Below are 125,887 nucleotides of genomic sequence, written 5' to 3'. Positions count from 1 at the left end.
TAATTTGACTTTACAACGTGGCTGCCCTAACCTATACGTACCTTTTGTCTACGTGTCCAGCAAAACAATATTGTCAACTTTTTATTTTTTATTTTTGCTTTCCGAAAGGAAAAAAAAAGTTTTAAATATTTTGTTTAGAAAAATTATATTTCTGCCGACTCGGTCATGTGCCGACAAGAGACAAAAGGCTTTTGTCTATCATATTTGGTGGCCCCGAAACTCCTATCTATTGCATACGTGATACAACCGACGAGGAAGCGTTATTTTTCTTTATAATGACATTAATATTATGTTAGATTATATGAAGTTGATATTTTAAAATTAAAATTATAAAAAATTAAACTAATTAAAAATTTGATGGCATGAAATTTATGTTTTAACAGTTGTTTTTATAATTGTAATAGCTAGTTATATTCAGAATTTCATATATAATAAATAATATAAGTCATACGACTCAGATATATGGATTGAATAGGTTTGAGAGCTTAACACGAGTTATTAGTACTGTATTTGTCTATTCATTCTGATTCAATTTATTAGTACCAATTGATTTGGATTGAATATATGGAGACAGCTTTTTTGTGTTAAATATAACGTATACACATATATATAAATTCATTTTCAACAATGCGACAGGCATACAACAACAAAAGCCATATATTCTAAAACATTCATTATGAAATATGCAATTACAATAAACAAAACAATGATTTGGGCATGATACAAATGCAAAACTAAGCAATCATCGTTGCAAGTTCAATAAATTAATAAATTTAACATCTCAATTATATACACATAAATAATATATACAAATGAATTAGCTTACTCGAAATATTAACCTTAGCACAATCCCATAATTAAGTTGAAATTGAGAAAATGTCGACTATAATCTTGTCTTTAATTCACACAAAATCGAAGTTAGACTTGGCCTCAATTAGGTTAAACCGTACAAAATATAACCCTTCGTATTTGCATGATTGATATGTATGACTCTTGTGAATAATCTATTGTATTTTTTTTATTAATATCATCATCACTGTCAGTGTAATCTCTGTCACGAGTGTCTTCATTCAAATTTTTTAAACCGCGACTTAGTTTTATATGGTCATTTATTTAGGCACACAAAGGCAAAATATACGACAAACCTACGTGGTTTGGAGTTATATAGAACATTTGGATTTAATAATTTAAAGAAGAGAAATTATGTTAAATATATTAAGAATAACCAATGAGAATGGAACTAATGGAATGGATTAGGTAGTCCCGATATCGCGTGGGCAAGACTGAAGTTAACAATTAAATAGGTGAGATATGGACCGTATGGTATTTGTAATTTCCTTAATAATTTAGGGGCATTTCGTCTAACATGCAAAGTGAAAAAGAGAGCGGTGCGAATTTAGTAGCTTAGTTGATAGAGTGTCCAGTTTTCGAGTTGGTGTGAGTGCGTTGAGATTCTTAGTTGATAAGATGTCCAGCTCCCAGAGCTGGTATGCTTACGTGAAAAAGAGAAAGAGAGCGGTGCGAATTTAGATGCAAAGTGAAAAAGAGAGCGGTGCTAATTTAGTAGCTTAGTTGATGGAGTGTCCAGTTTTCGAGTTGGTGTGAGTGCGTTAGGATTCTTAGTTGATAAGATGTCCAGTTCCCAGAGCTGGTATGCTTACGTTGAAGTTCCCCCCTCTAATTTGTTAAGAAAAAAAATTAATAATAATAAATAACAAAATTGAATCTAAATTTCTTTCAATTTGAAATTATTTTACATTTTATTTTATTTTATTACATTTATATTTAATAAATCTTCAGAGTTTATCATTATATTGGTGTGGAACTTTCTTCCTTTTTTTTAAAAAAAAAAATAAATAAATAAAGAGAGAGAAAGAAGAATATATATATATATATATATATATATATATATATATATATATATATATATATATATATATCTCAAGGATGTGTTGAGGAAACAATCGAAACAAATCGACTATAATTTAAACTCGCCCAATAAATGAATTTTTAGAAATTATCAAACTCTATTTTGTTTAGGTATTCAACGAGACACATTACGACTCACTGAGTAATTTGATTTATTTATGACTCGTAATTCTAATTTGAACAAGACAAGTCAAGTTTTCTCTTGATCGATTTTATTCATATGAGATTAAGACAAATATGATAGTGAGTTATAAATTTTCACCATGAAATAGAAATAATAGGTCTCTTGATGAATCGTAAATCTTGATATAATGAACTCAGAGTTAAATATATACATGATTTGTGAGTGGTTGCACATATTTAAATTTTATAAATCATTCGGAAGTCTAAAATGACTAGTGAAGTGAGTCAATTTATCATTTAAAAAAAAAATAAAAGGCAAAAATGTTATATTTAAAGCTTGAACAAGAGCTTGATTTGGTTTAAAGATAGAGATAGGTCCTATGCATTTGTGTGGCTCCCTTCAGAAACTATGTAGGGGTCCAAACTTCATTTTCTAGGTCCACTGCTTAACTATTCCAACCTAAACTATAAATTATTTATACCAACATCACATAAACATGTAACATGTATAAGAAAGTGGTTGCTTTTATAGGTTGTTGTGTTTGCACTGGTGTGATAGAGATAGAGCAAAAAATATGGATGTGGACCAAACACTAAAAAATGAAGAATTGGCAGAGAGGAAAATACTCACATGGGGTATTCAAGGAATTCAACCTTCTGATCCAAGACAAGAAACCATTTCTTCAAGAAATCTCCTTTACCTAATATTTTGATGGCCCCTGTGGCCAATACATATATTTTTCGTGGGCCATCATTTTACTTTTTTAACCCTTCTTTCTTGATCATAAAATGAAGGGTTGTAATTTGATATAATTATTCCCAACTACCCATATGATATGAGAGAGTGTCCAAAACACAATTACTATCAACCATAAACCACAATGAAAACCCTTTAAATGAGAGTGAAGGGGTCCAAAACACAATTATTATCGATCATAAACCACAATGAAAACCCTTTTAATAAGACAAAATTCATGTTGCATATAACAGAAAAATCACATGAGAGAGAATCCAATATGATTACTATAGACCATAACCACAATATCATAAATCAATAAATCATTAAACAATTACCTATAAAAAAATAAAATAGGTCATTAATCTAATGGTATAATCACTCTTCGAGTTCGGATCCAATAAAATTATACTATTGTCTTCTTGAAATTAGTAAAAAATTTCACATTACCCTCCTCGCTTATGTTTCTGGGTCCGTCCTGGTCCTCTCTCACACAAAAAAGTTAGGACCCCAAATCCCTTAGATGGATAATTTGTGAAATAAATTTGTAAGTATTTACCTAATAAAAAATATGAAAACCCTTTTAGTAAGACAAAAAAGACGTGCATGCCAAAAAAAATCACTCCATAAAAATATGAAAGAACAAAAAAATTTAATAAATACAAGTATGGTTAGGCCCCGTTTAGGTAGTTTTGAGCAAGCAGAGTGCACCTGCCCAAAATTGCCCCGTTGTCATCCCTAGTCAATGCTCCTTTCTCACATAAAAAGTTAGGAGTTTGAAATTGTGGATAATTTGTAAAATAAATTCCATAATAGATAATTTGTGAAATAAATTTGTGAATACTTACCTAATAAAATAAAAATAAAAACCCTTTTTGTCGGTGTATACCACTAAAAATCACTCACTATGAAAATATGAAAAAACCAGAAATTTTTACCTTCTAATGGAGAAAATGTAGGTCTTACACCTACTACTAAATTAAGTTAGCAAACAATTTTTTAATGACAAGTTGGGGAACACCCTAACTATATAAAAGTCCAAAAACACATTTTAAAAATAGTTATCGGAGAGAAATGGTCACTTTTGTCAGATATAAATCCAATTTATGTGGGCAAATTCCACTTCCCAAACTCCTTTATCTTCACACAATTAATATAAAAGAGATTTTTTATTCTTGCATGCTTCCTAAACGCCAAATGTGCTTTACTCCAAAAGTAATTCGATTCCCAACATGAGAGAATTCAAGTAAATAAACCTTAAAAAGATATGCACGTATCATTATGAAAATGATATTTCCACTAATTGAAGCTGATTGGATTAGTCACTGTTAACAAAATTTTGTCTAAATAACAGTTCTTGTACGTACTCAAAATCTTGTGCCACTGGCAGACAACTATGATATAAAATATTCTTAACATAAAAATTATAAAAAATTTGAAAAATAATTTTAAAATTGATTTTTGAAACCGAAGTGAATGGATGAAGGGATTTTTCTCCCTATGATGCAAGAATGGTATAGATGATAACGGGTCTTTCTTCAATTAAGCAAAAATCACTTATTTTCCATTACCTTCGTGATTTTAGAGTCATGTGAAACATTTTGTAGAATTCTATCGCTACTAAAGTTGGGCTATTTTCAAATTTGTAGTAAATTAAACTTTCTATAACTAATCTTATATATATAGAAAGCAATGATCAATAAAGAATGAATTTTTACTCTTTCAATACAATTCTATTTTGTTTAGATAGGACCCCAATTCATCGGTTTATTTGTTACATTAAACTTTAAATTCTAATATTTCAAATAAGAACCTGACTGCTTTATTTTGAAAAACTACATTTAGATATTAGGAATTTTTAAAATTATCTTATAAGTAGACGTTGAATATTTTATATAACTCTTTTTCATTAGTCAATTAAGTCATTTTTATTTTTTATAAAGATAATTAGAATATCTCCAACCATTGTGTATATTTTTTTTGTGTAAATCGTGTCATAATAGATTTATACAAAAAATTTGGAGGCGGTTATTTTATACCTTTTGTGTAAAAATATATCCTCCAATAACAATCAACCAGTCTCATGCACATAATTTTTATAAACCTACTTAATATATGATTCATTAGTACCAACCTACTTAATATATGATTAATTAGTACCAACCAGTGTCATGCACATCATTTTTACAAATCTACTTAATATATAATTAATTAGTTAATAGAATGAGAAAGAGGGAGGAGAAAAGAAATATATTGATGTGGCGGTGTAAAAAGGTTGTGTAAAATACAACAATTTTGCACATTAGTGACAATATCTTAATAGACTGTTGGAGATAAAAAAATATTTACATATCATACGTGATATTTTACACAAACGAGTATTTTAATATACTGCTGTAAATACTCTTACACTCATTCTTTAATAAAGTTACTATTATCAAATATGATAATACCCTATTAAAGGATATTATTATAAAATTAGCAATAGAAATATTTATTATAATTTGCCGTCAAACAGTTTTTTTTGACAATTCTATTGATAAAATTATTATTATTTTTTTAATTCCAACAACAATCCAAACGAGTTCTAAGAATATATTATTTCAATAAATAAATCCTATTATTACGTGTGATACCGAGTCATTACTACTTTAGGAGCATTAAATTTTGTTGCTCTAAACATTTTAGGATGTTGGTTTAATAATATATATTGGAGTTAGTCTTGGAAGCAAATGAAAGTTGCTGGATTTTATAGTCAAAACCAACAGAAAGTTGAAAGTGAAGTGGCAATTTACTGGGTGGCAAACAACGGCATCAAGACAAAGAATTTCACCTAGCACCGAAAGCAACACCCCTTTTAAACTCTCTATGATTTATCCGTTTCTGTGGCCTACCTAACTCCGTGATGGACTATGGAAAGGGCAATCACACTCTACATTTACTTGCAATTTGCCAAACTTCTTAGACTCGTGAAGTGGAAGAAAACCAATCCCTCCTTGAAAACCCTAGTGCCTTTGCCTTTAACCAACATAACATCTAATCAAAATTCATTGACTTTTGTCCTTGTTTTTTAGCAGACTGTTACATAAATTGATTTTGTCCTCAGTCATTCACACATTTGTATATTTACATATAAAGAAAGAAAGATAAAAAAAGAATATACATATATAAAAGTTGCAAGTTCTATAGAGAGTATTGAGTAAGAACCCGAATCCCTTTTGTTTAGGGATCTTGTGCACCCTTGTAACACAGTTATATCACACAGCTAATAATTTTACATTGTCAATACAATAATTTTAAATTGATAATGCAAAAAATTATATAAATACGTTAAATTAACGGTATAATAACGTTGCAACATGATTTAATACATTGCATGAATTAACTCTATTGTTGATTTATGTTCGGTTCCTTAGGAAACAAAAAAAATTGAATGGAAGAGAAAATAAAGGGATTGATAAGACATCATTAGGGAAGCGATCATGTATTATTATTATTTTTGGTAGTTGGATAGAAGAAAAAGGAATAATTATTACGTTATGAAAGAAAAACTTTTAATTGTTTTTAACATTATATCCAATAATATTTATAATATTGTAATTTATAGAAAATAGTACTGTAATTTAAAATATTTATAATTTAAGATAGTATTTAATTTAAAATTTCTATAATAATTTATTTGTCCTTTCTTCTGTTCATTTTTGAATGGATGAAAATTTGCTAATGATTATCCTTTCTATTCTCCTTTTCATCCTCATATCATCTCTATATAGAATTAAAAAAAAAAAAATTCATTATTCCCTTTCTATTTTCTCTCCACCCTTTTTTCTTTTTTTATACTAATTAAAGACATATTTAATTAGGGCAAAAAATACTAATTATGTTTTTTTGTTCTCCATCATTTATAATGACAGTGTTAATATGTCAACGATCATTTAAGATGTGATGATGATATTTTTAAAAGGGAAGTTTATTATTAGAAGGAATTGTGGTTCTTGTTTGTAAGGTTTTATTATGATAATGAGATTTTGATGAAATAATGCATGTATCAACATCATTATTTATTACCTTACGTTATTTGAACATAATTATAAAAAACAAAAAAAATGAAAGAAATTATATCCTAGGATACTTAGGCGGATTTTTATGACAATTATGTCCACTTATTATTATTATTATTGTAAAAAGTCATAATGCCAATATCATTTTCTAAAATTAGATTTTGTAGCTGATTTTACAGTGTAGTAGATCTAAATTATGTAAAGATTGACTCTGTACTCGTTCAATCAGTGAACCGAATCTCGTTGCGGAATCCTCGTGACACTCTCTCTCTTCCTTTCTCTCTCTAAAATGTTGGACTCGACGGGAGACGGCGTTAAAAGTAACAACAAATCAGTAATATTGTCATTCCCTCATGGTGAAAGCTACTTCTTCAACATTTTGTTTTTTCTGTTCTATTTTGGGGTAAGGTCTTCTGCAGCATTTTGTTTTATTTATTTATACAAATTATATACAATTAACAAGAAACCGTGTTTCTGTACAATATACATACGTATATATACTCGTATATATAAATATACATAAAGAAAGCTTTTCTGTGGCTTTGGATTCTTCTAGCAGATCGTGCCTGCCAGCTTTACTTATCATGGGTACAAGTATAAACTCTTTCTCTAGAAAAACAGAGTAATAAATATATACATACATATATATATATATATATATATATACTATTTTCAAGTAAAAAGGGGTCGATTGAGCTTTTTGTTCAGGGGGAGAGAGAGAGATGTGGGAGATGAGGGAGGTGGTGGTGGTACTGGTCATCGGCATTTTGGTGTTAGGAGCGAGCTCAATCAATGGCGCCACAAATTCAACAGATGGTCAGCACTTTTCTGCTTAATCTGTCCAGCTACTCTGATTCCAGTAACTTTATATATATGCATGTGTGTGTATATTTATATGTGTAACTATATTTATCGCTTGTTCTTTGCTTCTGATAAAATTTCCGTTTCACATTTATAATGCACTTTGGGATTATTATGGGAAGAACCTCTCAAATGAGTATAGAGGATGTTTGTTTTCTTGTTTCAAAACATTGATTCGACTACTGGATGAGGTTCTGACTGTTTTGGATGTGACGATGTTTGCTCTTCTTTGAATGCCTTAGTGACTAAAAGTTGAATTTCACCAGAGATTTTTTGTATTGAAGTTGGAAAAGGGGAGATTTGTGTTCATGAATTGTGATATCAAGAAATTGAGAACCCTTTTTCTTAAGATTGCTTATATTTGACTTTGTTATTTTCCGAATTCAATCATTTTGAAGAATTAGTACTTTGAAACAACTCAATTTGGGGGTGTGTTTGGCGAGACCTAGACCAGTTTAATAATGTATTAAGAGGTTATTTATAACACCAAAGGGTTACCCAGTCAATCCCTCCAAAAACTCTTGATTATCAAGGAACTTTACTGGTTAATGGCTCTTAGGTTATTTGTGTAGTTTTTTCTTGCCCTCCTTATTGGGGTATTGGGTTTTTGGGTTGGAGGAAGGTGTTACAGAGAGCATGATAGTCCCCAATTTATAACATTCATCTTGAATGGAGATGTTTAAGAAGAAAATGGCAAGCAGTTTTCCATCCACTTTTAAAGGTGTATGATATTTTTTTACGGGACTATAGTATACTTAAAATTGTTCATTTCTAAAGAATGTGTAGAAAGCTAAATCTATATTCAAGTTGTAAGAGGTTCAATTATTGAGATTATTTTTCAGTTTCTCTTCTAGACAGCGTGCCTGTTCTGCACATCATTTTTGCTTTATACTTGTACTTTTTCATGACAATCTCTAATTCCATCTATGCAATATGGCCCTTGTATTAACAATCAAGTACGGGTTAAGATTTGAAATAAAATCTTATTAGGAGAAAAGATTCAGCTGTTGTGTTCGTAAAGCTTATCTTCTAGTATTTGTGTTACCTTTATTGTGCACAGTGTGTGCTTGTGATATTTTAGTTACTTTCTGTATGTTTTAGTTCTGTGACACTAGAAACAATAGCATTACCAGACCCCTTAGTGTAGGATTAACTTCTTATAAATAAACGAAACAAAAGTTGAATCAGGTCTTGAACACCAAACTTTAGTCTTCATCCTCCAAGTAAGAGGAATGCTTCCAATTTTCAATCTTTAGTCTTCAGTGAAGGACCCAAGGAGACTTCTTGGCTTCAAATGGACGGTTTGAGTACTTTTTTTCAAGGAGAAATGGGATGGTTTTAACTTTGGAAGACCTAAGTTAAAGGAAATGGATTTGTAAAATATAAGATTTCTAATCCTAGCAGGAAAAGGATACCCAAATTAAAGTGAGTAAATAAAGTTCTGTACTTGATCTACAAATTGTTTTTGCTCTGTCAATTGTCACAGTACAAATGGGCTTTCTTCATTAATGCCAAACCAGATTGTTGGAGGCCTAATACTGAAGTGACAAGAAGGAGAAGATGTTGCGTCCTCCATATAACGATTACTGTTATTATATGTTCTTCCAGTGAATTTTCACATTTTTTTCTCTGTTGGCAAATAGTTGTGGTGTTAAATACTGGGACTATTGTCTAAACTTGTTTTGAATTTCTCTTTGGAAAAATGAATCAAATGATATAAAATGTTACTTGTGGCATGTTTTGTGTACAGCGTCTGCTCTTATGGCCATGTATAGCGGTTTAAATTCACCATCGCAGCTAACCAAATGGAGCTCAACTGGTGGTGATCCATGTGGGGAGTCTTGGAAAGGCATTACCTGCTCAGGCTCAAGAGTCACAGAAATGTATATTATGTTTCCCCTTTCATATCTTGTGCATGCCATTCTTAAAAATCATTGTTGATGTTTATATCTAATACGTATTTTGCTGCTAATTTTCCACCAGCAAAATATCAGGTCTTGGACTTTCTGGGTCAATGGGATACCAGCTCGCTAGTATGACATCAGTAACCATCTTGTAAGATCAATGGCCTTCTGGATGTGTTGATGCTTAATGCATTTTTTCTTTATATTTAATTACCTTAATGTGGTTGTTTTACTATATTGTGCAGTGACATAAGCAATAATAATCTTGGAAACCAGATTATTTATCAGCTTCCTCCAAACGTGACGCAATTGTATGTTTGTGCATGGTTTTCCTGCTCCTATTTTCCTTTTAGTTTTGTCATGATTCTTATTACTGCTTCTCTTAATAATGCAGAAATCTGGCTGGAAATGGCTTCAATGGAGTCATCCCTTATTCAATATCTGAGATGACTTCCCTTAAATACTTGTTCGTCAAATCCTGAATTTTGGTTTTCTTGTCTTTTCCTATGCAGCTTGATTTAGTTGTTTTACAATTAACAACTATTTATTGTTTCTCCGTCTGTAGAAATCTTGGTCACAATCAACTTACAGGTCAACTGAATGACATGTTTGGAAGGCTTTCGTCCCTTTCCACATTGTGAGATCCCCTTCCATCGCCTTTCCAATTTTGGGAATTGCCTAAATTGTGCATATTTTACATAACTTGGGAGTTTATTTGCATGATTTGTCTTTTTTATTTTGTGCTATTATAAAATGGTCAAAATGCGAATGTTGAGATGGAAGTGTGGTAAGAGAAAAAATGATAGCATTATAAATTGAAATCGGTTAAGATGACTATGTGCAACAAATAGCAATAACTACACAATGATGAAGAGTGAAGTGTTCCATATTGCGGGTAATGCTAGGGGTAAAAGAAATCTGAAACTACCATGGGTTGCAGTGGTAAAAAAAGAATATGATGCATGTGGTTTGACTAGGAGTCTGTGATTATGGTCTGACATACGTCGGAACCACAAAAAAGGATTCACGTGGCTGACCCAAGTAGTTGAACATTTACTCTTTTGTGTTGAATTAGGGGCATTCAGTGTATCTAAAGTTTGCTCCACAGATGTATTAGAAATGATACCTTAAAATATTTTTGTACTTTTCAATTTTGTAAGCATTTTGGTAATACCTTCCCTAATACACTTGAGATGTTCCATTATCATCTACGCTGTTTTTTTAGTAAAAATATAAAAATAAAATAAAACTGCTTATTCAGATTTTCATGTAGCAAGCAGTTTAGAGTTTTTTTTAGATAAGCCAGCTACCTCCTCAAATGGTGGGCTGGGGTTGTTCTGCTCAAAACTTGTACATTATTCGTGGTTTGTTTTGCTGGAAAACCAAATTAAATTTCCATTCTTCAGGGATCTCTCTTTTAATTCTCTGACGGGTAATCTTCCAGAGAGTTTCAGCTCCCTTACAAGTATGAACTCTATGTAAGTGCATTATATGTATTGGAAATGCTTAATAGTTTGTTATGTTTATGTTCCTTCTTAGTTATTGGTTCTATCATTTTTCAGGTATTTGCAAAACAACCAGTTTACAGGCACTATTGATGTCCTCGCCAACCTTCCCCTTAATGACCTGTGGGTGATCTATATATCAACTCTCACTCACTTAGAGAACAATATTTTTGGATTCCCTAAAAGAAACAACTTATTTGGCTCTTTATGCTTATTCATCTTATTTTATTTCAGGAATGTTGCAAATAACAATTTTAATGGTTGGATTCCTGCACAGTTGAAAAACATAAATCTGCAGTGAGCATTTTACTCTGCATTTTATTGTTTTTATTTTTAAATTTCTATGAAGGGAACTCTTTTCAATTTGAATATGAGATTCTTAATGCTCATAACAGGAAGGATGGTAATTCATGGAGCTCAGGGCCTGCACCCCCACCTCCACCCGGCACGCCTCCAGCAAGCAATAACAATAGAAATCACAATTCTGGTAGCAATAACAGTCCAACTGGTGGTGATGGTAATGGCGGTGGGGGCAAAAAATCAGGTATAGGAGGTGGTGGTGTAGCAGGAATAGTGATATCCATTTTAATTGTTGGTGCAATAGTGGCATTCTTTTTAATGAGGAGAAGGTCCCGAAAGCCATCCGCGGATGTTGAAAAGCTTGATAGTCAGCCTTTCACTTCTCTTGCTTCACATGAAGTGCAAGGTACTGACACTCCTTGTATCCATATTTGTATTCAATCTATAACTTTTTTGAAATTCTGTCCCAGGAAAAAAATAGAAAGGCCTATTTTTTAATACACTGCAGACGACTGTAACGTTTGCATGTACTTATAAATAAATTCTTAACCATTACTTGTGCTTTGAGAGAATTCAACTTTTGTGAGGTTACTTCTTCAACAGATCTCCATTGAGATTTCATGCTATGTTTGTCAGGCTTTCAGCTCTGGGTACAAAATTAACCAAGCTGTGTTTGTTGGTAAAAGATTATGGTGTGACTCTACGTACTGAGTTGTTTATTTCAGTTATTATGTTTGCTTCACATATTATTTTGTTAATTAGGAGGACTAGACAAAAAGATATAAGTAGCTGTGTTGATAGAAGTTAGTTGTATTGAGAAAATTCAGTTTCATTGGTATTGATATTCATCTGATCAGAATCAATGGTGCAAATGGGTAATGAGTTGAGCTCAGATGATATAATAACATTGAATCTTTCAATATCTTCCCATTAAGTTCATGATGAATTACTCTGAATTGTCTAATTAGAGAAGAAATAAGGAATTGTAAACAGAAGCTGTACGTCCGCAACTGTTCCCTTGAAGTAGAAATAATGCTTTATTGAGTTGAGTTCTATTATTTGCCTATGTTCTTAGTTGTGACCTTTTGAAGTTAATTTTATTGGTGGTAATATTTCTCCAAATGAAATAGTGTATTTAGATACTGAAATCAATTTTAGTTGCGGCATAGAGTCAAGGATGTGAAATTTAAAAATGCCAATAAATTTCTCTCAAGTGCAATGATTCATTAAACAAATGAATGCAGGTCGAATGGTTTCCTTCCCCTTTACTTCATATATCTCAACTTGGAATAATCAAATCCTATTATTGAACTGAGTTACCATCAAGTTATCTTAAAAAAGGAATGCCTGTTTATGATACTAGGCTTCATATAGTAGTACTACTTTTTCTTATAGAGGCCTATTTAAACTAGTTGAGTTTAAATCTCCTTGATACCTTGTATCATACTTGAACTCCCACTAATTTTTAGAAGGCTGTTTTTTTTTAGTTTATTAAAAGTCAATGTTATTAGTGTTTGTTTTCATTCGTATTAAACTACTTGTGCTTTACTTTTAATTATACGTCTGTGACATCTATTTTGCAGAAATGAAGTCCATTCAACCTTCCTCCACAACCAACACAAAGACATTTGAAACTTCAGCCTCCTTTAATCTCAGACCTCCGCCTATTAAATCATTTGATGAAGATGATTTCTCAAGGAAACCCATAGTCCCCAAGAAAGTTAATACAGCTCCAATAAATGCTATATCATATTCAGTAGCAGATCTACAAATGGCAACAGGTAGCTTTAGTATTGAAAATCTTGTTGGCGAGGGTTCCATTGGACGTGTTTATAGAGCTGAATTTGATGATGGCAAGGTATACTCTTTTTTCTAATGAATGTGTTACCAGATTCATTTGATAATATAAATGTATATTCTTATCCTTGTGCAATTCAGACCTTTCAGTAAATTTTTTTATTCAAGCTGAAACTTTTATAACTATTTGATAATATTTAATGACTGAGGTAAGCACATATATGAAATTTGAAAGATAGCTTGCTGCATTTCTTTTAGCTTTACTCTTTCAGTGCTCCCATTGTTTATGTAATATCTTCGGTGATCTCACTTTTACATATTTTTTTTTTTCATACTGTAGGTTCTTGCAGTAAAGAAAATAAATTCTTCTGCCCTTCCTGGTCACTTGTCTGAAGATTTTATGGATATAGTTTCAGAAATATCTAGATTACATCACCCAAATGTTACTGAGCTGGTGGGATACTGCTCAGAGCACGGACAGAACCTGCTAGTTTATGAGTTTCATAAGAACGGTTCTCTGCATGACTTCCTGCATCTCTCTGATGAAGATAGCAAGCCAATACCATGGAACAGCCGTGTCAAGATTGCTCTGGGGACTGCACGGGCATTAGAGTAAGTTGATTGTGAGAAAATGGGCATAAATCTGTTAAAGCAACCAAAATATTAGCTTCCCATATATTTCTAACCAAATATAATGGCTTTTAAGGTTTAACAGTTTTGAAACATAATAAGAGGAAAAAAAAAAATTGTCTATCTGCTTGAACTGGAAGCAGGCCACTTCTTTATTTCTACAGCTTTATCAGATAATTCATAATACTAGGCACCATAGAGAACTTACAAAATTGAAGCTCATTTATTATAATGGCATACTCAAATTTAGATGACTAGGGCGTTAGCAATCATTGCTAAGCTGTGGAAATGAAATTGCTAAGCCTGTGGACTTATCAAAAAAAAAAAAAATTGCTAAGCTGTGGAAATGAAATTCTCATTGTATTACACACAGGCTAGTATATTTTCAATCATCTGATTATTTTAAGGCCAAATATGAAATTGGAAGCTGAAGCTGTTAAGATTAAGCTTGGTAGTTTTCACCAAACTGAAGGCGATAAATTAACAGCTGTGTGTGTGTCACATCCATATGTGTGTGTATCTGTATATAAATTTTTCTATTTTTCTATTTTGGGATACTTTGTCTGGTTAAACTTTCTTAGATGTCTTTTGCTGTACATGATATTCATATCTTCTATGGTGCTAATAAAAAAATTCTCTTCAGGTATCTGCATGAAGTTTGCTCGCCATCAGTTGTTCATAAAAATTTCAAATCAGCCAACATATTACTAGACATGGAGCTCAATCCTCACCTTTCAGACTCTGGCTTAGCAAGCTTTGTTCGAGATGCAGATCAGGTATCCTTTCAAGGGTCTTGAGGTTTTACTGGCAGTAGCTACTAGGAATTAAGTGAAAGATATGTTGTGAATAAAAGAAAAAGCACCTGCCCTATATAATTGTGAAGTTGCATTTTAAATTTTTACTAATTTTCAATGCACCGTATAGACATGGCTTCTTTTTAGTATTTTCATTTGTCTAGTTGATGATATTCCCCCTCCCCTTACCCGAAGAGTTGGATACTGTTGTGACTTGTTGTCACTTCTCTATGTTTGGTGGTGGTGATGATTTTTGTGAAACCTGAGTTGGGATAAAATATGCCATTTCAGTCGTACTTCGCTGTCCATGTTTCTTAATCCTAACCATACCAAAATTCCAAATTTGAACCAGCTGTATAAACCATCTGAGTTGAAATTTTATTGGTGTTGATTACTCACCACAAAATATGAATTCAGTACAGAAGGTTTGCAGCACAAGTACCTACCATGTTCATTAGATTTGCCCTTCTCAGCACTTCTATGAATGTCTTACGGAAAAAAGAAAATAAAAACTGTGTTAGCAACGGTAACACAGTTTTTTGATGATTTATAGTCCCTTCCTGATCACTCGCTTTGTGTTTTTGTTATTTAATTTGACCTCTGCAGGAACTGAACCATAATGCTGGGTCCGGATACAGCGCACCTGAGGTTGCCATGTCTGGTCAATATACCATAAAGAGTGACGTCTACAGTTTTGGAGTCGTTATGTTGGAACTCCTTACAGGACGAAACCCATTTGATAGGTAAAAGTATTTGGAGTTTTAGTCAGGAGTCTGTCTTTTTAAGGAGATGGAAAGAGATTCATGTATTATTGTCATTGCACTGATTGTTTTTGAGTAATTTCTGGCACAGCTCAAGGACAAGAAGTGAGCAATCTTTGGTTCGATGGGCAACACCTCAGCTCCATGACATTGATGCTCTGTCTAAGATGGTCGATCCAGCACTCAAAGGGCTCTACCCTGTTAAATCTCTTTCCCGGTTTGCTGATGTGATTGCATTGTGTGTCCAGGTAATGTCGTCTAGGATAATTTGGTTGCAAATTTGTACCATCTGCTTTTTTTAGAAAGTCGATCTCTGTCTACCATGTATTATTCTGAAATTCTGTACCATAATTTTTGGCAGCCGGAGCCCGAGTTCCGACCACCTATGTCAGAAGTGGTCCAAGCGTTGGTTCGGCTAGTGCAGCGTGCAAACATGAGCAAGAGAACAATTGGAAATGAACAAGTTTCATCTCCGCGGACAAATAATGCAGATGCGCATGAGTAGATATCATAGATGGCCACCGAGTTCTGTTTCCTTTTTGGCTATGAAAGCACCCACAATAACGGAAAAAAAAAAAAAAAAAAATCTATGGTTGTCCTCTTCATCATTCCTCTTTCTGGGTGGTTCTGCTGGTGACGATATGTAAAATCTCCTTGGTTTGCTTTGTATGATACCTGAAGTAGAAAATAGTTGAGGTTTGTTTATACTAAATAATTCTTTTTAAGCTGGCGCTTTCTTTAGTATTTTTCTTTCCTCTTGAAAGTCTTCTATTTATAAAGTTAGTGTACAAGTTTGTTCTTTTTAAGGAAAAAATGTGAAGTAAGATGTTTGATACATAGAATTAACACTTAATAGGAGAAAGGCTAGTACTTATTCTTCAAAAGAAATTTTTAGAAATAAAAATTAGCACACTAATTGGACATAAATTTCTCAACAATTACAACCTACACTTTGAGACCAGGCTGTCTATCCCTGGTGGGGAGAAGGGAATGGCAGCTTCTGATTCATTTATTTACCAGCAACAGTGTCTTTATATTATCTGTTCAGATGTGCCAACTCGGCCTGAATAATGGGTGGGTAGGGCTTGGGCTTAGTGGGATAACCCAGCTTGGTCTACCAGTCTCGAAATCTTAACCTAGAGTTTGAAAGTTCGAAAGTTAAGAAGCAAGGCAACGTGACAAATGTATTTGTGTTTTTTATTTTTTATTTTTTCAGGTACTCATTTTTATATACTATAGAACTTATATTATATATACAGTTTATATTATACAGCATACAGTTATATAGTTTATACTGTATTATATAGTATACTGGTAATATAGTTTTAACAGATTTATGTTATATGGTAGACATTAGGCGGCAATCTAGATAGGCCTGCTCATTTAAATTTGTCAACATAAGAAATTTTTAATTCACCACCAGTTTTTTTTCTTTTTCTTTCAAGCTAGATCAATAAAGCCCAAATAAAGTATATATTTTAGAAGGGTCCATTTAAAGCCCTCAAAGAGGCCCGTAAGTCATTATTTCCAAGGCTTCGGTTCCTTAAATACTCTCTGCGTTATTAAAAAGCAATTCAATCCAAATCCAAATCCAAATCCAATATCCAAATTTTGTTTATTTCCAATAATACCCTACTTGGTTAGTTTATAAATCCAATCCCTAATACTTTCCTAAATTCAAAACTCCAATTAGCCTCAAGCTGCTCTCTCTCTCTCTCTCTCTCTCTCTCAACAACAACTTCTCTCAAGATCGAACAAACTAGTTTGTTATGTTATATTACGAGCATGCATGGTACGTCTTAATTGCTTAATCAATTTTTATGTTTCTTGATCATCAAGTTTCTTTGAGAGCTCGGAAGTTCTCTCTAATTCTCAAAGCCATCCAGAGTAAGTTGGCATGGGTTGTCTCTTATTACCTTTTCCTTTCAATCTTTGATTTGTGTGCCATATTTAATTTCTTTTCTTGTTTCTTCGATGCATATATGTATGTTGTTTTTATAATCACATCTTTCTTTTTTAATTTCTATATTATCAATTGAAATTATTTTTTTTTCCCTTTGTTTTCCATAGATGTTATTGTTCCATTTCTTGTTTATATATTTGTCATTTGTTTAATCAAATCTTCATGTTTTATATACCATATTTATACGTATGCATCTACGTATTAATCGAATTCAAACACCCTGCTTGAAAAAAATACCAAGATTACACAAGATTAATTAGTTTGTAATTATTTTTGTTAATTATTCTGTTTTTGTTTTATAATATTGATGGACGAAGGTCTGAAAATTTTGTAGAGTAACAATATTTGAATTCCAAGTTATACATGTTTCATGTTTTCAAGAATGTTGAATTGTAGATTCTTAGTCATATTAGTTCTATAGGTGAATAATTTATGTTTTCATTAAGGTGCAATGTAGTATAGATTTAATTTCTTTCACATGATTAAGGTTTCAACCGCTCTTTAAATATTATTAATTTGTTTTTTAATTTTGGATCTAAGTTGGATTTACTCTATTTTCTTTATTTCTTTTGAGTACCCCTTAACTTGGAAGGTATGAATATAAGTATTTACTTTTCAGACTTGCAATATAGAAAAGATTTCGGCATACTCTCCTTAATTATTATTTGTTTTTAAATTTTTTTATGAATCTAAACTCAATTTACCATACTAGGAGCTCTTTCTCTCTTTGAATGCCGCCCTTCACTATCTTATGAAGATATTGTTGGCGACATTCAAAGGGAGAGAAGAAGCTTCCATTAGGTTAAAGCGAGTTTAGAATCTTTTCTTTTTCGAATTCTGTGTTCTATGTTTTCTTCCAATTTTTCAGGTGACAAGATAAGCTCCATGTGAGTACCTCCGTTTGCTGCAACCTAAACATATTCTCTTTCAGCTTATTTTCTACATAGTTGCTATTTTTTTTTTTTTTTGTCCTATTTTTTTTATGGATCTAAACTCAATTTACCAGCGCATGAGACTATTTCAGTTTTCAAATGCCACCACTCATTATCTTATGAAGATTTTGTTGACAACATTCTAGAACAGAAATAACCTCCATTGGCTTAAAGAGTGAGTTTGGATCGTTTTCTAACCTTTCAGTTGCCAAGATAGGGTTCATGAGGTGGGCGGGCCGTAGGAGTACCTCCATTATCGGCAAGCTAAGCATCCGGCATCCCTCTTTGTCAACAGTGTTATTTAGCAAGACCAGACCTCGGTGGACTTCAATACATCACCTTTGTAACAATGCAATTGGCATTTTTTGGAAAATGATTAGCTGCATTTCATCTTTTACTTTTTGGAAACTAGAGCTCTTGCTGTTCTATCACCTTTTTTTTTTTTTCCAGAAAAGTTCAGATTCTATTAAATGATATTCATAATCCTTGATGCGTTGTTTTATAAATAGAAACAATAAGAAAAAAATAAATTTCTTTGGATTCCTAAACTCAGTGTTTTGTACATAAAGTTATTGATGGGAACAAGGAAATCTCCCAAGGAAATGTAACATTTAAATATTATTGAAATAAATCAAACCTTACCCGTTTGTAATAAACTCTTCTTATGAATATTTTTGACAAAAATCTCCCTTCAACTATCACGAATAACCTCGTTTAACTAGTTTGTGATCCAATTTTTGCTGACGAAATTACAAGTATTTACAAGTAGTTACAAGTAGTTACGAAAATACCATGAAGTACAGAGCTAGACCAAACCCAGCTATAAAGAACAATTGTAGGACAAAATTTATCTTTTATGAAACAAATTCGAAGTGACAAGTAAAATCCAAATAACAATAGACAGGTAAGATTACGAAATACATAAACAAACAATATCATTGATTGTTCTATCCCCTTTCCTCACAAACACAATAAACAAATAAATTGATCAATTAACAATTAATGAAAAAAAAATTGAAAGGTCAAAAAATTCACAAATTAGTTAACTAAATAAGTTAAAATCACCCTCATGATAGTTGAAGGGATTTTTTTTTTACCAAAAATATTCATAAGAAGGTTTTCTTGCAAATGGGTAATAGTCGAGAGATTTTTTTTTGCAATTCCCCCTTAAATTAAAAGTATCACTAAGAAATAACATCAAATCTGTGCGCAATGCAAAAAGTTTCTGAGGTTAATTTAATCAATAATTCAAAATACAAAAGTGCTGGTCAATCTTAAAATCAAACACACAGCATTATCTGGAATGCAACCGAAGAACACCAGCAATTTATAACCAAATACAGTCTCTATTACTTTGACATTGGAGACCGCTGAAGGCATTCAAGTCTTCCTTGGCACAGTGAATGAATAGCTATAATCCGAGCAGTTTCAGGTTCCGGTGATGGAGTTCAAGAATAGCCATGAAGAGAGATGCTGTCTAATTTGGAGCTGCATTGTCCGCGAGAAGCAAGTATCTCAGGGAGCGACAAAAGCATTCAATCAATTGTAGACCATATACTTGGGTGTGGCACTGAACTTCTGGTATCCCTTGATGACTTTGTTCACTGCATCAAGAAAGTCTTTCTCGGTCACCGTCTTTCTCCGTGCTCGAATGGCATACATTCCAGCCTCCGTGCACACACTCCTTATGTCAGCTCCTGTATTGAAATCCATGTTAAACCAACTGTAGATGCCCTCAATGGCAAGTAGAACAAAATAACATAAAATATCACAAACAGGAGAAGGTGGGTGGGGGGAAAGACTTTGTGCGGATAAATGTTGGCAGGGGCCAGTTCATTTACGGAATATGACATTGAAGCAACATGATATGTGAAGACAATAAGTGTATATGTGACAGCCTCTATTTATCCAATCATCAGAAGGTTCCCAGCTCCGTAAATTTAAGGAAATGATACAACAGGAACCTTCACATTTTAAAAAATGTGAAGGTTGATAACGAAGAAGCTTGAAATTACCATTCAGGCTTTTTTAATTTTATTTATTTTTTATTTTTTTCCTACCCTTTTTTAATAGGTAAATCATGAAATGAGATTGAGTAGTTGTTCATCTCACATTATCTCAATACTTGTATAGTAATAGTAATAATGATGACAATGACTATAGTAGACAACACTAAACTAAATAATGCATTAAAAATTTCTTTCCTCGTTTTTTTTGGCCGCAATGGTGGTAGTATAAAAATTCTTATATAATAAATGTGCAACATAAAAGGTAAAAGGGTAGCATTCTTACCAGTAGAATTTGGACAGAGGCGAGCTAGAAGTTCAAATCGAATATCCCTTTCACAGTTCATTGTTCGTGTATGGATCTTAAATATCTGTGTCCTACTCTCCAAATCTGGCAAGCCAAATTCAACTTTGCGATCTAACCTTCCAGGACGTAATAGTGCGGGGTCCAGCGTGTCAGGTCTGAAAAGTGGTATAAACAAAGGCCACAGTATAAGCAGGTATTGCAGATGGTAAGCAAATTGGTCAGCTACTAAAATTCATACAGAAAAACGTCATTGGATTACAAATTATCCTTTGTCTAATAAAATGGGGTGCTAGTTCACAATCTTAGACAAATAATAATAAATCAATATAAACTACCAACAAAGTACAGAAACGCAATCCAAATTCAAGCCAAGTCTCCTTCCCCTATCCACAACCCAAATAGAAGAATAAAAAATACAAACAAATGCAGGGAAAAAAATAATAGAAGAATTTATAAGAATATAAAACCAGAGCCGATGACTATTACTACTTTCCAAATGTTCAGTTATAAATTCTTCATATTGCCTGAAGTTAACATTGAAGCCAGAGTGGATGTTGTCGATGAGATGCAAACCCCATGGAGGGAACAAAAAAAAAAAAGAACCAGAGATGGAAGAAAACAAGCAGAAAATACACGTGTTTATTGTCATCAAATATGATAAAACACCATAGGTATCAAATAATATGATATCGTCTATCCCAAATGAACACCGCGAATGAAGATGCAATTCATAAATGCAATACATGAATGATATTTGAGAAAAAAAAAAAAAAAAACGAAAAAAAAGAAGAAGAAGAAGAAGAAAGAAACAGCTCTTGATACTGTCAACTAAACCTGTTTGTTGCCATTAGAACTTTGATGTTTCCACGAGCATCAAATCCATCAAGCTGATTCACAATCTCGAGCATGGTGCGCTGAACCTCATTGTCTCCACCCACACCATCATCAAAACGCGCACCTCCAATAGCATCTATTTCATCAAAAAACACGATGCAAGCTTTTTTGGAACGTGCCATCTGCCAAAATGAAAGTGTTATTCAGATGCTAAGATAGCTCCAAGGGTTAGCTTTTCTAACACAAGACAACTTGTACCTGAAACAGTTCACGGACCATCCTAGCCCCCTCACCAACATATTTCTGAACAAGCTCACTTCCAATAACACGAATGAAACATGCATCAGTTCTATTAGCCACAGCTCTGGCTAAAAGTGTTTTACCAGTTCCAGGAGGACCATAGCAGAGAACACCTTTAGGAGGATCAATTCCAAGCTTCACGAATTTCTCAGGGTGTAGCATGGGTAGCTCAACAACCTACACCAGAAGTCAGAAAATCAGTACCATAGAAGCCTTATATCATAAGTACTAAAATGCTGTAAGAGGATTTAACAATTAAAGTTACACCCTCTCTATAAGCTTAAGCTTTTCGAGTAGATGGAGGTTAACATAATATCAGAGCAGAAAAGGTCTTGAGTTCAAGCCTCACCGTAACCCAAATAATTAAAAATTGAAACACGGGATGGACCAAAAGAAGGCCACATGTGACAACTTAAGCTTTTAGAATAGATGGTGGTTAACAAGAGCAACCAAATATAAATATGGTAACAAACCAGAATTTTAAAATGATGTAACCTATTATAATTAGATAGGTTAACAAAAGGGCATTACTCAACATATGTCTCCCACCTAGAAGGGGTGGCTAGGGTGGGAAAACTAGAGACAAACTTCACATTGGTACTATTTTGCACCAAGTGACTGCCCTTAGACTTAACATTGCACTGAGCAAACCCTTCACATCTTTAAGAAAAGAAAGGAAAAACAATTTCAGAAATGTTAAACAGGAAAATATATCACACACCTCTCGCATCTTTTCTATCTGCTCTTTACATCCACCAACATCATTATATGTTACATCTGGCTTTTCCTCCACCGTCATCATGGTTACGCTTGGATCAATTTTTGGTGGTAAGGGAATTTGAATTTGATATTTATTCCGATCAACACTGCAGTGGCACCATGATTGTCAAATTAATAAGAAGCTAAGTAAAATTATGTACTAACAAGTTACACCAAATTGTAAGCAACAGTTTTATAAAAAATTGTAGAATCAACTACAACATATAGTTGTGAATAAAAATAGATACTCCAAATAGTAGTTTATTTACAAATTTATGCAACTACATATTAATTCTAAAATACCAATATATGTTACATGGTTAGATGGTTGAGATCTAAGGAGACCAAACAAATCCACAGCAAATCATATAAAACATGAATTGCATGTAAGTTGTGACTCATCAAGTTGTGCACTTAAGCCACACAACTGGGTCAAATTGGCATTAATTTACGATGCCACTCTTGGTCATCTTGTGACAATGTTGTACTATCACATAGTAAGAAAATTCCCATGGCCAAAAAACTACTTTTGGCTTCAAAAATTCTGATTCTCTCCAATGTAGACACCAACTCATGCCATATACTAATAAATAAATAAAAGTATAATATGAGAAATTGTGAAATATATAATAGAGAACCTAAAATATGAGAACTTCGTGTAAGGTACTGCAAAACACAAGGCTAAAATGCTCTGTAATATTCTATAGGTGGATTGAAGGGAACCTACCCGACACGCATTCCTTCTTCAATATCAGTAGGGGAAACTTTGTCACCCAGCCCAACAACAAACTGCAGTTGAGAAGAAAGACTGAAGTCAGATGAGATGATTGTATTCATGGCTAAAAAGTAAATCTAAATATCAAAAAATTCAGTTTTCAAGTTAAAAGATAAACTTTTAAAATCTTTGGTAGAATGAGCAAGTTATTTCTCAAATCTATGCCTTTTTTTTTAAGAGCAAGTTTATTATAAGCTATGTTACATGGACTCTTCAATAGTAGGTGAAGTACTCGTGCCGGACACAATACTCGGACATGGATTTGGGATATGTGTCCAACACTTTTGGTTGGACATGCACTTAAAAAACAATCCAATAATTCAAATTTATTATATTATTGTTTCAAAACAAGTTAAATGCTTATGTTAAACACTATGTTACATAGACAGATTATTTTACTCTAAAAAATAAAACAAAAAATTATATAATATGCTTAGCAATGTCCCATGCGTCCTTTTGGGATTTGACGTATCTGATGCTTGGACACACACTCAGACCCAACACACATACCCAATTTTATTAAGATAGACTATAGGTCATTTAATGAAAAATAAGGATTTTGGTCACATCTCCAGCTGGATGAACATTATGCTTAAAAATCCGAGTCTGCATAAAATTGTTGTTCCTTTGTCACGGTAAAATTGGCATACTCTAGGAGTTTACCCACTATGGTAATGTAGCTAAAGTTGCAGGCTTGCAGCCTTCATAAATTTGCTCAAATCTTCTTATTAAGGAAGAAACTTAATTAAAAATATAGCTACACACACACACATATACAGATTTAATTGAGAAGCCTCAACCAGTCAATCATTAACTTCATATTTCAAATTAACAAGGAAAATTATCAGCAAAAAAATTAAAAGCAAAGAAAGAAAATTACATAGGTTGATATGATGGATCCATTAGAAAAATACCTTTGCGATTTGCTTAACATTTATTACATATTTTGCATCTTCAGAATTTGGGCTGATGATCTTTGTGCATCTTGCCACCTAAAAGCAAGAACCAATTAGTTTCAGGAAAACACACACACACACACCAGCAATAAATTTCATTCCAACAACCGCCAGAAAACCACACCTGCAGGGGCTGCTCCTCCTGCATCATTTGCTTATCGGAAACAATATCCCATTGGCTGGGTGCAGCTAAGCCTGTATCAGACTCCTTGATACCTATAGTAAGATGAAGACCAACAACATAGCTCAGGATGATTGGGTACAATGCCTAACTAGCTGTATCCAGACACATAAAAGTTATAAACAGAACTGCTGATCAGGCAATTACCTTTACAAAAGAAAAAAAAATACAGAAGGCAACAACCGTATAAAACAAGAAGAAATAAATATACAACACTCTACAGAACAACACTACTAGTGCATCATATTAATGACCCTCCCACTCTTCCTCTTCTTAAAAAGGAAATGAAATCAAACATGCCTCAAGCCTGGTATCATCTCTCATCTCTATCCCTCCACGCCCATCTTTGATAAGAAAATTTCAGCAAATCTCTCTCTCTCTCTCTCTCTGTGCGCGCACGTGTGGGGAAAATAACAATTAAATGACACCATATCTGAATGTTTGTTCTGACATTTTAAGTTCAAGTTCAGCTTGTAAAATTTGATACCAGTATTGTGGGGGCCAATAAGCAAGGGCTGCAAACGAGCCTTGGCTTTTTTGTTCTCTTGATTATGAAGAATTTAAAACACCAACAAACTAAGATGGGTCTTCTTGGACAAAGTCAATTACCTTCCAACCCACTCAAACTCAAGAAAGAAGTCTTTCTCTACCCCAAAATATTACGCTTGATACTTGGATTTCTTCAACTACAATATATTAGTATGTTTCACTTGTTTTCAAATTATTCAAATGAAATTTAGCATATATTTATAAATCTATAGTGGATATAGATGTTCCATTCTAGACATACGAGTATCCATGCACCTTTTATATATATATTTTTATAGGAAAAACAAAATAATCAAATTTCATTAGACCTGTATGGGCATAAGATATCTTTAACTATGAAAATTTGGGAACCAAACAAACTTTTTGGATTTTTATCCAACTATTATGTAATATGCTAGTAGCCCAGTTTGTTAACGTTTGTACTTTGTATTGATCAACCACACTATAATTACTCTCTTCACTCTCTCTCTATGAAAGCTGAGAACTATTCTCAGAAGAGAACAGAGAAAGTGTATTGGATTAGGTGGGCTAGTTTGTTTCTGAAGGTAAATGTGTTATTTCCTTTTGCTAGGGGGAAAACGAAAAGAAAAGAATGAATGAAGTGCTGGTTCAGGAGCAATGACATGGCACTGCTCTATTCCATACCTCTTATGAACAAGGAGTACTTGGAAGAAGGTTTTAGACTCCTATGAAAAGGGAGAACAGTAACAAGAAGCACTAGTTTGAATCTGTTGTTAAAACATACATACATTATGAGGAATAACGGATTAAACATGAGAAAACTCTCACTAAATCTAAGCAATAAACTAATGCTTTTGAACAGCAAAGATAATCAGGACTCCATAATAAATAATACAGTTCTAATGAGAAACATACCGCGTAAATCATTGACCTTCTTAGCCATATCCTTAATTTCCTTCTCATTCCTTTTTATGCTGGCAGAATAAGGTCCCAAACCCTGCAATACACATAAATCATAAATCATTCCAGCGGATATGATCAGTCTGCATTATAGCACTGATTTAACCGCTAGAGTCTAATCTTCCAACAAGTCAAAGGCAAAGAAGACACTAAAACCAGTAACCCTAAAAGACTTTAAGAGGAGGCAAAGAAGACACTAAAACCGGTAAACCATAAAGACTTTAAGATCGAAATTATTTCACACATCAGTTTTGCAATTTCCCTCTCTATAGAAATATCAATCGATTGTTACTTACAAAGGATAATATTAATTCCCAGAACATCATAATAAATCTATTCCGTGAGAAAGGAAAATACAGCATTAGTGATGAAAAAAATATATATCAAAACAGAAATTAAAAACATGATTTTGAAAAGAAAAGAAAAAAAAAAAAATTGCACTTTGTAAACTAGGTTTTCTTTCTATTTAATTTGTAGATCAAGGAGAATCAAAATACACAACAAAAGCTCCAGATTTAGTATTGCTATAAAGGAAAAATAACAATACATAAGTTTTGAGGAGAGCGATATCGTCCTCGTCGAGAGGAGGAGGATTCTTCTCGTCCACGACATCATCGATGTGTTCAATCGCCATTGATTTCTCTTCGACACTGCAAACTTTTACCCGGCAAAAGCTTTTCTTGGGAAACAAACAAAGTGAATTGTAATGTTGCTAGCTGGAAACTATACTTCTTATATGGGGACTGGTGTAGCTGGAAACTAGACTTCTTAAGTCACCCAGTTTGGGCAGTTCTATAAACGTTAGATGTGTAGGATTGTGATTTACAAGTGGTAAATTATCCAAGGCTTTGATTTATTTACTATGTATTTATTTCCTAAAAATAAAGTTTTAAAACTATATTTTCTTACATATATTTTTACACAACACCTAAGGTCCTCTAAACAATTCATTCTCTAATTTATGAATTCAATTATATTATTTTTAACATAATTCAATTTTATCAAATGTCAAATTTAGTTTGCAATATTGCAAATGCTCGAAATCATAACCATTTATTATGAATTGAATGACAATCACATGTAATATTTACTAGAAATAATAATAAACCAAAATGTTACTAATACCAAATAAAATACAACATTAAATATTAGGAAGAAAAAAAAAATTTACTACGAAATTTGACGATTTTGTTTCCATTATTTACAATTATAAGAAAAATATTAAAACAAGTTCCTAAGAAAATAGAGTAGTTAAAAGTATTAAGTGTGTGTGTAAATATATATTTGCAAACAAATTATAGACACTTGTTAGTTTTACTTTACTTAGTTAAAATAATTGATTGTTTTAAAATCCTTTGATCTTTCATTTATAAAATTTTAAACAATATTTCTTTAAGAATGTATAGATTTCTTAGCTTGCAATATATATATATTTTAAAAGGATAACCTCTTTTTATTTAAATTAATACTCAAAGTAACTCAATACATTTACTCAAGTCTATAAGATTATTTTTAAAATATTTTACTAAGTAATTGCATTTTTAGTTTTATCAGGAAAAAAATAAATAAAATTGTAGGTGCGTTGCTTGCATTTTGAATACATAAAAATATTTACAGAAAACTATGAAAACTTCCTAAAAGTATCTCAATCATCCAAGCTGCCAGGACCAATAGGCAGTCACGAATCACCACTTTTGCGTAATATCATCACTCACCTAAAATCAGAATTCTATATAGAAACACTCATTTAAACCAAAATCCAACCATGGTGTTGCTAACCCTTTCTGCAAATGCATAACAGCCAAAAGAATAAAATGGCAATTCAATTAAACCTGGTAATGTCATGTCCAAGATGCCAACAAATAAATTAGTTTTAACCTTCAATTACATTGAATCCTTGTATTTTATAACATCCGCAGTGTTCAAATGATATGTCTTGCAGATATCTGACATGATAGACTTGCTGAGACCATCATCGGCATCTCCGTGATGAAGAAGCTTCTCAAGTTCCTTTGACGGTTGCAACACCTAACCACAAAGAACAAATTAGCATCTTAGGGCATGACGAGCATTTTTTGTGAATAACCATCAATTTTCAATTATCTCCAAATAATTTTTAAAAAAGCATGAAATTGCATACCCATGGAGGACCAAGTGAACTGTGGATTCCATTTTCAGAGCTATCATGAGCAGTTTTACTTGTGCTCGCTTTCACATCGGACGAGTTTTGTTTCTCCGGGCAATCTGACACCAGCTGAAGCAATCTTTCGCTTCCCTGAAAAATAAACGTCAACAGAAAAAAGAAGAGTATATTAGATATCTGAGCCGTTCCATGCATCTGAACATCATCATCTATACAGTTCATCAACCATATGAAAGATAGTTCACATGATATTTAGATTGAGAGGAAATTAAGAACAGTAAAGATGGTTAGTCCTGCTACAAAGTTGTTAGGAAATTAATTAAAATAATGACAATTGGAATGAAAAAGCATATAAAACAAAAACAAAAACAACAACAAAAACAATAATGGGGGAGTGTGATGAAGAGCATTTCAGTTGATATTTTCCATATCATCTTTCAATCATCCATAAGGAGGCTGAGCGGATGTAGACCACATAAATAGGATAAATACAGTGGAGTGCTATATGATAAGAGATATCAAGAGCTTGAGGGTATCAGATTCTTGACATCCATAACAGAAAGTAGATGAAATGGGTGTCCTGAACAAATAAGGATACTAGAACGGCACATACAAATACTGGTGTGATTAGACATGAACTGAGAATTACATGAGATTAAAATTCATCCTGAGACCCTTTGCTCAAGTGCAATGAATACTAATGATTCCATATGTAGTTCAATTTAACTGCAGGTTAGGGCACAAATAGTGGGTAGGGCAGAAAGATAACCCACGTTAAAACAACATAGTAAAAATAATTTGCGGCAGGGATTCATTTGATAGTGGAAACATTCATCCTGCATTAACATGAGATCCTATGAAACTCCTGTCCTCATTGACAACTATCCAGAGTAACTTGTATCATGAGAGAGACATCACCACACATTTGAGAGATGCTCAGCTAGTTATGTGCCATTACTCACCTGGAGAGCTCTCCAGTGAGAGTAAGTGCGGAATAGGATCCAAAAAAATGGGATGTTAGGCAAAGGTAGAACCTGCAAAACAATTTAAAGAAACATAAAGAAAGTGAGCATGCAATATATTTTCAAGATAATATGTACATTTTTTTTTTCTCTCTCATATTTAAGAGAGAGTGAGAAGTAACTTTGAGAATTAACAAAAAGAAAATCAAAGAAGATAAATAGGAAGCTAACATTCTAATGTTAAACATATACATACCATGAAGGCACTTGATAGTGGAAGCAAAGTAACTGATCCATAGAAGTATTTCTTGTGAATAACAGTTCCCCTAATAATCAGACAGCAAATGTTCATTAATATAAATATCAATAAATTAAAAGGCCATAAGGTGTTTGATGTAACTGGCATAAATTTTGAAGTGACATTAAATACAAATTCAGAGGCTCTTTAAGCAAAAAATGAATCAAGAAATTCAAGAAATTTCATTAGAGGAGTTATAAGGTCCATTATTAGGGAAGCTTCATCATTTTGATGTAGTAGTTCGGAAACATTGGCGTAGATTTTTTAAATGAGATTTAAACACACGTTCAGAGGCTATTCAAGCTCATAAAAAATGCATTGATATATTCAAGAGCTTTCATTAGAGGAGTTATAAGGGCCTATTAAGGAACTTCACCACATGGACACATAAGTTCTACAACATTCCCCTCCCTCCGGCCCTCTGTCAGTCTGTGTCTGCCTAAAGTTGACAATAATGTAGGGTGATACTTTTAGAATGACCTGATAGTACTTTACAGTACATAACAGAAGGAAAAGGAACAGGGAAGAATATATTCTTAGAGAGACCATCCCAACAAAGAATTATCCTTATATTAGAATTCAGAAGTAAACATCTGCTGGTTATAGTGATAATCCACAACAAGATCATACAGCAACTGTAGTGAAACAAAAATGATAACAGCTCCAAACATTAAGATGTTAAATTCACAAGAGGAAAGGAAAACTAATAGTTACCTTAAGGCAATATGCCTTAACCTTCGGCGAACAAGTCGTGCATTTAAACTGCAATATGGAAGAGAAAACTTATCAGAAGTCACTAAAACAAGACACTTAAAATTGCATGCACTCACAATTAGCATCAAATTGATAGTACTGCATGACATGATAGTCGACCCCAAATAGTGGCCAAAAGCCTTTTTTGAGTTCAGTTGAGTGATAAAGTGATCCTGCATAGTTCCACAGTTACATCCCTCCCCATAAGATGACAGTAGTGTCAGCGCAACATATACAGCACCTCACTACATTAACATCTTTTAAGAACTTTAGGATTTTAATTCAATATGTGAGTGAGACTCCTCTTCAGGTAGTCAAGTACTAAAAGTTCTTATCAACATGACATAAAGGATTTATATATAGAGGTAAGATGTCTAAAAAATATAGAATATGCAGCTCATCAAATTATTTGAACACATATTTCACAAAATAAGAAAATTGGTAAAGATGGTTTGGACATGTGCAAGTGCGCCAGTTAGGAAAAGTGACATGGTCCACATTGAGGGTAATACTAGGGGAAGAGGAAGACCAAAGTTAATGTGGGTAGAGTTAGTAAAGAAAGATATGATAGCATGTGGATTGACTGAGGCTATAGCCTTAAATAGAGTGGAATGGACACATAGGATTCATGTAACCGACCCCAAGTAATTGGGAAAAGGCTTGGTGTTTGTATATTTCACAAAATAAAAGAGGGTAAACAGTTTGAACAATAAAAAATATAAAACAACTGGAAAGATGAAAGAGCTTTGGCCGCTAAGTCAACTAATCAACTTTCAAGCATTTCAGAATTTAGTTGCTCAAATCCATTATAAAAAGGTGGTACATGTCTGACTAGCATATTAACTCACAAAAATGCGTGTCAGTAAATACGGATAGGAAAGCCACATCCCAATTCATACTACAATGAAAAATAAATAAAAATATTGAACTTGAAAACTATATATATGTATATATCAACAAAAAGCCACATCACAATTACTTGGAGCTACACACACACACACACATATATCTATTAGAGTTGGGTAGCTAAGAAACAACGTTTGCGTAAAGTGAGTTTGGCAAAAATGCAATTGTGAAGATGGATGTGTGGCAAGACAAGAAAGGATAGAATTAGAAATGAACACATCTGTAAGATAATTGCAGTAGCACAAATTGGAGATAAAATGAGAGAATCGATTAAAAGATGGATTGGACATGTGCAAATAGGACTCTGCACGTAATGCTAAGGGAAGGAGAAGGCCAAAATTTATTTGATCAAAAAAAGAAAAAGAAAAAGGAGCAGGCCAAAATTTACATGGAAAGAGTTAATAAAGAAAGATATGATAACATGTGGCTTGATTAAGGCTATGGCCTTATAGATAAAATGGAATAGAACATTAAGATTCATGTCGCTGACCTCAAGTAGTTGAGGAAAGGATTTGTTGAGTTGAGTTACATAAATATATAAATATATCTAACCAACCATATTTAGGGCCATACATTAAAGCATTTGACAAGACCATTGCCACGAGAATGAATTTTTTTAACAACATTTCGTGCGGAAGGTTTAATTAATAAAATTAATGCTTAAAAGAACTTTCTTGTAAAATAGCTTATGATATGCTATATTTTCTCTGGTTCTATTTAAAATTTATGTTCTTTTGGTATGAACCAATTACTACTTCTAAATTAAATTAGATTCAGAATCCAACTCAATTTCATATTTGGTCATGCACAGTTTTACAACTACTTCTGTGATTAAAGAGCATCGGTGGTTCTCTCAAAACCTCGAATCAGATCCTCTCTGGACTTCCATTCTTTTAATTCCTTCTGAACCTTTTCACTCCTTATATGTGGAATCTTTGTTATTATGTGAAAATAACAGATCTCGACTGACTTTCCCCATCTTGTTCAGGTTGATGCTACTGTTACATTCTAATGAATGAAATCAGCTGCAACTCCTTTTCTGACTTGCCTATACACACTCATTCATCCAACTATTGTCCTCTACCATCACAAGATTCTAATACAAATTAATTTTCCATCGAAGAAACCATCCGAAGATCCAATTAAAAATTCAGATACACGCATATTAATGTAGGATGATTGCAAAATTACTCTCCCAGAAGCTCTGCTGAGAAAACTAACATATGGAAGCACTATATAATCTAAGGTATGATTGAACATTTGATAGATTCATGTTAAGTAAAACTTGAAGGTTTAGTATTTTAAAGAGGAAAATAATGGTCTAAGCTTTGTACGGGTGGAAAGGTTGGAATTTACCACCTTTAAGAGGTGACAGATTGCAGGATTTCCAAATTTTTGGCTTCTTGAAACACTGGAGAAATTAATTATTATATTTGAGTGAATTGGAGGACAGAAAAAATAACAAAAGACTTGGGGTTAATAACTCTGGGAAGGGTTGAGTTTTGCACATGATATAAGAGTTGCTCTGGTGCAGGGTTTTATTTTATTAATTGAAAGAGGGAAGGGATAGACTAGTGAAACAAGGTTTAATTATGAGTTTTAATGACTAATGGAAGTGCAGAGATCTATATATATAGAGAGAGGGGTATTACACCTCAATTCTCATAGCATTGCTTCTAGTGATAGAATTGGAAAGTGCAATCCCAAAAATCTTTGAGAACTACTGAAAATTTGCTAAACTTGTACTATATTGAATTAAAAGCACTAGATTTCATATTTAGAGTTAGAGACTGACCAATAGAACTCATGCCTACTAAAACAATATATAAAAATTCAATGTCTCAATATATGACACATAGACCACTGCAACATCCCACTCCAACGAATTTGAAAAATACCAAAATATCCTTTAACTCCTATATATAAGAAAGCATATACACTAGCATCCAACTATCCTAAAAATGAACATAAAACAAGATTCTACTAAAACTAAAACTAGAATATGCAAGGCCCTAGAAAGGCCTGCTTTGAAATGAACCAATTTTATTTTTCTCTCTTCTTTGAAGTTACTCTTTTTTGAGCTTCTTGTGGCCTAACATATTTTGAATATGTTGTTTCCTCTGTGCTCAACATTAACATTCTTTTCTGCAGAATGCAGCTAGTCTTATAATATTTCTCCTTAATTTGATAGGTTTGCGTTGATCACAAAACACTCAAGGAGTGTTCTTGCATCCATTTTGCCCTAGTTTTATAAATAATACAAGTTTATGACAGGTCAGCCACAGTGGTACACATTATTAGGACATAATTTGCCAATTCTAAGCCATAGCACTCCAGCCACTACTACTCATCCTCCTCCCTCATAGAATTCAGTATTTAGTATAGATGATATTGACATCTATGCCTCTGCTACACTGCCACCCCTTCCCCATTTGTGTGTGTGTGTGTATATTATATATATATTTGTTTGTTTTGTAGGGGCAATTCAATTTATGCCTCATGCATTGGCCAAAGCGCTCTCAATTTTTCATCTTCCTAACAAAACCTCCATGATTTCTTCCTCTACCATTGGTAAACCATCCTCAAAAGCAAAAAAATAGAAATTTTCCCAGATCCCAAAATCAAGGCCAATCAGAAACTCAATCTTCCCAGTCCGTCTCAGCTTTTGCACCGAACAAGTCAACAATGATGAAGATGTGGCAATCTCTTTCTCAAACTCCCTCTCAGCCTTCTCCTTAACCACTTTGTCCGTGAGCAGGATTTGGGCTGTAGCAATCCAGATAAGCCTCCTCAAACTTCTTCAATATCCAAGCCATCTCGAAACACATGTCAAAAATGTGATCCTATTTTTATGCCTCTTCACTATATTCCCAAGCAATGAATCTGTCTTTGCACTCAAAAAGTCAAAGACACGAGCGATTTTTGTAAATCAACCTCGAAAAATAGCTCTTCACCTTTCTGTTCCAACCTTCAACAATATTTGGTTCCTCAATATAGTGAACATGGCCAAAGTTTAATTTTCTTCACTTAGCAAGTTTATATACATAAAACCTGCTTTATGTTTTCAATTTTTCTCACCCAAAGTCATTTTCTATGGTTCTTAACAAGACCATATCTAGCTATAAAGCTACTGACAAATTATTATTTTACAATGTATTGTTCCAAGGTCATAAATAGTAAGCTAGCTGCATAGCATCCTTGATATGCAAGTACCAATTGTAATGGGTAGGGCCAAAAAGGAATATTCTGTCACTTAAATATTTGCGAGCGTATAAAGGGAACCTGAATTCCATAAATTTCACTAAGCACAATTGTCCTCTAATTTTGTTTGTAGCACAAAATAAATTCAAGAAATGCAGAAACAAAAAGATGGTGGCCATGCTCAGTATAAAATTGTGGCATTTGACGATAAATGATTTGCTTATCAAGTAATGCTAAACACAGAACACACAAATATATGTAACATAGATAAGACCCAAGTTAAGGAAACTTAAGTGAAGAGAACAGACCTTGCGGGGTAGGTAACTTCAACTTTTGTAACCTCCTTAGAGATAGATTTCAAGAAAATCTCAGAAGGCTTAACACGAGCCAAAAGCCGCACTCCGAAACTAGAAAAGATTGAATTTCATAAACAAAACAAAATTCAAAAGAAAGGGACTTTTTTCCAAATGCAACACTTAGAGAAAGAAGCGAATTATACCCATGAAGCTTGTTTTTGAAACTTCCAGCAGGCGCTTTTTCGAAACCAGACCAAGCTCGATTCATCTATACATGAAAACAACAACACTTCATATCAAGGTCCAATATATAAAAGGAAGGCAATAAACAAAACTAGTAACACATATAAATGGTTCATTTAATAATAAAACCTTATCGGAGAAGAAATCAACAACGAGTTCGGCATTGGAGTTGAGCGACTTGGCATTGGAGGAGGAGGATGAGATCGTCTTCCAAAGGTCTTTGAATGTTGAAGGAGTTTGAGAAGACGCTGTCTCGGATACTGATTGGTCAATGGATCTGCTGAAGCACCAATTCCTTCCTCTGATCGGGAAAACCACCAATTTGGCTCTCATGATGGAGTTTGTGCTCTCGCGCGTGCGTATGTGTGTGTGTGTGTGTGTGTGTATATATTTATATATATTTGATCGAACTACAAAGAACAAAAATTGAAAAAATTGATCTCAAAGTGTGTAGTGAAACCCTAACTGTAATGGAGATATTGTGAAAAGTTGTATATGGTGATTCGGTTTCGCTGAAATCCGATTCAAAAGGGGTGTGTGGGGTTCGAAGGCTATTACGGCTGTGTTGTGTGTACTGTGTGGTGTTTGTATGTATGGGAGATTTTGAATTGATAACAGAAAATAGCACTCACTGTGTAGATGGAAACTAGTTCTAGCATTACTTTGTCACGGTAATAGATACGATATACTCCATCGCCAAAAGAGAATACTACTACATTTTGCTGCTACGGGGCGAAGCGATGCGCATTTTAAGGCTAGACCGCTCGAGAAAGAGAGAGATCCTAGTGCAGTGCACGTGGTCGATGTGGGTTTATTGTAGTCATTGTACACGTGACGTTCTAAGTTTCATAGAGGCACTTGGAAGCAAAATCACATAAAATTGATTCCCCTAGAATCATCATAGATCAAGAAAGAAGTAATGTTACTATTGATTTTTAAAAAAACCCTTAACATATTGTGTCCAATAAGAATTTTTGTATGGCAATCAATGAAATAAAAATTAATCGATTATTAAAATCGAAACTTTTTTTATTTTTTTATTAAAGAACTTTAACTATACGTTTTCGAGCACCTTATCAGTATTTCATTTCTAAGTGTGAAGATTATAAATTTCAAACATTATCAGTATTTCATTTCAAAGTGAAAAGATTCAAGTTTCAAACAGAGACAAAGGCGATAAGAAGGTTGGCATTGGGTGGCATTATACATGAGATACGCTATGATGAGTCATTTACCAGCCTACCCTTTCGTTGGGTGGCATCTTATTCTGCATGCAATTTGTAGATCTCGCTTTGGCCAAATTGGTTGCTGTAATCCTATCAATGTCTCCCTCGGTCCATTCTATCACTTGTATTTTCCATCACAATTTAATTTTCTATTCACAATACAATCTTCCCAAGAAAATAAGGATCCAAACTATTAAACTAGTTGACAACTCGTCTTACATCCCAAGAAACGATTCCACTTAGAATATATGTGTGTGTCTGTGTGCGCTTGCAAAGCGAGGACAGAGAGGCTAAATTCACAAAGACCAGGTCTGTCTAACAAATAAACACTCGACCATGCGCTGAAAAAATGAAGTATACAAAACAAATTCTAAGCAGGACAGAAAGGCTACTATAATACACTAGGGTACATGTCATCAGAAATTAGACCAAACCAACCATCTTTACTGGACTATTCGGGGATGAAAGGTGAACAAAGGACAAGGAAGCGAAAATTTCCTAGCGGCCAGCAGATCAACTAATGGTCTCCGTGTTCCTTCTTCATTCCTCTTCTGCGATAAAATTTGGCAGTTCACCCTGGCAGGTGTATTCATCACAAAGTGATGCTGAACCCCAGTCCTTCCGTAACCGCAGAATGTCATCAGTGAAAGTGGATCCAGAGGTTCCAATGAACACGGAAGACATGGCACATATTGTCTTATCCAGCATAGCTTCCACCTTCAAGATGAAAAGTGAAATCACTGTAAGAATAACTGATGATAACGATAGATGATAACAATCTCCAATAGGAAAAAAATGAAGATTAATAACCAATAATTCCCAGAATGCATAATTTTATGAAGTAAATGGATGAAGAGGGAGAAGTGAGGCATGTGCACTTCTGAAAAATGCCATTTTATGCGTATGAATGTTATATTATTATTCATTTTCCCTATGCACTAGAGGGGCTTCTGTTAGCAGCCTATAAGGGTACAATTCTGAAGATGGCGGGGGCAGAGGAACACACACACACACACACTATTAGGAGATCTTTCAACAATACATCATTTCAGTATCCGAAAACAATTATTTACTTGTCAGTCTTTTTTTCCTCATTGTCAGGTTAAACCATTCATCTATCTTGCTTTCTTGATTCAACAACTATTATATCAGACCATAAACTCGGGTTGTGCCATTCTCAATGTGCATTTGAGATGGCACAATTTAAAAGTTTGTGTTTTGAGATGTTGACCCACAAGATGCACCCCCAAAACATAATCTGAATAAGCATCGAGTCACTATAAAGATCAGCCTATCATTTGGAACTACAAGCACAATGTATACCATTACCGCCAAGACTCACACCCACACACTCTCGAATGTGCACACACTGCATCTTCAATATGTAGTGGGTTTTATAAAAGCTATAATGTCAGAAAGACACACAAATTCGACAGTAAGCACATAGAACCAAAGTATAAAGGTAATGTTTCAGTATAATCAGGAAAACCACCCCATATAGCTTTATGATAATATAACCACATGATAAAGATTCCATGATACCTGAATTCAGTTGCAAGTACCGATGGCTAGTGTGACTGGAAATGAACTTTAAATATACAAGTGCAGTACTTTTCTATATATATATATATATATATATATAAACAAGTGCAATGTCAGAAATACTAACACCATAATATAAACATATCATAATACTACTAATAGTATGCTTTATATTTTTATTTTTAAATCCTTACTTATTCATTGGGCTACATTTATCCTATGACTAAACCAACCATCACCTATGGCTAAACTAATGAACTCACCCCACCTTTCCAGCTACTTAACAAAAACCGAGACACGAGCGATCGCGGAATCTATTTTGTCCTCCCATGAATCACCAGAGCAAAGGACACAGTGTTTCATCGACAATCGTGCCTACAATTCACAGATTGGACATCCTTCAAACAACTCTATTGATTGCTGTCCAAGTCTCCAGCATCACGCTTTCTGATATGCAGATACCAAACAAAAACTTTAACTGGCAGATTAGAGATTGCTCAGCCAGCTCTTACATCCTACACTGTTCCGCTAATTTCCACTAACACGTTAAAGAGGTCAATGGCAACGCAAGTAGTGATTTCTCAACCAGCACTTACATCTTACACCGTTCCACTGATTTCCACTAACACATTAAAGAAAACTTCTACTGATTGTATTATCCAAGCACGGTGGATTAAAAGGACCACAATGGATAATTGCCTCTTACAAAATTATAATGATGTATAAAGCTCCTAACCAATGTAACGATATGACTATCAAAGATTAGCATGTATTCATCAAGCAACAATCATAGGAAAGCCTCTAAGTTTGCTTGGTTTACACATTTGGTATCATGTTCAAAGCAATGAAAAAAATAAGGTAGTTTGGAGTATTTCAGTTTCTCCTGAAGGACTAGGTATGATTACCATGTCTAATCTTACAAAAATTAAATACTATGTGCTATTACACACATGTAAAGGCATTTTCTACTTTTACATAGCTTCAAACTACAAAGGAACAAATAAATACTTCTTCGGACTTGACCAAAGGCAAGCTCCATCATAAAGGAATTTCTTTACCAAAGAAGAAAATTTATTGAGTTAGAAATCCAAATGGTTGGCTAAAACTTCATCTTTTAGAAACAGATGCAAGAATTGGAGGCTCCTGCACTTGTGTGGAAGTTAGACAAAGTTGCAAAGACAGCATCCTGTTCTTTACACTCACATTGATGGACCACATCCATACAATAGAATTGAAGTATCTAGGATGTATCAAAACCAATTTTTTACAATAATCAGCAACCCAAGATTTTACTTTGGAATTTTATTTGCAGCCAAAAGAAGAAACATGTACTCTGGGAGTGGGAGGAGGAGGAGGGGGGGGGGGGGGGGGGGGGGGGGGGGTGTTACTAAACAAATGAAATCATTATATTCAAACTTTCTCATACCACTATAATAGGTTCTGCATCAATTTAAAGGTCCATTTAAAATGAGCCTAATATTTTGCATACAAAGGGGTAAAATGCTAGCATAAAATATTTTGCTAATGAGCTTTTAGCTTGAGTTGTATCTCCTACTCCTAAAGGGAGGATAAAGAAGGGAGGGAAGTGGTTTTGAGTCACAGTTGATCATGGGTGTTCCATGTGGTACTTATAAAAGAATGTTATATAAAATAGATGGCATGAGGTGCATTCTAGATTTCTTCTAACCATAACCAAACCAGACAAATAACAAGGAAACAGCATTCATGAAAAATTCCAGGAGAAAAATCAACTGATTGTATGTTCATCATATATCTTGTACTTATGAGACTCATCAACGATAAAGCTAAATATAAAACTGTCATAGGTAACAGCTCCACCTCTCACCAGGACCTAAAAATTAACTAATAAAAGTCAAAAAAAGAAAAAGAAAAATAAAAAAGAAAGTACACTGACCTGTGAATCTCCCTCGATGCCATGTCTGTATAGCAAAGCATCCCATTTTTCAGCTGAATTACGAGCTGGTCGCTTAACAAGTGGTACAATCTTCCCATTTAACATAATTAGCGACTGAAGTAAATTGGTTTCACTTTCTGCAGCATCCGTTGAAAGATAAACAACTGGTGTATTGGCCCTTTCCACCACCCGAGTAATGCACTCCGCAATTTGAGGAATGGGGAAAAAGCAACTTGGTTTTTTAGCATTACTGGAAAATTAAAAAAAGAATTGTCAGAGAGGCATTGTGAAAACAAAGTTTTATGAGCATGGATAGGCAGAGAGTTTTATCTGTGAAGAAGCACACATACTAGGCACTAATAAAGGTGCCTAATAAGCTGATACGAAGTAGGTGAAATATGCCTTATTTTAAGTACAACGATGGATTTATTTGACAAGCCGATTTGAATTATTTGGTCCATGAAACAGCTATTGCATTACACCACAGATAAAGTTACCATGAGATATACCATCACATAAAAGCAGAGAAAGAGGACTATCAATGGTGAAGATACACATAACACATTGCAAGTTACTAGCAGGTGAATGGGTTCACAGTTTCCATTGGCTTCAAATATGCTAATCGGCCCTTGTTGCAATACACTTAGTTCAACAATTTAGAAAAGCTTTATACCCAACAAAGGAAGTATTACAAATACAAGGATTACAAGCCAAATATTATGAAACTACTATTTTACTCCATAACTAGTTCTTGCATGCTTCCAAAATGTTAATCATGAGACATTACAACTTAAGTTTTTTTGAATATTGAGGTAGGAAATAACAGGAAAGAAAGACATACCAAAACTTCAAGAATCCATGTCGCCGGAAATGAAGAGCAATGAACTTTTCTCCCAAGAAAGTTTGAATGAAACGCTGTGCAGTAATCATAATAATATGGCTTGGCTCAATCAGGGTCTTGCATTTGTGGGCTATAGGTCCACCTGGCTGCATCACCCATTCTTGCTCCACAGCAGCAAAGAAGACATCTCCAATCGCAATAACATCATCATCAGAAGAAAACTTTGCCAAGACATCTTGAACTGTCCTTTTCTTTGGCTTGTGGGTATCCTCAACCCAAGCACTCTCAAGCTTATTCATTGAGATCCCCAATGACTTCAGCTTCTTAAGATGATCACCGTCCGTATAACAAGGATCAGGTGATGAAAAATAACATATAAACCGGTCTATGTGTATATGGTTCTTTCTAGAATCCGCAAACTCTTCAAATGTCACAACAACTTTTCTTCCCAAGCATTTATTTATGTGATCAATATCCAACACACGGTGATACTGGTAATCAATTTTGGGGCTCGGAATCACTAAAATGCGGTTGAGTAAAGCCGCAAAGAACATGTGCTTCTCTAAACAAATCAAATGGTTCGACATTTGGCCTGACAGACAAATTGCAAACAAGTATTTATTCGATCTCGGCTTCCACTCAATTGTTCTCCTCTCGGACGAATGATCAACCTTTCGACACCTATCCAGACCACCATGACCTTCTAAACTAGGATCCGTAGCATTATTCCCTAAATCCATTGAATCCCCTGATTGGTGGGACGACAACAGAACTTGTTGAATTTGTTTATTCAGTGAAATCTGATTAAGCAACGCAGACTTGTAATCTTCAGACAATGCAGATGAGGAAGGTGTTGAAACAAGATCATGCAATGGAGGATTCAAATTCGAATTATTGGTGGTAGAATTCGTAGGGTTTACTAATGTGGAATTCAATTCAGGCACAAATGTCCGATTCCAGAGCTTGAAAAGCTCCAATTGCTGCTGTCTCAATAAATACAGAGCGCGCAATTCGGACTCTCGCATTCGATTGATGGAATAATCAAATTTGACATTGGAAACACTCGTTTGAAACATGCTTTTGATATCGGTAGTGAAATAAACGATGACAATGAAGAGTGGAAGAAAAATGGCGAAGAGGTACCTCTTATTGAAGTTGAAACGAGGGATGCTAAAACTTCGACCATTGGCAATTCTGTCCTTGAATTCATCAATGTGAAAGGTTGGATTTCGTGGGGATTTGGGTAATCTTTCGTTCTGATCGATTAGGTTATGTCGATCTTCTTCGTCGTCTGAAGATTCTCTATCCATTGATGAGAGAAGTAGAGAGAGAGGGATAGAGAATCAAGCGATGCACATTAGTAGTTAGGACTCGGGGCGGAGGATTCTGTGAATGTTTCTCTCTCTATGTATATCTCTCTTTCTCTCTCTAAAACACAGAGACTGGCAGTGGAAGAAGTGTGATAAGATCTGGGAAAGTTGAGAGGTGGTTCAGTTGAGCCTCAGGGAAGGAATTATTTTGGAAGCAATAGTCGGTGGAAGACAATGACCCACCACCCCACAACCCGCCCCGACCAAAATGTGATATGTCGGGTACTATTTCCAATTTTTTTTTTTGGTTGGTACCAAGTGGTTTTAACTTACGGGGGGACCATGGAGAGGTTTTTGATTCATAACTTACATCAATTGGACGTGGACTCATATTTTTCTTATTTGTTTTCTGCCCCACTAATAAATAATGATAAATTACATCGACGTGTCTAAATGTTTGAGTAAATTACATTGTGAAAATTTTTAACTTTATTTATTACTCCTAAAATTACACGCTAATTAATTAAAGAGAAATGATAGGTCTTTCGATATCAATTATCGAGGAGTCGACAATTGAAGTCGGAAGACCTATCATTACTCTTAATTAAATATTTTTTATCGTTATGAGAAATTTAAAATATAAATTTATAAGACAAAAGAACCCTTTTATGTGTGTATATATTAATAATATTTTCATAATGGATTATGATTATGATTATTTTTTATTTTTTATTTTTAATTTGTTAATATATATATATATATATCATCTTCTTTTTTTTCACTATATAGATATCATCTAATCTTTGATAATCTATCTCTCTATTATGAATCCATATAAAATATATATACAAAAAAAAAAAAAAAAAAAAAAAAAAGTAGTTATTTCTATATATAGATACTCAATCTACACACGCATTGCTGTATTAGTGTGACGGGGGAGGAAAAAAAAAAAGAATTTAGGTGTTTAAAAAAAAGAAAAGAGGAGAATTTAAGTGTTTATATATATATATATATACACACACACTAGGAAAAGGCGCGTGCAATGCACGTGATGAACGTTTTGTAACTTATTTTATTATATAGTAAATTATTTTATTAAACTATTACATATTTTACCAATTCTTTAGTTGTTTAATAATGATTTAAAATCTTTTATTTTAATTCATTTTAACTACAGAAACTTTTTTATTTTAATTCATTTTATATCAATTAATAAATATTTTTTATATTAATAAATAAATACTGAAATATTAAAAGAAAATAAAATAGCTAATTTGTGGTAGAGTTTTATAGATTATTTTTTATATTAATAATTCTTGTCTAATTAGATTTTCTTTTATTAAAAATGTCATAATAAAAGGTAATTTGGGGTAGAGTTTTAGAAAAATTATACAATTATTTATATCAATTAATAAATATTTTTTATATTAATAATTCTTATCTAATTAGATTTTATTTTAATAAAAATTCATAATAAATAGATTAATAGATAATTTGTGTTAGAGTTTTATAGGAACTCTTTTAAAAACTATTTTTATATCAATAAATAAATATTTTTTTATATTAATAATTCTTGTCCAATTAGATTTTTTTTTTCTTAAAAAACTCATATTAAATAGATAAATAGGTTATTTGTGTTGGAGTTTTATAAAAACTCTTTAAACATATTATTGTCTAATATGATAGAGTTTTGTTGAAAATAAAATAGGTAATTTGTGTTAGAGTTTTATAGAAATTATTTTATTTTCTTTAAATATATCATTGTCTAATTAGATTTTCTTTTATTCAAAAACTCATAATAAAAGATAATTATTTTTTACATAAATAGTTATTGGCTAATTAGAATTTCTTTTATTAAAAAACTCATAATAAATAAATAAATAGGTAATTTTTATTAGGGTTTTATAGAAACTCTTTTTAAAAATTATTATTATTTTTTAAAATATAACATTGTCTAATTATATTTTATTTTATTAAAAAACTCATAATAAATAATACATGTTATACGTGATAAAGTTTTAAAGAAAATAAAATAGGTAATTTGTGGTAGAGTTTTATAGAAAATATTTTATTTTCATTAAATATATATATATACATATATATATATATATATATATATATATATATATATATAAGGTTATAGGTAATAAAGTTTTAGAAAAATTATTTTATTTTTTTATTAATAAATAAATATTTTATATATTAATAATTCTTGTCTAATAAGATTTTCTTTGATTAAAAAACTTATAATAAATTGAAAAATATGTAATTTATGTTAGAGTTTTATAGAAACTTTTTTAAAATCTCTTTTACTATCAATTAATAAATATTTTTATATTAATAATTCTCGTCTAATTATATTTCCTATCATAAAAAAACTCATAATAAATCGATAAATAGGTAATTTGTGTTAGAATTAATTGAAACTCTTTAAATATATCATTGTCTAATGTGATAAAGTTTTATTGAAAATAAAACAACTAATTTGAGGAAGAGTTTTATAAAAATTATTTTATTTTATTTAAATATATCCTTGTCTAATTAGATTTTTTATTATTATTAAAAAGCACATAATAAAAGGTAATTTGTGATAGAGTTTTATATATATTGTTTAATTTTTTATATCAATTCATAAATATTTTTTATATTTATAATTCTTGTCCAATTAGATTTTTTTTTATTAAAAAATTCATAATAAATGAATAAATAGAGAATTTGTGTTAGAGTTTTATAAAAACTTTGTTAAAAAAAAATACTTTATTTTCTTTAAATATATCCTTTTTAATTAGATTCCTTTTATTAAAAAAACTCATAATAAATAGATCAATATATGTTACATGTGATAGAGTTTTAAAGAAAATAAAATAGGTAATTTAAGGTGAACTTTTATGGAAATTATTTTATTTTATTTAAATACATTCATAATAAATATATAAATACAGGTTATATGTGATAAAGTTTTATAGAAAATAAAATAGCTAATTTGTTGTAGAGTTTTATAGAAATTATTTTATGTTTTTTAAATATATTATTGTCTAATTAGATTTTCTTTTATTAAAAAAACTCAAAATAAATAGATAAATAAGTAAAATGTGTTAGAGTTTTATAAAAACTCTTTTTATATCAATTAATAAATATTTATTTTTATATTAATAATTATTCTCTAATTAAATTTTCTTTTATTAAAAAACTCAAAGTAAAAGATAATTTGTGGTAGAGTTTTAGAAAATTTATTTTATTTTTTATATCAATTAATAAATATTTTTGATATTAATAATTCTTGTTTAATTAGACTTTCTTTTACTAAAAAACACATAATAAATTGATAAATAAGTAATTTGTGTTAGAGTTTTATAGAAAATCTTTTAAAATCTCTTTTTATATCAATTAATAAATATTTTTATATTAATATTTTTTTGTCTAATTAGATTTTATTTCACTAAAAATTCATAATAAATAGATAAATAGATAATTTGTGTTAGGATTTATAGAAACTCTTTAAATATATCATTCTATAAAAAATAAAATAACTAATTTATGGTAGAGTTTTAGACAAATTATTTTTTTTTCTTTAAATATTTCATAGTCTAATTAGATTTACTTTTATTAAAAAACTCATAATAAAAGGTAATTTGTGGTAGAGTATTAGAGAAATTATATTATTTTTTATATGAATTAATAAAAAAAAATTTATATTTGTAATTTTTTTCTCATTAGATTTCCTTTTATTTAAATACTCATAATAAATAGATAAATAGGTAATTTGTGTTAAAGTTTTATTGAAACTGTTTTAAAAATTCCTTTTATATAAGTTAATTAATATTTTTATTTATATTTTGAAATAAATATTTAGATAATTTGAATTTTACTAGGTAATTTTTAATTTGAATTTTATTATGTAATTTGAAATAAATCTTTAGGTAATTTGAATTTTTTTTAGGTACTTTGTAATTTATGAAAACTCTTTTATAAAAGTATTACGTAATTTGTAATTTGAATTTTATTAGGTAATTTGAAATAATTTTTCAGGTAATATGAATTTTATTAGGTAATATTTTTTTAAACTTAATAAATATTTTATATATATTAATAAATAAATACTGAAACACAATATGAATTTTATTAGGTAATAATTTGTAGTAGAGTTTTAGGTAAATTATTTTATTTTTAAAATCAATTAATAAATATTTTTTATATTAATTCTTGTCTAATTAGATTTTCTTTTATTTAAAAACTCATAATAAATAGATAAATAGGTAATTTGTGTTAGAATTTTATATAAACTCTTTTAAAAAATTATTTTACTTTCTTTAAATATATTATTGTCTATTTAGATTTCTTTTAATGACCCGGTCATTTTCCTTCTTTTTATTTTTCGATAATTTTCTTTTTTCGTCTTTTTACCTTTTTTGTCATTTTCTTGTTTATCATTTTTCCTTGCTTTACCTCACATCTTGTGCTCGGATTTGATTCCGGCCTTACATGCAATCATGATATTTAATTTCCAACATAATTGTATTTTTACTTTAGTAGAAAAACATGCTAGATGTTTACTTTTCTTATAATTGGTATAGATGCATAATTTCTTGGAAATATTCTTGGCTTTTCGGATTTTAGTGTAATTATGTAAAGTGATTATTTTTCATCTTAGGGACCATTTTGTAATTTAATTTAGAAAATATTTTGGAAAAAGGACTTTTTTGTAATTTTTGAAAAAGTATGACAAGTGTCACACTCTCGTGGAGCCACTTGTCGGCATTGGGGTGGAGTCACTTGGAAGCATTATCTTGTGACATGTGGATGGTGGAGATTCACTCACTTTTTAGCCTAGGATTGGTGCAATTGTTGGCTTGGATGGTTGACAAGTGTAGACTTAGGATTAACCCTAGGAAGAAGCCATGGATTGGTGACAAATGTAGGCACCAAATTAAGTCTTGCATTGTGTATGAGTGAGAGGTAGTGTAAGAACACCTTGGAGGAATATTAGATCCTCCACCCACTACTTTCATTTGATCTCATTTTCATTCCCTTTACTCTTATCCGAACATAGCCTCCATTGAAGGAAAAGCTTAGCTTAGAGCTTTTGACTTCATTTTGGCCTCCTTCCACTCACCTTAGACCTTTAAGCTAGTAATACTTTTACTTCCTCTCACTATCCTCTACAAAACCCTTATTTGGTTTTCCATTTTTAAGCTTGGTTGCCTTGGGTTATAGAGATACAATTCTCTATTGAGGTAGGGGGTGTTCTAGTTTATTATCTAAGTGAATTAATTGTATTTATAGTGATGTATAAGTTGTATGCATGTCTTATACCAATTTGAAAAATTAATGATTAATTGTAACTTGCATATAACCCATTTTAGACTTGATGCATGACATGGCCATGACTTACTCCATGTTATATATTAAATTGGAATCATTTGGACAATTCTTGAAATCTAGAGAAATTGATTAGTTAGTCTACTTAATTTCTATTTTATTGATCTAATGATTTAGTCATGCAATTCATGAAGCTTTTATTGTATTTTTATCACATATCATGACTTGTTGCTCAACTTGTTGATTTTGGAAACTTAGGATATTATCAAGAACTTAACTTGGCTAGGACTTGGTTCTAGTACGGGAGATAGAGAGCTCCTTACACTATAGTGCGCACTAGGGGAAGGTACCCATGGGTTAATAGCCCTAAAGTGATCCCAAGAGTACGCTTTTAGTCCGGGCGATATCCAAGTATTCACTTTGGTTTGATTTCGTACTTTAAATTCTTAGTTGATAACCTTGTGAAATTTCATCTCATTCTGCCTTGTTGAAAGTTTTGATGTCATTTAAATAGCATGGATTAAATTATATTGAATTGCAAACTTTGTATAAAGATAGACCTATGTATGCTCATTCCCTACGAGTAAACTTGTTTACTCACCCCAAAGTTACTAAGTTATTTTTTAGGTAAAGAAGTATTATTGTGGGATGCACAACACTCTTAGGCTTGCTTGACTACTTGGAGAAATTTTGTTATATAGAACATGCACTTGTTTAGTTACTTTTGGATGATATATTTTGCATACCATGGATGTATGGTATTTTAGAAGCTAAGATGGCTTCCTTGATGTGTAATGTATATCTAAGAACACCTGAAGATGCCTATTTTGTATGTATGACATGAGGCCAAGGGCCATAAGTTTTAAAGTTCACACAAGTATGTTTTTAAACTTGTTTTGGATCATTTGGAAGGCATGCATAGCTTTAAGGTTGCCTTAAACGTGCTTACTGTTTTGTCGTTCGGCTGATTTCTTGTTTCTGTTTTGTTGTTCGGCAAATGGTTGCCTTCTTTTCCGTCATTCGGAAGTCAGAACGTTAGAACTTTTTGGAAGAACGCTTGAACCTTTTGGAAGAATGCCTGACCACGTAGGTTAGAACCTTCTGGAAGAACGCCTGACCATGTAGGTCAAAAACTTTTTGGAAGAATGCTAGAACCTTTTGGAAGAACGCTTGAACCTTTTGGAAGAACGCCTGACCATGTAGGTCAGAACCTTTTGGAAGAATGCTTGAACTTTCTGGAAGAACGCCTGACCATGTAGGTCATAACCTTTTAGAAGAATGCTTGAACCTTCTGGAAGAACGTCTGACCATGTAAGTCAGAACCTTTTGGAAGAACGCTTGAACCTTCTGGAAGAACGCCTGACCATGTGGGTCAGAACCTTTTTGAAAGAACGCTTGAACCTTTTAGAAGAACGCTAGAACCTTTTGGAAGAACGTCTGACCATGTAGGTCAGAACCGTTTGGAAGAACGCTAGAACCTTTTGGAAGAACGCTTGAACCTTTTGGAAGAACGCCTGACCATGTAGGTCAGAACCCTTTTGGAAGAATGCTAGAACCTTTTGGAAGAATGCTAAAACCTTTTGGAAGAATGCCTGACCATGTAGGTCAGAACCTTTTGGAAGAACGTTTGAACCTTCTGGAAGAACGCCTGACCATGTAGGTCAGAACCTTTTTGGAAGAATGCTTGAACCTTTTGGAATGACGTTTGAACTTTTGTCAGAACGCCTGACCATGTAGGTCAGAACGTCTGACCTTGGATGAGTGTCGAACGAGCGCTCGGTGCTTTGGCTTTGGATAAGCGCTCGTCCATACCTCAGGATCTTTCTTTTCTTTTGTTTTGATCATCTTTCGCTTCCGCATTTTGGATATATTTTGGGTAATCATTTGGTCATCATTGTTGCACCGGGTTTATAAAACTTGGGTCGTCACATTTCTTTTTATTAAAAAACTCATAATAAATAGATAAATACAAGTTATATGTGATAGAGTTTTAAAGAAAATAAAATAGGTAATTTGTGGTAGAGTTTTATATAAATTATTTTATTTTCTTTTAATAATTTTTTTTTTTCCTGAATAAACTCATAATAAATAGATAATGTAATAGAGTTTTATAGAAAATAAAATAGCTAATTTGTGGTAAATTTTATTGAAATTGTTTTATTTTCTTTAAATATATTATTTTCTAATTTGATTTCCCTTTATTAAAAAATCTCATAATAAATAGATAAATAGTTAATATGTGTTAGAGTTTTGTAGAAACACTTTTAAAAAGTCTTTTTATATCAATTAATAAATATTTTTTTATATTAATAATTTTTGTCTAATTAGATTTCGTTTTAGTAAAAACTCATAAATTGATAATTTGTGTTAGATTTTTATATAAACTCTTTTAAAATCTCTTTTTATATCAATTAATAAATATAATTTTTTTATTTATAATTTCTGTTTAAATAGATTTCCTTTCATTAAAAAACTAATAATAAATAGATAAATAGGTAATTTGTGTTAGAGTTGTATAGAAACTCTTTAAATCTATCATTGTCTAATGTTAACGATGTGATAGAGTTTTATTGAAAATAAAATAGATAATTTGTGGTAGTGTTTTATATAAATTATTTTATTTTCATTATAGAAATTTGTATTCTTAACTACTGATCAAGTATAGAAATAATAACATGACCTTGACCTTTGGAAATATGAAAGTGGATATTAAGAAAAGGGAAAGAATCTACCAACTTATTTGATTTGAAAATTTGAATTCTCGAATTTAGTTTTTGTTAGTAAAAAAAATAAAAAATAAATATTGAAAAAAAAACATATAAAAAATTTTCAGCAACAAATTCATTTAATAATCAAGTCACCGAAAACCCAAAAACATTGAAACCTGTATTAAGAATGAACAAAAAATAAAAAATAAAAACTGAGAAAAAAATTACAATCCAAAGTAAACTTATAAAGAGTAAAATAAAAATAAAAACTAAAGAAAAAAGAATAATGATACTTCTAAAAAATAAAAAGTAAAGAAAAAAATAACAATAATGACTCAAAATAATAATAAATTATGAATGAACCAAAAATAAAAAATAAAAGAAAAAAATTCACAATCCAAAGTAAACTTACCGAATCAACCACTTCTAAAAATCAATTAGAAAGAGAAAAATAAAATAAAACAAATCAACTACTTCTAAACATCAATTAGAAAGAGAAAAATAAAAATAAAACAAAAGAAAAAAAAATAATAATGCTTCTAAAAAGAAAAAGTAAAGAAAAAATTAACAATCCAACATTCTCAATACAACAAATTAAGAATAACAAATTTTGAACCATCCAAAGTATAATTACAAAGAGTAAAATAAAAATAAAAACTAAAGAAAAAAAAAGAATGATACTTCTGAAAAAGAAAAAAAAAATAATGACTCAAAATAATAATAAATTAAGAATGAACCAAAAATAATAAAATAAAAAAATGGAGAAAAAAAAAAATCAACCATTTCTAAACATCAATTAGATAGAGAAAATAAAAATAAAACAAATCAACTACTTCTAAACATAAAAATCAATTAGAAAGAGAAAAAAAAATAATAATAAAAAAACAATAATGACTCAAAATAATAATAAATTAAGAATGAACCAAAAATAATAAAATAAAAAAATGAAGAAAAAAAATCAACCAATTCTAAACATCAATTAGAAAGAGAAAATAAAATAAAATAAATCAAATACTTCTAAACATAAACATCATTTAGAAAGAGAAAAAAAAATAATAACATAATAATAATGCTTATAAAAAGAAAAAGTAAAGAAAAAATTTACGAGACCAATTATAAAGAGAAGAAAAAATATGCACACCACAAGTCGAACCTAATATATATATAGGTTATATGTGACAGAGTTTTATAAAAAATAAAATAGATAATTGAAATATTATTAGGTAATTTGTGTTAAAGTTTTATAGAAACTCTTTTTATAAAAACTTTTTTTTTATATCAATTAATAAATATTTTTTATATTAATAAATAAATATTGAACTACTGAAATAATTAATAAATATTTTTTTATATTAATAAAAAAATACTAAAATACTGAAATATTGAAACACTTTGCACATTTAATAATAATATAAATATAAATATATATAATATAGATATAGATATAGATATATATATATACACACACACACATACCATTCAAGTGATGGGAGAGAAAAAAAAGTGTTAAAAAGGTTACTTTAGTTCTATAAATAAATTTATATTTTAAATATTTCGTAATGGTAGGAGACATTTAATTAATTGAATTTTTTTTTTAACTCAATTGATAAAAATAAAATTTAAAATTATTTATTTATTTATTTAACTTTACAGTTCAAGTTTTGGAAAAAAAAACCAAAAACTCATGGAAACAAAGCCAGATCATGAACAAAAGCGACGCACCAGCCGTACATGCCTTACACACGTCCCCATCTCCTTGTGATGATGTATACATAAATGCTCGTCTCTCCGTGCTAATAACCTCTTCAAAATATCTTCCATCAACAATCATCAAAACAAAGCAACCAAATATTGTGAGATGCATCATAATAGGATATTATTCAGAGTTGGGATTGGGAAGTGGTCAAAGATTCAGACCACCACCACCACCACCACCAGTGGTTATTGAATTCGAATCAACAGCAGCACCGGCTGGTGACCGGCAGAGCAGCCAACCGTGCTGCCGTGCATGGAACCAAGCTGCCTGTCACTGAAATCATTGACGTAGGTTTTATGCATAACTATATATGCATTCACACATACAGATCAAAATTCTGTTCTTGATCTTGCTAGTGGGTGTTAACATTTATACTATTTTTTGTGTTCTGTAGAGAGAGGAAGCGGAGAGGGAAATCAACAAAGGCAAAGAAGAGAGAGAAAAGAAAAGGAGGGAGAATGAGAAAACTGTGGTATCCCAAACCAACCCATCACAGGGTTCTGAAACCTCTGCAAGCTGACATGCTTGCAAATGTTACTACTGTACCATATATGTCAAACCTTAGCACTACTAGTATGCTTTTCTATGTAACACACTGTTTCTAAGAGGACCTGGAAATTGAGAGAACTTATCAAAGTCCTGAATTTCAATTGTATAATACAACTTGTATTCTACTCTAAGTATTTGTATAATCAACATGCCAAGTAGAACTTGACCATGTTGCATTCTAACCTGTTATAGGAAAAAACACACACACACACAATGTAGATCGAACGCATGCGTAAGATGAAATGAGGGTATTGTATATCGAACGCATGCGTAAGAAGAAATGAGGGTATCTGGTGACTTAAATAGTAATTCAGATACAACTTAAATTGCAAGATATACAATATGGAGACCTACACTAATGATACTTCAAGTACTGTGCTATTAACTAAATATTCTTGTGACAATGGGTGTTATGAATGTAATACATATAATACTATGAAAATGAACTATGAAACCCGAATGACAACCGCATAGTTCTCTGGTCTAAATGGCTGTGATCAAAATGTGTATCATATGTTTTATACCTTTTAACAGCAACTTGAAAACTAAGGCTAATCTTCTTCTTCTGTCACTTCAACCAGCCTCCCACGAACCCATTTCTTAGTTATGGAAGTCGATTTGCGTGGTGTTTCCTCTTTCCCGGACCGAAATTTGGCTACACTTGGTGGCGGCAAAGTTTCATGTATGTCATTCCCATTTGGTTCAAGCTGATCCAGTTTCCCTGTGAAGCTGGATTGCTTGTCCAACTCAGTTGAAGTCAAACCATAATCAATTGTGCCTCTTTGATGAAGTTCCTCAGTAGTATATAATGAATCATAGCCATTGGGGCTTGTCGGAAGAAGTTCATCATTACCATTGAGTAAATCCTGCAAGGTGAAGTTAACAAAATCGCTGTCCTCCATATCACTTCTCCTTGATTCTAAAGCTCCATTCCCGTTTGATTCTAAGGCAGCTCCATTACCGTTTATTTTTATCTGTTCTGTTTGGCATGGTCCTTCATTTCCAGCATCTTTTTCTTTGTCGACATGGTTTACCAGGTTGGCTGAGGCAAATGAAGGGTGTGTGCCATTTTCAAGATAGTCAACCGGTTCAGCATCAATGGATTCAATGGACTGAATTGCTTCTGCTATGAGCTTCCTGGTTTCAATGAGGGAAGCTTGAGCAAGAGGGCTCCTCATTGCAGCTACCTCAAGGGCCTCTGCAGCTTTCTCAGCTTCAGCAATCAATAGCCTGCAGAATGTGTGGCAATATAAAAGGAGAATTTTTGAAGGAAATATCTAATGTAACCAAATCAGTATAATGTAATAAAGTGGAGTCAATGTCATTTAACATAAAGATATGAAGCCATAACTGACTCATTTTGGCTCACATGCTTTACAAGATGGATGAGTTCAATTCTGATTTTGGCATGTCATTTATACTACAAATGTATATGTGTATATGACAACCAAAAGATCCCATCAAGCAGCATTTTAGATTTTGCGAGTAGAGAACTTTGATACCCAAAGACCTAACACTGTCAAGCGAGCTTAAATTTTCATTGACACGCCAGATCATCTAAAAATGCAGGAAAAAGTTTCATGGCCAGATCATCTATGACTCAATAGTGCTGGACTGAGTTTCTTCATTTTTCCTTCTACACTACTTTGCTGAATGTTCAGACCTATAAAGAAGAATAGGTATATAGATGAATGAACTTACTTTGCTCGTTCAATGGCTTCAGTTTTCTTAGTTTCTGCAGCTGCTCTCTGCGCTCTGATATTCTTTATCATCTCAAGTTTGGAAGTCGCCAGAGGATCCTTGTACAATGGCATATTACTTCTTTTCAACCTAGATCGTGGACGTTGGCTCTTAGTCTCATTCGTTGGGGAATTATCCGCATCAACAGCTTTCTTCTTTTTCCTAGGCTGTCGGTCACCACTTGGCTTTCTCCTTGACCTATTTTCAGCTCCAACAGCAGGTATTCCATGATATTTAGCAAGGGCAGTGCAAACCCGATCGCGGTAACCCTAGAGGGACAAGAAAATACTTTCTCAAGAATCCTGGTTTAGAAAATCTTATGGAACATGTAAGAGATGTCTCTGGTACTTATCATGATCATTGCTAGTCACAAAATGAACCTCAGGGCCAAGGAGAAACTAATTCAATTTGATTGATGTTGATCCAGATTTTGGATGGTTCTCTATCCACAACTAATTGGTTGAAGGTTCCAGCAGGCTTTGGGAAAAGAGATTGCATGCTTAGTTTTCATTTTCAGACCTGACCAGAACTCAGGAGTCTGGACAGAAAAATTCCCCCCCACTTCCAACAAAAAAAAAAAAGAGATAGAGAGACAAAATAAAGGTTGGAGTAGGTGAGAAAAGAAAGTAACACAAAAATTCAGATTCAAAACAGGTAAAGGCGCTTTAAGTGTTACAGTCATCTTTGGACCTATGATGGGGAAGCATAGTTTTGTTCAGGTACACATCCAGGCTTGGATGTAAGAACCTAGTGTTTGATGGGATTAAAAAATCCCAACCTCAGGACATTTATATGAATGGACTAATGATCACTTAATTAAAATCTATAGACATTGCAGTTATAGTAATCATGGAATCACCAGCAATATACAAGGAGATTCCTAACCTGTCCAATGGTCGCTTTCAAATGTTGCACATGTGATGCATCCTAATGTCATTAGGGGGCTATATCAGATAAGTACCATAGATTCTCCTACTATGGAAAATATCACACATGCAACTATTTCCAAAGATATTATTATAAGCTCTTACAGGTTCAGCCCATTTGGCAGAAATGGCCTCTGAAATTTTCCTCCTCTGCTCAGCTGACTTGGGTGCTCTCTTGCTCCCTTTCGGCCGAGGCATACTTTTTCTTTGTTCAACACTCTCCATCCACTCCTGCTCAAGGTGTTCATCCAAGATCTTGTATGAATCCCACTGAAGCTCTTCTTCTCCAAGAAAGCCCCTTCTGGAGGCTTCTGCTATCAAGTTCTGCCATTTAAAGTAGCAAGTTTCCTGCAGCAACAGTTTCTCACGACGCCTTTCCCAACCTATCCGCACTCCAATCCCAATTTTCATCCTTGTTTCTTTGCTGTACAATCAACAAAAGAAGAGGCAAATAACGTGTTGTGAAACAGTACTCGTAAAATTTACAAACATAACTTTAAAAACTGGTATTCATACTGGACTTTATGAAGCCTCTAGCACAAACCACAAGGGAAATGCAGAGCATATGATGCGATTAACCTTCTCAAGGCTTAAAATTTCATAATTGATAAGACAATAGATAATATATTATATATATATATATATATATATATATATATAGTTTTTTTTCAGTAAGGAAGCCGACAGGTGATAGTTGATACTAATAGTAGCAAGGCACAAAAAGTTCTCGTAAAAGAGTTAGAGGAAGATAGAAGTTATCCTAAATGGACTTGCAATATCTGAAATTCCTTTTTTTTTTGATAAGTAACTTGCAATATCTGAAATTAACAAGCATAGAAGCAGGAATTCACGCTTTCATGGTTGCACTAGGGAAACATTAGAATCTTTGGTCTATTTTAAAGGACAAAACATCCAAGGTACAATTACAAAAAGGACTTAAGGTAAACTAAATGATAGATAGCAAGGTAAAACCAAAATCCTAAATAACAAGATAAAAAGGCAAGGAACCCACCTCTGAGCATGTCCCAGGTTAACCAACTTCATCTTGACCTGCATATCAGATCTTGTTAATAGAATATAAAAATTGAACACATCCAAATGAGACTATATTTGTGAACACTAAGAAAAAAAAAATGAGAAGGGAAAAAAAAAAAAGAAAAGAAAAGAGAGAGAGCATGACAATCCCTTAGCTCCCAATCATCAGATGTAAAATCAGTTAGTCTTCTACAAATCTAAAGCATCTCATCTCATTAACAGGCCAGTAGGACACCACAAGTATTGGCATCATGATTTTTATATGAATTAATAAACAAATTCTAAAAAAAAATAATGTTTTTGGTTAGAATCTCACTCCCTCTTACCCAAAAGAAGAATTTTTGGATTTACCAACAGGCTGTGGAACTAGATTGAGTCTTACCAACGGCCCAACCTGAACATGGTTTAGTGGCAGTACTTATACAATCGAGTTCATGCAAAACCTTTTCAACCATTCCAAGGCTTAATGTGTAATTTTTTTTCTTACATGACATCACCTTTTGATCCTGCATTGCAAGTCTTGTTCTCTCTTTGATCAGCTGTATGGTTTCTGCACATAATTTTAAAAAATTAAGGCAACGTTTGAACACTATATGATGCAAATGTTCCAATTAATAAAGAAGCTAGGACTGCTAGGTCAAATTGCACATTCTATTACCTGCACTGTGCTTCCTGCCTTTGTTCCATGGCGTGTTCCCTTTATTTGCTTTGGAAATCCTCATCCGCCTCAACTTCTCTCTCTCATCCGGTTCATCCGGGTCTTCATTTGAAGATTGAGGTTGAATCAATGGGGAACTTCTAGAATCAATATGTTCCCGTAAATTAAGGCGATCCTTGTGTCTGTTGTCGCTCACAACCGTGCACTTAGGTTCAAATGTGGCAACTGCCCTAATCACAAGTCCGCTCCTCTGCATCTCAATGTTCCCCAAATTGAATTTTTTTGCTCTTTTGGGTATTTGGAAGGACTTCCATGGAGAGGCCAATCTCTTCTCATTGCCCAGCATAAATTTACTATGAAAGAGGGTTTGAGCTCTAAGTACATATACATGATTTTGGAAATTAGGTTGCGAGGTAGCAATATCTGCACACCAAATTGAAACATTTTGGAAGCCAATCTTAGTAAATTTTCAGAGATAGGCTTTTGTAAGAGCACAAATGCAAGAGTAACACTACAAGGGTTTTTCAAAATATATATATAGAGAGAGAGATATTGCAGTAGCAGACATGGGTTTCTTATCAAAAGGAACGCCCAGTAATACAATGAAGCTAAAATGAGAATAGGCACGAACATTCAATTGAAGAGGCAATAAAAGAAATAAATTTAAAATATGCAATGCAATGCAATGCAATGATTAGGGCAGAGTAAGAGAAGATAAACCCATAAAAATTGGAAGAAAATTAGAGAGTTTTATTACCTAATAAAGGCATGGGAGGCTCATTCAGTCGAAACCCAATTCGAAATCCAACAGTTCAGATAAAGAGAGGGAGCGAATGTTGCTGAAACTCCATAAATCCTTCTCTTTATTCTCTACCCACTTTATCAAACAGTATAAAGAGAGAGCGAAATAGAGATTCAATCAGTGAAAATAGAGAACCAAACCATTCAAGAGAGACAATAGAAAAGGAGGGTTTGGTGTCCTCTTCAATTCCAGTTATCAGTTGTCAAAGACCCAAGCTGTGAGAAGTTGTTATCCGAATATAGCTCTATGTTAGCACTGCTTGGGGAGTAGAAGAGGGAAGCAAAAGAGGGGAGGCAGAGTGAGAGGGACGCAGCCAGAGCCACACACAACACACGCACCTTTGTCCGATTTTTTTAAAGCCCAAGATAATGATATCATCATACTCACTGTACACAGACTCCAAGTAGAGATGTATCGGCTCTATAAGTTTGTGATATTTTAAGCCATGTGGTTGTAACTTGTGAGATTCAGCGAGATATTATTGAAATTCAATGCAATTCCTTGTATTTACCATATGATGTAGTGGTAAAAGTTTAAATTCCCACGTACAACTTATTTTTTTCTTTTCTTTTTTCATTCTGGCAAAGGGATAGAGGAGTGCCGCGAGTGCGAAAGCCATCAAATTTAATCTGCACATAGTGTGAACAAAAACGAAAGTGTGTCCGAAATATAAGAGTGACATTTCTTTAGAAAATTGTGCGACTTAAATTATTTCAGTACAAATTTTACACTTTTAAAAAAATATAGCACTTGTGTTGATGTAGCTATATACTTGTCTTGGAGACTCCAACTATTAGTATGCACTCTTTTTTTATTTTTCACTTTATTATTTTTAAAATTTATTTATTAAAAAATAAAATGATTTATTTCATTTTTATTTTTTTTTTCAAACTGTTTTATTCCCAACAATTATAATAGTTTACTTCAATTATATGTTTTGAGAATTTTTTTAAAAAAATATTTTTTTAAAAAAGCAATGATTTTACATATATAAAGAAAAAATACATTACATAACTTTCTACAAATAAAATAAAATAATACAATTTAGGAATAAAAGAAAAGAAAATAATGCATTAATAGTACACCATCACTTTTTTAAACAAATATATACAATAATTGTTTTACACACCACCAAGTACCATTACATTTTTTTTTTTATTTTTTATTTTTTATAAATATAATCCAACACAAAGTCCACCATTTCTTATCGATGTCAGGTGCTCCTTGAATCCACAAATGTGAAATATGGAGGGTAGATTAACTCCGGATCACCACAAGTGTAAAATCTCCTTGCCAAATCATTTGCATCACTACAGTGCCCAACCAATATTCAAATAAGAATTGAGAATGTTGTTAAAGAGACTGAACACTGTAGATAAATATTAGTATTGATCATTTAAAAATTAGCAATGCTAATAAGAAGACGTACCATACTAATATGAGCTCAATTTGGGGAAAAAGAAAGAAAAGAAGAACTTGAGTTCCTCTGGCTCAGATCATTTATGACCCATCTGCATTAGTCACCATAATTTTTTATTATTGATTAATTTTTTAGTAAGTAAATCACAACACTATACTCAGTAGTAATTCAAATTCTCAATCTTCCATTCAACAGGATGAAGATAGAAAATAAAAAAATAATAAAAAGAAGCATGTCAATGAACTATGCAAATAGCCCGAGTTGGCTCTTGCTTGCAATAAAAATTGTTTCAAGTGGCTAATTTAATTAATATATATATATATATATATATATATATATATATATATTAGTGAACTATACAAATAGCCCGAGTTGGCTCTTGCCTGCAATAAAAATTGTTTCAAGTGGCTAATTTAATTAATATATATATAATTTTTAGAACATCAAATGAGTTTACTAAGCTAAATAAAAAAATTCAAAATCAAAATACAAACCATAAAGAAGGAGAAAAAACCAAAGAGATATAAAAGAAGTCAAGTGTCAAAAAAATCAAATTATGACTACTATTCCACATTTTTGTTTTTCACATGGTCAAAACCAAAAGTTGATTTTTTAAATTACCAAAACGCCCATGGTCTAAGAGCGCCCGTCAATTTGCTACAACGTATTGCACACGGATGTCCAAAGCACGCGTTTTGAGTGACAATTTGACTTCTATACATCTTTCGTTGCTTGAACTCAAATTGATATTCAAACCATTCGCTCACCATATATTGCTCAGTATATCTATCTATCTATATATATATATATAGAGAGAGAGAGAATTGTCAAGAAACCATAAACAGAATATGGAGCAACTAGTAGATTTCAATGAAGAATCTGCCACAATAAATGGAAGGACCATTGCCTTTATTGTATTTGCAGCTATACCCATGATGTCCTTGCTCCATCTACATGCCAGGGACTTGTGGTCACTTTTAGTTACAATGTTCCACCACCACTACCACTGCCACGATATCGTGACAGGGGTGGTGGAAGGAGAGAGAGAGGCCGACGATGACAGCCTGGAACTCGAATGTGTGGTGTGCCTCAGCCAAGTCTCTAGTGGCGAAAAGTACCGGATCCTCCCGGAGTGCCACCACGGCTTCCATGTCCACTGTATTGATGCCTGGTTGCAAGTCCATTCCACATGTCCTCTGTGTAGAAGTCCGGTCAAAACTCTCTCAAACCACCATAGAAACAATGGACATTTTTATGATGGTGGTGTTTCTTGTTTGCTCTCTGCTTTTGATCATATATGTCAATGGATGCAGAGTCCTCTCAACTTTGAGCTTACGTCTGCCCTATGTGAGAATTCTAATTACCTTTGTTGATGTAATTTTTCATCACCCTTTCTAGGAAGAAATTAAGGATAATTATGTCCTTTTTATAATGTACATTACATATATTCGTTTGTATTAATATTAGTTCTGAAGTCTTGTTGTCTTTGTTAACGAGAGATACAGAATTGTTAATACTTTGTACAAAGTGGTGGTTCTCAAGTTGTCAAACTGGATTATATATTCTCACCAAACAATTAGATACATGAAATTCAATCGTTTTTAATATTCTCTTTGTCTGGTGTGGTATAGTAATAGTTTTCATGTACCTAAGGTCATCAATAACAACTGAAAGTCTAAATTAATGTGCGTGTGTGTGTGTGTATATATAATAGATACAATATATATTGGGGCTTAATTATTTGATGTGTTAGTACAACCCCACCCCCCCCCCCGGCGATGATGAACGAGTCTGGTTAAAGATGTATCATTTTGGTTATATCCCTGAATTTGATCGAGTTGGGTAAACCAGTCCAAGGCCAAGTTATGTAAGACTAGCCTGGGTTCAATCCAAGAGTCCAACCCAACCCAAACCATGTAATTTTTGGGTGATTATTAGCATGATATCACAAGCAGCATTGGCTTGTCTCTATTCAGTAGTCAGTTCAAGATGTTGCACTTCCAGTACTTTTAGGGCATGTGGAGATAATAAGCAAGTGGTAGGCTAAAGCCAGAGAGCCCATATTCCACCAGATGCAACAATTAGTTGTACCTAGCTACCATTTTAGCCATTAAATATTTTACAATCTCATACTCTGATTTGAAATCCTTTCTACAATAGTAGTTTTCATAATCCTTTCATATTGCACATTACTTGACATCTTATGAAAAAAATTATGGGTAATTTACATAGATCTCTCTTATGATTTGTCATAATTACATGTGGCATCTTTTCTATTTCGAAAATTACGCAGATCTCTCTTATTTTTGAAAATAACCTCCTACTGTTAGAGTCAACCGCCAACAACAACGAAAAAGGATGGTATGAGCTACTTTTTTTCATGAAATGACGAAAATACCCTTGCATATATTATATATACTTGATATTATATATTAGATGCAGATGTCATGTACTAATTAACTAAAATCACCAAAATACCCCCATCTTCTCCGTTACGTGTCTATACCTTGTTTTGATTTCAGTGAGTTGTATTCCTCATTCCTCGTTATAAGCTTGTGTGTGTGTGTAAATGATGTATAACACCGCCGGAGAATGCCTGCCATTAGATTGAAACCAATGAAATCCATTGATGCTCTGTGCTTTCGAATTGGGTCTTTAAAATTGTCGCTCGATCTCACCGGATTGAAACGTGCCAAAACTGAAACTTGTGAAACTCTTCACCGAACTGAAATTCTTTGTTGCTGCAGTACTTTTCTGATCACTTGCTGAACTGAAATCAACTTTAGTCTTCTCAATTTAACCCAACGTCATCTCACGATGAAGTTATTATAGACCAAATACTTTCTTCGCTCTCTTTCTGTTCTTGGTCGGATGAACAAGGTAGAGAGCATTTCCCTTTTTCTTCTTGTCAATCCAAGTTCATATTTAGTCATATATATATATGTACATAATAAAATAACATAAAATTATATTAACAAGATGCGATTTGATTTTATCGGATTTGTGGTCAGATCTGTTTGAAGTTTATTAAGAGTTCTTTGAATCGATTGAATTTGATCAAATCTGAGTAAATAAGAAGATTTGCGACATGTTTCTGGATTGATCTTGTATCTTTAAATTTCCATTCCAAAAGAGTTTATGTTAAGATTTGCGATATGTTTCTAAATTTCCATTCAAAATATTTTATCTTAAGATTTGATATATGTTATTCTAGTTTGATCTTTTATTTTTAATTTCTATTCTGAAAGATTTTGTTTTCAAGGTCCGTTTCCAAAATTAATTTTTATCGCCGATCTGATTTTCGTGTATTGTTGTTTTAGAACAAGTTTTTCTGGGGAAGAATATTTTTTTTTAAATTCATTAATCAATTAATTTTCTCTGTGTTTTCTTGATCGGTATTTGCTATATTCCCAATATTTAAATATCTTCTGATTTAATTATGTTTATTGTTAAAAACAGATGCAGATCTTTGTCAAAACCCTCACAGGCAAGACGATCACCCTCGAGGTTGAAAGCTCAGACACCATAGACAATGTCAAAGCAAAAATCCAGGACAAAGAGGGCATCCCACCTGACCAGCAAAGGCTCATCTTTGCCGGAAAGCAACTTGAAGACGGCCGAACCCTAGCGGATTATAACATCCAAAACGAGTCGACCCTTCACTTGGTCCTCCGCCTCAGAGGGGGTACCGGAAAAACCAACAAGATCCTATGCACATATACACAGACAGGAGTATTTTAAGTCATTTATCATTGAAAGTTAAGGGTAGTTCAGTAATTTTGACAGGTCCTTTAGTGTATTTAACGGCCCATAACACATAAGGGAGATAACACATAAGGGAGGTTCGTGTAGAATATTTTCAAAAATAAGAAAAGTTTGTGTAATTTTCAGAACAGAAAGGTACCACCTGTAATTATGGCAAATCATATAGAAAGTGTGTGTAAATTACCCGAAAATTATTTATGTTCTTGCTCCTTTTAAGTAGATTTTTTACAAATAGTGAAAGTATCTAAACTAAAGGTTGGGCACCACTTTGCCAAGTAACTTTAAGCGAATTATTGTTTGAAAGATTAAATCTCCAAATCATCTCAATCCGAGTTTCGTTTCACAATTATAAAAATACTGGTGAAATATATTCATGAATTAACTTCAAGGAATTGGTTCCAACGGTGAAGCCCGGGGACTTAATACCTCATAAAGCATTAAATTTTAGGTTCGAATCCTTTCCTTTCAATCAAAATTTTCTTCCTCTAACTCATAAAATTATGACAATCTCTTTGCCTAAACTAATATTTTCAGGCACTCCAACCACTTTTGCAAGATATGAATATGTATTCACCCCTTTAAGATCTGCATCCATCATGGAATTGATGACAATTGCAGTGACCGTGTCTATGTTTCTATTTATTCTTATAAATTATCTCTCTTCTTGTAAAATAAAATTATGATTTTGTTTATTTTTAAAATTAGTAATATTCCAAACACCATCAATAGCTGTAAACCAGATGAAGGAACCACAGCCTGCTCGCTGCTTCCAGCTCTTTACAACTCTTAACTTCTATTTTAAGATCATTAGTCTCGTGATTATCAACTTTTTTTAGTCAGCTAAAAAATTCAAACAATGACAATATATTTTACTAAAGTATCTACTTGCATTGCCCAGATAATTGAATACAATAATTGTACATGTATAAACAAAATAATAATATATGTACTGAATTAAGATTTTCACTTTGAAATGATCTTAACTTGATTTTGAAAGAACGCGGTAAATAATAAAATTTATAGAATCAATAGTTTCTAACGAACACGGTTAACAGTAAATACAGTATGCAGATGTCTCGATAATTCAATGAATTTTTTGGAGTGTTAGGTTTATACTCTATGTATCTACTAATCTAACTTTAAAAAAAAAGTATTAATTAATCAAACTAGTCACTTCATATTCAGAAACATGATAGGTCAAAAACAAAATGCCTCCTTTTTTCTTTTCTTTTCTTTTTCCTAATAATAAAAAGAAATGCCTCCCTCTTCTTTCCCTTTTCCAGTACATATCAAAGTATACCTTGAAAAAGTAACTCCAATAAATGAAACAATTAACTAAATAATTAATGTAAACCAATAATAATAATTTATAAAAAGGAAATGACTAATGTACCAAGTCAATATTAAACATGCATGACAATACAAAGATATCGAAGCATTCTGTGTCTTGTTGATAGAATATGAGAGAGAAAGAAGGTGAGGGGCGGGAAATATATATATATTGAGTAAATTGTATTAACACTCGAATGAGATTTTAGTTAATGTCATTCAGATAGTCAGATGTGGGTCAACGATTTTTTTCAACAATGACACCATGGTTTCAAATGTCATATTTGTCATTAATTATTTAATTCAATTAATTTACAAAATATCAATTCTATTAATTGACGAAATTATCATAATCATTAAGTCTCTCTATATCCTAATCTAACTCTTTTTTTTTCATCTCTTTTTTAGTTCATTATAGTACCAAGCCGCCGATACTCCGATCCCCTCTCTCTCATTCTCCTCTTTCTTACTATATATACATTTTAATTTTTTTATTGGGTAAATTGCACCCCTCGTCATTCTTTTCGCCGATGGAGAAGCTATTGGTGGTCGATGGAAGGGAACGTAACTGGCGGTGGAGAAGATGGTGGCTAGGGCAAGTTAATTCGCAGAATTTGAAAAAAAAATGTTGCAGTGTGTACGTTGGATTTGTGATTGAGATGAGTAAGGGAAGTAAAGTGGGTGTAAAAGGAGAGAAGAGAATTGGTGGGAATGATGAGATAAAAACATCCATCGTTGTTTTTAAATTTTTTTTTTTTTTTTTACTCTTATGGTGTTGTTTAGGTGTGGTTGTGGTGGTTATGATGGTGTCTAGGTTATGAAGGTGTTTCAAAATTTTTATTTTTATTTTTTCTATTGTGGTGGTGGTGGTTCTGGTGGCATTTGGGACGTATAAGTATAGGTTGACCATGGCTGTTTTTAAATCTTTTTTTTCTACGGTGTTGGTTGTAGTGGTTATGGTGCATGTACAATTATCTGGCTATTCCTAACTAATTTTAATGAACCAAACTAAACTCTTCTCTCTTCTATAGTTTTATTCCTAACTAATTTTAATGAATTGAATTTGTAATTTTATGATTTAAATAGAGTTATTGACAAATTAAAAGGTTAAAATGAAATTTCATATGATTTTATAAGTCTGGAAAAGGTGTCAATGCATATTTTTAAAATATAAAAAGGCTTCAATGTAAAAAAGTCGTTAATTATCCGTTAAATGCGTTAACCAAAATCTCAAAAATTATCAATACAATTTACCCTTTGAAAAAAAAAACTCCGTTACACTTCTGTCTCCGTTGGTTGCTTAAGTGGAACTTTTTACGTAATTTATTATATTGCTTAGGTGAAAGTTTTAACTTATGAGGCCCAATTTTCATTGGATTGGCATGAATGATTAATGTGGGGTATACCTTCTCCAGTGAGGTTAAACTTAATATGGAGATTGCTAAAATAAATTAATTTTTATATAAAATCATACACAAATACATAGGACCGTAATGAAGGGGGAAACCCATTAATTAAAGAAAAAGTGTCCAAAAAAAACAAAACAAAAAATATGACTGCTATTCCACATTTTTTGTTTTTCACATGGTCAAAACCAAAAGTTGATGTTGAAAATAATCAAAAGGCCCATGGTCTAAGAACCCATCAATTTGCTACAACGTACTCCACACGTCCCCATCACTTTTTTTTGAGTGACAATTTGACTTCTATACATCTTTCGTTGCTTGAACTCAAATTCAAATTCAAACCATTTTGCCCACCATATCTATATTGCTCAATATCTATATATATAGAGAGAGAGATCATTCTTAAAAAATCATATTATGATGGAGAAACTAGTAGATTTCAATGAAGAAACTGCCACAATAAATGGAAGGAGCACTGCTATTATTGTATTTGCAGCCATACTCATTATGTCCTTGCTCCATCTACATGCCAAGGACTTGTCGTCACTTTTAGTTACAATGTTCCACCACCACTACAACCCCGACGGCACCGTGACAGAGGTGGTGGAAGGAGAGAGAGAGAAGGACGACGACAGCCCGGAAGTCGAATGCGTGGTGTGCCTCAGCCAAGTATCTGGCGGCGAGATGTACCGGATCCTCCCGGAGTGCCACCACGGCTTCCACGTCCACTGCATAGATGCCTGGTTGCAAGCCCATTCCACATGTCCTCTATGTAGAAGTCCGGTCAACACTCTCTCAAGCCACCATAGAAACAATGGACATTTTTATGATGGTGTGGTTTCTTGTTTGCTCTCTGCTTTTGATCATATATGTCAATGGATGCAGAGTCCTCTCAACTTTGAGCTTACTTCTGCCCTATGTGAGAATTCTAATTACCTTTGTTGATGCAATTTCTTATCACCCTTTCTAGCTAGGAAGAAATTAAGGATAATTATGTTCTTAATGGCATTCGCCATTTCTTGGCACTGATGAGTAAATATGGCCTTTTGCTTTCAAGAATGTCTGTAACAACCAAATGAATGGTTCCGTTATTTCATGTAAAAAGAATACACAAGCAAAAAAATTAATTTTCTTGTGATGATTGATTCCCACAAATGGAGCGAAAATCATATTGTACTTGTTTGTCCAATACATAGTGTCAAATATTATCACATCTCCAAAGTAATTATAATCCAATTTTGATATACGGCCCTTGCAGCTACGGTATACTTCATCTGGGAAGAGCCCAGGATCTACAAGAACAAACCCTCATCCCAAAACTCAACTCTGCACAAGATTACAACATCAATTCCAGGAAAACTTCAATCAAAGGGACCAAGAGCACGAAGTGCTATGTAATTAGTTGTAAGCTAGGTATGGGCCTTGGGTCTTTGGTAACCATGTAGTAAATGGACTACTGATTAGTCCATGTTTTTGGCCCTTTGCCCACTGTAATTACTAAACTTTATAGACAATCACCAAGATGATAGGTCAATAGCAAAATGCATTTTTTCTTTTCTTTTTTCCCTAAGGCTCCATTTGGTTAGATGGAAATAAATTAAAAAATAAAAGAAATAGAAAGTGAAAGAAAAGTGAAGTGAATGAAAAGAAAAGTGATTTTCTAGTATGCATTTGATTAGCATGAAAATTTATTCAAGAAAATTGTAGAAAAATATTAGTTTGCTAGTTTGGATAGTATGAAAGTGAAAAAAGATTATATATATATATATATATATATATCCATATAGAATTGACTTACATTAATATACCAAATCAAAAGTTCAATATGGTCTTTCAATAAAACATTCACGCAACAAAGTTTTTCCATCACAATTTAAATAGTAGAAGAACTACTTGGGAAGGCTCTTGCTTTGATAGGATCAGCATTCAAGAACTCAAATGCATTCATATATATATATATTGGATACTGGATATATATTTAGAACGAAAGAAATCGTTAAAATAGCATTCCTAATTATAAAAACTTCTGATTTTAGTATGATTTGGATACTGGGTATATATACCCAGTATTTATATATATCCAATATCCAATATCTATATGTATATATATAGATATTGGATACTGGGTATATATTTGGAACCAAAAAAATCGTTAAAATCCCTAGCATCCCTAATTATAAAAAATTCTAATTTTAGTATGATTTGGGATTATGAGTACGTGGTTAAAATTGCAATATAGAACAGATAATTATATATATATATATATTCTATCTGTATAATTTGCGTTGTTAGAGAAATGTTGAGAGAGAACTTACCTTTGGAGAGAACTTTGCAACGATTAAATTGCTGGGTAAAATAGGAACTGTAAATAAATAGGCAATTCTTTCACGCGAAAAAAAATTTTCACGTGGTTTTTGAGGGGAAATTTTTGGGGGTAAATACTCCACGCGGAAAACTAAATTTTCCATTACAATTCTTTTTCTATCTATCCAAACTTTAAAAAAGTTATAAAATTTTCTCTTTCTTTTCTTTTATAGCTATTTCCGCCTAACTAAACAAAGCTTAATGAAAAAAGAGAAATGCCTCATTTTTTTTTTTTTAATGCATTTCAAAGTAAACTCTAAGTGGAGATCAGAATTGAAAAGTAACTCCAATATATTAAATAATTAACTAACTAATGTACACCAAAGAAAAAAAGAAGAAGAAAGAAATAACTAATGTATATATACCAAATCAAAATTAAACATGTATAACAATGCAAAGATAACGAACCATTGGGTGCCTTATTTTGTTCTGGGCTTTGTGCTTTTTTGGTTTTGGGCCAATGGTTGTTTTTGTTCTGGTTCAATGGCCTTTGGGTTCCTAATGAATGAGAAAAATTTAAATGAGTCAATTGTAATGATGACATGGTATCACTAACTTATTAAATACTATTATGTAGTGATAGGACCCATTAAAATAAGGATAATACTTGGCTACTCACCGGTGAGTAGCTTTACCCTACTCACCCTTTATGTGTTCTTATAAAAAATTAACACATCAGTTTTAATAACAAAATAATAAAAAAGGAGAAAAAAGTCGGATCCACTCATTTTAATTGGGTAAAAACTCTTTCTCTTTTCTCTCTCTCTTTCATCGATTCCTAAACCAATGCCCTCCTCTCTCCATTGTTGTTGTTCTTCTTCACCCTTCCTACTCGTTCTCGGAAGATTGATTTGAATTTCCATTTATTTATTTAGTCAATCCAGCCCAGCAGTTAACTAAAAACAGACTCGCAATCACAAGATCCCGTACTATCTGTTCAAGGTTAGGAAGATGAAGCTTGAACGAACTCTTCTTCCCTTGCTGGCTTTTATAAAGACAGGACAACAATTGTTAAGATTCCAAATATAGTTTATTGAATTCATACCCCTGTACATCATTTATGATTATCAATAGCTTGTTTCCCGGAATTCCTATTTAATATAGTAAACAGCCCAGTAAAGCAAGAGATAGAAGATCGATCCGATTGAATCACATATGGCTGGAGGCTATTTGGTATTTCCACTCGAACTGCGATGAAAAAGAGAAAAGGGTGAAGAAGAAGAACAACAGTGGAGAGAGGAGGGCGTGGGTTTGGGAATCGATGAAAGAGAGAAAGAAAATAAAAGGGTTTTTACCCATTTAAAACGGGTCGATCCGACTTTCTTCTCATTTTTTATTCTTTTATTATTAAAACTGATGTGTTATTTTTTTATTGGAACACATAAGGGGTGAGTAGGATTAAACTATTTACCGGTGAGTAGCTAAGCATTATCCTTAAAATAAAGCATTTTATTTATGTGACATGGTACAATTGGTTGATGGCACAGATAACGAAGTATTAAATGTATAAGGAAGTTTTTCTCCTAATGAACCCCGTACAGTTTTTCCAATTTATATACATTATTTAACATACACACCCCACTTTTGGTTCCATGGGGACTTGCACCAGCCACACCAGCAGGAAACTATGACCAATAGAATTAGGCACTTAGCTACATCCGCACGCAAAAGGAATGTGGTTCTGGTTGAGGCTTTCTTTCCTTTATTAGTAAAGAGGGCGCGGGACGTTCTAGGAGTCTGTGCCTTCCGTTGGAACCCTCGTAACCTAATTCCTACCTGAAAATTTTACAAAAGTGAGCAAGATATTCAAGACCATGGAATGGAACTAGGTTTAAACTTTAGACTCCGAACATATTTTGGGTGGGATTTGGATTAAAGTTTTACCAATTCAAAGAACCCGAAATATAAAAATAGTTTTAACTTTTAATAGTATATTTTTAAGATTACACATATTTATGTTAAATAAAGTTAAGGGCTTAAATCATAAAATCCTCAATGCTATCATTTTTTTATCATAAAATTCCAACTTTTTTGTAAAAACCCTAATAATATTACAAAGTTATCATTTTGCCCCAATTCTGTTAGTTTGTGACGTTAACCAAGCATGTGGTCTTCACATGGATTGACAATCAAATTTTAGTGACAAACTACCACTGTAAGTAGGGCTGCAAATGAACCGAGCTATTTATGAACAGCTCGGGCTCGGCTAGTTAAGGGCTCGGCTCGGGCTCAGGCTCGTCCGTTAAATAAACTAGCAGAGCTCGAGCCCAATTTATAAGCTTTTTTAGTAAACGAGCCGAGCTCGAACAACTTGGGCTCGGCTCGCATAGGCTCATGAACATGGGCTCGATAAGGCTCGTGAACTAGGCTCGTTATATATATATGTGTGTGTGTGTGCGCGCGCATGTGTGCATATTAATTAGGCCTAACTCACATCTTTTCATTAATCAGCCCAATTTAAATCCGTTCATTAATCAGGCCCAACTTAAATCCTTTCATCCACATCTCACCATCTCAACCGTTGAGTTCAAAGATCAGAATTAAACCCTAAAAACACTACAGCCACATAATCTGCCGACAATACTCTACACAAGACGTAACGCATTTATAGGCCAACTCAAAAACACTACAGCCACATAATCTGCCGACAATACTCTACACAAGACGCAATGCATTTACAGGCCAACTCTTTCTCTCTCTCTCTCGGATCAACAGTTAATAACAACCTAAATTCTTCTGACATCACTCCACAATCTATATAGCTATCTCTCAAACGGATCTTAAGATGGAACTACAGTATGGAAACCTGGTAATATTTGATTTTTATCTTGAAAATTTGATCTTTATTTATTTATTTATATTTTTTTTGTATTTCGTTTCTTTCTTAGAGATTTAGATGCGATCTCATGTAAGAGATTAGTTATTTTCTTGAATATGGAATTCATTCTACTACTTGAGTATATTGAAATTTTCGTAGAAAAAAAATAAATAAATAAATAAATATGGTAGATGCACTGGTTCTTGGTTTTTGGCTGCCTTATATGAAAAATTCTCTAGTTGCAAATGTAGAAATATGTTCTTCGAATCTCTGACACATCTTTTTTTTTTTTTTTTTTGAATTTGAATTTGATACATCTTGTTTATGCATAGAAGACACAGTTAGGGAAGCAAATTTGGAGGGTGTATATGAACGAGCCCAACCCGAGCCGAGCCCGAGCTTCATGAAACTCAACCGAGCCCGAGCTCGAGCCCGAGCCCTGCGTAACCAAGCTCGCCAGAGCCAAGCCTGAGCACCCCTTCAAAGATGATGAGCCGAGCCCGAACAACCCAAAGCTCAGCTCGGCTCATTTGCAGCCTTACCTGCAAGAATATAGGCCAACCATAAAAGCCCCAATACTTTCAATTTTTTATCATAAACCCCAACCTGTTTCTAAAAAGCCCATCACTATTACAAAATTATCATATTGCCCCAATTCTGTCAATAAACCGTTAAGGGCTTGTTAAATGACTAAATTAACACTTATGATATACAACTTTATTTAAAAAAGGAAATTTTGATAGTTTACAAATTACAAAATTACCCTCTGGAAAATATTATAATTTAGTTCAAGTTAAATAAAAAAAATATTTTGTAGAATTCATAATTTGGTAAACAAAAAACTAAATAAGTCATTAAAATATCATTATTTATTTTATATTTTTGAAAAATTGAATTATTTTCACACTTAAAAATTGACTAATTACTACACAATTTAAATATAAAAATTGACAACAATTAGGATAACTAATAATTTTTTTCGAATATGTTTAAATGGCAAACTAATAGATTTTGGATAACCACTAAATTTTGAATAAAATTCTAATTACAAAAGTTTAATTCTTATTTTGAAAAATGGTATAAAGAAAAAAACGATTGATTCAAAACTCAATTGGAAGAAGATTTCCAATGTTAGATTTATTGTATTTCTAAAAAATAGATAAAATGAAAAGCTTCATCTGTGTTTAAAAAGGAAATGCATAATTTGACGGTAAATTTTTGAAAAATATTCTTTTAATGCCTTCAGTCATAAATTATTTAAAATTTTAACTCAAACATTAAAATTCAATCATTTTCAATGGATATATGAGTAAACAACGGCTTTTATTAATAGCGTTAAGGTTTTTAGAAACAGATTGGGGGTTTATGATAAAAAATTGAAAGTAGTGGAAGTTTTATAATTTTAGCCATTTTATTTTTTAATATATTATATTAGTAATTTGGTCATTTAGCAAGTTCTTAACGGTTCATTGATAGAATTGGGGCAAAGTAATAACATTGTAATACTAGGTTTTTACAACCAAGTTGAGGTTTTATGATCAAAAAATGAAAATATTGAGAGTTTTATAATGAATAATTTACACAGACCTCCCCTGTGGTTTGCCATAATTACAGGCAGCACCCTTTCTGTTCCGGAAATTACGCGGACCTCTCTTACTTTTGAAAATATCCTACACGGACCTCCCTTATGTGTGACGGACCGTTAAATACACTAACGGAACTGTCAAAATTACTGAAATACCCTCTCCTTGGCATATAAAATTACTAAACTACCCTTCTAAGTTATTGTGTAGGCATGACATCAGCTTGTCATCTTCTCCATTCATTCAAGGATTTACTTTTTCTCGTTAACACTTTCTCTCTCTAACGTACCCAAATCCTCTCTCATATGTCACAGATGAATCCATCAAAAATTGCCATTGTTGTTCAGTTTGTTCTCAAATGGGTCTTTGATGAGGTTTGTTGGCAAGATTGGGCCACACTTTGATGAGGTTTGTTTTTATGATTAAAAATCAATCACCAACGGGATTATTATATATCAGTCAGCCGCCGCCAACCTCCACCCACCGGCGAATCGTTTCGGCAATATCTTCCTCCACCTCACGCTCTCTTTCTCCTCACTTTCTAACTTTACATAATATACCCATATATATATATATATATATATATATATATATATATATATAACTACAATTAACAAAAGAGAATAATTTTATTAATGATTAGGAAAACATGAGGTTGTTGAAGAACATTGAATAATCAATCAAAGCTTTTCAATTGCAATTTTACTATTCAAGAGGAAAAATGGGTCAAATTCAAACAACACCCACAACATATTCATACAATTCTTGCAGTATTATTTATGATTTAATTTTGATCTCTTTCCAGAACAACACGGCACACACCCACTCTGTCTCTCTAAAAGTCTGTGTCTATCTCTCTCAAAAAATCCATCTTTAGAAGCCACCAAAAAACCCCTTTCAATTCCTTTCAAAAAGCCGGTGATGGTTTGAATAGAATTTAAATCCCTAGATGGGCTCAACTCCAGCTGCTGCCAAATCCTTCTCTCTCCTCTTTCTCTCTCTAACTTTCTTCACCATCTTTGTGTCCTCCTTAGATTACACAAAATGGTGAGTATACAAAATGATATTTAGATAGGTATACAGGATCAGTAGCAGCTCGGTGAGCATCAATCGAAGTAAGATATTAGCAAGAAACAACAAATTCAAGAATTAAGAAGAAAAAAACAGAGTCATAAAGTTTTAGAAGAAAAATTAACAATGATGGCAAAGAAATCAACCCTCACCTGCTTTAATTTGGAACCCGAAGCCTTTCTCCTCTTGACTATTAAAGATTCAAAAGTATAATCCTTCATCACCTTCGGCTTCTTCAATCTACCCTGCCAATAACAATCTAGATCTAGCATTAATTAAAAAAATTCATATATATATATATAGAGAGAGAGAAAGAGAAAGAGAGAGAGAGAGAGAGTAGAGAGAGAAACCATGGAGGAAGTGGTGTCGAGATTCGCACTATCTTCCCTAGATTTGAGTGTCTTCTCTAATACTGCCCATTCCTTCTCAACCATCTCTTCATCATGATCAACATCATCTTCCAACTCTTGACGTTGCTCAACTTCACTCATCTTCATCTCTCAGACCCAAAACACAGTTTGCTTTTTACTGTGTGTATATGTGTGTATGCGACGACTGTGTGTGTATACATGTGTGTGTGAGAGAGAATAGGATAGCCCAGACTCGGACAGATAGACAAAAATGGCCGTTTAATAGTTATAAAAAAAAAAAAAAAAGTCCTAAACCCTATAGCCCTGATTTCACACTCACTTCTCCATTAATACTATTTAGGTAAGATGCAAAATGGTTCGGGATTGACAGATTCGATGAATAGCAACGCTAATTTAATCGATCAATCTCAAATATATTATCAATAAGACCTCTATCCCATTTAAGATGGCGTCGAAGTAACGAGTCGGTGATTCCGGATTAGGATGCAGAGCTATGGTTAGATTCTGTTTCTTTTGATCTCTTCCTTAACTCCCCATAATCACTTCATAATCTTTATAAACCAAATCAAATCATATTTTGAAAGGGATAGATCATTACAGATCTGTATATATATATCATGCTGCTAGCAGATGTCATCATTTTTCGTCGTTGACTGGTAGGGACAAGGGTATTTTCGGCATTTCATGAAAAATAGTAGCTGATGTCATAATTTTTCGTCGTTGATTGCCGTTGACTCTAACAGAAGGGAGGTCCGTGTAGGATATTTTCAAAAGTAGGGGAGGTCCGCGTAATTTTCAGAACAGGAAAGGTGCCGCCTGTAATTATGGCAAACCATAGGGGAGGTTTGTGTAAATTACCTTTTTATGATTTAAGTCCTAAAGTTAAATTAGATTATTTATAGTATCATAACTCATAAATTGATTGGAATAATAACTCTGACAGGCTTACTTTAAAATAATAAAATTTTAGCTGAAGGAAACAAAATAATAAGGAATTTCAGATTTTTAGTTATATATTTAACATATTATTTCTTTGGCTATTAAAATTTGGAATAACTCGATAACCCCAAAACTAATGCAATCCGTTCAATACGAAGATTGAGATATCATGAATTTCTCGGAACTTGGGCTTTGCGCGAGTTAGAGTGTTAGAATTTTGAATTTGGTGTGGGCTAACCCCTTAGCCCACCCAACCTGCCCAGTCTCACCCTGGTGAGTTGTCAAGTGTTAAAAAGACGTGAATTTCTAAAAATTACAAATTATTTGTATCACAAAAATAACTTGTGTAGTGTGAAAGCAATTTTCTTTAAAAAAATATATATAAGATAGATAGACAGACAAAAAATTGAAAAGTAATATCATTATAGAGTTTAATTTCAACATAATTCAATTAAATGAATTCAATTTTTTCTTTGTTTGAAAGTATTACACTTACGTCTCTGCTAATAGGTTGCTTATGTGGAACTTCTAATTTATTAGGTTGCTTAGGTGGAAGTACTAAATTATGAGGCCTATTTCTATTGGATTGTCCATACCACGCTGTCATGATTGCGGGGTATTCCTGGCACCTTGAACTCCGATGAGTTTAATCTTAATTACGGAGTCTGCTAAGCAAAAATATATTTTTTATAAAATCATATACAAATCCTGAAATCCAGGGGAAAATATTATTTAGTAAAGATAAAGTGTCAAAAACAAAAATATGACTCCTATTCCACATTTTTTGTTTTTCACATGGTCAAAACCCAAAAGTTGATGTTGAAAATAATCTAAGAAGCAAGAACCCATCATTTTGCTGCGTACTCCACACGGATGTTCAAAGCACATATTCTGAGTGAAAAATTGACTTCCGTACATCTTTAATAGCTTGAAGTCGAATTGATATTCAAACCATTTCGCTGACTATATATTGCTCAATATATCTATATATATATAGAGAGATCATTCTTAAGATCAAAATCATATTAGGATGGAGAAACTAGTAGATTTCAATGAAGAAACTGCCGCAATAAATGGAAGGAGCATTGGCTATTATTGTATTTGCAGCCATACCCATTATGTCCTTGCTTCATCTACATGCCAAGGACTTGTCGTCACTTTTAGTTACAATGTTCGACCACAAGTACCACCGGGACGCCAACGTGACAGAGGTGGTGGAAGGAGAGAGAGAGATGGACGACGACAGCTCGGAAGTCGAATGCGTGGTGTGCCTCAGCCAAGTATCTGGCGGCGAGAAGTACCGGATCCTCCCGGAGTGCCACCACGGCTTCCATGTCCACTGTATTGATGCCTGGTTGCAAGTCCGTTCCACATGTCCTTTGTGTAGAAGTCCGGTCAACACTCTCTCAAGCCACCAGAAGAACAATGAGCAATTTTATGATGGTCTTGTTTCTTGTTTGCTCTCTGCTTTTGATCATATACGTCAATGGATGGAAAATCCTCTCAACTCTGAGCTTGTGTCCGCACTGTGTGAAAATTCTAATTATATTTGTTGACGTAATTTTTTATCACGGTTCTAGGAAGAAATTAAGGATAATTATTTCTTTTTATAATGTTTTCTATGAATATTAGATTTTATGTCGTGTTGTCTTTGTTAACGAGAAGTGCATAATTGTTTTATTATTATGTAAAAATGATTGTTGTCAAATTCCTCATAAAATAATTCCATATATGAAATTTAATTTATTTCAATAATTTTTTAAAACTCTATTTGTTTGGCGTGCTATATTAGTTTCCATGTACTGATGTACCCAAGCTCATCAACAACAACTAAAAGTCTAAATTAGTCTATACGTGTGTGTGTGTGTGTGTGTGTGTGTGTAATAGAAACAATATATATAGGGGCTTAATTATTTTATTTATTAGTACAATTTTTTTTTCCCCACCTTTATTGGTAATGATGAATGAGTGTGGTCAAAAATGTATGATTTTGGTTGCACAGCCCACGTAGCAATGTTTGTGGTTGGAAGAGATATGAACTATGGGGTTAGGGAATTTAATGATGCAATATTTTAGAAATTTTATGTATCATATTTACCTAAACTAAAAAATGAAAAAAAAATGAAAAAAAAAGTATTATGAAATTAGCCCAAATCTAGTTTTCCACGTTCCTGCCCCAGAATGTCAGACTGAGAGCTCAGTCCATGTCATTGGATATGCATTACAAGGCAGGCCAATTTTGGATTGGTTGAATTGGAATAGAAAACAATTAAGGTAGATAACACTTTTATTTCGCAAAATATATGTTACTTGAGTTGGGTAAACTAATCATTGGGCATGTTAAGATTAGCTTGGGTTAATCCAAGAGAGGAATGCTTGTCCTTTTACAGTTGCTCTTCTTATTGGTTATTTTAAGTCTTATTAAGTACTCTTTTTTTTATTATCAAAACGTGAAAAATATATCCTATTTTAAAACAAAATTACCATTTTAAGACAAAACTGTATTTTAAATCATTTTTCATTACTTTTCTTGTATCTCCTCTCTCAATCCATATACGTGTAATATATATATATATATATATATATATATATATATATTTGCCTTTATTTCTTTCTTTTTTATTTCAATTGTGGCTACTAGTTCTTTTTTGCCTTTCTTTTTTTTTCTTTATTTACTTTTTTTTTTCAGTTTATATATATTAAAAAAAAATGGAAAGGAAAAAAATAACTAGTCGCGACAATTGAAATAAAAAAGAAAGAAATAAAGGCAGTAAAAAATATATATATACTACACGTATATGGATTGAGGGAGGAGATACAAGAAAGGTAATGAAAAAAGATTTAAAGGGTAATTTTGTTTTAGAATATGTTATATTTTTCACGTTCCTTGAGAATAGAGAAAGAATAATTAATGAGACTTAAAGTAGCCAATGAGACGAGCGACTTTGAAGCAACTGTCCAATAGCATTCCTCAACCCAAACCATGTATATACATGTGTATATTAAATTTTGGGTGATTATTAGCAGGATATCAGGATATACCCATGTTCAACCCTTTTAAAAAAATTATTTAGTAGTCACTATGTAGTCCTGGACTACACAGTCTTGGCAAATTATAATTTAAAATGCAAGTAAAGTATTATTATTATTATTATTTATTTATTTTTGGTGACCAGAATCAGATTGTGTCCAGACCTAAGAACCAGATTATTTGGACCTAAGTCACACATAACGGGAGCGAAAGCGAGAGTAATTACGAGAGCGGGAGCAAAATCTAAGTAACACTGAGTGAGAGTGAAAGTGTGTGCAGAGCGTGAGAGCAAGAGTGTGCCCGAAACATAAGAGCGATACTCGTTTAAAATAATTGTGCTACTTAGGTTTGGACTATGTAATAATTTCTCCAAGTTGTTGCACTTCTATTCTCTTTATGATGCAATTTAGGTTGGACCCAATTACAGGATTAGTAGCAATTCAACATCCATATCAACCAGGAGAAATTAATAAATGGTCCAGGTCCATAAATACTAGGTGAACCAATTTAATTTAGATTCTTTGATTGAGAAAACGACTTCACAAGAGTGTACTAATAGGTTACAAAGAAATCTCAACAATGGTGTGGATTTAATTGGCTTGCCACGTGTCAAATGGACATGGACCATTTATTAATTATTCGCAATGCTATAGGTTTATATATTGAGATCATTAGCAAGTGATAGGCTATCAGTGCTATAGGTACAAATATTGAGATCATTAGCAAGTGATGAACATCTTAAAGAATCGGTGTATCCGTTCTATTAGCTCTTGAACGGTTGTTACCTTAAGGCTGGTAGAATTATACATGTACCCTTCGACCTGAGATGCTATGTCATCTATATATCCCAACTGAAATTGGTTATTGTTTATCTAGGCCATGTTTTGTCCGTGTTCCTCGGAATATAAAAGATTGTTATATTCTTGATTGGCCATTACTCGTGCGTTTAAGAGAGCTCTTAGTAATGTTGTTTGTGATCGAGTCACATTGGGCATACACCGATGACCAAGCTAGTTAAGATGTAAAGTAATTCTTAACGACAAATAGTCCCACCGAGCGTGCCAAAATATATTTGACGGGATAACATGGTTGGCAAGCTATCTTTGACCTCGGGTGATATGTCAGCTCAGTCATAGGCTTAAGCGCAGGCGTGCTATGACAATGGTTGGTTTAGTGCTTTGCAACAAGTCTAGACAAAGCTTGTCGCAGTTGGTACCAAGCAAGATTCCTGATACCGTATGGCCCCAAGGCCACATAGTCTTTTTACAGCGCCTTATCTAACTTAAGCAACTGCAGAGAACAAGAAATGATCCTCCCAAAGGTCATTTATCTCTCTGGCCTTACTTAGGGGCTTTGTTGCTAAGCTATTTTTTTTTTTTTTTGATGTTTTATATTTTATGTAGACGAGGGACAATAACAAGGTCTCGTTCGATGTAATGACCCTATCATTTTTCGTCCCAACTTTTTCCGAGTTTTCTTTTTTCGTCACTTTTTCTTATCTTTTCATTTTGCGTAACCTATCGGGTCATGTTCGGATTTGGTTCCGGCCTTGCATGCATTCATTTTACTTGATTTCCATGTGATCCACATTTTTACTTTTGTAGAAAAGTATGCTAGATGTTTACTTTTGCCCATAGGGGTATAAATGCAAAGATTCTTGAAAATTATTTTCTTTACTTGAGGTGTTTTTCGTAATTATCTTTTGATAAAATTTTGTATTTAAGGTTCTTTTAAATGTATCTTTTGAATAACATTTCATTTTGGGCTTTATGAGAAATTCACTTTTTAAGTTATTCAGTGGGGGGCATTTGTGTAATTTTAAATTTTTTTTCAGAAAGTGCCCGGGTGTCAGCTCAGCATGCCTGCGAGCATAGCGGTGTGCACGGGGGCTTGGCCCTGGTGCCTCTTGGCCGCGGCGACGCCCATTTTTGTTTTTAGCTTTTCTCCTCCGTCCGATCTCCGAATCATGTGATTTTTGAGTTTAACTTCGTTAATTTTTCGTTATCTATCCAATGGTGTGCTCGGCAGCACTTATAAATTTCGAAAAATTACAATTTTACCCCTAGGGCTAAACTTGTCCGTTTTTAAAACGTCGCTTCTGCATTTTTGTTTCCTTTTAAGTTCCGTGGCTTCATGGGAAGCTATGTTTGTGTCTTAGAGATGAAGTACATTTCTTGAGACTTTGTTTGCATGTGAAATGACCATTTTGCCCTTAGGGGCATACTTGGTCTATTTTCACCGTTTTGTTTTCGCATTTGTTTTCTTTTGGTTTCGTGACTTCATGGGAAGCCATGTTTGTGTCTTAGGGATATCCCATAGACTTTGTGTTTTGTTTTCGCTTCCGCATTCCGAATCCGTTATCGGGTTAACTTTCGTGTCACATTGACTTATCAAAGTTTGTAAAAATTCGGAGCGTCACATTCGATGTCAACAAAGGATAAGGCGGAGGCCAAAAAAAGGGATATTGGCAACTAACCGTTGAATACTATGGCTTAATGAGCGACATTCTGCCACCGATCTACACCTTGCAAGTTTGATCCCAATTCAAAGTTGGTTGCGAACAGCCCGAATGAGACAAACTCAACAGGAAATGAACGAAAGCGTAAGATATGCTATAAATGAGATCAAAGTAAAGAAAGCGGTAAAGAAAACATTGAAAAAAAGTAGTAAAGGAATGCAATTAAGAAACTAGCTTCTTCTTTTCTTCTCATAGTGAATTAGATTAAAAAAATAAAAATAAAAAACCCGAGTCCCATTGCAAGTTGGGCAGCCCCAATTGCCCAAGTTAGAATTTCGTCATGTATTTTCTTTTCAGAAGTTTCCCAAACCCTAAATATTTCATTTCAGGAAACCTAAAGAAAATTATACTCAAAAGAGGAGAAAAATCAAAGAAAGTTGTTATAGGCACGAACAGAGGGAAGGGGTGGGTTGTGTGTAACCGAGACCAACAGCGAATTCAGGAATTGTTAATAGGGGGCTAATATTAAACAAGAGGGAATTGGGGATCGAAAAATTAAAAAGTTGGAAAATTTTAGAAGAAATAGGGTTAGATTTTAGATGGAGATAAGGAGTGAGCTCTTTGATTTGTGCAAGATTAGGAATTTAGAAATTCTCTGTGCTTTGGCTTAGTGATTGTTTAAGACTGGCTTGGGCCAATTTGATTGGGCCTTTGTTTTAAAATTGTGGCTTAAATATTGGGCTTGTTTGGATGGGTTAAAATTGGGGGCTAATATTACTACTAAGTTTTTCTTTTTTAAAACATTGGGCTAAATATACCTATACTAAAAAAAAAAAAATTTAGGGGGGGCTCAAGCCCACCCAAGCCCCCCCTTGGATCCGCCACTGACCGAGACCAAGGGGGAGCAACGACGATGAGAGCAAGAGAGAAAAGGTGTCCGTTGCGTGCATGTGATCGAGAGAGTACAAGAAATATATAAGATGATTGGTGAGAGGTTAAATATCATCTACATGGGTGGAGCTAGGAATTTGGTTAAGGGGGCATGCTAAGCATGTGAAAAAAAAAAAAAAAAAATTCCCACCAACTGCAGCAATACAAGAAGTTAAAATGTAATAGAAAGAAAATGCAATTTTTTCTTTTGAAGAAAAAAATAAATAAAAAAATAAAATAAAAAACTAAGGGTAAGAATGAAAAGAAATAAAGAATAAAAAAAAAATAGAATTAGATAATTTTATGGAAAGGATCAGCCCAAGTTCAACCAAATTAATGAAGTAACCATCCCAGCCCGAAAAAAAATTGGGTTGGGCTAGGATTAACCCAGCCTAACTTGCACCCTTAAACATGATTGTGGGTGGCACCAAAGAGTTTAATCTTAATTATGGAGTTTGCTTACCTAAGATAATTTTTTTTATAAAATCATATAAATTCATAACGAAGGCAAAAAATAAAAAATAAAAAATAAATAAATAAATAATTAAAGAAGTCAAAGTACCAAAAAAACCAAATGACTCCTGTTCCACATTTTATTTTTCACATGGTCAAAACCAAAAGTTGATTTTGAAAATATTAAAAACGCCCATGGTCTAGAAACCCATCAATTTGCTACAACGTATTCCACACGGACGGATGTTGAAAGCCCATTTATTGAGTGATCTTTCATTGCTTGAAGTCGAATTGGTATTCAAACCATTTCGCTCACCATATATTGCTCAATATAATCTATATATAAATAGAGTGAGAGAATTCTCACGAAACCATAAGTTAAGATGGAGAAACTAATAGTTTTCAATGAAGAATTAGCTGCCTCAATAGATGGAAGGAGCATTGCTATTATTGTATTTGCAGCCACACCCATTATGTCCTTCCTGCATCTACATGCCAAGGACTTGTGGTCACGTTTAGTTGCAATGTTCCACCACCACTACTGCCGTGACACCACCGTTACAGAGGTGGTGGAAGGAGAGAGAGTGGCGGACAAAGACGGCCCGGAACTCAAATGCGTGGTGTGCCTCAGCCAAGTTTCTGGCGGCGAGAAGTATCGGATCCTCCCGGAGTGCCACCACGGCTTCCACGTCCACTGCATCAGTGCCTGGTTGCAAGCCCATTCGACATGTCCTCTATGTAGAAGTCCGGTCAATACTCTCTCAAGCCACCATAGAAACAATGGACATTTTTATGATGGTCACATTTCTAGTTTGCTCCCTGCTTTTGATCATATATGTCAATGGATGCAGAGTCCTCTCAACTTTGAGCTTACGTCTGCCCTATGCGAAAATTCTAATTACCTTTGTTGATGTAATTTTTTTATCACCCTTTCTAGGAAGAAATTAAGGATATATAATTATTTTCCTTTTATAATGTAGATTACACACACACACACACACACACACACACATATATATTTGTATATGAATATTAGTCCTTAAGTAACTCCTGCTTTGCCAGTGTTGTAGAATTGTTAATATTTGTAGAAATTGATTGTTCTCAAACTCGATTAATTGAGGTTGATGTCATGTAAGGCTATGGGCATAAGAGAGTGTACCCATCTACAATTTTAGGCATTAAATTTCAAAGTTGAGGTTAATTTTGTACCTAATTGCTAGATTAGTTATCCATCTCAGCCTGCAAGTGGTAGGTTAAACCAGAGAGCCCATATTTGATCAGATGCAACAATTAGCAGTACCTATCTACCATTTTAGCCATTAAATTTCAATCAAATCATCAGCTACTTGCAGCTACGGTATACTTCATCTGGGAAGAGCCCAGGATCTTCAAGAACAAACCCTCATCCCAAAACTCAACTCTGCACAACATTACAACATCAATTCCTGGAAAATACTTGAATCAAAGGGACGAAGTGCTCTGTAATTAGGTAGGTATGGGCCTTGGGCCTTTATGGTAGTAAATGGACTACTGATTAGTCCATGTTTTTGGGCCTTTGCCCACTGTAATTACTAAACTTTATAGACAATCACCAAGATGATAGGTCAATAGCAAAATGCCTTTTTTCTTTTCTTTCTTTCCTAATAAAAAAAAGAGAAATGCCTCGATTTTTTTTTTATATATTTTTTTAATGCATTTCAAAGTAAACTCTAAGTGGAGATCAGACTTGAAAATTAACTTCAATATATTAAATAATTAACTAACTAATGTACACCAAAGAAAAAAGAAGAACAAAGAAATAACTAATGTACATACACCAAATCAAAATTAAACATGTATGACAATACAAAGATATCGAACCATTGGGTGCCTTATTTTGTTCTGGGCTTTGTGCCTTTTTGGTTCTGGGCCAATGGTTGTTTTTGTTCCGGTTCAATGGCCCTTTGGGTTCCTAATCAATGAGAAAAAGTTAAATGATGAAAACATGATATCACTAATTTATTAAATCATGCAGTGATAGGATCCATTAAAATAAAATATTTTTACTTATATGACATGATACAATTAATTGATAGTACAAATAACGAAGTATTAAATGTGTAAGGAAGTTTTTCTCCTAATGAACAACCCTGTACAATTTTTCCTAGTTCCATGGGGACTTGAACCCTCACCCTCCAACTTTGAAAAGTGAGGAATTAGTAGGGTGTAACTTGGGTGGGCCGAACCTGAGTAACCCAATTCCTATATGAAAATTTTACAGAAGTGAGTAAGGTATTTGAGACCATGGAATGGAACTTGGTTTTAACTTTAGACTCCGAACTTATTTTGGGTGGAATTTGGATCAAAGTTTTACTAATTTAAAGAACTAAATACAAGAAAAGTTTTAACTTTTACTAGTATATTTTTAAGATTACGCATATTTATGTTAAATAAATTTAAATTAGATTACTTATAGTATCATCAATCATAAATTGATTGGTATAATAGCTCTAATAAAATTTTAGATTAAGAAAACAAAATAATAACGAATATAAGATTCTTAGTTATATATTTAATATATTATTTATTTGGCTATTAAAATTTGGGATAACCCGAAAACTCATGAAACCCTTTCAATACGGAGGTTGAGATGTAATGGATTTCTCAGGACTTGAAAACCTAAACATAACAAATTATTTGTATCACAAAAATAACCTGAGTTACGTGACTAAATCATTATGTGAAAATAATTTTTTTTAAGAAAATATATAATAATAGATAGACAGAAAAAAAAAAAAAAATGAAAAGTAATATAATTATAGAATTTAAATTTCAACATAATTCAATTAAATGAATTCAATTTTTCCTTTCTTTGAAACTATTACGCTTCCGTCTCTGCCAATAGGTTGCTTATGTGGAACTTCTAATTTATTAGGTTGCTTAGTTGGAAGTTCTAAGTTATGAGGCCTATTTCTATTGGATTGTCCGTACCACGCTGTATGATTGCGGGGTATTCCTGGCACCGTGATCGCTGATGAGTTTAATCTTAATTATGGAGTCTGCTAAGCTAAAATATATTTTTTATAAAATCATATACAAATCCATAGCCAAGGGGAAATATTATTTATTAAAGATTAAGTGTCAAAAACAAACAAAAATATGACTCCTATTCCACATTTTTTGGTTTTTCACATGGTCAAAACCCAAAAGTTGATGTTGAAAATAATCTAAGAAGTAAGAACCCATCATTTTGCTTCGTACTCCACACGGATGTTAAAACCACGTATTCTGAGTGAAAAATTGACTTCTGTACATCTTTAATTGCTTGAAGTCGAATTGATATTCAAACCATTTCGCTGACCATATGTTGCTCAATATATCTATATATATATATAGAGAGAGATCATTCTTAAGATCAAAATCATATTAGGATGGAGAAACTAGTAGATTTCAATGAAGAAACTGTCGCAATAAATGGAAGGAGGATTGCTATTATTGTATTTGCAGCCATACCCATTATGTCCTTGCTTCATCTACATGCCAAGGACTTGTCGTCACTTTTAGTTACAATGTTCTACCACAACTACCACCGCGACGCCAACGTGACAGAGGTGGTGGAAGGAGCGAGAGAGATGGACGACGACAGTCCGGAAGTCGAATGCGTGGTGTGCCTCAGCCAAGTATCTTGCGGCGAGAAGTACCGGATCCTCCCGGAGTGCCACCACGGCTTCCATGTCCACTGTATTGATGCCTGGTTGCAAGTCCATTCCACATGTCCTTTGTGTAGAAATCCGGTCAACACTCTCTCAAGCCACCAGAAGAACAATGAGCAATTTTATGATGGTCTTGTTTCTTGTTTGCTCTCTGCTTTTGATCATATACGTCAATGGATGGAAAGTCCTCTCAACTCTGAGCTTGTGTCCGACCTATGTGAAAATTCTAATTATATTTGTTGATGTAATTTTTTATCACCCTTTCTAGGAAGAAATTAAGGATAATTATTTCTTTTATAATGTAGTATATATTTGTTTCTATGAATGTTGGCTCTGTGTTAAATTGTTATTATTATGTACAAAGCGGTTGTTGTCAAATTCCTCACAAAATAATTCCTTATATAATTATTTCAATAATTTTTAAAATTCTCACCTTATATTCATACTGTGGACTGGCATAACACTTATCTTGGTTTACCCTCCTTTTTGGGTCGGTCTAAGGTGCAGGCTCTCCAGTTTCTCTCTGATAAAATCTCGGCAAAAGTTAGTTCTCTGAAAGGTTCAATGATATCCAAGGCCGGCAAAGAAGTTTTGTTGAAATCGGTGTTATCGTCTATTCCAGTTTACTCTATGCAATGTTTCCGTCTTCCTAAGAAGAATTGTCAAGTCCTCTCTAGTCATCTTCTTAATTTTTGTTAGAGTGGAGTGGCAAAGTCGCACAAAATTAATTGGATTAATCAGAGCCATAGGAAAATTGTTTTGTTTCTTTGGCAATGCATGCATGATCGTCTCCCAGTTAATTTTCAGCTTGGTCTAAGGGGTGTTTCTTCTTTTCCTGAGTGCTCTCTTTGTAATTCGGAGGTAGAAACTGTGGATCATCTCCTTTGTATATGTGTTTTTGCCCGTTTGGTTTGGAAATTATGCCCGCTAAGGCTTGATTTTTCTTCCCAATTTCCTTCTGTTTGGAATAAGCGTTGGGTGGATTTATGCGCCCGTTGGCAAATGTTTGATTTCTCCGCGGATTGCATGAGCTTAGCGGCTTTTGTCTATTGGTCTATTTAGTGGTGTTGTAATGACTGGGTTTTTCGCCGAAAAAGATGGGATCCTTTTGATGTTGCTCAGAGACCTGTCGTCACTTTTAGTTACAATGTTCTTGTTGAAAATAAACTTGATTTTAGTATTTAGTATTTTCAAGTATTTTTGTATCCATGATGCATGTGTTAATTTAGCATGTTAGTGGGTAGTAAATTGTCTTAGTTGGAGTTAAGGTTATGCAAAATGAAGAGTCATGAGAGTTAAGCCTAACAAATACTATGTTAGTGGGAGTTATGCATATTGAAGATTATGTTAGTGGGAGATAGGAGAGTTATGGACATTTAAATGTAATAGTTACTCATACATATGTGAGGCCTATATATTCATGTACTCTAGTCAAATAATAGAAAAAGTGAAATAAAAAGTATTTTCCTGCATTTCTATTCTCTTCCAAATAGTATAGTGTTGTGTGTGTAACTAGGCCACTATTTCCAACAAAGTGGTATCAGAGCCTAGACGATCCTGAAGGCCAGACGAAGTTGATCCTAGAAGGTTCAACATTTGAGAAAAACATGTTTCTCCTTGATGATGATGAAGGGGAGAAAATGTATTTTCTTAGTGAAAAGATGATGTTCTCTAATTACAAGAGAATGAGAATCATCATGACTTCATACCTCAAAGCATGCGATTTGTGGGATGTTGTTGGAGAAGAGCCAAAGAATGGCATGTCCAACAAGCTTCATGAAAAGAAAGAAGATAAGGCATTGGTAGTGTTGTAAAAGGCAATACATCAAGAAATTTGGGAGTATTTTGGAGAGTCCAAAACTCCAAGTTGTATTTGGAAGATGCTCGAGACCATCGTTTCCAATCATAGAGGTGAATCACTACCCATGGAGTATTGGGTACAATGCTTTGAGAATGATGAGTTTACGAAAGATGATTATGAAAGTCTTGAAGACAAAGTTGTGGGGAATGAAGAGGTGTATCATGCAAAAGAAGTTGAAGATTTTGGAGATTCAAAAGTTGAAGGAGAATTTGAAATGGTGAATAAGGAAGAGGTAAGGAAAGGTGTTAAAGAAGAGATTGAAAAAGTGAAGGAGGATGAAGTGAAAATAGAAGATTTAGAAGAAGGAAGTGCTAAAGAAGAGGCAAAAGTTCAAGTTGGTGAATTAACATCTTCAGGTATGGTTACAAATTCCACCTTGAAAGAAGTTATATTTGACTTATTTGATGAAATTATTATTTCTTCATATTCATCAAATAATGCTTATTTTGTGGAGAATGATGAACTTCTCTTAAAGAAAGTTGTTCCAAAGAAGTATGAGATTGAAGCCCAGGATGATAAGAAAATCTCATATTATTTTTTAAAAAATAGATTGGAGAATTTTGTAATTGATACAGGTTGGGTGAATATGGAATTATTTTTTGACTCTAAAGAAGAAGTATATGTGAAGTTGAAGATCCATAAAAAATTTAAGAAGAAAAAAGATCGATGGTGTGCTTGTATAAAGAGGATGATATATGATTATGTGAAGACATCAAACAAGCATTTGAAGAAGTTTCACAAGCCTTACACATCAATGGAAATGGCCAAGAAGATTGAAGCTATTGAAGGAGGTGGAATTGAAGATAAATTATCGAACTTTTGATCAAGCCCCCAAGATTAATAAGAAGGTTTTTCAAGTTACAAAATCAAGTTTAAAGGGGAGTGTTGAAAATAAACTTGATTTTAGTATTTAGTATTTTCAAGTATTTTTGTATCCATGATGCATGTGTTAATTTAGCATGTTAGTGGGTAGTAAATTGTCTTAGTGGGAGTTAAGGTTATGTAAAATAAAGAGTCATGAGAGTTAAGCCTAACAAATACTATGTTAGTGGGAGTTATGCATATTGAAGATTATGTTAGTGGGAGATAGGAGAGTTATGGACATTTAAATGTAATGGTTACACATACATATATGAGGCCTATATATTCATGTACTCTAGTCAAATAATAGAAAAAGTGAAATAAAAAGTATTTTCCTGCATTTCTATTCTCTTCCAAATAGTATAGTGTTGTGTGTGTAACTAGGTCACTATTTCCAACAGTTCTACCACCACTACGCCAACTTGGCAGAGGTGGTGGAAGGAGAGAGAGAGAAGGACGATGACAGCCCGGAAGTCGAATGCGTGGTGTGCCTCAGCCAAGTATTTGGCGGCGAGAAGTACCGGATCCTCCCGGAGTGCCACCACGGCTTCCATGTCCACTGTATTGGTGCCTGGTTGCAAGTCTATTCCACATGTCCGCTATGTAGAAGTCAGGTCAACACTCTCTCAAGCCACAATAAGAACTATAAGCAATTTTATGATGGTGTTGTTTCTTGTCTGCTCTCTGCTTTTGATCATATACGTCAATGGATGGAAAGTCCTCTCAACTCTGAGCTTATGTCAGCCCTATGTGAAATTCTAATTATATTTGTTGATGTAATTTTTTATCACCCTTTTTAGGAAGAAATTAAGGATAATTATTTCTTTTTATAATGTTTTCTATGAATATTAGCTCTAAAGTTATGTTGTCTTTGTTAACGAGAGGTACATAATTGTGTCATTATTATGTACAAAGTGATTATTGTCAAACAGAAACTCCTCAGAAAATAATTCCATATATGAATTTAATTTATTTCAATAATTTTTAAAACTCTCTTCGTTTGGTGTGCTATATTAGTTTCCATGTACCCTAGCTCATCAATAACAGCTAAAAGTCTAAATTAGTCTATGTGTTTGTGTGTGTGTGTATATATATAAAATAGATACAATATATATATAGTGGCTTAATTATTTTATTTATTAGTACAAATTTTTTTTTCACTCTATTATTGGAGATGATGAATGTGTGTGGTGAAAGATGTATGATTTTGGTTGTACAGTCCACCATTCAGCCCATGTCATTGGATATGCATTACAAGGCAGGCCAATTATGGATTGGTTGAATTGGAATAGGAACTAGTTTTGGTACATGAGCCACATTTACTTTACTTCTGTTCTCTCTCTACCCTTTCTTTCTCTCAGCCGCTCATTCCTATTCTATTTTGCTCCCCACTCCCTTCCACGGGAGTGGGGAGGTGTGTAACGACCCACTCCACCACATGGTATGATATTGTCCGCTTTGGGCCTGAGCCCTCACGGTTTTGCTCTTGGGGTGAAGTGCTTATATGTAAGTGCATCATCTCCAATTGGTATGAGGCCTTTTGGGGTGAAGCCCAAGAGCAAAACTGTGAGGGCTCAGGCCCAAAGCGGACAATATCATACCATGTGGTGGAGTGGGTCGTTACAAATGGTATCAGAGCCTGACCCAGCCGGAAGTGTGCCGACGAGGACGTCGGGCCTCCAAAGGGGGTGGATTGTGATGACCTTGTGGGCGGGTGTGTCGTGGGCGGGTGCGAGAGACACTGACAGGCTACCACATTGGCGAGCTACGGGTGCACAGTCCCACATCGCCTGGGTAGAGGAAAGGTGAAGTGCTTATATGTAAGTGTGTCATCTCTAATTGGTATGAGGCCTTTTGGGGTAAAGCCCAAGAGCAAAACCGTGAGGGCTCAGGCCCAAAACGGATAATATCATACCATGTGGTGGAGTGGGTCGTTACAAGGTGCCCTTGCTTGCCTCTCACAGGTTAAAAATCTCGGCGAGTTACAAGTGCATAGTCCTACATCGCTTAGGTAAGGGAAATGTAAAGTGCTTTATGTAATAGTGTTATCTCCAATTGGTATGAGGCATTCTGGGATAAAACCCAAGAACAAAACCGTGCGGGCTCTGGCCCAAAGTGGACAATATCATACTATGTGGTGGAGTGGATCGTTTCATAAAACATTTAATAGGTTATACTTATAACAGTAATGCATATCATTTTCTTGTGCATAAATTATACAATGAAAATGAGGATGAGCTTAGATATAGCAAGAGAGTTAGAACGTCTAAATCTTTTGGTCCTAATTTTTTAGCATTGTTATTAGAGAATGAGACACAAAGCTTTAAGGAAACAAAGTCGTCTTCTGAATATTATTATTTCTTAAATTAATTATGTGATATAATTAATCATGTGATATAATATTAAAATGTATTTATTTATGCGAGTTCAATATTGTTTTTATAAATATTTACTATAATATTGAGCTAGGTAGTCGAATTACTTAGTGTGCATAGTAATTCAATTTTACAATATAGTTTATCTAATGTGTAAATTATTAAATTTGTATGAGTTCATGACTGGTTTGTGTATTTAATATAACAGACAAAAATTGACTAGTCTAGCTATGTCAATTCTCCCGATAATCAGGGGAAAAAGATTTATACTAGTGTCTAAAACACGTATAGCTGTGAATGGGCTAAATAAGAGAAGATTTTTCGATAATTCTAAATAGTTTAATGGAAAATGTTATGGATACATTAAGCTAATACATTGAGACAAGCTAAATCAAACTAGTTAGCTATAATGTATAATTTAGCTAAAAACTAAAATGTTATTGAGCTGTAAACTAATTAACTTAGGTATAAGCTAAAAGGATTAATGAGGTGCATAGAATCTACGAGGAAGATGAAAATCTATTAACTGATTCTAGCTCTCAACTTGGTAGTAAAAAAAAAACACGAGGGTGATGAATAGCCATTTTAGCCATAAGTTATTTAAGTTATACATCATATCTGCTCATGTAGGAGGGAATAATACTACTTGTAAAGTAGTAGTTTTTGAAGAATATTCTTCAAAATAAATTACTCTACTACCAAGGTAGACTACTTAGATAAGTGTGTATTAAAGCTATGAGCTACTAGAATTGATAACTAAACAAACTTAACTTCAAGCTAGCGGTAATAGCTGAGTAGTGGGTGTTTATCATAACCTAGTAGTGAGATATGAGAAGAGTGTACTTAATCTAAGCTAGTAATGATAGCTAAAAACTCACTTTTAACTAGTAATGATAGCTGAGAAGCGAGTGCTCACTCTATGGTAATTGTATCCAAAGTTTAAATAATAAGAAAATTATTTGCTTAAACGATTGAGTTATGTGATGTGAGACACATGAAAGGTTATGATATGTTAATATGACTGACTTAACATGAACTTAAATATGAATAACTCAATTCATAAACACAAAAGATGTAGAAGCAAATATTAATTAGAGCCCATTATAATTAATATCTCTAGCATTAATTCACAGTAACGTCTGTGACATATTATAAGAACAAACTAGAGATAAAGTGAATATATATGAGTTAGAGACTGTTATACATGCTTGTTAAGAAACGAATATAGAACCTTGAAAAGGTAGATAAGGTGAAATATTTAATATATGGTATTTCATGTGTTAGAAAACCATAAGAAATATATCATATATAAAATTTCAGGATTATCCCAAAGTTGGGGGGGAGGGATATTGTCCATAAATGAAATTTGCTATGAGTTACCTCATCAGATAAAAAATACTTATAAATGTAGGGGTTCTTAATCCTAAGAGATTTTGGATAGAGTCAAAAATCATTTATAGTATTATAACAATAGTGCATATAGTTTCCTACGAGAAAAATATTATGAAACAATTAGAAAAATTATTTTTCTAGCTGAAGAGCTGGGTTATTTGTTCTAGTTGAAGAGTCAAATGTGCAAACTTATAAGTCCTTGAGTGGATTAAAGCTGGCACCGAGACAATGACATAAATATGATGTATAAGTCATTATATGCCTTAAAAAATTAATAATATACTAATTATATATTTGATATGAAAGATTTAACATCTGATAACATAGTATATTCTCAATAGTGGGATAATACTAGTTATGACAACAAAAGCCTAGCTAACTTTTGTAGATGTAAATCTCAAATACAAATACTAGTCAAAGTGTATCACTGGTTAAGATTGCAAGACATCTTAATAACCGTGATTAATTGCACACTTTCACTTCAGGATAGGATCACTGAAAAGCAATAAATTGGGTAGTTGAGATACATCCTAAGTCAAATATTGCATAGATCGATATATCTAACTAAATTGGAGGTGTAACAGTGATGCAATCTGGATGTAGGATATTAAAGACTTCAAATCCAAAAATGGATATGTCTTTAATATTAAAGGTGTAGTTGTATGTTCTTAATATAACTCAAAGTTAGAAACTTTGAATAAATCAAATAGGAAAGTCAATAGACTTTACCTAGAGGATATTTCAAAATAAGTCTACACCTGTGCCACTAAAGGAAATGATATTGCTAATAATAAGCAATTCTAGGGCACAAAGTATACAGTTGCTCTCAACTAAAGAAATCTCTGCAGAGTGTAATATTTTTAAACACAACCTTGTGGCCACATATAAAATTGAGAGTTGTACTAGAGAGCAATTGTACATATCATCGAAGGGAATTGGATTAAAAACCGAAAGCTAACGAGTCATCTTAATGGAAACCCAACCTAGCTGACTGTAGATCTCAAGATCTAGGTTCAAAGGGACAACAAAAATTCTGAATGACTCACTAGAAGCACTAGGAAGATATAAATCTTCTACCCATTTCTATGATGAGACAATGTTACCTACAGTAAGGATTAGGATAAGCTACGCTTTTAATGACTCTTATACCTTGAATATTCAAGTGGGGTATGGTAGGATACTCTTAATAAGAAGTCACCTATATGAGTTTGAAGTGGGGTCGCTTCTATGGGAACTATAAAGGCTAAGTTTTTTAGAGCACTCATGAATACCAGGAGTTTTTCAGGGCCAAAATGAACATAACAATGAAAACTAACTCTGTGAGAAAGGGTACTGTGTGTTTGCTATTGTCTTGGTTTACACAAAAGGCTGAACAATTCAAGACATTGTGTTCACTGGTTAGCCAGTAAATCCGATAGTAATACACTAGAGAAGGTTCAAAGCCAAAAACTACCTATCCCGATGCAGTAACTTTCTGACTATACTCTTTCTAGTGTCTGCATGATCATCTTTTGCATTTAAGCAGCCAATTTCAATTCATGTGGGGGATTGTTAAAAATTGTGAATGAAAATTGTTTGATTAGTCATCAATAGATGTCTTTTACTGAATAGGTGTGATTACTGGTTGGTTGTGGGATGAAAAGATAAAACTTAAACCGAACAGACATGACCTATTAGAGTGGATGTGTTTAGTGGTGAACAGACACCATGTGAACCATTGTAACATATTGGAATGGTTGTGTCCAGTGATGAAGAGGCACATATAAATGGTTGTGTCCAATAAATGAAATGACACATATAAAAGGTTGTGTCTAATGATGAAGAAACATACCCAATCTGAAAAGGCACTTCTATTTCTATAGATACCTACCTCATTGGGTTACCATTTGCAATTCATTCAATATAATTTTGTTTTTCTCTAACCCTTTCTAGACTTGAATCTAACCCAAGTGGGTTCAAACCATTGATCAAGTAGTCCGAGCCACTTTGACCCTAATCTAATTTCATCGAACCATATTAAGATTGGTCTGAACCATTTTGTTCGAATTACACCCAATTCATTATTTCTATAGTATAGATGCATTTTTGAGCCAGAAAGAGTATTACACGGAGGAGGTTCGCTGTATTCACGAGTTTGTAGTGCTGCTATTGGTGGATGTAGACCGTTGTATCTTGGGAGATAGACGTCATTAAGTCCGTTAGCACCATAGCGGGGCGAATCTGTCTTAAGGACATAGTATCCAATACTAATCTCGGTCCACATTTTTTATTTATTATTATTATTTTATTGCTTTAATTTGCATGTTTAATTAAATATCTAGTTGAATATTTAATTAATTATTTTTAACATATTATAAATATCTTATGCATATTAGTATAGGGTTAGTTATATCTTAAATGTCACATGAAACATATATTTACACTGTGTCCGGACCTAAGAATCAGATTATCTGGACCTAAGTTACACATGGCGAGAGCGGAAGTGAGAGTAATTACAAGAGCGGGAGCAAAATCTAAGCAACACAGAGTGAGAGTGTGTACAGAGCGTGAAAGTAAGAGTGTGTCCAAAGTATAAAAGCGACACTCGTTTAAAATAATTGTGACTTAGGTCTGGATCATATAATAATTTATCCAAATTGTTGCACTTCTATTCTCCTTATGATGCAATTTAGGTTTGACCCAATTACAAGATTAGTAGCAATTCAGCATCCATATTAACTAATAATAATTTCTCGCAGTGCTATAGCTTTATATATTGAGATAATTCGCAAGTGATAGGTTATCAGTGTTATTGGTACATATATTGAGATCATTAGCAAGTGATGAAGATCTTAAAGAATTGGTGTATTGGTTCTATTAGCTCTTGAACGGCTGTTACCTTAAGTGTGATGGAATTATACATGTACCCTTCGACCCGAGATGCCATGTCATCTATATATCCCAACTGAAATTGGTTATTGTTTATCTAGGCCATGTTTTGTCCTTGTTCCTCGGAATATAAAAGATCGTCATTCTCGATTGGCCATTACTTGTGCGTTTAAGAAAGCTCTTAATAATGTTGTTTGTGATCGAGTTACATGTGAGTCATGATTTTCTAAAAGCGACATCTTTTTTCAGACAGAGAGAGTATATACAAAAGGTACAACCGTTAACTATATTGAAATTAAGTTATATATACAACAAGTAGAACCATTAGATTGAAAGATGTGAAAGGTGATCAATTTAATCCCATAATATAAAATAAAATTATATAATATTTCAATGATTTCGGTGCTCTCGGGTTAGACCCGAGCCCAACCCAAATTGGACTTCAGCTAGAAAGGATCAGCCCAAGTTCAACCCAAATTAATGAAATAACAATCCCAGCTTGAAAAGAAATTGGGTTGGGTTCGAACACCCTTAAACATGATTGCCGGGATTTGCCCGGCACCGAGTATTGAGTACGTTATCCAATGAGTTTAATCTTAATTATGGAGTTTGCTTAGCTAAAATAAGTTTTTTTATAAAATCATATAATAATTATGGAGTTTGCTTAGCTAAAATAAGTTTTTTTATAAAATCATATAAATTCATAACGAAGGCAAAAAAAAAATATTAATTCAAGAAGTCAAAGTGTCAAAAAAAACCAAATGACTCCTATTCCACATTTTCTTTTTCACATGGTCAAAACCAAAAGTTGATTTTTAAAATAATCAAATCGCCCATGGTCTAGAAGCCCATCAATTTGCTACAACGTATTCCACACGGACGGATTTTGAAAGCCCATTTTTTGAGTGATCTTTCATTGCTTGAAGTCGAATTGGTATTCAAACCATTTCGCTCACCATATATTGCTCAATATAATCTATATATATAGAGTGAGAGAATTATCAAGAAACCATAAGTTAAGATGGAGAAACTAGTAGATTTCAATGAAGAATTAGCTGCCTCAATAGATGGAAGGACCATTGCTATTATTGTATTTGCAGCCATACCCATTACGTCCTTGCTTCATCTACATGCCAAGGAGTACTTGTGGTCACTTTTAGTCGCAATGTTCCACCACCACTACCACTGCGACACCACAGTTACAGAGGCGGTGGAAGGAGAGAGAGAGGCGGACAATGACAGCCTGGAACTCGAATGCGTAGTGTGCCTCTGTCAAGTCTCTGGCGGCGAGAAGTACCGGATCCTCCCGGAGTGCCACCACGGCTTCCACGTCCACTGCATAGATGCCTGGTTGCAAGCCCATTCGACATGTCCTCTATGTAGAAGTCCGGTCAACACTCTCTCAAGGCACCGTAGAAACAATGGACATGTTTATGATGGTCTGGTTTCTTGTTTGCTCTCTACTTTTGATCATGTATGTCAATGGATGCAGAGTCCTCTCAACTTTGAGCTTACGTCTGCCCTATGTGAGAATTCTAATTACTTTTGTTGATGTAATTTTTTATCACCCTTTCTAGGAAGAAATTAAGGATAATTATCTTCTTTTGTAATGTACTAAATATATGATATATATTCGTTTGTATGAATATTATAGTAGTTTTTAAGTCTGTCAACTACTCGTTAGCAAGTGATTGTTCTCAAATGCGGTTATATATTCTCAGCAAACAATTAGATACATGAAATTCAATTTATTTCAATAATATTTAATATTGCTTTTCATGTACCCAAGGTCATCCAAGAGTCTAAATTAGTTTATATATAACAGATACAATGTATATATGGGCGCCTTTTTTGTCCCCCTTCTTGGAGATGATTAATGAGTGATCAAAGCTGTAGTATCATTTTGGGTGTACAGCCCACCATTGTGTAGCAATGTTTGTGGTTGGAAGAGATTTGAACTTGGGGTTATGTAATTTAATGATGAAATATTTTAGAAATTTCATGCATCATATTTACCTAAACTAATAAATGAAATAAAATAAAATATAGGTCAAGCTTATCCCGAAATCAACCCAATTCTAGTTCCTACCCCCAGAATGTCATAGTGAGAGCTCAGCCAGGTCTGTGCTATGCATTAGAAGGCAGGCCAATTTTGGATTGGTTCAATTGAAATAGTTCTATGCCAAGTCATATAAAGCGAGAATAAGAGCGAATTCGAGAGTGGGAGTGTGAGAGCGGTAAAATTAAGTCATAAATAGTGAGAATTTGAACGTGAGAGTGACGCTTGTTGAAAACGATTGTTTAACTTAAATTTTATGTACTACTCCCTCCGTTCCAAATTAAGTGTCATCATGGGTCGCAGTCCCCAGCGACACTTAATTTGGGACGAAGAATGAGTCAGAGTTCCCAAATACAATACTTAATTTGGGACGGAAAAAGTAAAATAATGTAACAATTAATGTCGACAACACTTTATTTCCTAAAATATATAGGATTTGATTTTGGGTAAATCAATCAATGGCCATGTTAAGTGTGCCTATTTAGCCTATTAAATTTCAATCAAAATCTTAACTTGCAATCAACCAAAGGGTGGTGATCCGTTTCAGTTTACAAATTAGGATTGGTAGAATAGTTTGGTAATTTAAGTGCTCTGGTTGGTAAAATCCAAAATAACAAACTTTATGAGTTCAAGACTCTCTCCATTTGTATTTAATACTATAAAATTACATAATTATCACACTCAATTATAATTCATAGTCCGATATCGTTAGCGGTCACAGTGTAACAGATTTAGACAAATATCGGTGTAAACTGATCTATTCATGAAGGTGTGTAACAATGTCAGACCCTTTAACAATAGTTATGAACCAATCAATAAGTTACATATTTTACTCCTAATCAGTCAATACGACCAACTATGCACTCAATAAATCATGCATGACTTCTTCAAAGATATGAGGTAACTCAAACATTTGAACCAAATTGAATCCTTGTTGGGCAAGTTTGGTTGGTTCACAATTATAAGATAAAATTGTGGTATATATATGCAGCAATATTAAAGATGGATGCCAATACCATAAAAGCATGAGAAATAGGTCCAATAATGAATATAATAGAGTCGCATGATGTATGTCTTGTGTCCTTGCAAGGTTAATTCATTGCTTATGGGAGGCATGCATCAAAAGTAATGATGGTTGACTGCACTATATCATTGAATCCCCCACCAAAACCAGCCTCAATTTTCAAACTAGAACCTTTCCCTTCAATATCTAATTCACCCTACACTACTATCTACATATATAAAAGTTAATGAACCAATATATATATAATATATATGTATATAGTGATATGATCACAAGATTCTGAAGAGTAGCATAAATTATTGTCATAATTAGGAGTAAAATACACATCTTAGATCCATCATTTTGTCTAACATAAGCAGAAATTTCGGAATAACTACTCTTGACTTTTGGCTTAATTTGGGGCCGAACCGCAGTTTCCGGTAAAACATATTTCTTTCGGTGTACAAAGCTCAGTGTACCTCCGACTGACTGATGTCAATAAAGACAAAGGAAAAAGGAAAAGGGACAACAAAGCCACTGGTTCACAGTGAACCTATTTGTTATTAATTGGAATCAAAATCTATTTCTCCTGTGACATTCAACATTGATAGTGGCGAAATTTATCGATCGAGATTCATGCATTGTAAGATTTTAAGAGAATCACAACTTTTTATTTTTTCATTTTGAAAAGTCTAAAATAATTATTTTATTTTTTTAATAATAATAAAAAAATTAAAAATTCAAATCTCTAAAAAAAACCAGCTGCATAATACACTCATTGTGAATATTTTAATTAGTGCAGATATTATGGGAAGAGTGGTGGATTATGAAACCATGCACCCACTAATCTTTTTCTTATTAAATTCAGTTAAACCATGGAGGATCCGACTAGTGTTAGTGGGCTCCACGGGAATTTTTCTATTTTCTATGACTTTGTTGATGTGATTTTTACTCAAAATTAACGCCTACATTAAAGGAGTGGTCCGTGGGAGGATTACAATGCACCCTCAAAAACTGTTTTTTAGAGATTTTTTTTTCATTATTCACAATTTTGTTTCTTTTTACTTTGAAAGATAAAAAAAATATTTCGTATATCATTAAATTATAATCTTTAAATTTATTTATTATTATTATTATTCTTATTATTATTATTTTTTCCTGAAGTTGAAATAGAAGTCTGTGCTGATATGGTCTCCGGGCTACTTTGACTTGATTCACAACTTCATTACGTCAACTATATAATTAGAGGACTTTGTTAAGATGCAATATTTTGTTTCAAATTACTACAACTCAAACCTTTTATGAGAAAATAGGTTTAAAGTATTATAAAACAGTTGAATAGTCTTTTTTAATATAAAAAAAAAAAAATTATATATTTTTTTATTAAAGAAGTGAAACCTTCCATTTAGTTATATTTAGTATAAATAATTAATTAAAAATTATTTAATTAAGTAATTCACTACGAGTGTTCAAGTATCACTATTATTTTTATCGTTGTGACAAGTAACAATACTCAGTTTTTTCTAATTGGAACTTAAATAATCATACTTTCACTTTAAAAAAGTAGAGAAATACCAATAACTTAGGTAGTGAAATCTTGTAATCCTATCTTTTAAACTTAACACAAAAAAAATAATAATAATGATAATAATAATAAAAGCATTGATAGAATAAGTCTAATCCAAATCCATGTTTTGAGCAGTTGATCTCTATGAGTTATTGCATTATTGAAGGTAAACCCTATCAGTTTGATTAAAAGATCATTAATGCACTAAATCTATTATCTGAGTTAGCAAGAAGTTAACAATTCAAATATCCTAGTGGTAAAATTATTACAATTATTTAGGTTTTTCTAATTCTTTTGGTGCAAGAAATTCAAAAAATTTAAGTTTTCTTTCCTAGTACAACTATATATTTTTATTTATTTATTTATTATTATATATATATTTTTCGAAAGATTAAGCAAACTTATACACTTATACCCCCACTGAGACTTAAATCCCTATCTCTCATTTGAAGAGGTGGATTTATCAGTTATACTTGATGATCAATTTTAATTTTAATTAGTGATTGATAATAACATATTTCTTTACTTTAAAGTGTTTAAATCAACAATATATATACCAATAAGTATAATTTACTATTAATGTGTACATTGTTGATTTAAAATATTTTAAAAGAAACGGACATGTCTTTTTCATTAAGCTAACTAAGAGTCTTTGTTGAACAATGAATATCAATAATCGAAGTAATTAATGAAATACTCCGTATATCAATTGTCAAGTGTAGTATGGAGTAGTTCTCTCTTTTCCCTTTTTTTATTCTTTGAGAAGAAATTAATAAAACACAAAGAATTAGAATTGAAATAAAAGTACATAAAAAAAAAAAGAGAAAAAAAAAAGTTGGAGATGAAAGAAAGACAAAAATAGACTGTTGAAATAAAATTCCATACATTTCACCTTCTCACATATTCTGAAATAAGTGTTGTTCATTCATTAATTATTGGGTTAAAATATAAAACTCCCCACTGAATTTTTTAAAAAAAACCCTTACATTTTAATACTTTATCATATTGCTCGATTTTTTAACATTAAATGTGCACACGATAGTTACATATGCTCTTGCAAATCAAATTTTACGGCGAAAGTGTCCCTTATTGAGCACGTGACAACCATCTGCCATGGTTAGTTTTGTTATTTAAAAAAAACACCCTCATCTCTAATTATTTATTATTAATTCAATTTTAAAAGGAGTAAACGAAAGAAATGTGAATTTAATCTAATATTACCCTTCAAATTTGGGTGCAAATGGCATAACAATGGTCAAAATGCAGCCTCTGCGGAGTCGTATTGTGACTTCTCTCTCTCTGGTTGATTGACTGCTCCGTCACTTTCACTCTCTCTAGAGTAGACCCAAAGATTGTCCTCCTTTTCTTCCCAATTAGAGTTCTTCAATTTCTAAATTATCATCTTCACCTCTCAACATTTTCTTAAAAGGGCATAACATCTTCATTTTCTTTTTCACTTATTCAAACTCCCAACCCAAATCCATCTCCGTTTCCCTCTTTCAATCTTTCCTTTTTGTTTCTCGAGATTACCGGGGAAAATTCTAACTGGGTTTGCTTTGAATCTCGAGAATTCTCCTAGATATTCAACAATTGAAAGCTGAATATTTCTCGTTTTTTACCTTTTTGGTGAGTGAGAGATTACGACGGAAAATTCTTACTGGGTTTGCTTTGAATCTCCAGATTTTCCTGGAAAATTCCAACTGGGTTTGCTTTAAATCATCATATTTTCCTCGAAACTGAATAATTGAAAGCTTGGTTTTTTCTTCTTTTTTTGGTGAAATTCTGGTAGAATCAGACCCAGAACGAGAATCTAAAAATGGGGGACCGGGACTCATCGGAGCTAAACCAGAAATTGGACGACATGTCGGCGATTGAGCTCACCGGAAAGATCATGGTGGTAGCTATAATAGTCCTCTTCTTGGTGGTGGTCTTCGTCTTCTTTCTTCATCTCTATGCCAAATGGTTCTGGTACCGTCGCCAACAAGACGCGGCCGCTAACGGCCACCCCACCCGACGGCGCCGGCGCCGCTTCGACTTCGCCCCCGGCCATGTAGAATCAACCGCCACCGCGGCCCTCCGTTGCGGTCTCGATCCCTCAGTTCTCAAATCAATACCGATATTAGAATTCAATCCCAAATCTTTCAAAGACGGATTGGAATGTGCAGTTTGTCTCTCCGACGTCTCGGAAGGAGAGAAAGCTCGTCTGCTTCCGAAATGCAACCATGGCTTCCATGTGGAGTGCATTGACATGTGGTTTCAATCCCATTCCACTTGCCCTCTTTGTCGAAACCCTGTTTCGAACCAAAACATCAACACTCCTGAATCACCATTAGAGACGACAGAAGAGAGCTCGTCTGTTAATGGGTATTCAACAGAGTCCCCAAATTTCCCAACAAATGTGTTGTTTTGGGGGAATCAGAATCAAGTTAGTACTTTGGCTTCTTGTTTGGAAGAAGATGATCGTCAATGTCCTGCTTCTTCTCAAATCCCCTGTTCTTCTTCTTCTTCGTCGTCAGCTACAACAATTGGTAACTCAAATGGAAATGGAATGTTGGTCATAGATATACCTAGGCAGATGAATGAAGAGGAAGAGCCAAAGTCGCCGGCGATGACACGGTTGAGGTCATTGAAGAGGCTTTTGAGCAGAGATAGAAAAGTGCTCCCTTGTAGTCCCAGTAACGTGGATGTGGAACAGGTGGGCTGAGTCCAAATTCAGCACACACAAACACACACTATCACACACACATATATGATGCACATTGATTTGAGTGAGGAGATGACATCCCAATTGATCTATAATTGATTTTGATGTCGAATTCCACAAATGTCTGAGGCTTGGAGTATTGGTGGTATTGGGGGAGAAAATGGTAGCTCCCATGTATTTGTTAAATCTTCTTTTATTCTTGACACCGAATGGTGCAGAGTCAGTGCTTGATATCTAGGCATGAAGTTTGTTTCTTTGCTCTTGAAATGAGCTTCTGCAACTGTTTGTAATGAATATATTGTATGTAAATGTAGCAGGCTTCTCTGTTTGAGAAGGTGGACCAATTAGTCCTCTTCTCTCACAGAAGATGTATTTTGCAGCCCTCACATCCATTGTTCGATGTTGGGTTCATGTATTGCATAGCTATTAATCCAATAGATTTAGTTAAATTTGATTGTTGTGGACTTGATGTCTATTGAATATGAGATTGAATGTGTCTTTCTGTTAATAATACCAGTTCAATACCCGAAAGACATGAGCTTACAAATTACATAGAATGCTTGCGGCTGCAGGCGTATATTTGTGTTGAAGTCCGGCTTAGTCTTAAAATTGAACTAAATTTTTTTCTTTTTCAATTTCAATTTCAAGGTGATTCTGTGCTCCCAAATGCAATATTATAAAAAAATCACTTCCACTGATTGTCAAGTTCATTTGATCTGTATTTTCTTTATGGTTGTCTTTTTCTTGGCTATAAATTTTGCTATCCACAAACGTAACGAATCCAAAATAAAATCTTCCACATAAAAGTAAACACTTAACACAAAGAATATAAATATTTATACGTGATTTGACAGTAATCTACGTTCACGGTTGGGATTTGGCAAAAGCCTTCACTATACGTAAAATTGGAAATTACAGGTTTTCAATCCCTCACTCTATTTCTGCACGAATTTTAGAATTTCTCTCTTACATCACTCCAAACCCTTAGCGCCCTTATATATCAGAGTACGAGAGAGTACGAGAAACTAATTAGGGTCCATGACCTAAGAACAAAATCGAGTTAAAAAAATTTCAAGCCAACGCGACCCGACACCAAATTCAGACCACAACATCACACTACCTATTGAGGATCTTGATACTTGTTTGAGTTGGAAACCTTGTAGTAGGTGATCAAACTGTAGCAGACACACTAGGTTTATTTGATCTGTATTTTGAGAAAGGTTGTCTTTTTCTGGGTTGCTTATGCTATAAAATTTTGCTACCTATGCAAGATGTTGATACTTGAGTTGGTAACCATCAAAGAGTAGGTGATCAAACTGTAACAGACACACTAAGATTATAAAAATGATCCATTTTAAAATAATATAACCCTTTTAATATTTGATAGCTTGCTTGATCCAGCCTTGGCTGGGTTTTTTATTCTGATTCTTGTTTTATCTTTGCATATGCTCTTTTTTTTTGCTGAGAAGCCATATGAAAATGAAGGGAATTTGAAAATTCAAAAATTAAATGGGGCTTGGAATGACTGTTAATTCAACATGTTTACACTTCTTGGCAATGTAACAAAATAGTAACCAATGGACATTAGCTCAGATGATATGATCTCTCCCTCCAAAGGAGAGAGACGTCGAGTATTAGTGTTCGAGCTCGGGCAATAATGCACACACCAGCAGAAAATGCTCAGAAATTCATTCAAGACTCGATGATACTTAGACAATTCAATTAAAAACAGTAAAACCGAAGCACTTCAAATTAAGTTGGCTCATTAGTCTTACTTTCAAATATCTTTCTATTGTTCAAGAAAAACCAGACTTGCACTTTCCTAATACCTATATTCTTGCAAATCTCCAATTAACCAGAGTGCACGGTAGTATTGAACAAAGAAACAGCCATTTCCAAGCCCTCTGTCAACTACTTTCCATTGTTGACTACTATCATGTTACCAAGTAAACAGGTCCATAGGACTGAACATCATGAGTGTTGTTAAGCTGGCCAAGACAAATATAGGGCATCTCATTCTCCACTCTCCTTGTGGGGTGGAAAAACCTGGTGAGGGGCCCGGATGTTGGGCGTCGGGGCTTGCAGCTGGCTCCACCACCACTCCCATATATAGGACCGGAGGCATTACCGCGTTTTGACTTGGCTGTGTGAGGAATAGTTGGAGGCTCCACACTGGAATTGCTCTTCTTGTCATCTTTCCACCATGAAAACAGGGACTCTTTCCACGATTTCTTCTTCGTTTTCGCTTCACCCAAATGTTTCTTTCCAGCTCCTCCTAAACATGGTGGTGGTGCAGCCTCAAAATTCTCTTTGCTTGTGTGTTTTCTTGCTTCTTCCAAGAACTGATCGATAGAAAATTAATACAAGCTTAATGAAGTTACAATGCTAGACTAGCACAACTAACATAACATGATAACTTAGGCATCAATTTAAAGTGTTCAAATTGGAATAGTTTAACAGAATTTTTAAAAATAGGCATAGTACAAAGAAAATAAAGCTGTGACACTGATTTATAACTAAACACCAAAGAGATACTAAATAATTTATTCAAAAACATGTATATATCAGATGATGCAAAGGGTTATAAAGTTCAGAAAAAAAATAAGAGTTGGGTCAATCAAAATTGACAAGATCTGCTCTACTGACCAAGAACTCAACATGGTATACTCTTTTCAAAAGAAGATTAAAATCAGAATTGCAAAATTTAAAGAAAAACTACATGTATAAAAACTAAAAACTATTTTATGTACCTGTGAAAAATCCACCTGGGGATCAAAACCATAGTCATTGTAATCCCCAGCCTCATACTTTGGGTATATTGGAGATTTCTTCATACTTGCCTGCAACACACAAGAGATACTCAACACCATATATCAAAACATTGAAACTAGCAAATTATATATACCAGCAAAGAAATGAGGAGGAGGAAAGGAAAAGAATGGAAAAGCATCTCTTCCTAATCACATTTGATGTTTCAGAATCCATTTCTGTCACCAAGAAGGTTGATCAAAATCATTGGAGTGAAGTACCTTTCACTATTAATCCTCCCTTTACAAAAGGGCGATGGAACAGAGAAAGGGCATGAAAAAGAATATCTTCTAACCATTAAATTCACTCATTTATTTCCTTCTATTAATGGAAGATGTAACATCCAGCAACCCAATTGAAATCAGTGAGGCTGTAATTGAGATATATAGAGACATTATTGGGTAGTTGAAAGGCTTTTAATTGGCATTTTTGCATAGAAAAAGACTGGCTTGAAATGGAAGGTAGAGATTGTAAAAATAAAGATATACCCAAAATGAGCACAAATCCAAAGTATCCAAAACCAACAACACTTTATGAAAAGAAAAAAACGGGTAACTGAAAAGAATCAAAGAGTTTGCTTACTTGAGAATTCAAGCTTACCCATTAAGAAAGGGCTATTAAAAGTTGTAATAAAATAGAATAAAATTAATTTCCGAAAAAAAAAAAAAAAAAAAAGAATAAAATTAAAGAGTAATAAGTTTTGTATGCATCATAAGTTACCTCCTATATTGAGACCAACGAACTTGAGAAATTGCATAACCCTTTTTTTGCTCTCTCTTTGATGATTTTGGTTTATAAGAAGAATGAGATGCAGAGAGAGAGGAAAAGGAGTATTAAATAGGACCGTTTGTGGACTAAAGTAATGAGACATCAAAGTAGTATTTGTTAGATGGAGAGAACAATGATATATTTAATGAACAGCCAATCAGTTTTAGGCTTTTAGCTACAAAATCATTACTATGGCGTTATTCACGCCGCATATTTCGGAGCTTCTGAGGATGTTTTTGGAGGGAAACAGATTCCGTGTTACTGAAAATTATTTCGGACCCTAGACCCACAGTAAAAGTATTATTTATTTATTTATTTTGTTAGGGATGATGGTATATTGGTATCGGGTTTCTTAGAATACTCTCATAATTCATCGTCGAACAACATGCAGTCCACGTTCCATATACACGAAAATTTTTTCCAGAGTAAACATATAACTTATATAAGAGGCTATGCATTTGAGGATTAATGCAAAAAAAGTGAATGTATGACAACATTTTATATGTGGGTAAAATGAATCAAGTTGTTGCATCTCAGTTCTTAGGTTGGTTAGGAAACCAAATTATATATATAATAATAATAATAAATAAATAAATAAAAATTATATTTCTTTTTAAGTTCATTTATTAATAAATTCCACAAGGTTTGCTTGTGATTGATTCAAGAGAGAAGTGAGTCAAGTTTGATAAATTCTACAAGGTTTGCTTAAGTGAGTCATTTGGAATTGTTTCAAAACAAAAACAAAAACAAAAAAAATGGTAGGAAACGTGCCCTCCATTCCTCATCCTTTCCCAAGAAAACAATTCAATGGGTTGATTCTTTCTCTTTTAATACAATTTGGTGATCTTCATCTTATTGATATAAAAATGATTATGAAGTTAAATTAATAAACCAAATACTAGCAATTTTTATTAAAAAAAAATGAAGATTCATTTATGAAGCATCAATTCATATAAAAACTTTTATGAATTCAATAGGCAATGAGAAGATTATGGTATCACCAACCCTGTCGGCCTTAATGACATTGCTCGATATTCAAACTATAGTAAATAATGAAATACAAAAGCTTTAGGTACATTAATGGATCAAAAGCATGATGGGGTGAACAAGTGGTTCTGTTTGGTTTCCCTTGACATGAGGTAATGGATTTGAAGTCTCTTCCACACCTACATTTCAGCAACTAAGGATGAGTAAGAATTTCATCTCGATGTGTTACAATTATAGAATGATACGTGTCAATATTAAATTTAAAAAAATAAATATTTTATTTTCTTCTTTACACATTTTAGGACAATACTTATTTTCTCACCTTTAAAAATAAATAGATATTTCATGTTTAATTATCAAATGAGTGGATACATATTCACTTACCAAATTAGAAAAATGGTACATTCATCATATCTTATTTGATAATAAAAAAAGGTTGTGGACATCTCACCAGTGAAGACTTAAGTATTATTCCATATTTTAAATTCAAAATGAAAAAATATTATTTTATCACAGGCCACATCGGTGGAAAAGATGAAATTCCTGCTTACTGGTGAGTAGGCAAGTATTGTTCGTTGACAAAAGATAAGGTATACAAATTTATGCTAAGAAGAATTGTGAAAAAAATACTATTAAGTGTACTAAAAATAAAATCTCTGGAACAGGGATTCGCTACAGCGGAGGATCAGGACACAAGTACAGGTACCCAATCCTTTTAATTCGTGACTGTTACCATTGCCCTGGTTTAGTCTTTCATAGTTTTGTGAAGAGCCACTTGTACTTGTTATCTATAATGCATTTCTACACTTTATACAATGTTTGTTTCTCAAAGTATAAAATTCTTGTAGTAAAATGCATTTATAGTTCAAGATGTGAATAAAAACAGTTTCCTTATGTGTTGGCAAAAGTGTTCACCTTCCATCTCAATTAACACCATTCTTTATGATTTGCGAACAACCACACAAACAGAAACATGTCAAAGGAGGTCATTGGTATATTATTTTGTTCAGAGGTTGAGCGTATTTTGTGCAACATGGTATTACATTCTATGAAATGAATGAATTTATTTCATTGTTTGATAAATCATATTAAAACATTGTGATTTGGTGCACACCATACAGAAATAGGAAAAAATAAACAATATGGCCAAGGACTGACTGTGTCAGGAATTTGTTTGTCGGGAAAAAATTAGGGTTTTGATTGAAAAAAAAAACTAATGTTAGGAGGATTTTTTTTGATGTTACTTTATAAGCTATATGCATTAAAAAAAAAAAAAAAAAAAAAGATAAAATAAATAAATAAATAAATAAATTTATAATAATGGGCCAACATGGACATGAAGGGAGCAGCTGCACACACGGGCCCCACCCCACCACCACCCGGCCCCATTCTGCTCTGTGCCTCTGTCCTTGAGTGCGGTACCTGGATAGTTTCCCTTTATACTGTAATTGGGCCAGAAAGCTCAGGCCCTAAGGTCTATCTAATACCTTGGGCTAGGCTTCGGTTACGATCTTGTTACGGAGCAAAGCCTATGGGCTATTCAAAATAGCAGATCCTTGATAAAAAACTAAATTCTTTTGGGCCCATAAGGTCCAACAAGACTTTCTTCGTATCCTCCAAAGTGATTAGAAATCTCTCTCTACAGTTGAATGAGTAACAAGTGCATTGGACAGCCATGCCACTCTAATTAAAAAGAGAATTATATACTTCCAATCCAATTATATTATGTGAATTTCCTATTCCATTTTGTTTAGCTCCCGCTATCAAGCATAAAAATACCAATTCAAATAGGGGGCCACTTGAATATTCAACCACGAAATGCACACATTCATAAAATATAAAATTTAACTTAGTTTGACATAACTCAAATTTCGTTGATAAGGACATGTTTGGCATGCATTTGTTTCTGACATTTTGTTTTAACTTTAGACAAAATAAGTGTTTTGTTACGAATATTAATCAAAAGCATGTTTGGCAACATTCATTTGTTGCAAGATTTTGAAAGCAAAATTATAAAAATATGTTTTGTAAAAAAGTGTTGCAAGTTTAAAAAATATAAAAGTTAGTTTAAAAATGTAATTGAAGATTTTTTTTTTTTTTATATATATATACTGTTCATAGTTAGTTGTTACAGTATCAAACGTTACAATGCAGAAACATATAGAAATATCAAATTAGTTTTTCAATTTTTTGCCACTATTTTACTCATCATTTGAGTAAAAACAGTCAGTCAAAATGATTAAATAATTTAAGTAAAACTTGATTTCTGAGTTCTTATCAATGATTGAAGAAAAAATGAAAAGGATTCCAATTTTGCATCTTAAATGAAATGAGCAGATTAGAATTAGCAGTATTTTATGAGATCCAATAGCATGATAGAAATAAATTCAATAGTACGAATATTTATTTCTGTAATTTTTTCACTATTTACTGCTACAATCTTGTTTAAATAGTAGAAACTAGTCAATATAAAAATGTGTACCATTGATACGTACTCAAATTTCTATTTCAGCCATAAAATCAAGGGTGAACTACATTAAACTCTTTTTTTTATCTGTATTTTTCACTAAATCTTCCTTTTCTATTTTTTTGTCAAAAAACTCCCTCAATTATTAGAGGGAGTGATTTAACGAACTTCCGTTAGCTAATTATTAGAGAGGGTGATTTAATTCTCAAATATATATATAGCAAATAAATTTCAAGGAAAAAAAAAAAAAAAAAAAACCTAGATTTATATTGGCAACAAAAAAAAAAAAAAAAAATTAGGCATTATTTGTCTTTTTAATAAATCTATATAAAATGAAAATCAATAAAAACCAAATAAATGAATGCATAATATAATTCTCAAAAATATATATATAGCAAATAAATTTCAGGGAAAAAAAAACCTAGATTTATATTGGAAAAAAAAAAAAAAAAAAAAAACCATTGCAACAACATGTACTATTCTTTTTGTTTAACTTCTTTTATTTATCCATCATTATAATATTATATATAATTTATATCATAATATAATGGTATATATAATATGTATCATTAAATATTATTTAAATATATTTTCATTTCCATCTAGCCTTTTAACCAATATAAATCTAGGTTTTTTCATTTTTTTATTTAGGAAAAAAATCTAGGTTTTTTTTTCTTAAAATTTATTTGCTATATATATATTTGAGAATTATATTGTGCATTAGTTTATTTGGTTTCTATTGATTTTCATTTTATATAGGTTTATTGAAGGGGCATTAACAGAAATAATGCCTAATTTGTTTGTTTTATATATAACTAACTATTAGGGGAGGGTGATTTAATTCTCAAATATATATATATATATATATATATATATATATATATATTTGAGAATTAAATCACCCTCCCCTAATAGTTAGTTAATGGAAGTTAGTTAAATCACTCCCTTCTAATAGTTGATGGAAGTTTTTTTGACAAAAAAACATAGAAAAGAAGAGTTCGGTGAAAAATACAGATATGGAAGTTTTTTTGACAAAAAAATAAGAAAGAAGGGTTTAGTAAAAAATACAGATAGAAAAAGGGGGTTTAATGTAGTTCACCTCAAAATCAATTATTATGTTGTTCTCCCCCTTTTAGAAAAAAAATAAAAATAAAATAAAAAAAATTATGCATGTCACATTGGCAATGGGTCATATCTATAAGAAAAATGTATCCACTGGCAAGGTTCGTAATAGATTGCATAAATTAAGAGAATAATCAGAAGATTGATCTTGCATATATCCTTATAAAAATGATGAACTGTTAATTGGCACTTGTCAAGAATATGAAAGCAGGAACACGCTATTTATCGTCCGACGGGTTTGGCAGAAGTCAACTTAGGTATCTTTTTGTTCCTTGTCAATCATATCTGTTCCAAAATTGATAAAAATTATTAGCACATCCTTCAACTTGGTTAAATTAAATATATATATATATATATATATATAGAGAGAGAGAGAGAGAGAGAGAGAGAGCGCAATAGACTAGACAGGTACACGGAACTGAGAGAGAGAGAGAGAGAGAGAGCGCAATAGACTAGACAGGTACACGGAACTGAGTTATCGCCTGATTCACATGGTTAGGTATTCTTTGACGCCGTCCAAATGAACATCAATTTTGGATCATGTTCATTTAGATGAACGCCAAAAAACACAACCTAAAATTAAGATTCTAATAAATTCTCCTAACTATATATATATATATATATATATATATATATATATATATATAGAGTCTCATGCAATCCAAAATATATATATATATATATATATATATATAGAGTCTCATGCAATCCAAAATATATATATATATATATATATATATATATAGAGTCTCATGCAATCCAAAATATATATATATATATATATATATATATAGAGTCTCATGCAATCCAAAATGGACTAAAAGTCAAGTAGTTAATTATATTTTATTACTTTATAAAATTCTCCTAGTTGTGTGGGTGTGTATATATATATATTTGCAACTTTGCTTGTGGGTCCCACATAACACTCCTTGTGGGTTCCAATTGAAGATGTAGTAGTAATGAACAGAATCCCCCCGCGGCCCGATGACATGCCCCCGTCTTCCCTTTAGACATGCAAACCGATTTCCCATTAGCTTGCATCACAAACAAGCTATTTAAAAACTAATTCATACTTACGGGATCCGAAAGGAAAACCATTTAGGGTTCAAGGAGCGAACAGCGGACACATTTATATATAAGTATAGCGTTTGACGGAAAAATCATGTGAATACCAACTATATAATACCATTGACAAACAGAATTGTACTTTTTTTATTAATAATAAAAAATAATTATTTATTATTAAACGAAATATTACATGGTTGGTATTCTTAAATTATGTTTGATATACATAAAATTAAAGTATTAAAATTAATAAATTTGAAAAAAAACAACTTAAAAAATTAAGCCTTAAAATATTTAATGCGTTCTTGTATTGGACCATTTATATTGGGGCTTGGAAGAGTTGACTCAGTAGCGGTGGTTACGACCGCGTGAAATTGCCACCACTTTGTGTGTCACTGTCTCCCGTGGGATTGGTGGATTAGATAAAGTGAAATATCAATAGATAGACATAAACTAGTGTTAATTTTTTATCAAGCTGGACCATAAAATAACTATATATATTTTATTGGGGGAGGCCCGTGCCCCACCGAGCCTTAATACTATAAGATATGACGTTTCCTCCCAAATTCTTTTTATGTTCCATTAAATATAGATAAGTTGTAAATTTATAAGTTGAATAATTATGATTCATTAAATATAGATAAGTTGTAAATTTATAATTTGAATAATTTACAAATCTAATCAAATTACACCAATTTTCATAATATTTAAGGACACTGTATTTGGAGATTTCAAATCATATAAAATCTTATACAATTGATTCGAAACATTAAAAATTCCATTTTAAATTCCAAATCCCCTAAAACCTAACATTCCAAACACAATGTTTAGTTTCTTTCTTTCTTTATTTTCTTTTTGTTTTTATTGGATTAACTTGTCAAAGTGTAAGAAAATATTTCAGTTAGAAATATCTTTTTATCTTTTAACCACAAAGATAGAAGAAGTGGTCGAATGGTTCAACTTCTTCTTGAGGGAAATTGTTTTAAAGTCCGACTAGTGGTGAGATGCAAATAGAAGACGGAGCCACGATTTCAAGTCATGGACGAGCACATGAATAAAATTTCATTTAAAATTAATATTCAATAAAGTAATTAAATAATTATTTTTTCAAAGTATAATTAAAATTGATTTATTATAATAATCATACTGACAAATTAATTAATAATCAATGAACATAAAATTGATACAAGGAAAAATAGATAAAAGTAACAATTTTGAATTGAACTTTAACAGTAAGTACATTGCACATGAGTAAATTTAATTTAAAATTAATATTCAATAAAGTAATTAAATAATTACTTTCTCAAATTAAAATTTAAAATTAATATTCAACACCGTAATTAAATAATTATTTTCTCAAATTATATTTAAAATTGATTTATTAAAATAATCACAGTGATATATTAATTAATTATCAATGAACATAAAATTGATAAAGGAAAAAAGAAATAAAAATAACAATTTTAAATTGAAATTCTGAATAGGAATTCAATTACTGATACGTGTATTATAAAACTCCTAAAACAATATCAAAATCAAATTTAATTAATTAATTTTTTATATTAATAATTAAATAATTATTTTCTCCAATTGTAATTAAATTTGATTTCTTAAAATAATTACAATGATATATTAATTAATGATCAAAGAACATAAAATTGATACAAGGTAAATTAAAGAGATAAAAGTAACAATTTTGAATTGACCTTTTCAAAAGGAATTCAATTATTGATAGGTGTATTTTAAAACTCCTAAAACAATATCAAAATTAAGATTAATTAATTAAGATTATATATAATAAACAAATACTAAAATTAAATAATTATTTTCTCAAATTATAATTAAAATTGATTTATTAAAAAAATCACACTGATATATTAATTAATGATCAATTAACCTAAAATTGATACAAGGTAAAAGAGATAAAAGTAACAATTTTGAATTGAACATTTCAATAGAAATTCAATTATTGATGGGTGTATTTTAAAACACCTAAAATAATATCAAAATTAAGATTAATTAATTAATTTTTTATATGATTAAATAAATACTGAAATTAAATTTTTTTTTCTCAAATTATAATTGAAATTGATTTATTAAATAATCACACTAATATATTAATCAATGATCAATGAAAATAAAATTGATACAAGATAAAAGAAATAAAAGTAACAATTTTGAATTGAACTTTTCAATAGGAATTCAATTATTGAAAGGTGTATTTTAAAACTCCTAAAACAATATTAAAATTAACTTTATTATTATTATCTTTTTTAATTATTTAATTATTAACTATTGTTTGAATTTTATTTGGTAACTTATGTTTGTATTTTAATTGGTAACTTATGATTACCTTATTTTATTTTTAATTGGTAATGATAATTTGAAATTCCTCTTGTTTTATATTTTAATTGGTAATTTATGATTAAATTATTTTTATTATATAATGATAATTTGAAATTCTTGACAGCTCTTGTATTTTTAATAATACCACATATATATTAGAGAGCGGAGCAAGCTCTTGTATTTTTAATAATACCACATATATATTAGATAGCGGAGCAAGAGATTGGGTCTGTCCTGTTACCTCTCCCTTTAAAAAAATAATAATAAAGATTTTTGTTTTTTGTTTGATTTGTAGGGCCAAAAAAGGTTAATAGAATTACTGGGAATTGCTTTTCTTAATTTGACAGATTAATTTTTATGTTTTCCATTTTTATTTTCAATTAGTCACCATCTCAGCATGGAAGGTACGAAGAAGAAGGGGTTCCCTTTGTTTCTCCCTCCCATCACTCACCTCCTATAAAAACACACCAACACTGCTCATTCTTCCTTCAACCTATCTCTACACAAACCACATTATTCTCTTTCTCTCACCAGTATGGACCAATTCAAGTCCATCAGAGCCTACTGCAAGGTCGACGAACACGACGAGCAAGCATTCCGGCGAAAGACCCGCAATCGTTTCATCTGCATCGGAGTCGCCACTCTCGTTCTAGTGTGTGTCATCATCGGTGTCGTCTTTGGTGTTAAGAACTCCAATTCCGACGGAGTCTCTGCTTCTCCGATGACAACTTCCGCGTCTATCAAGGCGGTGTGTAACATGACCCACTACCCAGATTCTTGCTTCAAGAGCATTTCAGCTCTGGAAGCTTCCAACCCCACCACCGACCCGAAAGAGATCTTCAAGCTGTCTCTGCACGCGGCTCTCAACGAGCTCGTTAAGGTGTCTTCGTTGCCTGATACATTGATCTCCAAGATCAGCGACGAACAAGCCAAGAAAGCGTTGATTGTTTGTCGGAGCGTGTTTGAAGATGCTGTCGATAGTCTCAACGATTCCATATCATTAATGGCAGAGAACGACGGCGAGAAATTGCTGTCGCCGTCCAGAATTGAGGACGCCAGGACATGGTTGACCGCGGCACTTACATATCACGACACTTGCTTGGAAACTCTAAAAGAATTGAACTCCACAACTGCCACCACTCTGTACAATGAAGTGAACGGTTTGATCGAAAATGCGACCGAATTTTCGAGCAATAGTTTGGCGATTGTGACTAAGGTTTTGGGGTCTCTTTCAGATTACAACATTCCGGCAGGTCGGAAGCTTCTGGGATTTCCAGAGTGGGTGAGCTCCGGTGACCGGAGGCTGCTGCAGGAGACGAAACTGAGGCCGAGTGTGACGGTGGCGCAGGACGGCAGTGGAGATGTGAAAACGATTAAAGAGGCGGTGGCGATGATTCCGAAGAAGTCAAAAACCAGGTTTCTGATATATGTGAAGGCGGGAAAGTATGTGGAGAATGTGAAAGTGGAGAAGTCTATGTGGAATGTGATGATTTACGGCGATGGCAAGTGGAAGACCATTATCTCCGGCAGCTTGAACGTTATGGATGGGACTCGTACCTACGATTCAGCCACCTTAGGTAGTTTCTCACTTCCTAACTGTAGTTTTACCCCCTTTTTTTATTTATATTCCCATCACGTCTTAATAATAATAAAAATAAAAATAAAAATAAAAATAAAAATAATAACAAGAGAATGAGAATGAGAGGCCTGCCATAATAACATAATAAAATTTATATATGGTAAATGTATTTGACTCTTTGAAACAAATTAAAATTGTTAGTTTTTTCCCTCTGATTATCAGCTGCTGACGGATGGGGCTTCTTTGCAAAGGACATTACCTTCCAGAACACAGCAGGGCCACAAAAGCACCAGGCTGTTGCCCTTAGGTCAAGTTCCGATTCCTCTGTGTTCTACAGGTGCTCCTTTGATGGCTTCCAGGACACTCTCTACACCCATTGCAAACGTCAATTCTACCGCGACTGTGACATAACCGGCACCGTCGATTTCATATTCGGCAACGCCGCAGTTGTCTTCCAGAACTGCAAAATCCAGCCCAGGCAGCCCATGGAGAACCAATATGTGACCATAACAGCTCAGGGAAGGAAAGATGATAGTATGAACTCAGGCATTTCTATTCAAAAGTGTAGCATCACCCCTCTCAACAGGCTCACAGCCCCAACATTCCTTGGCAGGCCTTGGAAGGATTACTCCACCACTGTAATAATGCAGACCTATATTGGGTCATTCTTGCACCCATCGGGCTGGATCGAATGGGTCCCAAATGTCGCACCACCCAAGACCATTTTCTACGGCGAGTTCTATAATAGGGGCCCCGGAGCGGTTACAAATAAGAGGGTTGATTGGGCTCATAAGAAGTTGACAACAGACCAGGCCAAGAAGTTCACAGTGGAAGCCTTTCTCCGGGGAAGCGAATGGCTGCCTGCAACACGCGTGTTCTATGAGCCAGCCTTATAGAGAGAGTAATCACATCACAAGGACATAAAACTTTTGTGGAGTTTGATTATTATTAGGTTCAACTATTATTATTTAATGGTTTCTAGTTTATCTTTATTCCAACAGTCAGTAAATTCTTTTGGTTATACTTATGTGTTCAATTATTCTTTTTTATCAAAGACAAATTAATCTAAGAAATTTACTCAGTTATTGATTGGTCGGCAGGGTTGCTTGTCTTTTGTGTTTACAGTTCCCCCACACACTTGAAAGTCGTCGAAATTATTAAATTTTTATAATAATAAACAAAATTAGTGCCTATTAATTGAATTACAGCATTAACTTGAATAATTGTGTAATTTATTATTATTATTTTTTACCTAATATTTTGTTTGACCATACTCTCTTGCAAGCTTATCCAGCCAGTTTGCAACAAGTGAAATAAATAAATAAAATTGGGCACCTTTTTGGTTGATTCATTACTAAAAATAAATGTTTTTAATATAAATTAACGGCTATTTAAATTATTTTTTAGTGGGAACAGAGGGGTAGAAAGGAAAACAAAAAGGCAATTTTATGTTAGAAAGGAAAACAAAAAGTTACCCGAAGACATAGAATAACGTAACAAGAGTGTGTAGAGATTTATAAGGTACTTAATAGGTTGGTACTTAATAGGTTGCAAGGTACTATTACGGATGATAAAAAACGGGGTTTGGTTTGGTTTAATTAGACTAATGGTTTGATTAAAAGCATGTAAATTAACAACAATCTAGAAATTAGGGTAAAGAGAATGAGAGAAAGGTCTTGAGGCTTAGAGGTAAAATATTTTATAAGAATTTTTATTTGAGTCATTGATTATTCAAAATTTTTTTTTTTTTTCCACTATCAATTGGTCCAATTATTTTTATATCAATATTAATAATTAATGGACAGTAGAAAGTATCATTAGTCTAATACCACTATATGTTCGTGAATTTTGAGGACAAAATTCATTTTATTAGAGGGAAGAATGTAATATCCCTCCTTTTCAAAAGGATATAATGAGAATTTAATTATTTATTTTATTACATTTTATTTAATTATGCGCTTGTGTGGCTATGTGTATATAATGTGTTCTTAATTGATTTAATTGTTTGATGTGCTTTGTGTGTATTAATTGGTGTATTGGTGTGACGTGATTTATGTAATATATTTGAGTAATTGTTTGTGATTATGTGCTAATTAAATGTTTAGTTGGTTCTGTTATTTATGTTTATTTTATTTTATTTTTAAAATGATAATATTTGATTTGGATAGTAGTAATAGACCACCTAAATAGGTCACATGGACTACTTAGATAGGAGCCTAGATGGGTAGGATCATGACTCATGGGCATGGGATTTTATATGTATATATATATATTAAGGTATATACACATATATGGTCATTCCCCCACCCCCCCCCCCCCCCCCCCCGCGCGCGCGCCCCAACTATACACCAATAAACAAAAAACCCTCCTAAATTTCTTAAGTAGCATAAAACCCCTTTAAACTATGTTGTCTGTTGCACTTTACCTAATCCGGCAACCAGTCGATGGATTTCTAACATATGTCTTGCACGTGATAGCCCATTTTTTCTAAATGACCATAGAGCCCTTATGGAATGTAAAAGACCATAATGACCTTTAAAGACATTTGAACACAACTAGTATGCAAACACGCCTTAACGTTTTGTCCTTCTTCCTCGTCGATCTGTGGAGTATATCTGTATCTGCCTATATATATATACATATATATATATATATATATATGTATATGTATATATGTTGTATGTTTTACAGAGAATGAGTTCCTCTGTATCTGCCTATATATGTATACATCATTTAATTTTGTTTAATGGAACCTCTTTCTTTCTCTCTCTCTCTCTATATAGGTTGTGTGCACATACCAGTCCATATTCATGGCAAGTTTTCATCCGGAAGATAGAGAAATTTGATTTTAACAGTAACATAACTGATTCTCAACCCCAATCACAAGCAAACCCAATCGTAAATTTTAACCCCAATCACAAAATTCTCAACCATCACCAAACCCAATCGAAAAGAACTGATTTGCAAAACCCAATCAAAAGTAAACCCAATCGGAAAACCGCCATGAATATTTTATCACCGATCACCAAACCTAATCGCAAAATTCTAAACCCATCGCCAAACTCTTTGCAAAACTGAATCGAAAGCAAACACAATCACAAGCAACTTAATCAGAAAACCTATTTTATCACTGATCATCAAGCAAACCCATCGCAAAATTCTCCACCCATCAACAAACCATTATAAAAAAAATTTAACTGACACCACCGCCGCTACAATAACCACGTCGGTTCACTACAAGAAATTCGGGTTTTAGGGACAGTCCTTTAGGGACAGTCTTAAAAACTGTCCCTAAAACTTTCTTTTTTAGGCACAATCATTTAGACTGTCCTTAAAAATTACTTTTTTGGCACAGTTATTTTGACTGTCCCTAAAAACCCGAATGGCCCGTCCCCAATTCCACAAATAAATTGTGCGGGAAGCCTTGGCGCTTAATTCCCTGTTTGCCGCTAGCTTTGTTTTGCCGCTTAATTCCCTAAAATTATTTTATTTAATAAAAAAATGAAAGCTACGTCGTTTAATTTCATTACATCATATCCTAGCTATCATCAGTTCCACGACCCGCCTCAAGCCCTCACTCCCTCTCTTCCACCCTCGCAGAACACTGAAGCTCTTCTACCCTCACAGAAGACTGAAGATTTTCCACCTTCACAGAAAACTGAAGCTTTTCCACCCTCTTCCACCGTTGCAGAATATTGAGGCTCTTCCACCCTCTGAATGACCCAATCGTTCCAACATCAACTCTTACTCTTCAGGTACAACAATGTTTTTATTTTTTCAACATTTTAGGGATTATGCCTCTTTCTTCGATTTTCAGAGAACCCCCATCTTCGATTTGACATTCATATAACCAACTTCGGTTTAATGATTCTCGCCCTAGTTTTGGTCCATTTTTATTTTGATTGTTTCAGATCTGGACACATATATATGCTATTTGCAATTTGTGTTTATTTTAGGGTTTGGAAAATTATTTGTGTGTTTATTTTCGGTTTGTGATTGTTTTTGGCTTTAGTTAATGGTTTATAGTCTTAGAGGTTGATTATTATTTTTTTTTTCCTGAACTTGTTTTTTATTTTTTATTTAGATTTTACAAAATGCCGGTGATTAAACAGCGTTTCAAAGACTTTGTCCTGTTTTTTTCTCTGTTTTTGGTTGATTTTCGAATAATTTTGGCCTCAACTATATTTTTTTTGGGCTTGAATTTTTTTGAGGGATTGTTTGTTGTTTATTTGTGTTTGAAGTTTGATTGTACATTTTTCACTGTTCCAAGCAATGAAAGAGGCGACGAATTAGGCCAAGTTGGGATGGAAAGAACTCGGATTAAAGTAGAACCTCAAGATTATGGTGACCTTTCCGGATTCCATGATTTTGGGCTGGAGAAAATTGGTAGTGATAAAGTGCTTGATGAGGGATTTTGGGAAAATTTAATGAATGAGGAGATTGAAGAAGAAATTGGTTTACTGGATGGTGAAGTAGAAGAAGAAGAAGATGTTGATATTTTAGCTGAGCAGCTTGGTATATTGGATTCTATTCCAAGATAGTGTGTAGTTTATTCTAGCTTATTAATTTTATGTTTGTCTGCTTCAATAATCTGGTTAGGTGACATTAATATTTCTTGTGTTCTTTCTGATTTGTGTTTTTAAGAAAATTTCAGAAGGCTTTTTAGTATTGAGTGGAGGATTATAATTCATCTTGTGAAGAACGAAGCAATTCCAAGAGATTAGAAATGAAACAATGTTAGCTTCTTTCACAACGGTTGAGCGCATCTAATTTATTTATTTATTATTATTATTATTATCTTGGGAAAAAAACTTATGTACTCACTTTCTTCTCGTGGGGGCTTGAATCGCTTCACATTTTTTATTTTGAAATGTGAGAAAATATCACTCACACTAATGTTTAATTGGACATGTTTCTTTATATATTCTTTAGAACTCAATAGAGTCTAATCTTGTTCTTGATTGAAAAAAAAAAAATGACACAGAAATGACTTAATTGAACAAAAAGATAACTATGTAAAAAGATGTACAGTGAGATCCTTTATTTTCATTCGTAGACAATATTGTCGAAGATGATTTAATTTATACATATTATGAATTATAACCTGCTATTTAATTTTAGTAAATGAGAAAACAAGTGCTCTTATAGTGAGTGTGAGATTTTAAAAGATAAATAGTGGGCGTAATTCTACATGTTTGATTTTTAGTTCATTTGACATCATTTTTGTAATGGGAAGTAGAAAGTATTATTTTCTATTAAGCTATCACTTTAATATCGCCTGGATTACAGTATTTTTTTTTTTTTTGTTTTGCACTGTTTGGTAATATAAAAGTAGTTATTAGTCACGTAAATAATCTGGTTAGGTTAATTACAACGTTAAAAGTTTGGACTATACTTAATTCTTAGAGTACTAATACAGTATGGTTTTCTTATGCTAAGTTCGTAAGACAACCGCAGTCTACATTGTCCTTGTTTAGAGATGAACCAGAATCCTCTCCTGTGCGCAGCACGGTGCCGTGCACAGGAAGAGGAAGCTTGATAGAGTGGTTTATATTAAGAGTTTGTAATGCATTCTACTTATTACAGTTGTGAGAGCCGTGTGTTTTTTTTCTCACTTGTTTTTCTGTTCTTTCCAAATGTAAGAAGTTTCTTTTGATACCATTTCTTTGTTTTCTTGTCTTTACTGAGATTATGAGCGACTTTAGTTTGTTTAAGTGCATACGAGCTGCTTTACTTCATGATTAGACAGAAACTAAGATGCAAAAAAACTACCCACATTCCAAATAGATATGCATTTGTGTATAATATATCAATATCTTCTTCTTCTGGCATAGTTCCTTTACACACGCGGCTTAAATACAAAAACGAGTTACCAACTGTTACCAGTTCACGTAGCGATACGTATCGTATAAGTAACCTCCTCTCTCACTCTCTCTGCTCTCATTCATTCATTACACAAATAAGAGAGACCTCTTCTCTCTCAAACCTGTCTCCTCATCTCTTTTCATCTTCATCCATTCTTTTCTTTCAAAATGCTGCCAAATCTCGCCGGAGTTTCTCTCCTCCGGCGTCTCTGCGCCTTTCTCTTCCTTTTCTCCGTTGCTATCGCCGAAGACCCTTACAGGTTCTTCGACCGCAACATCACTTACGGTGACATTTATCAACTCGGAGTTCGTCAGCAGGTTTAGCAATCCTCAATTTTCAATTTATTTATTTTCTTTTCTTTTCTTCCAAACACCAGGATCGATCGATTTTTTATTTTATTTTGCAATTGTAGGGAATTCTGATCAACGGCCAATTTCCTGGTCCTGATATTTACTCTGTGACCAACGACAACCTCATTATCCGATAAAATAAAAAATCTCAGTAAAGATAAGTATAATTTGAAACCATACATACGTTCTCTTCCACAATTTTGTAATGCTGGCAACTTAGTTTGTGATAAGATCATTCCTAATTTATTAGTATTTGGTCATTGTAGTTCTATGACCCTCATTGTAAGGATCACTAAATGTTTTTTCCTACTACCTTCACAGCTGCAATCCAAAAACCTGGAAATGAAAACATTTAACTAACCTGATAAGGAAGTAATTTTCATCATTCCTAATTTCTAGTCTGAGATGATCCGAAGCCACATCTCAATTAGAAAAATCCCATCATACCACTGCCTGACAGGATTTGGGACAAATGGAAAAACGGGTTTAAGTCAGGACTATCAGATGTGTAACCTATTGTTGATAAATTTTGATAAGTTTTCTCCCACATTTTTTGTCTTCAATAGATTAAGATTCCTTTGTGATCATTAAGAAAGTAGATGGCTAAAATAGATATCTGCCTATTTGCTACTGTGTGGAAAGGTGAGGGAAAGGGCTCCCATGAGTAGGCATATATAGTTGTATTAGCACATCTAGCTTAGTGTATTTCACCTCTTGACTTGCTTTGGTCACAAAACCAATTAAGTCCTCCATAGCTAGACCAAAAAAACAGGATCCACTTGGGTTAAACCTCTCCTACTCTGGAAAATAACTATTAAGCTCTATTGATATTTGACACTGAAAAACTAAAGCAAGCAGAAACCCAGAGACACTTTCAGGAAATTAATAACCTTCAACACCTAGATAATGGAACTTCAATCAACAATATCTTAGGCTTTCTTATTGCCATCCTTGACTACACATGTTGAACCACCACCTTAACATGTGATTGGGAGTCCCCATAATATGAATGCCTCAATTGTTAAATAGGATCATTAAGAAAAATAAGGTACTTCACCATAATTTACATCCAGTGGCATCTTTACGTTTTGGTTGTGATAATTTTCATGATTTACAACATCATCTGTAAGATGGCTCCACTTTCAATTGAATTCATTCAATAAATGATCTACACAACCAAGTAACTGGATTAAGTACGTTTTGCTCTAGGTCCTCATATATGCAACCCATTCTTCATAAATTTAATTAACTTTACCGTACAGTAAAATTGATCCATGTAGTGAAAAGCATAACCATCTTAGTGATCATCTCGTGTACCCTAGCTAGAGTAGCTATGTGAATGGCAACGATAATTTTGCACCATATAGTTTACCATTCTTTGTTGCAAATTAAAGACTCAGTGCTGGTTCAATTATCTGTATGTCCATTATTTTGGCAAAGGTGAACATGGATTGATGAGTGTCATAAGAAAGTTTTCTTATTCTAATTGATTAAGCCCAATACTTTTTTGCATCTCAGTTTCTGTCTTAGCATGAAGTAATTTCATGTGGGTTTTATTTATATTTTGTTTGTTGTATTGTGATCAATTTAGAAAAAAAGCCACATTTGCATAAGCGATTCTTTGTTGCTTTGAAGAGAATCTCGGGCTTGGAGGAGGCTATAAGAATCAGGAGGTACACTATTCTGATGGAACTTTATAAACCCTTATTTTATATATATATATATGTAAGTTCTTTTTGTGTTAGCATCTATTTCATGGCTTTGTATTCATTTATATTTTTGTGCTTGGAAGTATATGCTAGAGAATTTAGACCTAACCTTTACTTAGTACTTCAATTAATTGACCTAATTATTGAAAGTTTTGATAATGATGAGTATTCTCTTAGAAATTTATGGTAATACATCATTTCCAACCATGTAGATGCATATATCATTGTCTTGATTTTGAGGTTTGAGCACCTTTGGAATTATGTGTATGCATTAATCAAAATTTGAAACATAAAAAAAAAAAAAAAAAAAAAAAAAAAAAAAAAAAATCAAATTTCCATTTCAGATGTCAAAACTGAAACATCTAATCCTGCTTCTTGAATGACAATGTTAAACAAGTGTGTCTCACCATCTGAGGTTACACCCAACTGCCTTAGTTTCTCACCCAAGTATTCTATTCTCTATCGGTTTTTGTTTATTATTATTATTATTATTATTTTACTTTTTTATGATTATGCTTGTTGGTGGGACCATCTAGCTAATTTTTACTTAAAACTCTTCGTTTCCTGGTTTAGATTGCATTATGTTTTGAGGTCAAAATCACAAGCACCGTGTGTCACCAACAAATCATCCAAAGGCCTTTTTAGGGGTTTTTGATAGCAACTGGTTGGTCATTATGCTAGGCTACAAATGACCCATTGCCTGACAAAGTAATTTATTAAAAAATAAGATTTACTAAAATAATATATTTTTACTTATATACAATTGGTTGATGAGGTAGATAATGAAGTGTTAAAGGTGCAATAAAGTAATTTTTTTTTTTTTTTTGGGAACAAGGAACTGATCTAATAATATAGGATTATTATCATCAAGAAAATGTTTTAATCAATTTTGTTATCTCATTTCAGTTTTCTTTAACTACCTACCCATTATTATTATTAAATTTTTTTTTTTTTTCTTTTTTTAACTACCAACCAATACAATATAATTTATATATAGATCCTTTATTAACAATGCAATTTTTTTATTATAATAATTATTTTTATCAAGTATTGTTGGTCCAGTCAAATTAATATAGCATCCATAAACTTGATTACAGGTTGACCTCATAATTTTATGCACTGTGTTTGTTGCCCACCCATAATTGAATCAATCAATACACCAAGTCTTCGTCTCCTTCTAGCGAAACATCCTATTCTTATCATTATTCAATTTCTGCTGCATGCCTTCGCAGTCATTCAACATTTAAAAAAACATTTAATTGTCACCATTTCTTAATTACTATGTCTTTCAATTTTCTTTAATTGTACTTCACTCTTTTTTTTTTTTTTTTGGGTTCTTTTTTAAAGAAATGATAAGACGGTTCTTACACTCATTCATTGTTCCTTCCATGATGGGCTCCACACACTTATATATATATATATATATATATATATATATATATATATATATCCCTTATTAACTCTTGATGGATATATGTTCTTTTTTTTCTTTTTTCTTTTTTTTGTGTGTACATTTAAGCAGTTACATGGATAAATCTTGGATTCATCATCACACTAGGGGTAGTGTAAAGTATTTTGATGGCATACATGACTTCATTGATGTGGCTAGGCGTCATGCAGAAGTAGATGGTAGGTCCCGATGTCCATGTCGTCGTTGCAAAAATAGGACTTATCGTCAAATTGAAGAAGTTATGCAGCATCTCTTGAGTAATGGGATGGACAAGGGGTATACCAATTGGATATATCACGGGGAGGCTCGTCAAAGCAACAATAATGTTAATATTGATGCTAATGTCAGTAGGGAAAATGTCCACGATGAAGATGGAAATGTAGATAATGTGTTTGAATTGTTGGATAACATACAAATGGGAAACTTCACTAATGCACAACAACAAGAAGATTCGCCTGAAGTTGATGTTGGAGGAGGAAGCTTTGATAGATTGTTAAATGATGCACAATGTGAATTGTGGCCAGGTTGTGAAAAATACTCTAAGTTGTCAGCGATATTAAAGTTGTTCCATGTGAAGGTTAGAAGCCGAATGAGCAACAAATCATATGACATGATGCTTGATGCATTTAAGGATATGCTTCCCGATAATAATGTGTTACCAAAGTCTCATTACGAGACTAAAAGCTTGTTACGAGACTTAGGTCTCGGATATGATTGTATACATGCATGTAAACATGATTGTGTTCTATTTTGGAGGGAAAACGCAAGTAAAGAAAATTGTCCACAATGTGGTGAATCGAGGTATAAACCTCACGAAGGTAAGGGTAAAAAAATCCCTCAAAAGGTTCTTCGGCACTTCCCTTTGAAATCAAGACTTCAACGGTTGTTTATGTCAAAGGATACAGCCTTAGACATGCGGTGACATAAGGAGAAACGTGTGAATGAGACAAATGAGTTAAGACATCCAGCTGATTCAAAAGCTTGGGAGGATTTTGATAGTAAGCATAGTTGGTTTGCTGCTGATCCTCGTAATGTTCGTGTTGGATTAGCAACTAATGGATTCAATCCATTTGGTAACATGAGCAATGCGTATAGTATGTGGCCTGTGATGATTGTGCCTTACAATTTGCCACCTTGGATATGTATGAAGGAGCCATATATATTTATGTCGTTGCTTATTCCTGGTCCAACATTGCCTGGTAATGATATTGATGTGTACATGCAACCTTTGGTTGAAGAGTTAAAAGAATTGTGGCGGGATGGTGTGATAACGTATGACGCCTACAGTAAATGTAACTTCAAAATGCATGCGGCAATGATTTGGACCATTAGTGATTTTCCCGCCTATGCGATGGTATCTGGATGGATGACAAAGGGTTATCTAGCATGTCCGAATTGTAACAAAGAAACATGTTCTTGTTTTTTGAAACACGGATATAAGATATGTTACTTGGGAAGTCGTATGTTTTTATCGTTAGATCACATTTTCAGAAACCATCACAAGCAATTTAATGGCAAAAGTGAAGACAAAGGGCCACCAAAGTAGTTAACGGGTGATGATATTCTTGAACAACTTAACCTCATACCCGAGGTTAGTTTCGGAAAGGGGCCAAATAAAAATAAGCGAACTCGTGAGGAATTTGAACTTAACTGGACGAAGAAGAGTATTTTCTTTGAACTACCTTATTGGCAGACCATTTTGTTACGGCACAACCTAGATGTTATGCATATCGAGAAAAATATATGCAATAGTGTGTTGGGGACATTATTGGACATTGAAGGGAAAACTAAGGACACATTCAAAAGTCGGTTGGATTTAGAAGCAATGGGGATTAGAAAAGAACTCCACCTGAGGCGTAATGGTGAAAATTTTGAGATGCCATAAGCGCGTTACACATTGTCAAAGAATAATAAAAGACAACTATGTGAATGGCTAAAATCAGTTAAGTTTCCAGATGGCTATGCATCGAACATAAGTCGGTGTGTGAATGTTAATAATTGTAAGATATCTGGATTGAAAAGTCATGACTCACACGTT

The 125,887-nt window shown here is 33.1% G+C and overlaps 13 protein-coding genes across 18 annotated transcripts; 8 read left to right on the top strand and 5 right to left on the bottom strand.

The window, feature by feature from the left end:
• The first annotated feature begins 7,425 nt into the window (after positions 1–7,425).
• Positions 7,426–16,164, top strand: LOC132283008 (protein STRUBBELIG-RECEPTOR FAMILY 6). The gene is made up of 16 exons (XM_059784878.1): positions 7,426–7,665; positions 9,461–9,593; positions 9,694–9,765; positions 9,860–9,925; positions 10,009–10,080; positions 10,180–10,251; positions 11,021–11,092; positions 11,177–11,242; positions 11,354–11,416; positions 11,515–11,825; positions 13,003–13,277; positions 13,557–13,828; positions 14,490–14,622; positions 15,247–15,383; positions 15,493–15,649; positions 15,763–16,164. The coding sequence occupies exons 1-16, from the start codon at positions 7,572–7,574 to the stop codon at positions 15,904–15,906; spliced, it is 2,139 nt and encodes a 712-aa protein (XP_059640861.1). The 5' UTR covers positions 7,426–7,571; the 3' UTR covers positions 15,907–16,164.
• A 3,336-nt stretch (positions 16,165–19,500) lies between these two features.
• Positions 19,501–26,648, bottom strand: LOC132284049 (26S proteasome regulatory subunit 7-like). The gene is made up of 10 exons (XM_059786107.1): positions 26,432–26,648; positions 25,840–25,921; positions 24,358–24,449; positions 24,192–24,269; positions 23,230–23,291; positions 22,465–22,609; positions 21,702–21,920; positions 21,444–21,625; positions 20,589–20,764; positions 19,501–19,993 (listed from the first exon to the last, which is right to left on the bottom strand). Exons 1-10 carry the CDS (start codon positions 26,516–26,518, stop codon positions 19,836–19,838), a joined length of 1,281 nt encoding a protein of 426 aa, XP_059642090.1. The 5' UTR covers positions 26,519–26,648; the 3' UTR covers positions 19,501–19,835.
• Positions 26,649–27,630: 982 nt separating this feature from the next.
• On the bottom strand, positions 27,631–35,471 carry LOC132286940 (uncharacterized protein C23H3.12c). The gene is made up of 8 exons (XM_059789381.1): positions 34,816–35,471; positions 34,647–34,711; positions 34,456–34,554; positions 30,002–30,049; positions 29,246–29,315; positions 28,990–29,061; positions 28,025–28,159; positions 27,631–27,912 (listed from the first exon to the last, which is right to left on the bottom strand). Exons 1-8 carry the CDS (start codon positions 35,017–35,019, stop codon positions 27,769–27,771), a joined length of 837 nt encoding a protein of 278 aa, XP_059645364.1. The 5' UTR covers positions 35,020–35,471; the 3' UTR covers positions 27,631–27,768.
• Positions 35,472–36,078: 607 nt separating this feature from the next.
• On the bottom strand, positions 36,079–41,714 carry LOC132286939 (O-fucosyltransferase 36-like). The gene is made up of 3 exons (XM_059789380.1): positions 40,211–41,714; positions 39,370–39,619; positions 36,079–36,629 (listed from the first exon to the last, which is right to left on the bottom strand). The coding sequence occupies exons 1-3, from the start codon at positions 41,518–41,520 to the stop codon at positions 36,453–36,455; spliced, it is 1,737 nt and encodes a 578-aa protein (XP_059645363.1). The 5' UTR covers positions 41,521–41,714; the 3' UTR covers positions 36,079–36,452.
• Positions 41,715–52,085: 10,371 nt separating this feature from the next.
• LOC132280871 (uncharacterized) lies at positions 52,086–57,403 on the bottom strand. Of its 2 annotated transcripts, XM_059782628.1 has the most exons (8): positions 56,969–57,403; positions 56,212–56,634; positions 56,051–56,103; positions 55,531–55,568; positions 54,624–54,942; positions 54,478–54,519; positions 53,554–53,861; positions 52,086–53,082 (listed from the first exon to the last, which is right to left on the bottom strand). In XM_059782628.1, the coding sequence occupies exons 1-8, from the start codon at positions 56,979–56,981 to the stop codon at positions 52,404–52,406; spliced, it is 1,875 nt and encodes a 624-aa protein (XP_059638611.1). In that variant the 5' UTR covers positions 56,982–57,403; the 3' UTR covers positions 52,086–52,403. The 2 variants fall into 2 exon arrangements, with proteins under 2 accessions (XP_059638611.1, XP_059638612.1); XM_059782629.1 differs by lacking the exon at positions 54,478–54,519.
• Positions 57,404–59,250: 1,847 nt separating this feature from the next.
• LOC132283800 (ubiquitin-like) lies at positions 59,251–62,456 on the top strand. 2 transcript variants are annotated; one of them, XM_059785827.1, is made up of 2 exons: positions 59,251–59,780; positions 61,893–62,456. In XM_059785827.1, the coding sequence occupies exons 1-2, from the start codon at positions 59,490–59,492 to the stop codon at positions 62,172–62,174; spliced, it is 573 nt and encodes a 190-aa protein (XP_059641810.1). In that variant the 5' UTR covers positions 59,251–59,489; the 3' UTR covers positions 62,175–62,456. The 2 variants fall into 2 exon arrangements, with proteins under 2 accessions (XP_059641810.1, XP_059641811.1); XM_059785828.1 differs by lacking the exon at positions 59,251–59,780 and adding an exon at positions 60,987–61,313 and having other exon boundaries at positions 61,893–62,452.
• Positions 62,457–65,353: 2,897 nt separating this feature from the next.
• Positions 65,354–65,878, top strand: LOC132281802 (RING-H2 finger protein ATL66-like). The gene has a single exon (XM_059783469.1). The coding sequence runs from the start codon at positions 65,354–65,356 to the stop codon at positions 65,876–65,878; it is 525 nt and encodes a 174-aa protein (XP_059639452.1).
• A 9,274-nt stretch (positions 65,879–75,152) lies between these two features.
• LOC132281801 (RING-H2 finger protein ATL79-like) lies at positions 75,153–75,635 on the top strand. Its single transcript, XM_059783468.1, has one exon. The coding sequence runs from the start codon at positions 75,153–75,155 to the stop codon at positions 75,633–75,635; it is 483 nt and encodes a 160-aa protein (XP_059639451.1).
• Positions 75,636–81,334: 5,699 nt separating this feature from the next.
• Positions 81,335–81,862, top strand: LOC132281800 (RING-H2 finger protein ATL2-like). The gene has a single exon (XM_059783467.1). It carries the CDS (start codon positions 81,335–81,337, stop codon positions 81,860–81,862), a length of 528 nt encoding a protein of 175 aa, XP_059639450.1.
• Positions 81,863–95,021: 13,159 nt separating this feature from the next.
• Positions 95,022–95,552, top strand: LOC132281799 (RING-H2 finger protein ATL2-like). The gene has a single exon (XM_059783465.1). The coding sequence runs from the start codon at positions 95,022–95,024 to the stop codon at positions 95,550–95,552; it is 531 nt and encodes a 176-aa protein (XP_059639448.1).
• A 4,341-nt stretch (positions 95,553–99,893) lies between these two features.
• On the top strand, positions 99,894–101,797 carry LOC132285265 (RING-H2 finger protein ATL3-like). Its single transcript, XM_059787433.1, has one exon. It carries the CDS (start codon positions 100,446–100,448, stop codon positions 101,331–101,333), a length of 888 nt encoding a protein of 295 aa, XP_059643416.1. The 5' UTR covers positions 99,894–100,445; the 3' UTR covers positions 101,334–101,797.
• Positions 101,798–103,055: 1,258 nt separating this feature from the next.
• LOC132285632 (uncharacterized) lies at positions 103,056–104,994 on the bottom strand. Of its 4 annotated transcripts, none has more exons than XM_059787825.1 (3): positions 104,862–104,994; positions 104,084–104,173; positions 103,056–103,675 (listed from the first exon to the last, which is right to left on the bottom strand). In XM_059787825.1, exons 2-3 carry the CDS (start codon positions 104,165–104,167, stop codon positions 103,268–103,270), a joined length of 492 nt encoding a protein of 163 aa, XP_059643808.1. In that variant the 5' UTR covers positions 104,168–104,173; positions 104,862–104,994; the 3' UTR covers positions 103,056–103,267. The 4 variants fall into 4 exon arrangements, with proteins under 4 accessions (XP_059643808.1, XP_059643809.1, XP_059643807.1 ...); XM_059787826.1 differs by lacking the exon at positions 104,862–104,994 and adding an exon at positions 104,363–104,756; XM_059787824.1 differs by lacking the exon at positions 104,862–104,994 and adding an exon at positions 104,298–104,375.
• An 8,437-nt stretch (positions 104,995–113,431) lies between these two features.
• On the top strand, positions 113,432–115,371 carry LOC132286243 (pectinesterase 3-like). The gene is made up of 2 exons (XM_059788512.1): positions 113,432–114,473; positions 114,698–115,371. The coding sequence occupies exons 1-2, from the start codon at positions 113,432–113,434 to the stop codon at positions 115,369–115,371; spliced, it is 1,716 nt and encodes a 571-aa protein (XP_059644495.1).
• The last annotated feature ends 10,516 nt before the right edge of the window (positions 115,372–125,887 follow it).

This window comes from Cornus florida, unplaced genomic scaffold, assembly GCF_030987335.1.
Source record: "Cornus florida cultivar Cherokee Brave unplaced genomic scaffold, ASM3098733v1 CherokeeBrave_3.0.0_Hap2_Chr11, whole genome shotgun sequence".
Taxonomy (NCBI): domain Eukaryota; kingdom Viridiplantae; phylum Streptophyta; class Magnoliopsida; order Cornales; family Cornaceae; genus Cornus; species Cornus florida.
The sequence above is the reverse complement of the archived record's forward strand: the minus strand, read 5'-3'. Positions and strand labels throughout refer to the sequence as shown.

Bases quoted from the DNA above. Each gene is read 5' to 3' on its own strand.
- LOC132286940 (XM_059789381.1), bottom strand. From the start codon at position 35,019: ATGAGAGCCAAATTGGTGGTTTTCCCGATCAGAGGAAGGAATTGGTGC. The intron at 29,316-30,001 runs GTAACTATTAGT...TCTGATTATTAG, and splicing joins TTAAGGCATATTGCCTTAAG to GGGAACTGTTATTCACAAGA. The intron at 27,913-28,024 runs GTATGCAATTTC...CTTTGTGGTTAG, and splicing joins GTTCACTTGGTCCTCCATGG to GTGTTGCAACCGTCAAAGGA.
- LOC132283800 (XM_059785827.1), top strand. From the start codon at position 59,490: ATGACAGCCTGGAACTCGAATGTGTGGTGTGCCTCAGCCAAGTCTCTA. The intron at 59,781-61,892 runs GTGAGAATTCTA...TGTTAAAAACAG, and splicing joins TGAGCTTACGTCTGCCCTAT to ATGCAGATCTTTGTCAAAAC.
- LOC132281799 (XM_059783465.1), top strand. From the start codon at position 95,022: ATGGAGAAACTAGTAGATTTCAATGAAGAATTAGCTGCCTCAATAGAT.
- LOC132286243 (XM_059788512.1), top strand. From the start codon at position 113,432: ATGGACCAATTCAAGTCCATCAGAGCCTACTGCAAGGTCGACGAACAC. The intron at 114,474-114,697 runs GTAGTTTCTCAC...TCTGATTATCAG, and splicing joins CTACGATTCAGCCACCTTAG to CTGCTGACGGATGGGGCTTC.
- LOC132281801 (XM_059783468.1), top strand. From the start codon at position 75,153: ATGGAAGGAGCATTGGCTATTATTGTATTTGCAGCCATACCCATTATG.
- LOC132281802 (XM_059783469.1), top strand. From the start codon at position 65,354: ATGGAGAAACTAGTAGATTTCAATGAAGAAACTGCCACAATAAATGGA.
- LOC132286939 (XM_059789380.1), bottom strand. From the start codon at position 41,520: ATGGATAGAGAATCTTCAGACGACGAAGAAGATCGACATAACCTAATC. The intron at 39,620-40,210 runs GTATGTCTTTCT...TTAATTTTCCAG, and splicing joins CATGGATTCTTGAAGTTTTG to TAATGCTAAAAAACCAAGTT. The intron at 36,630-39,369 runs GTCAGTGTACTT...TTCATCTTGAAG, and splicing joins GCATCGAGGGAGATTCACAG to GTGGAAGCTATGCTGGATAA.
- LOC132281800 (XM_059783467.1), top strand. From the start codon at position 81,335: ATGGAGAAACTAATAGTTTTCAATGAAGAATTAGCTGCCTCAATAGAT.
- LOC132283008 (XM_059784878.1), top strand. From the start codon at position 7,572: ATGTGGGAGATGAGGGAGGTGGTGGTGGTACTGGTCATCGGCATTTTG. The intron at 10,081-10,179 runs GTTCGTCAAATC...CTCCGTCTGTAG, and splicing joins ATGACTTCCCTTAAATACTT to AAATCTTGGTCACAATCAAC. The intron at 11,826-13,002 runs GTACTGACACTC...TCTATTTTGCAG, and splicing joins TGCTTCACATGAAGTGCAAG to AAATGAAGTCCATTCAACCT.
- LOC132285632 (XM_059787823.1), bottom strand. From the start codon at position 104,283: ATGCTTTTCCATTCTTTTCCTTTCCTCCTCCTCATTTCTTTGCTG. The intron at 104,174-104,238 runs GTATATATAATT...TGTGTGTTGCAG, and splicing joins TCCTCCTCATTTCTTTGCTG to GCAAGTATGAAGAAATCTCC. The intron at 103,676-104,083 runs GTACATAAAATA...TCTATCGATCAG, and splicing joins CCCAGGTGGATTTTTCACAG to TTCTTGGAAGAAGCAAGAAA.
- LOC132285265 (XM_059787433.1), top strand. From the start codon at position 100,446: ATGGGGGACCGGGACTCATCGGAGCTAAACCAGAAATTGGACGACATG.
- LOC132280871 (XM_059782628.1), bottom strand. The intron at 54,943-55,530 runs GTGGGTTCCTTG...TTGATTGTACAG, and splicing joins AACCTGGGACATGCTCAGAG to CAAAGAAACAAGGATGAAAA. The intron at 54,520-54,623 runs GTAAGAGCTTAT...TAATGACATTAG, and splicing joins CTGCCAAATGGGCTGAACCT to GATGCATCACATGTGCAACA.
- LOC132284049 (XM_059786107.1), bottom strand. From the start codon at position 26,518: ATGGCGATTGAACACATCGATGATGTCGTGGACGAGAAGAATCCTCCT. The intron at 25,922-26,431 runs GTATTGTTATTT...TGTGTATTGCAG, and splicing joins TCGCTCTCCTCAAAACTTAT to GGTTTGGGACCTTATTCTGC. The intron at 24,450-25,839 runs GTATGTTTCTCA...ATCTTACTATAG, and splicing joins GAAGGTCAATGATTTACGCG to GTATCAAGGAGTCTGATACA.